At 39.8% G+C, this 144179-nt stretch overlaps 1 protein-coding gene across 1 annotated transcript; it reads left to right on the top strand.

Annotated features, from left to right (window-relative positions):
• Positions 1-37838: 37838 nt before the first annotated feature.
• Positions 37839-143486, top strand: KAT2B (lysine acetyltransferase 2B). The gene is made up of 20 exons (XM_074269524.1): positions 37839-37900; positions 37987-38407; positions 38518-38784; positions 64691-64817; positions 81587-81732; positions 88605-88694; positions 94290-94471; positions 104001-104192; positions 109702-109808; positions 114556-114681; positions 119381-119517; positions 123029-123237; positions 124348-124474; positions 130570-130680; positions 132377-132520; positions 135374-135488; positions 137005-137041; positions 137314-137377; positions 137477-137561; positions 143141-143486. The coding sequence occupies exons 1-20, from the start codon at positions 37839-37841 to the stop codon at positions 143332-143334; spliced, it is 2943 nt and encodes a 980-aa protein (XP_074125625.1). The 3' UTR covers positions 143335-143486.
• Positions 143487-144179: the final 693 nt, after the last annotated feature.

The following is a 144179-nucleotide window of genomic DNA, read 5'->3' as shown; positions in this document are numbered from 1 at the left end:
GAGTTGACTATGTTGTGATGATTTTAAAAAGTAAAAGTGTGTAGGAAATGAAAGAGAGCAATTATTTCATACAAATGAGGTGTGAGAGGAAAAACTGATCAAGAGGAATCAAGTGGGAGTAGAGGGCTGATAGTGCTGGAACACTACTCTATCATCTGGGCTAAAGAGAGAACAACATATACATCGAGAAGGGTATAAAAGTCTTCTAACTTTATTTTTAAAAAAGAATGTGAGGGAACAGGATGAAGAAAGTATAGAAGGATTTTGTAGCTTAAGATTTAGGAAGGTGGAGGAAGAGGAAAAGAAAAGGACCCTTTGAGGAGTTGTTAGAATAAGGGAAAAAAAGAGTAATAAGAAAGGATAAGGGAGAGATTCTATAAAAGGGTGTGGAATAGAGAGATAGTGCTTAGAATTAAACTAGAGAAGGAATAGGGTTAAAAAAAGGCGAGTAAAAATAGGATAGAAGGAAATACACAAAAAGTAAACATAATTTTGAATGTGAATAGGATTAATTCACCCCAAAATAGATAGCAGAATGTATTGAAATTAGAATCTCCCAATAGGCTGCTTACAAGAAACACATTTTTAGGAGAGGAATATACACAGACTTAAAATAAAGGACTGGAATAGTATTAGTATGCCTCAACCAATGCAAGAGTAGCAATCAAGATATCAAAGTCAAAGCTAAAATATATATAATTGAAAGAGATAAACAGAGAAACTACATTTAGATAAAAAATGCCATAGACAACAAAGCAATATCATTATTAATATACTTAATGTGCACTACTTAAATGTACCAAATACCATTTTTAAAAAGAAAAGTTAAATGAAAATAAATAAAAGTACTTATAGTGGGGGATTTCAATTTTTTCCTCTCAGAACTAAACAAATAGAATTATAAAAATAAGAAAGAAGTAAAAGAAGTGAAAATAATTTTAGATAAAATAGATATGATAAATGGAAATTGGAAGAAATATATCTTTTGCAGTTGTACATGATATCTTTACAATGATTAACCATATAGTAGGGTAAAAACATTTTATAACTAAAAGCAAAAAAACCCAGAAATATTAAATGCTTACTTTATTGACCACAATGCAATAAAATTATATTTAATAAGAGACCGTGGAAACAAAGAATAAAACTAGTTGGGGCTAAACAACTTAAACATAAAGAATGTATGGGTTAAAAAAAACAAATAATAAAAACAACCAGCAATTTCATTAAAGAAAATGATATTAAGGAAACAAAACCTCAAAATTGGATATAGAAAAAACATTAATCCAAGCCAAATTTATATCTCTAAGTGTTTATATCAATTAAAAAAAAAAAAAAAAAGAGGACAGCTAGGTGGTGCAGTAGATATAGAGCATCAGCTCTGAAGTCAGGAGGACCTGAGTTCAAATCTAACCTCAAACATTTAATACTTCCTAGTTGTGTGACCTGGCAAGTCACTTAACCCTAATTGCCTCAGGGAAAAAAAAAACAACAACACAAAAACAGACCCCTGGATTGGGCATGAAGCTTAAAAAAAACTAGAAAAAGAACAAATTGGAAATCCTAAAAATTAAAGGTGAAATTAATAAAATTGATCAAGAAAACCACTTCATTAATAAATAATAGGAATTTGTATAACTAAAATAATTAAATGAACAAACCATTGGTTAACATGATTTAAAAATGAGAGAGAAGAAATCTAAATTACTAATGTCAAAAGTGAAAAAGGTGAATATACGACCCAAAAAGATGAAATCAAAGCAATTATATAGAGTTATTTTGCCCAATCACATGTCAATAAACTTAACAACTTAAGAGAAATGGAAGAATATTTACAAAAATGCAAACTGCCCAGATTAGCAGAAGCGGAAATAGAATAAATAGACCTATTTTAACCAAAAAAATTAAACAGGTCATAAATGAGCTTTCACAGAAAAAAGCACCAAGACCAGATGGGTTTACAAGTAAAATTTATCAAATATTTAGTGGCCAATTAATTTTAATACTTAATCAATTACTTGGAATCACAGGCAAAAAAGAGTTCCTACCAAACTCCTTTTATGAAACAAATATGATATTGATATCTAAACCAGGAAAAGAAAGAGAAAAGTATAAATGAATTTCATTAATGAATATGGATGCAAAAATCCTAAATAAAATATTAGCTAAAATGTTATAACAATATGTTAAAACATTTTACATTATGATCAAGTAGAATTTATACCAGGAATACAGAGATGGTAACATAAGGAAACTATTAATATAATTATATCAACAATAAAGTAACAAGAATCACATGACAATATCAATAGATATAGAAAAAACAATTTATAAACTACAACACCCACTTCTGTAAAAAATATTTAAAAGTATAGGCACAAATGAACTTTTCCTTAAATTGATAAGAAGCAATTACCTAAAACTATTAGCAATCATTACTTATAATATGGATGACCTAGAAGCCTTCCCAGCAAAATCAAGTGTGAAATAAGGATTTGTTACTACCAATATTATTCAATATTGTATTTGAAGTCTTAGCAATAGCAATAATAGAAGGGGGGGGGGGGAAAGGAAGGAATTAGAATAGGGAATGAGGTAATAAAACTATCTCTTTTTGCAAATGAGCAAAATAGAAGGATATAAAGCAAACTGACATAAATCATCAGCATTTCTATATATAGCTAATAGGATCTTGCAGGAAGAGCTAGCTAGACATATCATTTAAAATAACTCTAGACAGTGTAAAATACCTAGGGATACACCTACCAAAACAAATTCAGAATCTATATAAACAAAACCACAAAAACTTTGCACAGAAATAAAATCAGATTTGAATAAGTGGAGAAATAATCATTGTTGATATGTAGGTAAACCAATATAATAAAAATGATAATTATGGAGCAGCTAAGTGGTGTAGTAGATAGAGCACTAGCCCTGAAGTCAGGAGGACCTGAGTTCAAATATGACCTCAAAAACTTAACACTTCCTAGCTGTGTGACCCTGGGCAAGTCACTTAACCCCAAATGCCTCAGCCAAAAAAAAAAAGAAAAGAAAAGAAAAGATAATTATACCAAAATTAATCTATATATTTTATGCCATCCCATCTAAATTACCAAAAAATTGTTTTATGAAACAAGGAAAAGATGAAGAATGTCAAAGAAACTAGTGGAAAGGAAGGAGGTTTAATAATACCAAATTCTAAACTACAAGGCAATGATTATCAAAAAATATTTGGTACTGGCTAAGAAATAGAAAGGTAGATTAATGAAACAGAATAAACATACAATTTCTAATGGCAAACATAGTTACCCCATATATGAGAAGTTTAACAACTTAGGTTTTGGTGTTAAAAATTCATTATTTGGTTAAAAAAAAAAATGTTAGGAAGCTGAAAAGCAGTCTGGCAGAAATTGAACATAGACTAATATTATCTTATACCATTTATCAAGATAAATAAAAAAAAAAAAAACATGGCCGCAATATAAAAGATATTACCAAAAATGTGAAGAACATAGAGCATTTTATCAAACTTATCAATAGGTGAACAATTTATGGACAAACAAGAGATAGAGAGTGTGGTGAGTGTGGTAATTTCAACTGAATTAAATTTTAAAGGTTTTGGACAAATAAAAAAAATGTAGCCAAGATCAGAAGGAAAGCAGAAAATTAGGGGAAATGTTTATAGATTCTCAGGCAAAAGTCTCATCTCAAATATCTCCTATTTCAAAAATATAAAGAATTTTATGAAATCTACAAGAATGTGAGTCATTCCCCAATTGATAAATGGTCACATTCTTTAAATATGAATAGTTCTCTAATGAAGAATTCAAAACAATTTATTGTCATATGAAAAAATGCTCTAAATCACTATTGATTAGAGAAATGCAAATTAAAACAACCTTGATATACCATATTACGTGTGTCATATTGGCTAAAATGATAGAAGGGGGAAACTGACAGATGTTGGAGAGGTTATGGAAAAATTTGGACCTTAACTCATTGTTGGTGGATCTCTGAGCTGATCCAACCATTTTAGACAGAGATTTGAAATTATGCCCAGTTATTTTTTTATTTTTTATTTTTTGAGGCTGGGGGTTAAGTGACTTGCCCAGGGTCACACAGCTAGGCAGTGTTAAGTGTCTGAGACCAGATTTGAACTCAGGTCCTCCTGAATTCAAGGCTGGTGCTCTATCCACTGTGCCACCCAGCTGCCCCATATGCCCAGAGTTATTAAACTGCTTAAACTCTTTGACTCAGTCATACCAATATTAAATATGTTTCCCAAGAGGATTAGAGGAAATGGAAAAGAACCTACATGTTCTATATATATTGGATTACTTGCCATCTAGTATGGGGGTGGGGGAAAGGGGAGAAAATTAGAACAAGGTTTTGCAATGTTGAAAAATTATCCATGAATATGTTTTGAAAATAAAAAGCTTTAATTTAAAAAAAAAAGAACCTATATGTTCTAAAATAGTTAGCAGCTCTCTTTGTGGTGGCAATGAACAGGAAATTGTGGGAATGACTGTCAATTGGGAAATGGCTAAACAAATTATGGTATGTGCTCATGATTACTCTGCTATAAGAAATGATGAATTCTCTGATTTTAGAAAAGCATTGAGACATCTCTACAAAAAAAAAAAAAATGAAGAGTAAAATGAGTAGAACCAAGAGATTATACACAGAAACAACGGTATTGTTTTAAGAACAACTTTGAGTAGCCAAGTCACTAATATAAGTATCCAAATTTATCTCAAAAATCCTATGAAGAAAGATACTATTTGAATACTGAAACAAATATTGTTGTGGTATAGGAAATGATAGGCTGTTGATTTAGAAAAACATGGAAAGACTTGGACTTATGAAGATGCTATGCATTTTCAGAAATATAGATGATAGGAAATAATGTAAAGTTTTACACATATATGAATGTTTGCATACGTGTATGTATACTGAGAGAGATATAGACCAACTTCCCTCCTCCCTCTATCTCTCTGTCTCTTTTTCTGTCTTCTTCTCTCTCCCCTATGTGGGTGTGTGGGTATTTGTCTCTCTTTCTCTCCATCCATATATAATTGTAGCCTTTCTTAGGAGGGAAAGGTAAAATAAAGCATAAAGTCCACAGAAGAGAACAAAAGAAAAGCAACAAAGAAGCAAGGAAAAGCTGGGCAGCTTTGGAAACAATGTGTAGTATTTATTATATAGGTTTTCTTGAAATGGAAACTTATTGTTTTATATTGAATATTCACTTATGTTCTGCTGTGTACATGGCAATGTTTTTTTTTTCTCATTTGTATTTAATTGTAAAATTTAAAAAGATACCCAAAAAAATTTAGCTTCAGATACTTAGGAATTAGAATAGAGAAAGAAGTAATAAAAATGGACAAGTCTCTTAAAACTGATTGCCATGTATGCATGTTTTTTTGGGGTTTTTTGCACATGCATATGTGTGTGTGTGTGTGTGTGTGTGTGTGTGTGTGTGTGTGTGTGTGTGTGTGTGTGTACGTATTTAGAATGACTGGGACTTGAGAGAGTTTGGCAGAAGAGCTGATATTACAAAACAAAAGAGTAGAGGGTTTCCAGAATAAATGAAGGTGAAAGAATTCACTGGTTTATGTGGAATTCTTTTGGAGAATACAGTTGACAAGTTAGTTCAATAGTAGTGATTTCAGGGAATGAAATTAAGTGAGAAAGGCCAAATGCTGAGCTGGGCTTTGGGAGTTATACAATGAAAGACTTCTTAAAGCATAGTGAGGCTTCCTCTACTACCTAGATATATTCTAGGAGTGCATGTATGTACATGCATGCTAATAAATGTTTAACAACCAGCTTTCCAGAAAAAAAATCCCACATTTTCCAGTTTCATCTGTATTATTTACATTTTCTCTATCACTTTAAGACTAAACCACCAATAACACAAATCAAGCATGATTTATAAGGTATGCTGATGCCTTATAAGGTGTAAATGCTTCACATTGACTATTCTCAGTGTATGAAGAAGAAAGGAGTGATGAAGACCTGAAATCCCTTTGGTTTATGTTCTTAACCCTTTTCACTTGGGGTTTACTAGCTAGATTTCATTAGGATCACTCTTAAACCCAAATCATACTGGCAGTCATCAATTGATTAACAGTAGATCCCAATGGGTTGTTCTTTGGGCCCTGACTGACAATAGCCATTGTTTCTGTTTTGGACAGAAACTCTAAAGATCTTTATTCTCCCCGACTATATTTTGGTTTTTTAATTAGATAAAAGAGTCCATTTTTTGCCTCCTTTCTTTCTTAGCCTTAATCATTGAATGGGTGATTGCCTCAGTCAAACTGAGACCTGTTAAAGATCTTAGCTTAAAACTGCCAAAGTCACACCTAGAGAGAAGACTGTGGGAACTGAGTGTGGATCACAACACAGCATTCTTACTCTGTTGCTATTCACTTGCATTTTGTTTTCTTATTCATTTTTTTTCCTTTTTGATTTGATTTTTCTTGTGCATCAAGAGAATTGTATGAATATATATACACATACATTGGATTTAACATATATTGGATTACTTGCTCTCTAGGGGAGGGGATGTGGGAAAGGAAGGAACACAAGGTTTTGCAAGGGTCAATGTTGAAAAATTATCCACGCATATGTTTTGTAAATAAAAAGCTTTAATAATATCTTTTTTTAAATGTCAAGGTCTCCCACTCCATCGGGAGAAACGGCCCCTTTCCATTTGTCCTGATCTGGCCACTGAACCCAGATGACTTCAGAGGAAAAACTGAGGCTGAGACTTTGCACAGCCCTCCTCCCACTTAAATCCAATTCACTTGTACTTGCACATCATAACATCACTTCTCTGATGTCCTTTTCCAGAAGGAAGGAGAAACAACAACAATAATAATAATATCGATTAGGATTTATGTGGAGAAAGTGATAAGGATAGAGAAAGAATAAACTGTAAGCTTAGTAATTCAGGACTGAACAAAGATGGCCCCAGTAACTACAGGCCCATTAGATGGATCAGGACAGTCTTGAAACTGGTATTGGTAGAGGGGAAGTTTAGAGCACGGAATGGAGTAAGAGGAGCTTGGTGAAAATGGCAGATTGAGAGAAAGTTCTGTCTTTAGAGAGGGAGTGATTTTGTCTCATGACATTGGGCAATTATCACTTTGGGAACTTCTAGTACTTTTCGGGAAGAAGGGGAGGATGTATCTGGACAAGATAAAAGACAGGCATTTGATGGTAACTTTCTAACTGTTTCTTCTTCCCTTTATCCTGCATACAGCTGCCAAAAAAATGTTCCTAAGGAATAAGTCAAATCGAAACATGTCACTCCCCTGGGGGGAAAAATACAACCAACCTTACATAGCTCCCCTTGCCTTGTTGGTCAGAGCAATGTTATTATAAGTTATAACTGTATACATTTTTGCCTGATAAAATTATTTTTTGAGATAATCTCTAATATACCTATTGATCTTATCAATGGTATCAATGATGGTGTCAATGCTAGTAGTCCTGCCAATGATGTAGTTCCCATTCCCTTCATCCTCACTTACCTCGTACCAATCTTGTTTATATCTTTCAGTAGACAAGGTGCAAGGAACCCTCCTTGACTTATTTGGACATTATATTATGATGCTTATGGTTGGAAGTGGAATACTGGGACTGTTCTTGCAGAGACTACAGGTGACCAAAGAAAATGGTTTCCTTTTCTGCTTTGCTCCCTTGCTTCTCTGAGGATTTAATCAATTAGCTACACCCTGTTAATAAGTACCTTGGTTTTTGTCTAATAGAGAAAATATTAAAACAGTAGAGAAAATATCCTCTAGAATATCTAAATGAATTCAATACTCATTGCAAGACAAAGGAAATTGAACTAACCCTTAATTAAACAGAGAACCAAGAAAACATGGAGCCATAATACAATGTTCTTGAATTGTTCAAAAGAAAATAATTATTTGGAAACAAGTTAAAGGAGATCTGGATTAAAAAAAAAGAGAGAGGTGGATTCTTAACTTAAGATACTGAAATAATTTATATTTATTTTGACAATTATCTTTCAAAGTAATTATTTTTCTTTGTATTTCTCTGTTTTATTACATGCATTTAAAAACATGATTCTCAGATGGGTTTCGCCAGGATGCCAAAGAGGTCTTAGTGTAGAATCAGTCCATGTCCTTTCTCTGCTACCTTATTTATATACTTTATATATCAGCAGTTCAATCTTAACACTCAGGAAAATTCCCAACTTTGAGGTAAATGTCTATCTCTTGGCTTCTATTTATCTCCTGTTGTTGAGTCATTTAAGTCATGATGCCATTTGGGATTTTCTTGACAGATACTGGAATGGTTTACCATTTCCTTTTCCAGATGATTTTACAGATGAGGAAACTGAGGTGAACAGGGTTAAGTGACTTGTCCAGGATCACCTAACCAGTAAGTCTTTGAGGTTAGACTTGAACTCAGGTTTTCCTGACTCCAGGCCCAGTGCTTTATCCACTGCCCCATCTAGCTGCTCTCTATATTTATCTTTAAACAACCCTTAAATTCCTTGTGGTTGAGGAAAAAATTCAGGTTACCAGAAGTGTTCGTGTAAAGAAACAAGGATACTAGGCCACACAGTGTCTGTTGACAGACGCTGAGGAGAGGTGAACTTAGGAAAGGAAAAGACTTTTTTCTTGGGACTCTCCTTAATCCTTGAAGACATTAGGAGCAAGTGGTGGTTTCAGCCCCTGTGCACTACTCTGAGATGCCTATAGAACAGTGCTCTTCCTGGATCTCTCCCTTCTCCGTCCTCTCAGGATTCTGTTCTTTTTCCTTTCATCTGTTACCCCAGAGCTACTGGATTCTTTGTGTCTCATCTCCTGTCCTCAGCCTTTGTGTCTGGATTCTTGGTAATCCACAGGGTTCTCTGTTTAATTAAGGGTTAGTTCCATTTCTTCTGTCTTGCAATGAGTCTGGAATTCATTTAGATGTTCTAGAGGACATTTTCTCTACTATTTTAATATCTTCTCCATTGATTGAATTGCATGTACTCTAAGTTTTTAATGTAAGATTTCTCTCTTTTGAGATTTGTGTCTGGATTTCTTTTTGCCTGTCTCTGTCTCCCTTTCTCTGTCTATCTCCCTCTCCTCTGCTCTGCAAAGCCCTTTTGGCTTGACTGAACTTTATTTTTCCTGGCTCACCACTGAAATGCTGGCAACCAAACTGGATTGCTATTTTAAATAAAGCCCACAAGGCATGACTAAGTTTCTTCAGTCAATCTCAACACACTTTCTGTTGTACCTAAGTGAACTGCCTTTGATTGACTGTTTTAATGGAGATGCCTCAGTTTTGTTCAAACCCACTTTATACATATGAATAGCAATGGAATAGACAAACTGTTTCTGACTCTTCCTATTTTTCCCCCAGTGTTTTCTAATCACCACATCATATTGAAAGCTACTCATCTGATCTTAGTGAACAGGAAATATTAGAAGCTGGTTTTTTTCCTACGGTGCCATATACTCTGGTGATTTGGCATTTACTTAGTTGTGTGAAAGTGCTAAGTGCTGAACTTTCTATGGCTGTCAGAGAGCAGTGCTCTTCATTCCCTTAGTTTCTCTTGTTTCTATAGGACATCACTGATTTATTATCAAGGGATATGTGGATTGTAGATTTATGAACTCAGAAATTAGCTTTGAGCCCCCACTACTAGCAAACCTTCGCTCTTTCTTTGTACTTGCTATATTTAAATGATCTTTAGTTGTACAATATCATTAAGACTGGAGATGACTCTTCATAGAAGTAGACAAACCTGATTGGATTTTGTGTTCAGCATCTACTTAGAGATTAAAATCAATGCACAGATGAATTGTACGTAATAAAAGGAAACCATGCGTAATAAATTCTCCACCAAGAAGCTACAAACCAGCTAGTTCTTCTAAACTCCAGAAAGCCGCTTTGGAGAGTACAAAAATTGATTCAAAATTTCCAGATTACAAGATAAAATGAAGAACTGGATATCTTCTCTAAACTTTCAGAAATTCCCCAAAATAGAAATTATGTACAAAAGGTAAAGCAGTTGCAGATATCTCAACAAACCCACCAAGAGGCTGATTAAAGCAACAATTTGATGAATTAAGAGCAGAAAAGATAATGCTAATGTATTTACTCAGTACCCACCCCTCTAGTCCCCAAACTTTAGCAAAGTGACAAAACTCAGCCAGTGGTCTTGTGCTCTGGGATCAATTCAACAATTTCCTTACTACAGCTATGGTCTCTGCCAAAATCTGGCCCTACTCTTCACCCCACCACTCTGTGGCAATAAGCAGCAGACCTCACCCCTGCCCACTCCATTGTGTGGGGAAGTATAGTAGAAATGTTTGTGTTTTGCCTGAGGGATGCCTGAGAACTAGGGCAGAAAGTGAGCGCATGAGGGGTTGCACCAGGCCCGAAGGAAAGGGCACTAGCAGCATCTGCTTCAGCTGGGGTCAGTTTAGCTCCCCCTACGTCCAGTAATCATTTATTATAGGGAACTGAAGCTGGTGAAAAGTTAATTCCCCAATGTGGAAGAAGGCTTAAATGCTTTTAAGGTTCAGATCTCACAGGACCTGATATAAAAGGGCAAGAAGTCAGCAAGAGAAAAAAGAGAATATAAGGGGGAAAGACTGAAATTACCAAGAATCTCAAAAGAGAGAAATCTTAGACTAAAAACCTAGAGCACATGCACTTAAGCCAATGGAGAAGTTTTTTAACATTGGACTGGTCATTATATAAAGAGGCAGAAACTAGGGGCCTAGATCAGGGGAACTTGGGATCTGGAAGAACCTGAGAAAAGATTTAAATTGCCATTGCAAGTGATAGACTTGGTTTTGATTGTCTTGTCCTGTTAAGAGTGACAAAATCTCATCTGGCCATAGCTAGTCCATGAAAGAGCAGGTTAATTAAACTCAATATAGCTACTCTTGGCAGAGAAGGCTATCCACCATCATCATCAGTTCTGGCTTCTCTTGCTTTCTGACCTGGCCTTCAGCACAAAAGCTTTGTCTCAGGTTTTCTTCTTCCTCACTTTCAGTCACCAGTTTATCCAAATCTGCATCATTCTAAGTAAAGTAAAGGAAAAGCAGATGGAGCAAGAGGGGCCCTACTTGTGCATCTTTTATACAGTGTCTCTGTCAGACTTCCTTATTGCAATTTTTACACCTCCCTCCCCCCATGGTATCTTCATTGCCTTCAGCTTCAATTCTTTACAAATTATAGTATTCTCGACTGATAGCACAATAGTTTTATAGAGATTCTTAGCCATATGAAGTTACTGGAAGATTATTGGTGTGGCTATCTCCTCGACGTAGATGATATATGAATGGGCACACTGGTGCTGTGATGCTCAATATAGTGTGTACTGGCACACCCAGCCTATGTTCTATGCTTACCAATGGAAATTTCCCATAGGCAATCAGCCTACTGATTTAATTCTGGGTCAAGCTCACTGTTCATTTTATCATCTGACCAGGATGAACTAGTTCTACATGGTGTCAATTCACCTGTATAATCTCTTCTAGACAACAGATCTTCTTGATCCATGTCATTTTTCTTCCTTGGATTTTCATACCACATTATTTTAAAACTTCCTCAGACTGATTAGAAACCTCATTTAAAATGCCTTTGCCATAACCAACTATGCTGCAAACTCAATGTGAGCAACCACTAACCAAAATCTGGGTTCTACTATGTTCTACTATGCGCTAACTATATGTCTCTGGATAAGTTATTTAATCTCTGAGTTTATTCCTCTTTAAAGTTAGAGAGCTAGACTGGTTATTTTTAAGGTGTCTTGTTTAAATTTAAATTTAATTAATTAAATTAAATTTAAATCTAGGAAATGGGAGAAAGGAGATATTCAATAGTACACACACACACACACACACACACACACACACACTTAATATTAGTCTTTGATTCATGTCCAAAGAAGACACAAACAGTCAGGATATAGGACTAGGAAACTAGGAAAGCTGACAGTTGATTCAATCAGAATATTGGCCTTTTCAGATAAATTGAAATTTCAGAAAAGATACATTTGTAAGAGATTGGATCAGTGTACCAGAAAACTTGATTTTCTTAAATTCACAAAGTCCACCTCCTATCATATTTCTCTCTCTCTCTCTCTCTCTCTCTCTCTCTCTCTCTCTCTCTCTCTCTCTCTCTCTCTCTCTCTCTCTCTCTCTCTCTCTCTCTCTCTTTCTCTCCTTCTCTTTCTCTCCTTCTCTCCTTTTTTTCCTCTTTCTAAGAGGTTGGATCATTGTACTAGAAAACTTGATATTCTTAAATTCATTCACAAAGTCCACCTCCCATCTCTCTTTGTTCTCTCTGTGTGTGTGTGTGTGTGTCTGTCTATTTCTGTCTCTCTTTCTCCTCAAAACTGTCTCTTCCTCCTCCTCCTTCTCTCTCTCCGTCTCCCTTTCTCCCCCTTTCCTTCCTTTTGTCTCTATCTCTCCCTATATCTATTTCTCTAAGTCTCTCTCCCATTCTCATTATTGGTCTAAGTTCTCAGTCTTTCCTTCTCCAAATACATGTTCACAATAGGGCCAAATTATAAAATGGTTAAAGGAAGCACTGAATATACTCTGTACGTCTTGGACATTAAGGAGCCAATTAGATTCAAGCCATTGGAAGAGTGGGAGTGTTTCGAGGGCTGGTCTTAGAATCATGAAAACTTAAGTTCAAATCCTCTCTCTGACACTAATTATGCAACCATAATTGATTCCCTTCACTTCTTTGATAAACTTCATGCAAATTTCTCTAAATAAGAACCCATTTTCCAGATCCGTATCAGTTAGAATCATTTTTCCATCCGAATTTCCCAAACAGATGAAATCACAGATCTAAACCCCCGGCAAACAAACAAGCAAAAAGAATATTTACAAACAAGTTGAGGTTTCTGCTCTTAGTTGATGTAGAACAGAGTTATATTTAGCATTCATTTAAGGCATATCACTTTGGATATCACAGTGACTCTGGTACAGGCTGTTACTGTTTCTGTGAAAGCTGGCTCCTACATGAGCTAAGTGGGTCTGTAGCACAGCAAATGAAGTGGGTGGTTTGCTGACAGCTCTTATAAATACCCCAGTATTTATTTAATGGAAGAAACACACAGAAGGAACATACAATGCAATAAAGGAAGGAACACAACTCTACTCCATTCATGCCCTCAGCCCAGCACCGTGACTGCTCTGGCCAGGGAACTCCCTTTGGGGCCAGCTGTTGCTTTGTGCCAAGAAGGACACCTGCCCAGCTTTCTGAGGAGGGAAGAGAATGGGAATAATGAAGCTTTTGTAAAAGACCAATGAGTTGTTTGAGCAGAACTTTTTTTCTGACAAATATTCAGACATTTTAAAAATGAATTTAATGAACGTCTACTTTCCACTTTTTGGAGAATTCCCAGAATGTTCCCCGGGTTAGAGAGATATAGGCCTTCACTTGATCCTGTTTAAGATTCCGCAGAAGAATAAGGCAGAAACACTTAGGATCGTGTAGGCAAAAAACCTGAGAGTTTTTACAACTTTGGAGGCAGGGGACTGGAGGATTAGGAAAAAATGTTGAATTTGAAGTCAGATGATGGAGGTTGGTAGTCTAGCTTGTTAAGTGATAGTGGTTAAACCACATTGATTTTCTAGCCCTCCTTCATAGGATATCATGATCTCCAGTGATGTACCTGGCTACTTATCTGTGTCTGTCCATTATAGCCATCTCTTACCTATGTCTTCCAAAGAATTTGCCACAGAAAGATGACCCAATGTCTTGGGGACCTTCCTTCTGTGTCTGTAACAGTGGTGTGTGGTACGGAAATGGTGAGGAAACACCATTTAATAAAAAAGCTGGAGAGATCTCTAGAGTAAAGCAAAGTTTATAGTACATTCTCACGAGAAGGGGGTCCTTCCCCTGGAGCAGATAATCGAAGAGAGGAAGCACCTCCTGTGGGAAGGACAGCACCTTTAATCCCTAATGCAAACACCCCCTCCCACCACTGACCATTGGCTGAGAGTGTTACATTCTAAAAGGGAGATCTACCCATGAAATTGGACTTGACCAATAAGTACATAGTTGCCCATATTTGACTGAAATAGGGAGGAAATTGTGTCATGGGAGGAGAGCAGGAAGGGGACTCCATTATGCCCTTGAATCAACGCTCAAAGTCCATCAGGCCTACTCAAACTCTGAAGTAGATGAAGCCTTTCTCGATTTTCACAACTGTCTTGAAAGATCTCACCTCATCTCATTCAGTGGCAAATGGAGACTATCCAGCAATCCACTGATTGACTCAGACTCACCTTATGAATAATCCATTGTTTTTTCTAGTCATAACATTTCTCCAGTAACATCTTTACCCCTTTTCTCCGATGTTTTGTTATATGCCATAGCATATTGCCCACCATGTGTATCTTTCCAGATGTTATTACCTTCCTAGTGCCCACTGGTAGCAACAAAAGTAGCTTAAGAGAGAGCATGAATGAAATTAGGAAAGGAGCAAGGCTGGTCACATGGTGAAAGCCAAGAATAATAAACAATTTAGATTATCCCAGTAGAGCTTGCGATCTGTACAACATGTTTCATCACTTATTCTTTGGGACCATCATTGGCTTTTCAATTACTCAGAATTGCTCTTCCTTTTTAGGAAGGAAGAAAACAAGTATTGATTAACCCCCTATTATGTGCCAGACATGGCACTCAACACTTCCTAACTATTATTTCATTTGATCCCCACAACAACTCTGGGAGGTGGATGCTGATATCATTACTCCTGTTTTACAGTTGAGGCAACTGAGGCAGATAGAAATTAAATGATATCCTCAGGGTCACATAGCTAGTAAGTGCATGAGGTTGGATTTAAACTAAGATGTTCCTTATACCAGATCTACAGAGCCACCATTTGCTTCTTAATGAGTTCTTAAATGTCAATCAATCAATAAACATTTATTAAGTACCTATTATGTGCCAGACACACACACTGGAGATTTTTTTTTTTTTTAAAGGGCCAAAAAATAGTTTATATCCTCAAGGAATTTACATGATGCAAATAAACACATACAAAGTGAGTTATACACAAAATAAACAGGAAATACTGAAATTGAAAAGGGGAATTAAGAGGGCTTAGAGGAAGGCTACTTTTAGAGATGGGATTTTAGTTGAAACCTAAAGGAAGCCAGGGAGGTCAGTAGTGGGAGTGGAAGAAGAAATGCATTTCAGACAAGGGGATCAGCCAGAACAGATGCCCAGAGCATGTATTCTTTTGTTTTGTTTTGTTTTGTTTTAATTTCACCCTCTACCAGCCAATCTTATCATGTTTCTCTGAAGTCCTTATCTATATCCTTTCTTACCACACAGAAAAATTCCACCATTTCCACAGAGTCCAGCTCCAGTCATTCTCCAAATGAGAAGCAGCCACTTTGTTTCCTTTTTTTTTTTTTTTTTTTTTTGGGGGGGGGGGCTATAACATGACAGGCCATCATGATTATTCTGGAGTCTATTGGCTCTTCATTTTTGTCCCTAAAAAGTCATCTAATCTATCACTTTTACTCCCCAATTCTTTTTTAAAGATGATCGAAATGAAGTTCAGAGTATTTAAGAGGCCTTTCTAAAGTCAGAGAGATACTTGGGATTCAAGGAAACCAAAAACCAGAGATTTTAGTTGGTAAATAGAGTCATGGATCTAAAGATGGATAGAACCTCAAAAGTCATACATACCAAGTCCTTCATTTTACATTCAGGAAACTGAGGCCAGAGAGATAAAGTAATTTAAGATTACAGAGGTAGTAAATAATAATCCTAATAATAATAACTTTTATATAGCACTTAACGATGTGCTAAATGCTGGAAAAGACCTAAGATTCAAATGTAGTTCAAATTCTTAGTTTCTTCTATTTTTTCCCAAGGACTTGGTCATTTAAGTCAAAGCTGCTTAAACTGCAGACAGCTCACACCCCATATGGGGTTGTATAACTAAATGTGGGGGTCTCAATTTTTACAAGGGTATCAAATAATCAACCAAGATGGTTTCTATAAAATAAGCACATTTATCTCATTAATATGCAAATTTGCTTTTATCTTTAATAAATGGTAAGATTATATGTATACAAAGAATTTTTTAAAATAAATTTATTGATGCAGCTAAATGGCACAGTAAATAGAACACTAATCTAGTCTAGACATTTAACAATTAGTAGCTTTGTGATCCTGGGCAAGTCACCCAATTGCCTCACCAAAAAAAAATAAAATAAAAAATATTTCTTGTGATTTGTTATCAGTTAATGTTTGATTTGTTTACTATTTTATATATCTATATATCCAGGTTTGCATAAAGATTTCTCAGGCAGAAAAGGTTTTTGAGTGGGAAAAGTTTAAGAAGCCTTGATCAGAGCAAACACAAATCAAAGGTTTAGGACGTAGGAGTGAGCTTGGGCCCCAAATCAGGTTTTCCTCTGTTATAAGTTCTGGGGTAAGGCTATTAAATAGGATTGAACAATTCAGTTTATGAAAAGTAAATGGAGACAGATGGGGCTGGTCTCTCTGCAGAGCTAACTTTGAGTCATTAGACAAAGATGCTGGAAGGCAGAAACAAAGGGAAAATTTAAGTCTTTGGGGAATAAGTAAATATGATTTTCACTGGATGACAGGGCAGAAAGATAAAGAGAAAAGAGAATGGAGCCAATTAAGGGACAAAATGGATCAGGGAGGACAATTTGCTGGATGCTTGTGAAGATGGTTGAAATCTCAGAATGTCCTTTGTATCTATGACATAAGGTATCCATATGTATCCCAGGATTATGATTTCCTTATCTACAATCTGTATTACTATGTATTTTTACTTGCTTTTTTTTTGTTTTGTTTTTTATCAACTATGCTGAGCTGTTAAAGGAGGCCAAGCCTTAACTGGAAAGTCACCATTTTAATGTATGACATAGTGGGTTGAAGGGTAAATGTGGATACAGAAGTGGAAAAGTTCTTTGCTTCTTTGTAAGAATTGTAAATGCCATCTTACTTGTCATGAATTTAATATAATCAATGAATTTGAGGGTCAGAAGAAACCCTAGCTACCATGTAGTCCAACCTATTCAGCATAGGATTTTCACTAAAACATAATTGGTCATCTGGTCTCTGCTTGAAGACCCGCAAAAGGGAAATTGTCCCACTAGCTTTCATATGCCATGTTTTCCATTTTAAAAAAATTAAATAGTGCTTCATACCCATCAGATTGATTAAAATTATAGCAGGGGAAAATGATAAATGTTGGAGAATATGCTAAAAAAAAAAAATTGGGACACTAATATATTGTTGGTGGAACTGTGAACTGCTCCAATCGTTTTGGAGGACAATATGGATGCATGCCCAAAGACTTACAAAATTGTGCATACTCTTTGATTTAGCAATACCACTATTAGGTTATCAGGGGAAAAGAAAAGAATCCGTATGCTCTAAACTAATTATAACAGCTTTCTTTGCATTAGCAAAATTAGGGGATCTCATCAATTGGGGAATGCTTAAACAAGTTATGGTAAATGATTGTGATGGAATACTACTGAGTTATAAAAAATAATTATCTGGTTATTTTAGGGGAAAAGACATGAAATAAAGTGAAATGAGCAGAATTAAGAGAATGACATATATATATATATATATATATATATATATATATATATATATATATATATATATAGTAACAGTAATACTATTCAAAAAATTGTAAATTACTAAATTATTCTGAGTATTATAAATACTCAAATCAGCTGCAGAGGACCCATGAAGGAAGATCCAATCTACCTCTACACAGAAGTATTATATTAGAATATATAGCATGGATGGTATGGTGTGTGTGTGTGTGTGTGTGTGTGTGTGTGTGTGTGTGTGTGTGTGTGTGTGTGTAAAAGGTGATTTTCTCTAGTGTTGGGTGGGGAAGAAAGGAGGGAACCAATTCAGAATTTATAGTGTAACAAAAAATAAATTAATGGAAATATTTCCAATAAATATGTGCATATCCTTTGATCCAGCAATACCACAAGCAGGACAGTATCTCAAAGAGATGAAAAAAAGAAAAAAAGAAAGGAAGGAAGGAAGGAAGGAAGGAAGGAAGGGAGGGAGGGAGGGAGGGAGGGAGGGAGGAAGGGACGGAGGAAGGAAGGGGGGAGGGAGGGGGGGAGGGAGGAAGGAAGGAAGGGAGGGAGGGAGGGGGGGAGGGAGGGGGGGAAGGAGGGAGGGGGGGGAGGGAGGAAGGAAGGGAGGGAGGGGGGAGGGAGGGAGGAAGGAAGGGAGGGAGGGAGGGGGGAGGGAGGAAGGAAGGAAGGAAGGAAGGAAGGAAGGAAGGAAGGAAGGAAGGGAGGAAGGGAGGGAGGGAGGGAGGGAGGAAGGGAGGAAGGAAGGGAGGGAGGGAGGGAGGGAGGAAGGAAGGAAGGGAGGGAGGGAGGGAGGAAGGAAGGAAGGAAGGAAGGAAGGAAGGAAGGAAGGAAGGAAGGAAGGAAGGAAGGAAGGAAGGAAGGAAGGAAGGAAGGAAGGAAGGAAGGAAGGAAGGAAGGAAGAAAGGGAGGAAGACCCATATGTATAAAAATGTTTATAGCAGTTCTTTTGTGGTGCCAAAGAATTAGAAATTGAGGAGATGCCTATCAATTGAGTAATGATCAAATAAGTTGTGATATTTGAATATAATAGAATACTATTGTGCTATAAGCAATTATAAGCAGGTAGATTCCAGAAAAACCTGAAAAGACTTACATGAACTGATGCTGATTGAAGTGAGCAGAAGCAACGGAATACTATACACAGTAACAGCATTGTGTAATGATCAACTCTAATGGAGTTAGCTCTTCCCAGCAATACAAGAATCTAGACTTTGGATAGAAAATGCCATTTGCAACTAGAAAAAGAACTAAGGAGGCTAAATGTAAATCAACACATGCTATGTTCACTTTTTTTTTTTTTTTTCTGTTTTTTAATCTCTCCTATGGTATTTCCCTTTTGCTCTGATTTTCTCTTCCAACATGATTCATAAAGAATATATATTAAAAAATAAATTTACTAGGAAAAAAAAGGAACTGAAGGGGAAATAAAGTTGAATTTCAAAAATAATAATTTTATTCAGTGATAGAAACTTGGTATAGTCCCCAGATCTGTTATCAATGACTCAAATACTTCTGTGACTTTTAATCTTTTCTCTCCACTAAACAGTGACCTGGTTCCTTTATTACCACAAACAGATGAGCTTCCAAGGGAGATAAAAACTTCTATCAGAAAAAAAAAAAAAAATTCAAGAATCTAAGACAACACCAAAAGACTCATGATGTGGATAGCATTTTCCATCCAGAGAAAGAACTATGGAATGTGAATGTGGATTTTTTGATATATTTTCATTTTGGTTTTTTTGTTTCTTTGTTTTTCTTTGTCATAGTTTTCCCTTTTTGTTCTGATTCTTCTTTTACAACATAGCTAATATAGAAATATTTTAATATAGTTTTTCATATATAACCTATATCAGATTGCTTTCTATCTTAGGGAGGGGAAGAAAGGACAAAGGGAAAGAGAAATAAATTAGAACTCAAATGTTTATAAGTGAACTTTAAAAATTATTTTTACATCTAATTGGAAAAAATAAATATTAAAAATTAAATTATGTTTAAAAATAAAATGAACAGTAACTTGCTTGGTCCCACTGATACTTTTTAGATTGATTATACTCAAGAACAGATGAGAAAAAAAAAGTAAGAAAAGTTGCCACCAAAGTTAATCTCCAGCCATGCTTGGGTTCTAAAAATGTGTTTATTTAATGAGTTCTGTGTCAGTCAAACCTACAAGAGAGATGATATTGCATATATATATATAGGAAAATGGACAACTCCATCAAAAGGGAATAGGAAAAAAAGAGGCCAAAGGGCTTTTGTTAAACAATATTCCCTACTATGATTTCCATAAGGATGCTGGTCTGCATGGCAGCAATAGCCAGAGACAGAGAAAGAAGGAACCTACTTCCTTATCAATTTCAAAGTAGGACATCAAGGAGTTAATAGTTTGGAGATATTTTCTACAAGAATTCAGCTAATTCTCGTATAACACACTTCCCTTTCTCCTAGAGGGAGAGCTCCATCCAGAACCTTCATGTAAAAAAGGTACATGCCCAAACAGTAATTTCTTCTATTTCCTGTTCAGCTACTTCAACATCATGCCCCTCCTCTTTTTCTACTGTTTGTGTGCTGTCTTTTCCCATTAGGTTGTAAGCTCCTGGTTCAGGGCAATGATTGTCTTTCATTGTTTAGCACGGTGCCTTAACACATAGTAGGTACATAATGTTTATTGGACATAGGATGGACATTTCAATTGGAGAAAAACACAAATAGCAGAGTGATAGTGGGGTGGCTAGGTGGCACAATGGATAGAGCATCAGCCTTAGACTCAGGAGGACCTGAGGACCTTAAACACTTGCCACTTATTAGCTAAAAAAAAAAATCACTTGGCCCCAATTGCCTCAGTGAGAGAGACAGAGACATAGATAGAGACAGAGAGGAAGAGAGGAGAGAAGGAAAGGAAAAAAGAAAAAGAAAAAAGGGTACTGGCCAGGATCTTGGAAAGCTAAAGGGAAAGAAGGAAGAAAAAAATACTCAACTGTGGAATTCTAGAGAATAGCAAGGAGAGATAAGGTTTTCTTAACTGATCAATCCAAAAAAAAAAAAAAAAAAAAACCGAATGGGAAAGACAAGAGAAGAAATCTCTTCAAAAATATTAGATATGTAAAGAGAAATTTTCATGCAAAAATAAGCATTTTAAAAGGAAAAAAATATATTTAAATAGAAGAGATTAAAAAAGAGCTGGCAAAAATACATAAAAGAACTTTTTACAAGAGAGATCTTAACATCACAATGGTGTGATTGCTGATCTAGAGCTAAGAATCTGGAAAGTAAAATCAATTAAGTCTTAGGAAGTATTGCTAACAAAGTTAGTGCAGGTGATGGATTCTAGCTGAGCTATTTAAAATCCTAAAAGATGATGCTATCAAAGTGGTATACTCAATATGCCAGCCTATTTGGAAAATACAACAGTGGTGATTGGATTGGAAAAGATCAGTTTGTGTCCCAATCCTAAAGAATGTTCAAATTATTGACCAATTGCACTCATTACACATCAGCAAGATTATGCTTAAGATTCAGCAACATGTCTGTAAGAAATGACCAGCAGGATGAATACAGAAAGACTTGGAGAGACTTACATCAACTGTTGCTGAGTGAAATGAGCAGGACCAAGAGATCATTATACAGTTCAACAACAATACTGTATGAGGATGTATTCTGATGGAAGTGGAAATCTTCAACATAAAGAAGATCCAACTCACTTCCAGCTGATCAAGGATGGACAGAAACAACTACACCCAGAGAAGGAACGCTGGGAAATGAGTGTAAACTGTTTGCATTTTTGTTTTCTTCCCAGGTTATTTTTACCTTCCAAATCCAATTCTTCCTTTGCAACAACAACAATAACAACAACAAATTCGCTTCTGCACATATATATTGTATCTAGGATATACTATAACATACTTAATATGTATGGGAATGCCTGCCATCTAGGGGAGGGGGTGGAGGGAAGGAGGGGAAAAATTCGGAACAGAAGGGAGTACAAGGGATAATGTTGTAAAAATTTACCTATGCATATGTACTGTCAAAAATTGTTATAATTATAAAATTAAAAAAAAAAAAAAAAAAAAAAAAGATTCAGCAACATGAGAACTGAGAATTTCCAGAAGAGAAGACTGGTTTTCAAAGAGGCAGAGCAACTGGAGACCAAATTGCCAACATTTGCTGGATTATGGAAAAAGGGAGTTTCAGGGGAAAAAAAAAAAACAACTATTGAGGATTCTGGGAAGATGGAGGAATGGGCAGTAAATTTCATTCTCTCCAGATTTCCCCAGAAACAGAACAAATTTGTGTCTTAGGATGAACATGATGAAAAATCAAGAAAAAGGGGCAGAACAGGGGTCCTCCTGGACAATGGAAAAGACTCAAAGAAAAACTCCAGGCCAGGAAATAACTACCTCTGAGGTAGCTTCACAGAAACACTCAGTGGGGAACCCCAAGGCTAGCTGGGAGTCTCAGCAGGAACCACAGAAACTTTCTCCCTCCCCACAATGAACAGAGTCAGGGCTCTGAGTCCAGAAAGACTGAGGAAATCTCAGCTGATTAGAAATGCCAGGCCCAGCTGTGCTGCAGAGATGTGGCCCCAGGTGAGAGGGAAATAGCACACCGGGAGTGCAGAAGCAAAGGGGCAGAAACATTAAGTGAGGCAACTCAAATCCAATTTCCTTCAAGTCAAGATGTCATCCTCCTATTTTCTTCCAGAATGAAAGACAAACAACAACAGCAGCAAGTTTTGGATCTGACTGTGTGTTAAGGGACAGGTCAATTTTCTGAGAGCCTCCAGGGCTGTGGATCACAGTATCTGAAGGAGTTGCAGGGCACTCTTTGCTGAAACAGGTGTTACAGAGTGGGAATGAGATAAATTAGAAGCAGAGGAAGAGAAGAGAGGTCAGACAACACAAGGGCCTCTCAGTCTCCTTGTATCATCCTCTCAGAAGAGGAGATCCATTCTGGGTTGGATCTCCAGCAGCCACTGTCAGGTGGTTTCCATGTATTCCAACAACTGTGGGAAGAAGTCATGTTTTCATAAGATTAAGAGCAATGCACTCAATGGAGGGAAGAAGCATCTTACAATTTATTGCAGCGAACAATTCTACAGAATGTCTAAAATGCAGTGTTTTCCATTGTTTTCTTAATAGGCTGTTATTTCCCTGCTACTAATTTCCCTTCTTTAGAAATAGAGTGTTTGTAAAAATTATGCCAGCTATGGCATTATCCTCCTGACTTCAGGAGCTTTCTTCAAGGCTCAGCTGAAATTGCACTTCCATGAGGTCTTTTCTAGCCTTTTCCGCTCCATTGCTAGGAAATCTCTGAGATTAGTTTGCCTCCAACTTATTATTCACACACACACACACACACACACACACACACACACACACACACACACACACCACACCACACTTTTTTTTAAAATTAAAGCTTTTTTATTTTCAAAACATATACAATTTTTCAACATTAACCCTTGCAAAACTTTGTATTCCAATTCCCCCCCCTTTCCCTCACCACCTCCCATTGATGACAAGTAATCCAATATGTGTTAAACATGAGAAAAATATATTTAAATCCAATATATACATGCATATTTATTGCTGCATGAGAAAAATCAAATCAAAAAGAAAGAGAAATGAGAAAAAATAAAATGCAAGCAAACAAAAAGAGTGAAAATACTGTGTTATTCCACACTCAGTTCCCACAGCCCTCTCTCTATGTGTAGATGACTCTCTTCATCACAATATCATTGGAACTGGTCTGAATTAACTCTCTGTTGAAAAGAGGCATGTCCATGAGAATCGATCATTGTATAGTCTTGCTGTTGTCATGTATAATGATCTTCTGGTTCTGCTCATTTCACTCAGCAGCAGCTCATGTAAGGCCTCTATGAAATCATCCTGCTGATCATTTCTTATAGAACAATATTTCATAAGATTCATATACCATAACTTGTTCAGCCATTCTCCAACTGATGGGCATCCACCCACTTTCCAGTTTCTGGCCACTACAAAAGGGCTGCCACAAACATTTTGGCACATGCGGGTCCCTTTCCCTCCTTTAAGATCTTTTTGGGATGTAAGCCCAGTGGTAAACACTGCTGAGTCAAAGGGTATGCCCAGCTTGATAACTTTTTGAGCATAGTTCCAAATTGCTCTCCAGAATGGTTGAATCAATTCACAACTCCACCAACAATGTATTAGTGTTCCAGTTTTCCCACATCCCTTGCAACATTCATCATTATCTTTTCCTGTCATTTTAGCCAATCTGACAGGTTTGTAGTGATATCTCAGAGTTCTCTTAATTTGTATTTCTCTGATTCATAGTGATTTAGAGATCTTTTCATATGACTAGAAATGGTTTTAATTTCATCTGAAAATTGTCTGTTCATATCTTTTGACCATTTATCAATTAGGGAAGGCTTGAATATATTTTTTAATTAATAATTTTTATTTACCAGATATATACATGGGTAATTTTACAACATTGACAATTGCCAAACCCCTTGTTCCAATTTTTTCTCCTCCCTCCCCCAGATGGCAAGTTGACCAATACATGTCAAATATGTTAGAGTATAAATTAAATACAATATATGAGTACATGACCAAACAGTTGTTTTGCTGTACAAAAAGAATCGGACTTTGAAATAGTGTACAATTAGCCTGTGAAGAAAATCCAAAATGCAGGTGGACAAAATTAGAGGGACTGGGAATTCTATGTCGTGGTTCATAATCATCTCCCAGAGTTCTTTCGCTGGGTGTAGCTGGTTCAATTCATTACTGCTCTATTGGAACTGATTTGGTTCATCTCATTGTTGAAAATGGCCTCATCCATCTGAATTGATCATCATATAGTATTGTTGTTGAAGTATATACAATGATTTCCTGGTCCTGCTCATTTCACTCAGATCAGTTCAGTTCTCCAAGCCTCTCTGAAATCATCCTGTTGGTCATTTCTTACAAAACAATAATATTCCATAATATTCATATGCCCACAGTTTATTCAGCCATTCTCCAATTGATGGGCATCCACATAGTTTCCAGTTTCTGGCCACTACAAAGAGGGCTGCCACAAACATTCTTGCACATACTGGTACCTTTCCCTTCTTTAAGATCACTTTGGGATATAAGCCCAGTAGCAACGCTTCTGGGTCAAAGGGTATGCACAGTTTGATAACTTTTTGAGCATAGTTCCAAATTCTCTCCAGAATGGTTGGATATATTCACAATTCCACCAACAATGTATCAGTGTCCCTCCAACATTCTGCATTACCTTTCCCTGTCATTCTAGCCAATCTGACAGGTGTGTAGTGGTATTTCAGAGTTTTCTTAATTTGCATTTCTCTGATTAATAATGGTTTGGAGCATCTTTTCATATGACTAGAAATAGTTTCAATTTCTTTATCCGAGAATTGTCTGTTCATATCCTTTGACCATTTATCAATTGGAGATTGGCTTTTCTGATATATTAGAGTCAATTCTCTATATATTTTGGAAATGAGGGAAGGCTTGAATTCTTATGAATTTGAGTCAATTCTCTATATGTTTTAGAAATGAGGCCTTTATCAGATCTCTGAATATAAAAATGTTTCCCAGCTTATTGCTTCCCTTCTAATCTTGTTTGCATTAGCTTTGCTTTTACAAAAACTTTTAAACTTAATATAATCCAAATTATCTATTTTGTGATCAATAATGAATTCCAGTTCTTTTTTGGCTACAAATTCCTTCCTTCTCCACAGATCTGAGAGGTAAACTATCCTTTGTTCTAATTTGTTTATAATATCACTCTTTATGTCTAAGTCATGAACCCATTTTGGCCTTCTTTATCTTGGTATATGGTGTTAAGTGTAGGTCAGGGCCTAGTTTCTGCCATACTAATTTCCAATTTTCCCAGCAGTTTTTGTCAAATAGAGAATTCTTATCCCAAAAGCTGGGGTCTTTGGGTTTGTCAAAAACTAGATTACTATAGTCATTGACTATTTTGTCCTGACACACACACTTTTTTGCCTTCTTATTTACATGTTGTATCTCTTTAGAATGTAGATTCCTTAAAGGCAGCAACTGTTCTGCCCTCTTTGAGTGTCCTTCCCTACTATCTAGCACAGCTCATGGCACATAGTAAATACTTAATAGATTCCTATTGATTGTTTGACGAAATTAATGCTCAATGCCTTGGGCCAAAGGATACTCTTAAGATTCAATGAACAAGATTTAAACTCAATTTCAAAAGCACTCACTGAGTGTTTTGTGCAGAGCATTATATTAGACATTGAGGAATATAAATTTTAGCTAAATATGGGTGTATGAAAATTGGATAAGGGTTTAATTTCTATAGAATTATGAAAAAAATTAGAAAAATGCAGAGAAATGAAACTTAAATCAGAGATGAAACAAAACCCTAAAGGTTACAAAATTTATAGAGGGAAGGCATAAACTGGAATAAGAAATGAGATTTAATCAGGGGTGGGAACTCACTCACATGGGGGAATTAAGCACTCCAGATAAGCTGAAACCTCAGTAGTAAGTCAATGGGAAATCAAAGGAGGGGCTATGTTTTGGGGCTAGAGTATAAAAAAGTCCTATCTCTTGATTTTAAAGGCACTTACTAGCTTAGACTCCCACTCTTGCAAGAATGTAAAATAAAATCCTTTCCTGCCTTCATTAGCAGCTGTATAAAATTCTTTGTAAGATACTTTTCTTTTATACCTGTTGTGTGAGTCAGGACAAATCACTTCACCTGTTTGCCTCAGTTTTCTCATCTGTAAAATGGGAAAATGATAGTACCTACTTCCCAAGATGGTTGTATCAAATGAAATAATAATTGTAAAGTGTTTGGCACAGTGTCTGCCCATTGTAAGGGCAATATAAATATTAGCTATTATTTTATGAAGAGAACTTTCAATCAATCACACACACAAAGATATGTTTTGTTATTAAATAATTCATGACAAGTATACAAGAGATATAAATATAAGATACAAGCAAAAACTTCCATTGCCAGCTATGGGGTAGGGTTGGCCATCAGGAAAGGCTTAAGGAAGAGTTAGCAACTGAACTGAGCTCAGAGAAACTATAGCATGTACTGTGACCACACCCTGGTGAAATGATCTTGGCAGACAAGCTAAACCAGGTTAAGGGCACTGATTTAGAGCTGAAAGTAGTCATCATGCCCATCCCCACCCCACCTTCATTTTGTAGATACTGATACTAAGGTCCAGAAATATTAAGATGTTTCCCCAAGGTCACCCAGGTAATGAGTTACATAATAAACTACTATAATAAAATTAAAAAAAACAAAACTTACCATATTAGTCTAAAATTATGGCCCATTTCATATCCTAAGCAACTAAGTAAATGAATCCTTAGGCTTGTCACTTATACATTTGTGTGTAAGATTAGATCCCTAAAGTACTTCATTCTTTCAAGATGATGTAAGGAATATGTGTTTCTGTGTGTGTGTGTATGTGTGTATTACTCAAAAAAGGGATTGAGATGAGATGAAATTTTAAAGTTTTAAAATATAATAGAGTAGTAAACTTGGGGAAAACAAGATTATAGTTAGAAATCTATTAGTATATATAATCTAAATGCATGTGTATAATGTACACATATAATATAAATATATGTATGTACATATAACCTTTTATAAATTGTATATAATATTGCATGAGCAATTTTATTTTATTTTATTATTTTTTAAATTAATTTTATATTTATAAAAATTTTTGACAGTACATATGCATGAGTAATTTTTTTTTGATAACATTATCCTTTGTATTCATTTTGCCAAATTTTCCCCTCCCTCCCTCTACTCCCTCCCCTAGATGACAGACAATCCTATACATATTAAATGTGTTATAGTAAGGGGCAGCTAGGTGGCATAGTGGATAGAGCACCAGCCTTGAATTCAGGAGAACCCGAATTCAAATTTGATCTCAGACACTTAATGCTTCCTAGCTGTGTGACCCTGGGCAAGTCACGTAACTCCAGCCTCAGGGGGGAAAAAAAAGTGTTACAGTATAACCTAGATACAATATATGTGTGTAAATCCAATTTTCTTGTTGCACTTTAAGAATCGGATTCCGAAGGTATAAGTAACCTGGGTAGATAGACAGTAGTTCTAACAGTTTACATTCACTTCCCAGTGTTCCTTCTCTGGGTGGAGTTGTTTCTGTCCATCACTGATCAACTGGAAATGAGTTGGATCTTCTTTATGTTGAAGATTTCCACTTCCATTAGAATACATCTTCATACAGCATTGAAGTGTACAGTGATCTTCTGGTTCTGCTCATTTCACTCAGCATCAGTTGATGTAAGTCTCTCCAAGCCTCTCTGTATTCCTCCTGCTGGTCATTTCTTACAGAGCAATAATATTCCATAACATTCATATACCATAATTTACCCAACCATTCTCCAATTGATGGACATCCATTCATCTTCCAGCTTCTAGCCACTACAAAAAGGGCTGCCACAAACATTTTGGCACATACAGGTCCCTTTCCCTCCTCAGTATTTCTTTGGGATATAAGCCCAATAGCAGCACTGCTGGATCAAAGGGTATGCACAGTTTGATAACTTTTTGGGCATAGTTCCAAATTGCTCTCCAGAATGGCTGGATTCTTTCACAACTCCACCAATTGCATGAGCAATTTTAAAGAATTTTAAATAAAGTCCTTTTTTCTTCTAGGTTGAAGTCCCTGTCTATTAATATTAAGAGACAGGAGGGTTATTTTTCCAAATCAGACCCTCTTTCTTCAGTCTGTGGATGACATCATCCATCTCAGATAAAAGATTTGAATAAAGATAGAAAAGCAAATGGCAAAAACTGAAATTCTAGAAGTTACAGATTCCTGATTTGTTGTTCTTCCTAAGGCTCTAATACTGTTAGATCCATAAGGTTTGAGTTAGTTTTCACCACATGAGCTAGTTACTTAGAAAAGAAAATTTAGGATGTTGTAGTAAATTGTATTGAATCTTGTTCCTGGCAAATTTTAACAGACTTACCTGGGAATCCCTGTGCTTGGTACCTGAGAAACAGATCTACAAGGAGGCTCTCTACCTTCAGAGCTCCCTTGAGGATAAGACCTGTTCCAGAAAGCCCAAGAGTACATGTTTCCAGGGACCAGAAGACTACATGTGGATTGAATAAAAGATGGGGGTGGATTATGGGATTATTAGGAGACTTGATATTATTTAATATTAATATTAACAATCATTATTGTATTGTTTCATTTTGTTTTGTGATGTTTATGTAAATCTCTCTTCTCAAAGTAGTACATGGTGAGCTCTATGTAGTTTCATCTGTAACCTGACTTAGTTTACCTTTGGAACCTATTTTACCAAGTTTTTCTCCCTAAGTGATATATGATAAGACTGCTCAACTAAAGTTGTTTAACTTTTATGAAATTGAAGGAGACAAATGATTGTGATTTTTGTAATACTCATAGTCACCCTATTCTCGTTTCCTGTTGCAAGTTTAAATCTTTTACTTTATAGTCACTTACACTTACTCAAATTGTCGTGAGCAGCGGACATTAGGATGATGCAGTTGAGGACAGAAGAACTATATGGGGGTGATTGTGGTTTTGTGCCATAAACATGGTTGGCAAAATGTTTATTACACTGTTGGCAGTGAGTTAAATTCCAAAGGGAAATTAAGTTCCCTAGCAGAACCTCACCATAACAAGAAGACACTATATGATGGGCTAAATTCCTAAAAACTAGTGACACCATAAAGCAGACTAAGTTTCTAAAAGGAGTTAGCAAAAAAGTGGGATTCTGGTTGGTTTCTTTATGGGAGAAAAATGACCTTGGGGCCTGACATTTATAACTTGGCCTTCTGACTGGATATAGTAACTTTGGGTCATGATTAATTTTGTTAATGCAAGAAATTCCACAAGGGCCATAGCAAGATAATCCTATCAGTGCTCCTGATTGCCTCTGGGAGAAGTTTGTATACAGTAATTCAGATCCTCTTCAGTTAATGCCCTTAATGTCCCTCCCTAAGACTTAGCTAGGTACCAGGGACCTGGGGTCTTATTCACTCCATGTGGTTAACACCAAAAAAGGGAATGTAAAAACTCTATTGGGACAGCCAGTCTAAGTGACTCCCTTTAACTTTGTTCTTCTTTTGACTGCTCAGATGACCTTCGGGAGAGGACTTTTTGGTCCCCTTGGGATTAATCCCATTTCCTGAAAATGAGTCCTACAGATGAATTCCCATTACATGAAGACTACTTCCATCTCCAGAAATCCAAGTTTTATCCTCAAATGTCAGTTGTTTTATTGTTGCTATTGTTTAGTCTTTTTTTAAGTCATGCCCCATCCTTTTGAAGTTTTCTTAGCAAAGATTGTGGAATAGTTTGCCATTTCCTTCTCCAGTTCATTTCACGGATGAGAAAAACGAGACAAACAGGATTAAATGACTTGCTCAGGTGCAGTAAGGATATGAGGATAGATTTGAACTCAGGAACACATTCCTGAATCCAATGGAACTCTCTATTCACCATAACACCTATTCATTTCTAATAAAAATTGCTCAAAGTTAGGATTTGGAGGCCGGCCTCACTCCAAATGCTTGATGCTTTGGGCTGCCAATAAATTCCTTTTGTTTTATTACTTAAATTTGCTGTTAATTGACAGGGAGAGTCCTGAATTAGGAATTTTTTTTTTTTTTAACACTATTCAGATGTCCTTTCACAGGTTATTCTTGGCTCTCTGCCTCAGTTTCTTCATTTGTAAAACAAGGGGATTAGAGGAAGTGTTCTTTGACACTTTTTCTAACTTAAGAGGGATATTGCCACGTTTTAAGGTTTGTGCTGAATGCTTTACAAATGTCAGCACATAATTTGGAACTCTGCCCAAAGGGCTATGAAACTCTGCATACCCTTTGATCTAGTAGTGTCTTTACTGTATCCCAAAGATATCATGAAGGAGGGAAAGGGACCCACATGTGCAAAAATGTTTGTGGCAGCCCTCTTTGTAATGGTAAGAAAGTGGAAACTGAGTGGATGTCCATCAGCTGGAGAATGCCTGAATAAGTTATGCTATATGAATGTTGCAGAATATTATTGTTCTATAAAAAATGATGAGCAGGCTGATTTCAGAGGAAAAAAAATATTTAGAAAGATATGAACTGCAGCTGAGTAAAGTGAGTAGAAACAGGAGAACATCCTATATCAGCAAGATTATGTGATGATCAACAGTGATGGATTTGGCTCTTTTTAATGATAAGGTGATTCAAGGCAATTCACATAGATTTGTGATTGAGTGAACCATCTGCATCCAGAAAGAGGATTATGGGCACTGAATGTGGGTCACAACATAGTTATTTCTTTCTTTCTTTTTTTTTTTTTGCTGAGACAATTGGGGTTAAGTGACTTGCCCCTGGTCACACAGCCACTGTCTGAGACCAGATTGGAACTCTGGTCGTCCTGACTTCAGGGCCAGTGCTCTATTGCAACACCTAGTTGCTTTACACAACATATTATTTTCACTTGTTGTTTACTTGTTTTTTTTCTTTCTCATTTTTTTCCCCTTTTGATCTGATTTTTCTTATGCAGCATAAAGGTAGAAATATGTATAGAAGAATTGCAATGTTTAATCTATATAGGATTACTTGCTGTCTGGGGAGGGGGAAGTAGGAAAGGGAGGGAGAAAAATTTGGAAAACAAGGTTTTTCGAGGGTGAATATTGAATATCTTTGCATATTTTTTCAAAAAATAAAAAGCTATAATTAAAAAAAAAACAAACAGCTCATTTTTTAAAAGTCTATGACCCTATGTATTATCATACTTAATCTCACTGGCCAGTTTCCTTCCTGGTCTGTAAAATGAAGGGGTTCAACCATATATGGTCCTGATCCATCACAGCTCCAGATCCAGGAACCTTAGTAATGTGAGTAAATACAAAGTCATTTTTCCATAGGGAAGAGGGCAAACCCAAACTGAGTGGATCAGAAAGGATCTTTCAGAAGAGCTGAGGCTTGATCTGACCTGAGAAAGGACTTCTAAGGTTGGAAAGACCCTAAGGAAATGGATAGGATCTGCAGAGGGATGAAAGATTAACTAGTAAGAGTCTATTAATTAAGAAGCTTGATTAATCATAATTTACACCGACATCTATCCATTCATGCATCATGTACAATCTACAGTTACCAAATTCACCCATCATTAGGGGTGGAGAGGTGGGAGTCGGGAGAGTGGGGGTGGGGGAGGTAGGTGGTGAGGTGGGGGGGATTCATGAGTGACATCAGAAGCAGGAGGAGGACGTGGAAAATATATGCACATGAGTAGGATGGAATCCTGGAAAGGACCTCATTTCACTGGATCCTTTCACACAAAAATCCCCATGAATGTCCCTGAAAAGATCTCTTTGTGTGATGTTGAAGCCTGGTCCCATTAATTCTGGGACAATTAACCCCTCCTCCCCTTTTGTTCTTGTGTGGCTCGGTCTTCACCGTGACACGGTGGCCAGAGTGGGGTGGTCCCGGCCTCATTGTCTGTCTTCAGCTGTCCTCATTACCTCAGATCTTTCTAGGTGGGGTAGTCTTCGGAGGCCTCATTATCTTGGATGCTTCTGGGTGGAGGGGTCTCGGCCCTTTATTTGTGCCTTTCAGTCAGAAAGACTAACAAACACACTCACCCAGCACTTGCTTCAATGGGATTAAATCAGACTTAATCTCCCTCGCTGACACTATGTTAATTGGTTCATTAATGTGAGATACATTTTACTTTTCTTTAAGTATTAACACAGGAATTATGGTATCAATGCTGCTCAGACTCTGAGGAGCAGGCCTGTTAGGCGTCAAGGTCAGTCTAGGTCAGGCTGAGCTCTGGCGGGAATCTTTAGGCCTACATAATAGTAGCTAACATTTAAATAGGCAAGGCTTTCAGTTCACTTTATAGATATTATTTCATTTGATCCTCCTAAAAGCCTTATTGTAATAACGAAATCGTGACAGCTACCACTGATAATAGCAACAGCAATAAAATGATAACTAGTATTTTTATAATATTTTAAGATTTGCAATGTGATATATCTAGATCTAGATCATTTCTTTCTTTACAATCAAGGAATATTAGGGGCATGGAATATTTTCATGACATTTTCTAACCCCTCTTTTATACCAGATAAGAGGTCTGAATTAGGGCACCAAAAGACAAAATATGTTTATTATATAACACTTAACAGATTTTTTTAAAAATGCATCTTTGAATTCTTAAACTTTACCTGCTGGCTTTACATTTTGTCTGTGGCCTTCCCAAATTCCCATTTAATTCCCATTTTAATTATGCTGAATCACGATATATCAAAACTACAATGGGAAAAGCCAAGAAGTGGAAAGGATACACACACATGCCCTGTTATCCTTTCCACTGTACATATATATATATATATATACATGCACACAACTATGTATACAGACATATACATATAATATATACAACTGTACATATATACATATACATACAACTGCACATATATACAATACACACATACAACTGTACATATATACATATACATACAACTGCACATATATACAATACACACATACAACTGTACATATATACATATACATACAACTGCACATATATACAATACACACACATACAACTGTACATATATATGCAATACACACACACATAAACATATAATACATATACATAAAACTGTACATATATACATACATATGCAATACATATACACACATAAACATACAATACATAAAACTACATATATACACAGTACATATACACATATAAACAGATATGCTTTCTCATTTGATTTCATGCTAATAGAAGCTTTTATAATCTTTATTTTACAGTTGAAGAATTTGAGTTTGAGAGAGAAAAGGTGACTTGTCAGTAGTCATAGAGTCTGAAGCCACATTTGAACACAGGTTTTTCTCACTGCAAAACTCTTATATCACATAGCTGCCTAGATCTGGGGGATGGGAGCCCTATCTTCAAACAGTCAAGGAGTCAAGGAAAAAAAGATTGAAATAGGAGCAAGGATGGCCCACTTTTGAACTGAGCCTGTCAATCTGGAGCTGACACAGTATTTTTCTGACTAGGATTTCTGTGTTTTTTGGTGTTACATACACACACAAACATTTTACTTTAAAGGAATAGTTGTTCCAAATTCCCCGTTTTCTTCCCTGAAGTTCCTTTAAAATTTTAGATAAAGCATTTAAATGGAACTTCTATCTACCTATGATATGCCTACACATGTACCTTTCCTTCCAGTAGCACTAGTCTTTTTATTGTTGCTTCCGTGCTCCCCATCCTGCCTTTAGGCCTTCTACTGGGCATCCCCCATATCCAGGAATCTCTCTCTTTCCATTTTGGTCTCCTGGCCTCTTTGGGGATCAAATGCCAGCTAAAGTCCCACTTTCCCAGAAGCCCTTCCTGATCATCCTTACTGCCAGCTACTTCCCTGTGTTGATTATCTCCAATTTATCCTGGCTATATCTTATTTGTACATGTTTATATACTGTCTCCCCATTAAAGCTTTTAAAAATTAGAGATTTTTCTGGCCCCTAGTATATCCTTAACAATGCACATTGAGAATGCCTTGACTTCCTAGCTACAATGAAGTTGTAAATTTCTTAAAAATCAGAGATGAGAGGCAGTAAAATGGCAGTTCAAGGACTGGATTCCAGTCTTGCCTCTGATGCCTCTTATTTTTGCAATCTTGGGCAAACCACTTAAACTGTTTTCTTATCTGTAAATTAGAGGACTGGATAAGATGGCCTTTAAGGATGCCTCCAGCTCTAGTTCTGTTCTCCTATTTGTTGTTCAATTATTTCTCACTTTTAGTGATCGAACTGTCTATGAAGTTTTCCTGGCAGGGAAACTAGTCAATTAAGGCAACTAAGGCCCATAGTCTCACAGTTAAAAGGTATCTGAGGCTAGATTTGAACTCAGGCCCAGTGCTCTAATCACTGAGTCACCCATCAGCTCTACATGCTCTATATAAAAAATATAGAGCCTGAAATGTCCTTCACAAGTTGTCTCTGGGCTGCTTTCCAGACTAATTTTCCATTACTCCCCCGCAAGGGCTCTATAGTCCCATCCTATTTTCTTCCATCACCTGCTTTTAAACAAGTGTCCCCCATGTCTGGAATACTCCAACTTTTCCCCTCCGACTGTTGAATTATTAATACCACTCAAAACTCAGTTCAAATGTCAGGCCTCCTGAGGCTTTTCCTGATCACTAATCATGCTTCACTTTCTCCTTTTCCCAATGCTTTGCTTATTTTTTGGGACTTCTTGTGTACAGTGTATTGCAAGATCTTCAGAAAACCCAAATAGTTTCACGTTTATGGCTGACTCCTTGGTATGATGTACAGCAACAGCAGGTGCTTAATATATGCTGATTGAATGGAATGGGGAAAAGCCCAGGATTTGAAGTCACAGGAACTGGATCCAACTCTGGCTCTACCACAGATTTATCTGTGTGATCTTGGACAAGTCTTTAGCATTTCTGGGTCTCAGTAGGAGCTTTTACAAAATGGGGGTGGGGTGGGACTTGATGACTACTTCAATCAATCTCTCAACACGGTGACTTCTTTGTAACTCATGCTTCTTGCTCGTGTGTGCCTTTTATCACCAGACAACTTCCTAAACGCTGCTCATTGATTGATCATGAGGCATCTTCAGTCCCTAATAGGTTTCATACATGCCTTGGATGGCAGGCGGCCGGCCTCAGGGCCTGTGTCAGTCCGGGGCTGTGCGATATAACATAATGAAAATCCATTTTCAGCTGTCAGAAACCGTTCACCATCAAACATAATGACTTTCAGGGTAGATTGAAATGGGATTGCTGAGCTTTAGCTACTCTCTATCTTGGAAGCAGGCTGCCTCCCAAACTCTTTCTGTGGTTTCCAATCTTATGCAAAATGCATACTGACCTTGTCTGGGTGTCGGATGAGTCAATACAGGAGTGATTTTTGGAACGGTCTGGCCACCTCCCTGACAGAAAGAAGTCTTACTCCATGTGGGAGCCTCTGGTTTATGAATTTCTTCTAGTAGGTGAAGAGAATGGCAATAATATGCAAATAGCCTTCGGGATCACTAGTAAATCCATTAAGACAGAAAAGCAGAGTCCTGTATATGGGCCGGAAATGGAACCTTGAACCTTTCTTGACAATTTCAATTATATTGTGCAATTGACCGCAAGTTATTGACAGCAAGTTTACACTCACTGTTTTAAAACTGGGTGGGAAGTATTTCCTTTTCTATTAAAAACAACCTCTTCATCAATGATGGACAGAATCAGCTACACCCAGAGAAGGAACATTGGGAATTGAGTGTAAACTGTTTGCACTATTATTTTTCTACGCAGGTTACTTATACCTTCGGAATCCAATTCTTACCGTGCAACAAGAAATTCAGTTTTACACACATATATTGTATCTAGGATATACTATAACATGAATGGGATTGCCTGTCATGTAGGGGAGGGGGTAGAGGGAGGGAGGGGAAAATTCGGAAAAGAAGTGAGTACAAGGGATAATGCTGTAAAAAAAAATTACCCATGGATATGTAATGTCAAAAAATTATAATTATAAAGTTAATTTTAAAAAATGAAAAAAAAAACCAATCTCTTCAGATTTACAATGCTATTGATTTTGCATGTATTTTAAACTCTAAAAAAAAAAAAAAAACATGTATGGAAAAAATAGTCAATAGAAACTAGAAAGTTGGTGAACTTTCAAGAGACACAACTCCACCATGGTCCTCCTTATCTATAAATTGAGGATCATAATACCTACCCCCCAGGGTGGCTGAAAAGATAAGATGGAAATATTTGCAATGTACGTTACAGATCTTAAATCGCTATTTTAATGCTAGCTATTATTCTTAAGGAATGCAAAGAATATGGTAAAAATATTCATATAAATTCCCTGTCCTACATCATGCCCTTGTAAAAGATCCAGAGAAATAGGGGATAGCTTTAAAAGTGAAAAGCAACTCAGGAAAAAAACAACTCACTTGCAGGAAGTCCACAGATTGTCCCAGTTCCATTTAATGAATAAAAAAGCAATTAAAACTCGTTTTTAAAAAACTTTCCCCATCCAAAATTAGTATTAGCAAGCCCTTGAAGCTCAGACCGAAGGGTCACTGGATAAAAAGGACACACTTGGGTTTAGTGCTGGCTCTACCTCTCACTTTGCTGTGTACTTTGGGTAAATGGGTTTCCCTCTCTGGGCTGCAGTTTCTTCTGCTAACGGAGTTTAGACTGTATGACCGCTAAGGTCCTTGCTGAGCTGGAATAGCTTTAAAAAAAAAAAAAAAAATCTCTCAATGCTCCAAACTCTGCACCCTGTATTATGTGCTGGAAAGCCCTACTTCAGTCTAGTAATGGAGTTTCAAAAGCAACGACAAAACCCCAAAAGACAAGTTTTTTGTTTTTTTCCTCCCCTTGCAAAGTGTAAATTGCCCCGCTCTGCTTTTACTCTCGCGAGCCCAGTTTAGAAATAGTCGAAGCAAGAACTTTTCTAAGCTTCCAATCTAGAAGCTCTGGGCGGAAAAGTTGCCTCTCGAAAAAGAAAACAACTCGTCTTTATTTTGGCTAACAACAAAGAGGAAGATCTGCCCAGCTCGGTGGCGTTCGTTATATTTGTTTCCGCTCCCTCTAGGGCTCAGAAAAAGCTGCGTAAAGCTGTCTCCTTTCCTGCTGTGGGTGTGTTTGGGGAGGAGGGCGCGGGCAGCCGCGGTGCTGGTGTGTGTAATTAACTGGAGCCGGTGGGCCAAGTGCCCAGGCCCCCTCCGGTAGCAAGCGCGCCTCCACGCCCCGCCCTCCGGGGACCTGCAGTGCGTGGGGTCCCGTCCCCGCTCCGCCTCGGCTGCCCTCCCCCCCGCACCGGGCACCCACTCGACCCCCTGGCGGGGCGGGGCTGAGCGGTGGCCAGTCGGTCGGCGGGGCTGGGACTCCCGCAGGCTCGGCCGTCTCCGGCAGGTGCCTGGGGATCCCAGCTCCGGGCTCTCTCCTCGCTCCGTCACCCATCCGCTGCGCCTCGCCCTCGGTCGGACAGCGCCACCCCACCCCGCCCCCACCCCCACTCCGCCCCGCCCACATCGAGGGCGCTCGGGGACCGCGGGAGACCCGGGTCATCCCCGCGGGGAGCGGAAGAGCAGCGAGGTTCCAGGGAGGAGCAGCGGCCGAACGCTCGGGCTGACACACGCATGCACGCTCCGGGGCCCCGGTGCTGAACATGTCCCTGGCTGCCGCCGCTGCTCCTGCGGCGGAGGCTGCTGCTGCTGCTGCGGGGCGCTGGCACCGAGCCCAATAGGGCCCCGGGGAGGAGACCCCGGGGGAAGGCGGGAGCGGCAGCCGCCGGGCCGCTAGTGCCCTCCCTCCAGGGGCAGCAGGAGCGGCGGCGGCTGCAGGCGCCGCAAGCCCAGTCCTAGCCGCAGCAGCCGCAGCCGCAGCCGCAGCCGCAGCAGCAGCAGCGGCAGCGGGCAGCCGAGGCTCGGAGCCAAAGGCGAGAGGAGCGGAGCGCAGCCAAGCCGCGCAGCTCAGCGCAGGGCGCGGGGGAGGAGGAGGGAGGAGAGAGGGGGAGGGGAACACCGAGGGGGAAGGGAGCGGAGAGGGAGGCCAGGCCCCGAGGGGGGAGGGTCCCTCTCGCCCTCCCGGAGCCCAGAGGCGCCCAGGGAGACCCTGGCGGTGGCGGCCACCACCACCCTCCGCCTCCTCCTCCTCCCGAGCTCCGCGGCGGTGGCATGTCCGAGGCTGGCGGGGCCGGGCCGGCCGGGGGCGGTGGCGGTGGCGGTGGCGGTGGCGGTGGCGGCGGGGCCGGGGGGCAGCAGCAGCAGCAGCCGCCGCCCCCTCCCCCGCAGCCGCCGCCGCCGCCTGTGCCTCTGCCTCCTCCTCCGCCGCCGCCGCCCCCGCAGGGATCCCCGGCCGCCGGGGGCGGACCGGCCCGGGCCGCGGCTTCCGCGGCCGCCGCCGCTGCTGCTGCTCCTGCTGCGGCCGCCCCTGCCCCCGTCCCGGCCGGCGCCGGCCCCGGCCCCGCCGCCTCCTCCGGGCCGGCCGCCGCCGAGAGCCCGGGGGTCGGCAGCGGCGCTTCTACGGCCCGGATCGCGGTGAAGAAGGCGCAACTCCGCTCCGCACCTCGGGCCAAGAAACTGGAGAAACTCGGCGTCTACTCCTCCTGCAAGGTAACGCCGCTGCACCTCCCCGCGGGAGCCCCGGGGAGCGGTCCTGCCCCGTCCCGCTCGGTCCCCCTCCGTCCGAGCCCCCGCGAGCGGTGGCGGACACTGGACGGGGCGCCCGCAGCCCCTCCGCCTTCACTTCCCCGAAGGCCTCCCCCGCCTCCGCTCCCGGCCGTGCCGCACCGCGGAAGTGCAGCTCTGGGGTGGATGGGGTTCTTGGACTGCGGTGTGTGCGTGTGTGTGTTTATGTGTGTGTGTGCGCGCGTGCAAGGCGTGGGTGGGGTGGAGAAAGCCGCGGCGGAGGTGATTTTTGCTGTCGGGGGCGGAGGGGGGGGTGCTGCGTGCGGTGCTGAGTTCTGAGGGGGCGGCCGAGAAGTTGCTTCTTCGGGACCTATCTGACTGGACCGAGAGCGGCTTGCTGATGGGGAAGGGGGGCTGGGAAGGGGCGGGGGCGGCGTGCGCTAGCGCACTATCCCTGGCTTTGGAAATACGCGGTGCGGATCGATGATTGTCGGGGTGTCTTGGAGAACGGAGGGAGAAATGGGGGCGTGTGCTCTGCCCTGCTCCTCCTGTCTGGGAGGTGCTGCCAGCTCTGAGGGGCGATCCGCAGCTGGGCGCTAAGGCGGGGGAGGGGCGAGCCCCGCGGATGGCCACTGCCGGCCTCCTAGATTCCAGGTGCGGGGACTGGCCATCCAGATACCCGCACATCTCATGTCTGCACCAGCCTGGCTTGGCTTGAAACCTTGCCCCAGATGCTTGGGTTATGAACAGTTGGGCAGGTTGATAAGCCTGGCATCGGCTGGCTCCTGGAGAGCCTCTGCAGAATAACTCTTCCCTCTGCCTCGGCTTGCCCTCTTTCTCGAGGCCCTGTCTATGGTCCGGGATCCTTTTCCATCTTCCCTCTCCCTTCTTCCCCCCATCCAGATGTGACCCAGGGTGGAGGGTTTGAATTCTGATATCCCGGATTGCTACCACTGAGCTCCTGGCCCTTGGGACCGGAGCCTTTGTTTTGACAGGGTGACAGCTGAGCACTCTGGGGCTTGTTGCTGTCTGGGCCTGTGACTGGATTTGGGGGGTGGGAGGAACCCAAAGAGCAGGGTGTTCTGGTTTATCACTCCCATGCCCTGGTACTTGGGAACCCAGTTTCCCAGAGTGGCCCGGGCTGGGTGGTAAGACCAGATTCCTCCAAAGTTGTTAACCTTAATGATAACCGAAGGTAAAAGTATTTACTGGAGCGCGCTAATTTCAGCCTAGCTGTGCCTCTTCCTCCACCGCCTGAGGGACGTGACCTAAAACTCCATCCCGGAGTTTAAAGCCATCCGATGTCGAGTTCAACTACCTTTTCTCCCAAATTTACCCTCCTGCCAAACACTGCTGCTCATCTTTCCCACTCTTATTTCAGCCTCCTGAAGTCTTTGCTCATGACCCCCTTTTGCTCGAAGTCAGTCTGTCTTAAATGTTAAATTCCATATAGGCTAGATTTGAACTTAGGACCTGAGTTCCGATATTGACTTCCACTTGTTAATTCATCAACAAGCATTTTTAAAGTGCCTACTATGTGTAGCATCCCAAGACAGCCGGGGAATCTCCCTGGCCAATATTCACGAAGAGGAAAAATTGGCCTAGAGGAAATCTAAGGCTCCTGCTCTACTTGAAACCTGTGAATCTTGGGAGCAGAGAGGCATCTGTAGTTACCAAATCGCATTGATTAGGGAGCTCCTAGAGCTGAAGTGCTCCTTCCCCATCTTGTAGAACTTTAGGAAACTTTAGTGTACTTTTGAGAGGGAAGGAAACTTGGAGTGGGCAGTTAGGATGGATCTAAAACCATGGAATGAATGAGAGTGGATGAATGAATCATTCAATTAAGATTGTGCTTAAGAGAGTTTTAGATGCAATCTTAAGTGAAGCAATGAATCTTAATCCAACTGAAGCTTGGTTCCTAATTTAAGCATTTAGCCAGCACCCATTTACTTAGTTTAAAAAACTGTTTAGGTGCTGGTGATAAAAGGCTTAACCACAACCACTGCTCATCGAAAAACAAAACAAAATTAAAAACAAACCACGCACACATACAAAAAAAAAAAAAAAAACAAACAAAAAAAACCAAAAAAAAACAACCACAAAACCAAAACTGTCTTCTGAAAGTCAACTCTCTCAAATACTGCCATGATGTTAAGTTAGACTGAAAGGGGGATGCACAAATGAAGCAGAAATCTTTATGAAGGCCTCTCTCACTCTTATCATTTCAGCATTCTCACAAATGTCCTCGATTTGTGTAGCCTTTAGAAAAGGGTCATTTAATTGTTCATCTTTAAAAGGATTCTAAGTTTCTTCCAAGTGTTCCTGCTTACAAAAGACAGAAGGGACAGCTTGGAATCCATTAAAATCCCAGCCCTTTAGGCAATCTGGAAAGAAAAGAAAGAGAGCATAGGGAATTGGACGAGCGAGAGGAAGAGACCAAAGACTCCTGAAAGAGAGATTTTTATTTTCCTCTTTCTGCTCAAAGGAAGAAGAAACTGGGCATTTGATACTAGCTTGTGGTCTGCTTTTTCCTCCCCTCACAGGTGGTTTAGCCTACCACACCCCTCCTGGAGAAAACAAACTAACTTGTTTTGCAGGGCACAGAGTAGAATTCTTTTGGATTGTGTGTTGGCAAAGGCATCGCTGAGGCCTTTATTCTGGTTCTTCTCCAGCTTTGTCAATCAGTCACCGCTCTACCCCAAACCATGGGTGGGAGAGATCTGGGTCAGTGATTGTGGACCAAAATAGAGGAAACTTGAGAAATGATACTTTAGAGGGAAGTAGTTGGGAACTTATTTATTTAGTTTTAATACTAAACCAGGCAAAACACATTTTTAAATTTAATGTTTTTTGTTTTTAGAACAGTCATTTCTGGATATATGGCTGCCCCCCCCCCCACTTCCCTTTTTACAACAATAACAACAAAAAATCACTTGGGAATCCCAGTGGACAGAGCATGGGACTTTTCATCCGTGAATCTGATTGCATTTACCACAGTCTGAATCTATGGTTCTCCCATCTTTGTACCCAAAGATGAATACTTTGTATATCTCTCTTCCAGATGTGTTGACTTTATGGTTATACTGTGTCCTTGCTTCATATATTCTAGGTCAAATTTTATGCAAAGATACTGTCTCAAAGTCTGAATAGAACTTCTGAATAGAACAAAATTTGTGAATTAATCTCCTTATTTTATGTCTCCATTATCATTATCTTCCCCCTCCCCCAAAAAACTAGGAAAAGTATAATTAGTCCAAGTCTTGATAAGTACTGTGAAAGGGCCTTGTAACCCCCTGGAAATGTCATCAACTACCACAAAATTCCTAATATTTCCAGCAGTGCCCCAAACAGGGTATACTGTCTGTTAAATCTTAGCATTTAAGTTGTGAGTTTGGCCTATGATCACACTATTAGTACGAGTAGCACAAAATGATAATGAAATCTTTATTTGAAATAAAAGAAATATATTCTTTTAAAGGCTCCAAATTTCCACATTAAATCAATTACGTATAATTTGGCATGATTTTTAGGGTCTAGATGAGGCAGCCTAAAATGATGATAATAACTCCAGGGCTAGGGATGGGTCCTGAAATTAAGAGTATACCAAGGTGAATTTATTAAACACTTATTTTGCCACACACCCTGCCTCTATCTACCCTCATTTTGTCTTTATGATAGTGGGACAAGGGCTGCTTTACTTTCACTTTTACTCTAGAAACCTGTTTTCCTTCAAAATTCTCAAAGGGCCACTGACTACTAGAAGTTTTCCCAGATTTTTCTAGCCCTTTTTCTCCTCCCCAACTTTGGGACTTCTGATTGACTTCTCATCTTGTCCCATGAAGTCCATAATTAGGATAATCTCATCATCCTATGCAATGTAATCAGCCCTGGGGTTTTGCCTTATCCCTGCTCCCTGCCCCTCTGCTGAAAGGTGGGGCCATGAACTCCAAAATCTCTCTTTAAGGAGCTAGCTCATCTGGCTGTCATACTCTGACTCTTATCTGATTGTCTCCATCACTGCCTCTTTACCTGATACCTCTTTTCTTTTTTGCCTTACCCCCTCCCTCATCCCAATTTCCTTTTGTGTTCTATGTCCCTGTAGTGCAGTGTAAGCTTTCTGAGGTCAGGAACTGCCTTTCATTTGGGGGTTCTATCTCTAGTGTGCAGCACATAGTAGGTGTTTGCTAAGTATTTATTGACAAATGCTGTCTCTCCTTCAGATCAGTGGAGGGAATATCTTCATTCAAAATTCCTTGGCACGTGAAATCACAAATTTTGACCAAAATGGAAACAACCCCCCATTTCCAAACAAAACTTAAAACCACTCCTTTACCTATTTTTGCTTCCAAATATATTTCATTTCACTGGTACAGGTCTATATGTAGAGGGGGCTTCCATGAAAACTAATATGATGGTCAACAATCCCTTGGTATTAGTAGAAGTCTGTTTTTATTGGTAGAGGGCTTTTCCTTTTTGCTCTTTTTGTTTTGCTTGGACATAGGGAAACATTATAGAGAATTCCTGGTGAGGAAAGGGAAACCTTGCAGATGGATATTAGGGTACTACAGTTTGTGAGTAAGGTCTTGGCCCATGAAGAGCCATTATGTATGGATCAGAGACAGATCTTTCATCCAGCCTCCAGAAACAGTTCTTGTTGCTGTATCCTTTTTTCATGTTGCACATCAGGCTTTCATCTTTGCCTTTTGTGGTGATAAGAATAATGATAATGATGATGGGTGTTTTATATTTATTGAATACCATTTTGCCTAGGTCATATGCTAAGTATTGTACTGAGAGGCAGACAGACATAATTTCAGCTCACTGGGCACTTCAAGGAGTAAAACAGGAAACACTATATCCATACACAGACACTAGAGCAGAAAATATTAAGACGAGGTTGGACAGAAGGTACATATGTCATGGTTAAAATAACAAAAGACTCTTCTGACTTTAAAAGCTCATAAATCTGTGTGGATACAGGTCAAGGATAAATGGATGGGAGCCAAGGTTAAGCCATATAACTCATATAGAGCCTTGAGTAGACATTAGGTTTGTAATTTGTTCCTTATGAGAGCAAAGTTATTTTTAGGCTTAGCATACAATTCTGAGGGCTGTCTTCATTTTGAGAGAAATTATGCTGAATGCCTTGTAGTGCCATAAATATGTTTAAAGAATTCATAGTGGGGAGAAATGTTTTTAATGTTATTGGAAGCCTAAATAGCTCCATAGAATCTTCCTCTTCGAAGTCTTTTTTTTTAAGGTATGTGCACACATACATGAGATAAATTGATTGTCGACTTTTTAATTGGAATTCAGTGTATCTAATGCTCTCTCATATGTGTGTGTAAACTTAGAGAAGTTTCTTAGTATATACTATGTTGCAGAGTCAATTTTCAAATCCTTTAAAAAAAACCAAAAACCTCCAACCTTCAGGCTTATAAATCATGGCATACTGCTCTGAAGTCAAGTCATTTCTAGATAGCAAAACAGCACTTATCACACAACAAAAATTGTTGCATGAAAATGTTTCCTTTGGCAAGGACAACAAAAAAGCATTTAGGAAAGCTGCCCAAATTTATTTTCCCACAAACTTTCAAGGAAGATCTGGATCCAATGCTCCCATCTCACGAAGAAGGCAACATGAAGCCATATGCGAGCACGGAGATGTTTGCAGGCTCAGGCGGATTGACCTTGCCTTCATTGTGAGCTTCCAACCTCCAAAAGGAGAGGAGACACACAAAAGTCACTTTTTTGGCAAGGGGTGGGGGAGCCAAGAGTTCATTTTAATTCCAACTGGGTGGCTTCAGCAGTATAATCTATATATGTTAGGAAGATATAAATACTTGAGCAGTCCACTTGAGTAAAATCTATTCTGTAATTTTTCACAAGACCGTTCATAGATGTGGAGCTAATAAAAATCCCAGATGGTCCAAACCCCTTTGGAAGAAGGAATAGTTGTTACTCTTTTAACTGGTTCTTTAGTATAGAGAACTCTAAGTGTGGAAATCATCTCCATTGAGATCTGTGGATCAAAAGATTAGAAATTTAGAGTTGGAAAAAGATTTTTGGGATCATCCTATCCAAATTCCTTTTTATAGATGAAGATTTGAAACAGAATAAAAAAGCCTTTATGGCAAATTGCAGAGCTATAATTCAAATTCAGATTTTCTTGCTTTGTATCCAAGACTACCTTCACTCTACTATTTCTTTCCTCTGGTTTGTAAGGAATTTTCTGAGGACCTAGAGATTAGATGACTTGATCATGGTCACACAACTAGAGGCAACAATTGAACCCAGATCTTTCTTACTTTCATGGGTGGATAGAGGTCTATTATCTCCTAGACCCATGACATCTTCCCTTTTTTAAATAATTTATTAATTTTATAATTAATTTTTTTTGACAGTACATATGCATGGGTAATTTTTTTTTACAATATTATTCCTTGTATTCACTTTTCCAAATTTTCCCCTCCCTCCCTCTACTCCCTCCCCTAGATGACAGGCAATCCCATACATTTTACATGTGTTACAGTATATCCTAGATACAATGTATCTGTGTAAAACCAGACATCTTCCTTTTATGATGGTCAACTCTTATTCTTTAAATAAGGCATTGTTGTTTTGACTTAATATCAATGGACTCTGCCTATTTGTAGCTTAATCTTCTCAGACCAAACAACATTTTATTGCTTTGGGGTGACTTAGCTCAATCATTTCTATTCTCCAATATCACCTTAATGTTTTTTGACTTTTTTTCAAAGTGCCATCACATATGTCATCTCCTTTGATCTTGTGAAATTGATAGGGAAGATATTATCAATCCCATTTCACAGTTGAGAAAATTGAGGTCCAGAAATTAAGGGACCTCCTTAGGGGCCTGTGGCTGCCTCATCACAGAAACTGGCTTGGAGTTAAGGTCTTATGTTTCCAAAGAGTTCCTGTCTCTTCCAAGAGAGGACTATATGTTTATGAGGGTCCTCCCTTGGGCAAGGCAATGATGACATCATAAGATTAAAGACTGGAAATAATAGTGTCTTCATTTATGGAACATAATAATTCTTTAGCATTTAGGATTGTTCCAGGTACCTTCTTAGCTTGATATTATTACCTTGTCTAGAATGGCAGTCACAAGGACACTTCCATATATCCTGGGATCATGAGGAAAGAGTGGCCAGCTACCAAACACCTGCCTCAATGGGTTTTGAGAATCTAGAATCAGTGGTCCTCAGACTTTTTAAATAGGGGGGGCCAGTTCACTGTCCCTCAGACTGTGGGAGGGCCGGACTATAGTAAAAACAAAACCTCACACTCTGTCTCTGCCCCTCAGCCCATTTGCTATAACCCAGTGGGCCGCATAAACGTCCTGGGTGGCCACATGGGGCCTGCTGGCTGTAGTTTGAGAACCCCTGATCATGATTATTTTGCAAACTTTAAAGCATTGCGTAAAAATATTATCATTTTCATCATTAGTATTATATAGAAGCATAAGTAATAATCTTGATTGTTATAAACTTACAATAAAATTATTGGTATTCAAGGAAGGGAATATGGTGCATCTTATAAGCCTCTGGAAGCTTGATAAGCCTCTAGTACCCATGTGCTCAAATTTATGGAAATGCTTTGAGATCTTAGATTGAGAACTGGAAGGAACTTCAGAGACTTATCTGGTAAGATCCTCTCATTTTACAAATGAGGAAAACTGAGGCTCAGAGAAGTGATTTACCTCATATCTCTCAGGTCAATGAGCATCAGGCCAACCTTCTCATTTGAAAGATGAATAGTGTGAGATTCAGAGGAGAAAAGTGACTTGTCCAAAATCGAACAAGTTGAGCTGGGTCTTGAACCTAGGCCCTTTTGACTCCAAATGTATTCTCCATTATGTCTTGCTGCCTTGAGAAAGGCTGATTCTGGAGATTTTCAAGCAAAAATTGGTTTCCCCTCCCCCCATCTGTTATAGAAGGGCTCTTGTTTAGGAACAAGACTTTGAGATTCAGGACAATTGCACATGGTGCCCTTGCTGGTGGATTAGGAAGGAAGCATTCCAATAATTATAAATAGCTGACCATTCCCCTTTTTTTTTTTCCTCATTTCTTTTTCTTTAATTATTTTTTAAATTAATAAGCATTTCTTTTTTAAATTTTATTTATAAATTTTTTTGACAGTATATATGCATGAGTAATTGTGTTTTTATAACATCCCTTGTATTCATTTTTCCAAATTATCCCCTCCCTTCCTCTGCTCCCTCCCCTTGATGACAGGCAATCCCATACATTTTACATGTGTTACACTATAACATAGATACAATATATGTGTGTAAATACCATTTTCTTGTTGCACATTAAGTATTAGATTCTGAAGGTATAAGTAACCTGGGTAGATAGACAGTAGTAATAGCTGACCATTTCCATAGGCAACTTACAGTTTCATTCAGTCCATCAATTTCTGGTCTTCCTAACTCCAGGACCATCATTCTACTAAGGTAACTTACTACTATAAATCCTTTGAATTTGTGCTGTGATTCTGTGCAGAATTCTCCCTTTAAAGATCCATCCAGCAAAGAATCTCCTGTATATTTACCAAAATTGAATAACATGCTTGAAAAGTGGAAAGAGTAGAGATAACTTTGAATGCCCTTATGATGATTAATATCAATTAAGGCATAAAGCAAAGTATTCGAAAAAGATATTGGCAACCCTCATATAGGACATCAAACAGCATCTAAGTCAGGGATGGGGGGGACCTTTGTTCTGCCAAGGGTCATTTGGATATTTATAACATTATTTCCAAGCCATACAAAATTATCAACTTATAAAACTCAAGCAGTGGGAGGTTGTTGTACCTAGCTTTTCATCCATCTTTGCTTTACCAAATCATTCCAGTGGCCTTACATGGCCATTTCCCACTCCGGATCCAAATTGAGAAGGCATTTCTTGTGATCCGTAAGGTCCCTTGCATCTTGATTGGTTGTTATTTGTTTTACACAATGGAAGAGAAAGTGGGAGAAGTCCTCCCTCTCCTGTTACTCATATAACTTCCAGTTCTATGCTTAATAAATATTTCTCCACCTCATCAAGTGAAAATGTGAGTAATCACAGTATATAATACCTGGTAGTTGCAAGAAAATGTAATCAAAGGACAAGCTTATAGGTATATCTTCAGTGACCTGAGTATAACACGTGGAGCTCTAGTCTGTTCTATATAATAATCAACAGTTATTGATTGCTCACAGCATGCTTGACATTTAACTTGGCTCTAGGAGATGTAATTGATTCTATAAGTGTAAGGGGAAAAAAAACCAATAGCATCCAAGGGTGACTAATAATGAAGGTGGCTATAATTTGCTTCAGTTGTAATAAGCTGGTGTGGAAGTGGGATGGCAGGGTACCAGGAAACAGTCTAGGCTTTCGATATAGCCAAGCAGAAATTGCAACCCTTTGAGGTCGTGATCTCCTCAGGGACTCAGTCCTGTGAACATTTACTGAGTACCTACTCTTGCTATCTGCCTTATTACTATCAGGGGTATCCCCATCCTCCCAGTCCTAGGGCAATAACCAATCTGTTGCCAAATCCTGTCAATCTTACCTTCATGCAATATCACCAGCCAGATACAGGCTCTCATTGCCTCACACCTGGACTATTGGCACTGACAATTGATTTCATGCTTTCAGTGTTTCTTTCACACCCCTTTCCCCTCCCCCAATAGTTCACCAGTTGTCAATTGATCTTCCTGAGGTAAGGTCTAACTGTGTTCTTTACTTATTCAGTAAAGGTCAGAGGCTCCCTGTCACTTCCAGAATAAACTTTGAGATCTCTTTGGCTTTTTGATCCCTTCCTAACCTGGCCACTTCCAAGTTTTTTCCAGGCTTCTGACACTTTTAGATCCAGCCATACTGATACCTTTTGCTGTTCTTCACATAAATCAGTTTATCTTCAGCCTAGTTGTCTCCCAGGCTTGGAATTCTCTCCCCGCTCCCCTGGCTTCCTTCAAGTCTCAGCTAAAATCCCATCTTCTACACAAAGCGTTTCCTGATCCTTCTTAATACTAGTGCCTTCCCTGGGTGGATTATCTCCACTTTATCCTACACATATTTTTTTGGTACATAGCTTTTAGCAGGCAGCTAGGTGGTTCAGTGCTTAGAACACTAGCTCTCAAGGGAGGAAGACCTGAGTTCAAAGGGGGCCTCAGGTGCACCCACTCAGCTGTGTGACCTTGAGCAAGTTAATCTCTATTTGCCTCATTCTTACTAGAGAAGGAAATGACAAACTACTCCCTTATTTTTGCCAAGAAAACCCCATATGGGGCCAAGAGAGACTCACATATATCTGAACTACTAGACTGAGTTACTATGGGGCAGGGACCTTTTTTCTCTTTGTATTTTCAGTGCTCACCACAGTGCCTGGCACACAGCAGACATTGAATAAACATGCTGGGGGCTAAAAGGACTTGTTCTCATCTTGTCCCATCCATGACAGGGAAATAACAAATGGAAGCATTTAGAAGGCTTCATCCCCAGGGAAGCTCCCAACTTTGCCCTGGATATCCTCTGTGATGATGGCAAATAATCATTGGCTGGCCCACTGCCTGAGGAGAATGGACTCTGTCCGCACAGTGGGGTTATAACATACAGAAAAAGTCAATATCAATGTTCTGTCTGGAGGTAAAGAGAGTAATGACTGAGTACTTGAGGAAAGTTGTTCCTAATGGGGTGACTCAGGAGATAAGTGAAGGAGTATGGTCTGCAGAGCAATGGATTTAGAAGCCTAGGATTCAGATTCCTGCCTTAGTCATTGAATCCCTATGTGATCTTGGGAAAGTTCTCTAGGTTTACATTTTATTTGCAAGATGAGGATCTTGGAGTGAGTGACTCCTAAAGTCTTCAGCTTAATATCTAGAATCCTTGCTAACATCAGGAACTGCTTATAGAGAAATGATTCTTTTTAGTCATTTCTCCCTCTCCAACACTGAAAAACTGGCACTGGCTTATTTCTTTAGCTTGGGTTGCATGGAAGGAGTCACCTGTGTGGGGAGTCCCCAATCTCCTCAGTTGATTATAGGATATCATCCGTTATCTTTACTTAGAATCACCAGTTATAGAGTGGACTTTAGAAACCATCTTGTTCCTGAGGTCTGTAAACTTGGTTTTAAATTTTTTGGGTGGTTTTCTTTGTAATATAATACTCTTTATATTTATTTCATACTGTTATTCCAAGAGAGTTTCCGCAACTCATAACAGGCCAAAGACTGTGAACAGGCAATTTTCAGAGGAAGAAGTTAAAGCTATTGATAGTCATATGAAAATTACTAATAATTAGGGAAATGTAAATTAAAATAACTCTGAGGTGCCACTTTGCTACCCATCCAATTAGCAAATGCTGGAGGAGATAGGGGATGTCACTAATGCAGTGTTGGTGGAGCTGTGAAATAGTCCAACTACTGTGGAAAGCAATTTGGAACTATGTGCTGAAATCAATCAAACTGAACATGCCCTACGAGCCAGCACTATCACTACTGGGGATATACCCCAAAGAGATAAAAGAAAAAGGAAAAGGATGTTCGAAAATATTTAGCCACTTTTTTGTGGTATCAAATTGAGGGGATGCCCTTTAGTCATGGAACAACTAAAGAAATAATTGATATATGAATGATGGAATATTGTTAGTTATAAAAAGTAGTAGCTTTTTTTTTTTTTTTTTTTTTCAGAAAAACTTGCTTTTTCTTGCCTTTTTTTTGGGAAATGTGGCTAATGTTAAGTTTGTTTTGCATATTTGTAATAAGTTTTTTAAAAATTGCCTTTTCATTGGGTGGATCAGGGAATAGGGAGAGGGAGATTTGAAGCTAAAAAAAAAAAATCTGTTAAAAAGAAAAAAAAAATTATTCTGAGAAGAGCTTTAAGGACCATCCATGCCAAAAGGTTAATTTCCCCTTATTTAGTGCAACACCCCTCCTTTCCCTCCTCCATTTAGCAGTTTCCTCTTTTGTAAATCAAGAATAAAAATACCTTTCCTTGCTGATTTAAAGGATGAATAGAGATAAAATGAGATAAATTGCTTTGCAATTTATGCTTTATAAAGTGTACACAAATGCAAGTTTTAGGTAGCTAGACCTGGTACTAGTGATTTGGGAGCAATTGGAATCCAGAGTTGGGGCCTTGTTGCAATAATTCAGGCATGAGGTCACAAGCTTGGCAGCAGACAGTGAATGGAAAGTGAGGGATGAGTATGAAAGACATTTTGAAAGGAAAGTCAACAGGCCTTTTTGATTCTGTGTGTTTTGGGGGGAAGACTTTGATGAAAAAATACAGGGAGAACTGATGGAAATGAGACTGGTGAGAAGACAGCTGGCTTGGGGCAATGTGGAGAAGTTTAGTCTTAACACATGTTCAATGGAAATGCTCTGGAGACAGCTGAAAATACGGACTCAGAGTCCAGGTGGGAAGTCTATAAAAATACAAAGCATTGACATAGAACTTACTATGTGCCAGGCACTATACTAAGGGATTTACATTTAATAGCACATTTGATCCTCACAATAACTCTGGGGGTTACTATTATTCCCATTTTCTAGCTAAGAAAACTGAGGCAAACAAATTAAATGACTTGTCCAGGCTTTCATACTAGTAATTGTCTGAAGTAGAATTTGAACTCAGGTCTTTCAAACTGCCCCCACTTTAAGCTGGTTATGGTTGGTGACTGTCAGCAGAGATAGACATGAAAACTGGTAAACAACCAGATGAACTTGGTTTTCTAAGGGGATGCTTTACAAAGTATAAGATTTTTTTTTTTTTTGCTTTCTGCTCCCCAATGCTGTCCACATGATGCTGGAACAGTGAGCTGAAAAATAGAACATTCAGTCAATCAACAGGTTATTAGTGATGCTGACAAACCAACCAGTTTGTCAGCCTTTTCTCCCTCTTTATTTCACTGCATTAATTCTCTTGTGTAGCTGTTTTGGCACCAGATGCTTATAACCTGGGATCCGGCTCACTGTTGAATTGCAAGGCTTGCCTTAGTTCCAGCCAAGAGGCATAGATGGGGTCAGATCAGTGGGCCCAGGAACTCTGCTTAAACATAAGCCTTAATGATCTGGCCCAGTCCCAAGCCTTTCTGATCCCCAGATGACTGAAGCCATTTAGACTTTCACCTTGAAGATTAGGGGCTACTTTGGGATGGTCAAATTGTCCTGGATTAAGTCTGACATAAGCTATAATTAGCCAACTCATTCAGTCTGAAGTTTATTTTTTCTGGACAAGTAACACTTAGTGAACTAAATTATCGGAGTAAAGGGAACGGGCCTTCCCTCAAGAACTCTGCTCCTCCATTTCAGGCTAAAGGAAAAGGAGTCATGGGCCCTGATTGATTGCTTCCCCAATATAGGAGGTATAGTTTTCACAAAGAGCAAGACTAGCAAGATGAATTAGCACCCTCTCAGGAAGGCTCACTTGTCTTTAAAAACTGAGGGGGAAAAAAGGTTTGAAAGATAGTAAAATTTGACCAAAACCATGTGTCCCTCCCATTGCATAGACACTAGAGCAAAATTGCCTCAGAAGTGTTTCCTTAAAAGCAAATCAGTATGGAGTGAAGAAAGCAGTACTGGGCTTCTAAGAGGTAGCTTCAATCAGATTGTTTCCAGTGACCAACCTCATTGCTCAGAACAAGTGGTAGAGATGTGGAGGGGCCAGGGATACAGAGATGTATTCACTAGCAGAAGGGTTGCTTTGTCAGACAATTAGTTTTTTTTTTTTCCCCTGAGTTCTAGGGAGGGAAGATATATTGGGAAATTACTGGGATCAGTAAGACTTTTTTTTTTAAGCATGGCCTATTTTCACATTGAGTTTTATTATAACATGGATGTACATTTCCATTCAACAGAAGGAGTGCAAAGCTTTTGGAAGGAAAAGACAAAAATAAGTTGTCTAGCTCTAGAGTACTCTGGATGGAAATAGATCAACAACAGTGTTTGTCTGCTAGGAGTTAACGGGTGTCTTTCCCTCTAAGTTTACTCTCCATCCACATCCATATGTCTTAGGTCTGCCTACTTACTGACATATTATCCGGCCTATTAGATTAAGAGCTCCTTGAGGGTAAGGCTTTTTTTTTTTTACCTCTGCATCCACAGCCCTTGATCCATTGTAATGATTTTTGATGGATTGTCACCAGTGAGCAAACTGAAAAGTATGGGAGGTTCCTTTCTCTTCCTTGAAGAGAGAGGACAATAAGAGAGGTGGAGCCATTAGTATTTTCTTTTTTCTTTTTTTAAAATTTTTAAATTAATTTTATAATTATAATTTTTTTGACAGTACATATGCATGGGTAATTTTTTTTTTTTACATTATTTATCCCTTGTATTCACTTTTCCAATTTTTCCCCTCCCTCCCTCTACTCCCTCCCCTAGATGACAGGCAATCCCATACATGTTAAATGTTGTACTGTATATCCTAGATACAATATATGTGTGTAAAACCACATTTCTTGTTGCAGAGCGGTTAGTATTTTCGGTGCCATCATCCCTCTTCCCTTCTTTTCCCTTCATCTTTAAATGTTCTAGTTGTCGCATCAGTGGAAAGATGGGAAAGCAGTTTTAAAGAAAGGTGCCTGTTTATACTTGTCTCTTTCCTCCCCCCTTCAGAGGTTGCCCTAATAAAAGAAGTTGGCTTGGCCAGGTTTTAAACAGTCTAAAGCTAACTGTCCACAAGCAATCCATCACAGATTTCTGATGAGGTCATTTGGTCCCTAAGTACCTGAGGTTTTCAATGCTACTCAGTAAATGGGGAATCCCCTAGAGTAAAGTTTCCAGGGCATTTCGTGGATTTATGGGCCTCACAGCATGGAAATATTTAGATAGGTCATACAGTCTGTCCCTGTGGAGAGAATACCCACATCAGTAAGATCATGGAACCATTGGAGTAATGAATTTAATATCCTTGTTAGAATATTAATGTCCTTATCAACATCCACAAGGATAGTAATCCTTATTAATATTGATAAGTCTTTAAGTCTCGGATTGAAGCTGCCTTGTTCCATGACTAGCAATTTTCAGGCGATGAAAAGAACACTGTACTAGGAAGGTTCCCAAACTGTCCATCATTGACTCAGAGATGGAAGGGACCATAGAACATTTTAATTCCATTGTCTGCATTTCATCACCGGGGAGAGGTTAAGTGCCATAGTAACACTGCTGGCTTAGCTGGGATTTGTACCCAGCTCCTCTGATTCCAGATCTAGTACTGACTGCCTCGTAAAACACGGGCCTTTTGCAGTTGTATTTAATTCAATGGAGCTTCATGGAATCCTGGCTGTGCAGAGTTGGAAGGGATCTGGGGGCCATCCCTGAGAAAAAGAATCACCATGAGAGTGTCAGGGTGTCCCTGATGAAAGCTCATCCTGCAGCTTGTTTGAAGGCTCCCAATGAGGGAGGACACAATCCTCCTGCCCCTTCCAGTGCCCCCTGAGCCACTTGTGGATTTTCTGGGAAGACATGAAGTTTTTCCCCTCAGATCTGCCCATTAATGATGCCTGCTTCTGCCTTCCAGAAGCAGAAAGAGGCTAATGCCTCTTGGCAATCGGCTCAGTCCTAAAGGCGGCAGTCCCTGCCCCTCCTATTGAGCCAACTGACAGGAGAAGCAGATTTCCTACTTCATCCATGAGTGGTATGCTTTTGTTGGGAGACCACTTCTAAAAAGAATCTCCAAACCACTGAATACATCATTTTAGAATTCTAGACAATGGGTGCTGTCAACTTCACAGCCATAAACAGACAGAAAATGAGAAGCAAAGAATAGAGATGAGGCTCCTATGAGAAACTGAACTTTGCTAATCTATGATTTTAAAATATGCTTGTGTGTAAATACACATATAAATTTTAAAAAGCTAGTAATAGAGACTGTTATTTGTGTCCTGTCTGCATTTTGGGGGCAGCTTGGTGGCACAGTGGATAGAGCTCCAGCCCTGAAGTTGGGAGGACCTAAGTTCAAATCTGGCCTCAGACACTTAACACTTCCTGGCTGTGTGACCCTGGACAAGTCACTTAACCCCCATTACCTCAGTTATAAAAAGGAAAAAGTGTTTTGTTGCTACTTTTGTGACCATGTCTCCCACTCTAAACTCATCCACCGGCCTCCTCCTTTCTTTGAGTAGAATTCCCTGCTCTCGAACAGGTCCATATCTAGCAGCAAAGCAGAGGACCCCACCAGCAGCCCCAGAGAAATGCTCGCGGGCCTCCGGCCACCTTTTATGCCAGGAGATGAGGTAGCCCTTTCCCACTCAGTCTGTACAAGTCAGTCACCCTTGGCTGCTGCTTTGGTTATGAGAGTTCCGAGGGTGGACCTGTCTATTTCTGTATGACACTTTGGTGCTCTGGTTCCCTTCCATCTGGGTATCATCCAAAACATCTTCACACCCATCTTACTCATCACCAACCCTGCTGATGAGGTCTGTTTGCTTTTTACTTGTGCCATTGAGCTCTATAACCCCTTTGTTCAGCCCATTTAGGCAACTTTATTCTTATTGTCGTATTAATTGAACATCCTATAATAGTAACATGATATAATAATATTAACATGGCACTTTAGCTGTTACAAAAACAGTTTTTTATACATGATCTCATTTGATCCTTACCACCAAGTGTTATTAGCATTATTTTTGCCGATGGGGAAATTGCAGCTTGGGAGGATTTCGTCATTTGCCAAGAGCACATTTATCTGAAATGGCTGGCAGCTTCCAGACTTGGTCTGGGTTTTCTGCGTCCAGATCAGGGCCTCTTTCTGGTCTTCCCCACTTGCTCTTTCCTGTTGACCTTACCTGCATCCGCCATATAAAAAGGCTAACCCATTCGCTGGGCCTGTAACTTTGGCTCCCCACTCTACCTTTATCCTCCAATGAGCCTGATTGAGACTGACTTGGAGCCTCTTGCTTTGCCCACTGAGAAGCTCCATAATCTGCAGATTTACCCTTTCTGCCCCAGGCACTTAATTGGCTTGGAAGCTCATCCCCAAAATAGCCTGGGGTCTCAGCAAAGGTGCTTTGGGGGAGCTGCTGCTGCTGCCTGCCCCTTAGTTTTTAGAGAGGTTCTTGAGACAGCCACAATTTGGGCTGATTAAGGAGCAATGGGGAGAATGTCATTCAAGGGGAGACCTTTGTTTTTCCTGAGCAAAGGTGGTAGCCCTGATGTGGATTATTTAAGGAAGCCTAAAGGTTACTCAGGAGGGCAAATACAGGAACATGCTCCATCTTGCCTCTTCCTTGGAGAGTCAGCTTATCATTTCTGAAAGACTCAAGTCTTGAAAAGATTCTACTTAGCAGAGGGGGAAGTATTACATGCACAAAAATATCCTGTCCTTTGGGGCTTCTGCAATTCTTGCCACTTGAGACTTCTTTTCAACCGAGAAGTTTTTACACGACTCTAGGTATATAAAACAGGGATGCAAATCAAATTAATGACTTAAAAAATCACAGTTTCACACTGTCATATTCAGTTGTGAGACCCACTATGGAGTCATGAACCACAGTTTAAGAAGCTGGGCTTTAAAGGATGATTCATATTTTTAAAAAATAAAAACATTTTGCAATCATAAGAAATTAAAAAAAAAAGCCAGAACTCAGAAGATGCCAGTTATCCCGGTGCTATAATTTGTAACTAGTCTAATCTGCATTTATTGTATACTTACTATATGTGTACAAGGGATAGTTAGGTGGCACAATGGGAGTGCCAGGCTTTGGAGTCAAGAAGCCTCATCCTCCTGAGTTCAAAGCTGGCCTCAGATACTTCCTAGTTGTGTGACCCTGGACAAGTCACTTTATTTCTGTGTGCCTCTGTTTCCTTAATTATAAAATGAGCTGGAGAAGGAAATGGCAAATCACTCCAGTATCTTTGTCAGGAAAACCCCAAATGGGATCACAAAGAGTCACACTGGACTGAATTTACTGAAAAATAGGCATGCTAGGCCCTGTAGCTATGGAGTGAACAGCAAATAGTCTCTTCCTTCCAGGTGCTTATATTTTATGAGGGATGGGGGTGGAGAATGGGTACTGAATAGCAACAGGTAAGTATATACTAGGTAACAACATCCACAGCTAAGTATAGATGGGGTAATTGGAGGAGACAGTGAACTCTGAGGAAAAAAGCCTCTGAGAAATCTTTGGATTCTAAGGTAGATGGGAAGGAGTGCTTTTCCAGGTCCAGCCCAGGTTACAGTTGCCCAGAGGTGATAGAATTCTCTCTTCCGGAAACAGCAGCTCATCTACTGTTTTGATTGGATTATAGCCAGAGCTCCAAGGAAAGATGAGAAATAATCCTATGGGTGGGAGGTGGGGGGTGGGGTTTATGGGGATAGATCCTGAAGGTTTGAGTTAAGAGATTGGGGAGGCTTCTGGCCCAGAGAATGATCTGGTCCCTGCTTAGAAAGATGAGTCTGGGGTAGAGGATGGATCTGAGTGGGGAGCCACTGATAGCCTAGGGTGATGAGGACCTGAACTAGAGGGGTGACTGTGGGTGGAGAAAGGGGGCATTGAGAGGTAGAATAGGGATATGGGGGTGGGGAAAGAGAGGGGTCTTGGATGTCACTGATGTTGCACACATGAGGGACTAGAAGGATGGCAGTGTCTTTGCAGATACAGGAGGGGAGTGGGCCCAATATTGAAGCCTGAGTTTGTTATGCAAAGGAGGAATTTTGATACCTTCAGGATACTCAATTGGAGGTGGCTGACAGGCCTGGAGCTGAGGGAAAAGGCAAAGTTCCTGGCTGTCTAGTGGGGAACCCTCCTACATGAGGGAGGGAGCCAGGAAATGTTGAGCTTGGCCCTGTCAGAACTCTGGTCTTCTTCCTCCTAATCCTCCTCCTACTTCATGGCTGGGGTCTTTACCTGGGCTGAGGGGTGGGGAGGAGCCCACTGAATCAGTTTTTGGGGTTTTTTTGTGGGGGGTTGCCTCATTGAGCTCTCAACAACATGTTATTTCATCTGTGACTGGTTTGAACACATTCCATGAATGTGTTAGGTGGGCAGGCCCATGAGGCTTTGTGAATTCATAAAAAAATCAGCACGGTACAGGCAGCTGGTAACAGTGAGGTAGGTGAGGGATGGCTGCTGGTGGCTTTTTGTCATTTTTGTTTTGATTGCATTTATCCTGATACTCTCTGCTAGGGTAGAAACTCTAAGTATTATTAGAAGTTTGTTACTGGTTGGCTCAAACCTTGGTGAAACTGGGAGTTTGTACAAACATAAGGTTGGATGAAAAGTCTCTACTTTCTGATCCCTTAAATCTGGGAGGGGGTGGCGTGATTGGGGGATGCTGAGCATTTGTTCTCTGACATCCCCCTGGATCCCTTCTCTTTAGTCCACTTCATGTTCTTTTTCTCCTCTTGACCTTTCCCATCAGAAATCACACACCACATGATTTTAGTGGTTCCCAAATCAAGATCTGTTGTTCCTCAGTGTTCTGAGTTTTGAGGATGGGGGCAGGGGGAAGGAGAAGGATGGAGGAAACACTGATTGTGCCAAATCCACTAGTGGTGATTGTGGGGGTGGAAGAGCCCTCCTACATTACCTAGAGGGCCTCCACTCCTTAAGAGTGTGGCTCTTACTATCAACACAGCTTTAGAGTTGAACAAAATCTTCCATCCCTGCTTGGCTCTTCCCCCATGAGGATAATAAGGAGAAGATGGGGCAGAAACTTGAAAATCCATAGTGGGAAGAAATTCTGTCAAGTTCCCTTATGGCTCGGTCCTGGGCTATTGCTGCTGAAAGAGGGTGGGGCTGGGTGGGCTTCCTTGGGACTGGACTATTTGTGTTTATCAGCAGCACAAAAGACACAAGTCCCTCTCCTTCAGGCCCTTATCACTTCTCGCCATAGAGTGATGGATTACCGGCTTCTGGTGTCTCCCTGCCCCAATCCATCTTCTTGGCTGCCATTGGAACCTTCCTAAAGCACAAGTCTGCCCTTGACATTGTTTCTCTCCAGAACTTTCACCTCCTACTGCCTCTGGGGAGAAAATAGGAACTCCTCAGCTTGGAATTTGTCTCCTTAGTGCAGCTCCATCCGGGGCCCTTCCTTTAGTGCAGCTCCAAAGGCAGGCTGAAAAACTGCTAAGACCTTATCTCTTCTTATCTTGTTTCTCCTGAAGAGTCTCTGAAGGCAGGATGCCTGGAAAGGAGTGAAGAAGGAAGGAGGGCGGGCATGCAGACCTTCCAGAAATGACCCAGCTGTTTCTCCTGCTTTTAGAAGCGACCTCCTTCCCTGGGTGACCAGGCAACCTTGTGTTGTGGACAAAACAGTCTCAGATTCCTCTTGCCCCCTCAGCTCGGGTCCCTTGTCAGGATTTGAGCCGGGCTTCCTTGTGCTTTCACATTGTCTCTGTCTTGTTCTCCCTCCCAGGTTTGGGAGAAGTAGTGAATTCTGGGATGTCATCTTGCTAGTGCTGATCCCTTCACTATTCTTTCAGGGTCTCGGTTTTCATTCTCTCCACTAATAAGGATTTCAAACCCCCTCGTGCTGTAGACTGTTGTTCTAAGGCATTGTGGTTGGGTTTCTGCACTCTGGGGAAAGTCTTCTAGTGCATGTCAGTAAATGGGTTATAGTTGTTCCTAAAGTCTTAGTGCAGTCTCCATGTGGGACCAACTGATTCTTTTTAGTCTTTCATCTGGTCTCATCACCCGGTATAGTGTCTGACACGTAATAGGTCCTCCATAAATGCTACCTGACAAATTGATTCTATTAGCAGCATCATGTTGTGGACAGAAATTTTTATCCTCTTGTGACCAATCTTCTGATGAAACATATCTTTTTTTGGAGGGGGATTAATTTATTTTTTCTGTTAATATTGTTTTTTAAATTTATAATAGCTTTTTATTTTTCAAAATACATGCGAAGATAATTTTCAACATTCACCCTTGCAAAAATCTTGTTCCAAATTTTTCTTTCTTCCCACTTCCCTCTCCCTTAGACAGCAAAGTTAAATGTTCAATTCTTCTAAACATGTCTGTATTTATAATACTGTTCAAGAAAAATCAGATTAAAAAAAATGAGAAAGGAAAAAAAAAAACCCAAAGAACAAAAAAGATGAAAACACTATGCTTTGACCCACATTCAGTCTCCATAGTTCTCTCTCTGGATTTGAATGGCTCTTTGTATCACAAATCTTTTGAAATTGTCTTGAATCCCCTCCTTTGTTGAAGAGAGCCAAGTCTATCAGAATTGATCATCATATAATCTTGTTGTTGCCATGTTTAATGATCTGGTTCTGCTCATTTCACTTAGCATCAGTTCATGTAAATCTCTTGAGGCTTCTTTTAAATCATCTTAGGGGTCATTTCTTTTCTTTTTTTCTTCTTTTCTTTTTCTTTTTCTTTCTTTTTTCTTTTCTTTTTTTTTTTTTTTTTCTTTTCTTTTCTTTCTTTCTTTTTTTTTTTTTGTGTGTGGAAGCAATTGGACTTAAGTAACTTGCCCAGAGTCCCACAGCCAGGAAGTGTTAAGTGTCTGACATTAGATTTGAACTCAGGTCCTCCTGACTTCAGGGCTGGTGCTTCATCCACTGCGCCACCTAGCTGCCTCCTGCTGATCAGTTCTTAGACAACAATATTTTATAGCATTCATATCCCATAACTTATTCAGCCATTCTCCAACTGATGGACATCCACTCAGTTTCCAGGTCCTTGTCACTACAAAAAGGGCTGCCACAAACACTTTTGCACATGTGGATCCGTTTTTGATCTCTTTGAGATACAGACTCAGTAGAGACACTGCAGCACCAGATGGCATGTACAGTTTGGTAGCTCTTTGGGCATAGATCTAAATTGCTCCCTGCAATGGTTGGATCAGTTCACAACTCCACCAACAACGTATTAGTGTCCCAGTTTTCCCACATCCCCTCCAACATTTGTTATTTGTTTTTCTTGTGATGAAACATTTGGATATCATGACTAGATTGGGGCAGAGGCCAGGCCCTTTCTCTAACTCTACTCGGGAACTTATACATGATGACTGCTTAATAAATACCTCGAGTTAACCCCAGACTGTTGGTACTTTTAATTCAGTCCCTGGAAAGCATTTTTTGAAGCTCCTGCCTGCCCACAGACTAAGTGTTGACTCTGTGCTTCTACTTAGGATTCTAATGTATAGACCCGAGGAAATGGATCTCCTCTGCAGGAGGCAGCTTGGGTCCGTAACTAATGCAGAAGGGTCTGTTCCCAAGCAACCACAATTCCTAGAGGTCTATCCACTTGACTGACTTCAATTATATAAGAACAACCTCAAAACCGTGCTAGGGAATAGGCCTTCGAAATCAACATCCCACTTTTTTTTTTCCCTGAGAGGGGGCAAAAATGCAGAATCATCATTTTTCCAGCCTTATATTTGGTGTAAGCACTGAGGACTGAAAGACTCTGGTAGAATTGGAGTCAAAGAATAAACATTTAAATTTATGCTGGGTACCAGCTGATGACTGGGGATACAAAAAAGAGAGCCCCTGCCCTCAAGAGGTTTGTGATCTAATGAAGGAGACAAGCTGTACACAAATAAAAAGTGAAAAAGAAGATGTAATTTTCCCTTTATCCCTGTTCACAAATTCCCTGAAATCTATCTGGGGACCCCAGGTTAAGAACCCCCTCTTTAATCCTTCTGCGTCTCAGGCAGTCTCCTTCCAAGGTATACAGCTAGTAAGAGCTCCGGCGCCTCTGATTGAGGTCATCTTCACTGAGCAGAGTCTGATCTGCTTTATCTTTGAGGCTCTTTCTGTATTGGCAAAGGCAGGAGGCAGGAGGGAAGAGGCCCAGCAACTAGGTCAGCCTAGGCCGGCCCAGAGTTTCCTCACCCTTTCTTCTCCTTGGCCAATTCTCCTGCAGTGTCTAGGCTGACACCTTAAGGCAACTTCCCAAGGGTTCCTTCCACTCCAGTGTGTGCTCTGGGACCGTTAACTTGCTCACTGGGGTTTGCTGGTTTCCGGATAACTAGGAGCACCCCAGTCTTGGGCCCCTGGATACTCAATTGTGCCGCCCCCCTCTACCTTCCCCTTCAATCCTTTGCTCTCTTCCTTCCCCACTGTTGCTTCTGGTGACTTCATTGATGCTTTTTAGGTTAGAAAGTATTTGTTGAACATTTAAAGGTTTCTCATTTCTCTTGCTCTCCATCCCTCCCCCTGCCCCCCCATTCTGACATGTAGCATGGGGGTGTTGTGGCTGCTTTGTTGCTGTTGATCATTGTTTAAACACAACCAGTGTCTAGTAGGGCAACGGGATCAGACTGGCTGTTTGCAAGATCTGGGGGGAGCAGCTGTGAAAATGGAGGGGGTAGCGGGTCTTTCTCAACATTTAAGGATAGGCCCTTACCTATATCCCTTGCACTCTGCTGTCTACAAAATTTAAAACATGTGTGTGTATGTACATACACACATATGTAACACATCATCTAATGTTTTCCACTACATCTCTCTCCCTGTCTCTAAATTTTCACGAGATTCCACAGGGAAGTGAGTGACCTCTTCCCTTCCGGGGTGCTGGGGATGGAGAGGTGGGTGCCCAGTGGAATGACTGAAGATTCCAAGCGTGACCTTGTGGCTTCCTCCCTGCCGTGGCTGCTCCAGCCTTGGAGTTTGGGGCCGGGGTAGGAACGATGCCGGGAGGGAAGGGCAGGGGAGGAGGGCACCTCCAAGAAGAGCTTGCTTTCCTACAAGATTTTGCCATTCTTCTGCCACTACAAAGCTGTTTCCTGCTCTCTCTTCCCCCCAATCTGTGCCCATAACCATTTTCAGTCTTTTCTCCCTTTTGTCAGTCTCCTCATACATTATCTCATGGAGGCCCCTCTAAATGTCTGTCTGCTCTCTCCATTTCTCTGTCACTTTATCTGCCTAACTACTCAATAAGTCAAGGTAATAATTTGCTTTATTTCATTTATTTGCTACTTTCAGTCATGGGGGGGGAATGGAAAAACCATGAGCAGCCATTGGCTCCCTTTGGCTCCCTTTCACTCCCATTCACTTGCCAAACTCTCTCCTGTGTGGGATGGGCTTTTAGGAACTTGCTCAGGAATTAGAGATTTAATCAATCAATCAGCAAGTAATGAAACACGTGTCTATTGTGCTAAGGCTCAGGATTGATGCCAGAAACAAGAGCTGAAATTCTGATAGGGAGGATTCTCTACACAGAATAACTATAATACATCTGAAATCATTTTCATTGTACTGGTTATTATCACAAGGTTAGGTGTGTGCGTGTGTGTGCGTGTGTGTGTGTGCGTGTGCGTGTGTGTGTGTGCGCTCACACGCTAGCCACAGCAAATGACAAAGGAAGTGTTGTTAGAGGCAGGGGCATTGACAAGAACTGGAGAAGTGACAGTGTAAAGTCACAGCAGATAGCATCTCTATAAAGGCAGAGTGGTCTTGCACCATTTGATTTAAGAACAATCTGCCTTAGACACCTCAGTGCCCTGGAAGACAGTACTTTAGGAGCACTAGACTGTAAGTTTCATTAAGGCTGGGGGAGAAGGGTTTTTTAAATATGAAAACACCCTGGTTCTCAGAACCAAGCACAGTGTTCTGCACAAAGTAGATAATTCAGAGATTTATTGAATAAATGTTTGAGAAGTTCTAAAGAATATTTAATAATACTGATGACTCAATCATCAAGAGAAAGACGGTACATTTATTTTTGTCATATGTTCCCAATAAGAGGGCCATAATGTATAAGTACGTTTTGGAAAGATATTTGTCAGTGTTTATATTTAAATTTTTTTTCCCCCCCTGAGGTTGGGGTTAAGTGACTTGCCCAGGGTCACACAGCTAGGAAGTGTTAAGTGTCTGAGACCAGATTTGAACTCAGGTCCTCCTGAATTCAAGGCTGGTGCTCTATCCACTGCGCCATCTAGCTACCCCTATATTTAAATTTTTAAAAAAATGATACTTAAAAGGATTGGCAATCTTTAGAGCTCAGAATTCCCTTATATCTCAGGTCATGCATCATAAAAGTTTGAATGTGGCAAAGAAAATAGATCACTCTTTGCTGTTGGAGCTCACAAGGACAGGGGTCGAGTTCTCTTGCTGACATTTACTGGTTATTTGATCATGGGTCACACTGAAATATGATCAATTTATTATCTTGGAACCTCAGTTTCCTTATCTGTAAATTCTGAGGACCCTTTCAGCTCTGGATCTCTGACCCGTGATCCTATATTGCTGTGAAATTAAGTCATCTTGTATTTCACAAAGATAACGATGAAAGAAGGAAGGCCCAGGAGTGTGGCCTTTACTGGATTGGTATTTATCTATCCTACCCTAAATAGAACAAAACAAAATTTAAACCCCCTCCACCTCCCCCCCCCCCCCAGCAAACCCTAAAGGAGGCCTTCCTCCTTCTGTGCCTCTTCCTTCGACTTTGTGCCCTCATTCAGATATCTTTTTCTTTCATTTCTGCTTTCTTTCCATTCTTCCCTTTCTCTTCCCTCTCCTCAAGGCAGGGTCAAGGTGATCTAAAGCTCCATTGAACAAATGGGGGTGTTTGGAGCCTGCCTGCCAGGGCCTGCTAAGCTGCAAGGGGGACTGCTTTGGCACTTGGAAGACACCAGGAAACATTTCCAATGGATGCCTCTGGAATCCTGTCCCTCACACTTGCCAAGAGCCATTGGACAGAGGCCGTTGGCTTACTCTCTCAACTGGCTGGTGCTGACTGCTGAAAATTGTCAGGCTCAGCGAGCCTTCCCCTTCCCTCCCTCCCAAAGCCAACAAACAAACAAAACCCTGCTCACTTTGGCCACTAGTTCAGTATTGATCCTTCTGGGTGTTCCTAGAAAATGCAAAGTCAGAGGGTCTGGCGTCTCATAACTCATCTATATTTTCTTATACAAAGCAATCAGCCCATGTTACAGTCTGTTACATAAATTTCTCTCTCTCTCTCTTTTTTAAATTTTCAGGCCGAGGAATCTTGTAAATGTAATGGCTGGAAAAACCCCAATCCCCCGCCCACTCCTCCCCGGGCAGACGTGCAGCAGATAATTGTCAGTCTCACTGAGTCCTGTCGTAGTTGTAGCCACGCTCTCGGTAAGCAACAGACCCCCCCCCCCCCCTTCCCCTCTCAAAGAGGCCCTGGCTTGTGTGTAACTGCCATCTGAGGATGAATTTTAATCCGATTTTCCTTCAAACAGGGTAAAAGTGTGGCTCCCCCGCTTGTGATGATCTTGCTCTGAGAGTTCCATGTGGGAGCTCCACTGTCCCATCCCCAGAGGCCTCTCCTCTTTGCTTCTGTTGCCTTAACAGAGCGCCTCTGACATCAAAGAGCTCAGAAGAGACTTGTCAAATGAGATGAGACATTGGCCTCCGACTCCAAGACCAGAGTCACCATCTGTAATTCCCTCATCTAATTATTGTTATTATTGCTCCCGGTTTTTTTCTTGGGATCCTTCCTCGCAATGTTTTCTCATTTCTCCATTGCCTTGATCTCTGGTGACACTAATAATCACAGATAGTTATCACATTCTTTAGCTCGTTTGAGCCTTGTGACAGTTGGCTGAGATACCAATATTATGATGACCAATTTGCAGATGAGGAAACTGAGATTCTTAAATGACTTGTTCAGGGTTTCACAGCTAGTGAGTGTCAGACACAAAGCTTCGTTTGAGTTATGTGTGACTTCTGTTTATCGTTTTAAAATGTTTATTTTCATATTTCTTCTTTCTCTTACAAAGCAGATAGCATTTTCTGTCAGTCCAGGCAAGTTAATTAAGCATTGTCATAAGAGGATAGTTTTTTTTTTTTTTTTTTAATACAATCAGCTATTTAAAAAAAATTAATTTTATAATTATAACATTTTTTGACAGTACATATGCATAAGTAATTTTTTACAACATTACCCCTTGTACTCCCTTCTGTTCTGAATTTTTCCCCTCCTTCCCTCCGCCCCCTCCCTTAGATGGCAGGCATTCCCATACATATTTATCCTAGGTACAATATATATATGGGCAGAACCGAATTTTGTTGTTGTTGTTGTTGCTGCAAAGGAAGAATTGGATTCGGAAGGTAAAAATAACCTGGGAAGAAAAACAAAAATGCAAACAGTTTACACTTACTTCCCAGTGTTCCTTCTCTGGGTGTAGCTGATTGTGTCCATCATGGATCAATTGGAATTGGATTAGCTCTTCTCTATGTTGAAGATCTCCACTTCCATCAGAATACATCCTCATACAGAATTGTTGTTGAAGTGTATAATGATCTCCTAGTTCTGTTCATTTCATTCAGCATCAGTTGATGTCTCTCCAAGCCTCTCTGTATTCCTCCTGCTGGTCATTTCTTATGGAATATAGAATCAGCTATTTTAGCCTTGTCTACTAAGCTACCATTTTATGCAATGGGGGGAAAACAAATAAAGTCACTTGCAATCCTGCTTTCTCTTAAATAGACTAGAAGGACCATTGGAAAAACAAGCGTCCCTCATTTCATTCCAAATCACAAGGTTTTGTTACTGTTTTTTTTTTTTTTTTTTCCTGTCTCCAGATCTTCCCTAGTAGAGCTAAATAGGTTATAGGATTCTGTCCTTCAAGGACATATATTAGCTATGTACTTCTCCATACTATATATTTGGCAATTTCCATCCAGTAGCTACCATTGACCTCCCATGATCTTCCAACTTTCATTTTTTTCCTGGTACTGAGTATCCTCTCTTAGTCTGTAAAATGTTCGATATGGAGTGAAGTTAGATTGTTATTTTATTGCATTTGGCCAAAGGCCATCTTAAGGAAAATCAGGCCTGATAAGAGTGTTATCTGGAGAGAGTTATAGTAAGAAAGTGTATTTCTGAGCATGGAAATATGTAAACTTTCAAGGCAATTAGTGTCATAAAATAAATAATGGAATTTTTAGGAGGAGTCTCCAGACTTATAAAATTAGTGTTGGGTGATTCTTCACATGGAAACTCCCTTCCCTTGCAGATTGGTTATTTTATTGAAACCTAAAATCTTAGAGAGAGAGTTGCCTGAGGCACTGAGAGGGTGTGTGATTTACCCATAATAACACAGTTTGGACCTTAACCCAGGTCTACTTGTCTCCAAGGTTGACCTTGATCCCATGCTACCTTTCATTAAACCAATCCATAGCCACACTCAAGACTTTGCTAGTCTATAAAGCTATTGTTGCTCTGGGTGTTGAAACAACCAATGCTAAAAGAAACATTTGACAAGTTACAGACACTGCTGTGTCATATACTAAGTAAACGAGGCTTCGGTCTTAATTGAATATTATTTTGGATCACACCCAAGGAAAACCTTTGGCTTGGTGGCAAGGTGGGTTCAGGGTCAGAAAGAAGGGCCTCTAGTTCAGGGGATCTGCCCTGTGTTGTCTTTAATATGGGGCTTACATATAATATCATTCTGTAATAATGTATATTTGAAATGGAGTCACCTTCTTGGTTGTGGGGAGATTGGCTCTAATCTAGGGATGTATTCCTTCCCCACCACAGGGGCTAAACTGCAAAGCCAGAATTGTGCAAAGTGCCGGGTGTGGCCAACTTTGTTAGAGGCTGACTTTCCTTTTATCTTAGGCTGTGAGAAACTGTGCTCTCCGGGAAAAAAAGACTGGCTTTCAGTTATGTCTACCTTATTGTGAATTTGTCATCACGTTGCTGTGGGATTTGTGCCAGGCACTTAGCCTTTCTGGCTTTCAGTTTCATTTTCTCCAAACCTCAGAGCAAAGGTTCTTCACCTGTTTTGTGTCATGGACCCCTTTGGTGATCTACTCAAGCCATAATCCCTTCTCAGAATAACAGTTTTTAAATAGTGCAAATAGAACTCAAGGCTTGTGAAAATGAAGATCCCTTGAAATCTATCCATGAGGTCCTAGAGCCTGTGGATCCCAGGTTAGTTCCCCCTACAGATCCTTTGTAGCCTGAAATCCTCCATTTAGCCTCGAAGTTGCTCTGTACAGATAGTGCTTCTTTCTTTGAATAGGACTTATTTACCTGGTCTTCCTTTTGTGAGTTTGGTGGCTGGGGCAGGAGGAGCCCATTCTTCATATTCTTGAATATTCATCATCATAGTGATGAACCCAAGCGTGAATCCTGCTCTATCCTCCCACATCCTGGAGAATACGAACCAACACCATGTTCTTTGTTCTTTGACACGATCTTCAATGACGTCTCCTCAGGGCCCAACTCTAGGCCATTTCAAGCATCTGTATCCCAGCCTTGGACTTATGGTACTAATGACATTAAGTGGCGGTTGGTGTTTGCTGCATATGTGACATAACATTATTCATCTTTGTTTGGGGTACGTGGTGGGGGCAATCAGGGGCACACAGCTAATGTTAAGTGCCAGCTCAGGTCCTAATTCCAGGGCTGATGCTCTGCACTACATAGCTACCTCTCTTTTCTCTCTCACTCCCTTCTTACCTCCTTCCTTCCTTCCTGGAGGAAGTCAGTCAAATTTATTCTATGTCTACTTCGAGCTAAGCTCTGGAACTTACAAAAAAAAAAAAAAGTAAAAGGCAGCTCCTACCCTCAGGTGGCAGGATACCCAAAATGGGGGCATGATGAAGTCCACAGGAGTGTAAGATGGAAAATGACATGGTTGGTCTGGGATCCCTCTTTAAATGGAGGATCTAGAAATAGAGGCTGGGTTATAGTTCCTTCTTGTCCATCTGTATTTGCCGAAGTAATTGAAGGATTTTCCATGATAAATTAGTCTCAAGCTCAACATATCAAGCCAGTTTCCCATTTTCATTCTCTGTCACACTGAGGCTGTTGCTCAAGTTGACACTAATCGCTTGAGCTTTGTCATCGCCCAGATTTCCTGGACTTGTTAAAGCCAAAGCATCCTCAGGGCTTGCAAAGTTGATATCAAATGATAATAAGCAGTGATCAGAACTCCCGATGTCACTTGCCTCCTGTTGCATTCGGTCTGTTGATGGTGAGTTCTAAAGGGAGAGAGCTGGGCTGCTCCTGTGGTTGAGATGCTTATTCTCATCTTGAGAATCTGTGGCTGGTTGTCATGTGATCCTCTGTGTGGCCCTTCCTTGCAAAGTGCATGAGGGAAGCAACAGGGTATAAGGCTTGGAAGTCAGCAAACCTGGGGCCCTGCCTGATAATCAGTAGCATGGGCACTCAAGTATATTTGATGCAAATCACAAATCTCTGTTTGCTTAATCTTGTTATTCTGAAAGATGATTTTAAATGTCTCTTAATCCTGAAATGTGGAGATTCCTTCCTGTTCTTGGTAGACATTTAAATGAGCTTGTCCTGCTTGGAATCCATGAGCCCTCTAATACATGAAGAGAAAACCAAGAGTCCCCATTGGGGAAGAGATTAACATTGTGAGACTATGGGGCCTAGGAGTGCAATTTAAGAGCTAGAGATAAGGTGGAGGTCAGCCAGCCAACCCTGTAATTTTATACATAAGGCACCTGATAACGCACTGCAGGGTCAGTGTGAGAGCTAAGATCTGAACCCAGGGCCTCCAATGCCAAATCTGCTGTTCTTGCTATTGCACCGTACCATCTGACTTGAATGAGTTTTATTACTGGTTCAATAGAATTTGGCTTTTGCTAGCCTTGGTCAAGTGGTCTTGATGAGAACAAATGTTCACTTGTCATTCTCTTCCTTCTCTTTTTCATCTTCTTCCAGTTTTTCTGTTGACGGTGGAAATCCTGGTAGGACAGATGGTTTATATCCTGCAGTTTGTCCCTTGAAGTTAATTTGTATTATTTGTCCATACTTTGTGTTCACTTGTCTATACATTTTAAGTATATGTATATGTGAATTTATGTGAGGACCCCAAGGAAAGGTTTCATGAGTGTTATAAGTGTTCATGAGTGCCTAGTGGAGTATCTCCCATAATAGGTGGAAGTGAGTTGGATATTTAACTAGGGGTTACCATAATGTAATTGGTCCCTATATGTTGTTCAATCGCTGTCATTCATGTAGTCTCTTATTACCCCACTGAGGATTTCTTGGCAAAGTTACTGGTGTGGGCTGTCATTTCCTTCTCTAACTCAATTTTACAGATGAGGAAACTGAGGCAAATGGGCTTAAGTGACTTTCCCAGTTAGTGTCTCAGGAAAGTTTTGAACTTGGGAAGATGAGGCTTTCTGACCCCAAGTCTAGCTATTCTTTCCACTACACCACCTAGCACCCTTCCCCCTATATCCCTTAGCTTTCAGTAAAGGTAAAAGCTTTTCAATAAAGCCTTCCTACCCCTTATTCCGTATATAAAAAATAATTCTAAAGTGTGAATTTTTAATTCTTTTTATATCATGAATCCCTTTCGTATTTAAAGAAACTTAGGAGCTCCTTGGCAGAATAGTAATTTTAAATGAATAAAATAAATATTGGGATGATAAACTACAGAAGATTGCAAAAGAAACTTTTTTTTTCCCAACTGAGGCAGTTAGGGTTAAGTGACTTGCCTAGGGTCACACAGCTAGGGAGTGTTAAAAGTGTCCGAGGTTCTGCCCAACAAATTGTATTGAAATAAAAATATAATTAAAAAAGTTTTTTTTTCCCTCCCAAGAAACTCTGAAAATTCTAAAAACTAGATCTCTTAATTAATATCTTTGTTAATATCTTTGGGAGGTTAGAAGAAATAAAGAGAAAAACAGAGAGACATAGAAAAACATAGCCAGAAATAGAGGTAGATAAGAGGAAGAGAGATGGAGGAATCTACACTGTGAGAATCGTGATAGAATTGTAAACTTCTTGAGGGCAGATACTATTTTTTTTTTTTTTTTTTGCCTTTGTCTCCCCATTGCCCAGCAGAGTACCAGGCCTATAGGGTAGGAGCTTATTAAGTGCTTAATGGTTGATTTTTCTAGTCTCTGAAGCACTAAAATAATTGTTTACTGTTGGATTGTGTGGAATGGCAGCTGCTTTAAGCCTCTTCTGAGTATCCTAAACACTTTGCTTTAATGGCAGAAATAGGAGATGCAGCAGTTAATCCTGTTTGGCTGCCTATAAATATATAGTACAGACTTTGCCCAGCACAGGAAGCTCATTCCTTCCACAATTACATTTATCTTTTTTTCCCCTTAAAGACTGAGTCTTCCTGTGGTTTGCAGGCTAGCCTCTCATGGGTCTGTCCCTTCTTTCTTGGTGGTTCAGCTTCCTCTCTCCTTAGGCAGCCTGAAACCTCCCTCAGCTCCATCTGAAAATGCTGGACTTGGGGAGGACACTAATGCCATAGCTTCTGTGGCCTCTAGTGCTCTGCCTGCCTCCGTCTTCCTGGTAGCAGGAATTATGGGTGACCAGCACTATCCTCAACTCACCACTATAGGTACTCTAGTTCTTGGCTTAAAGTTGTAAAAAAGGCACACATGATTTTGGTTAGATTTTGATTTTCAAACTTCAAAAGCAAGTTTTGAAAAATCTTTTGAATCAGTATATTTGAATGATCTGGAGAAGCCCAGAAGGAGGAATAACAGTCTCTCTCAATGTACACTGGCATCTGCATTCTAACTTGGAATCTTTTTAGGTCTTCTAAGGTTCTCAGAGATCTGATTCCGTCCTCCTGCAGACCCTCACTAGCTGTGTAATCCTGGGCACATCACTGAATATCAGCTTCAGTGATCATCTAAAAAAGAAATAATAGCATTTTCTTCTCAGGTTTGTTGTGAGCAACAAATGAGACACATACGAGCCTTAAAGTGCTAGAGAAATGCTAGATCTTCTCAGAGCTTTGCCGGGAGCCTGGAGAGGCTGTGATTGTCTCAGGGTCACAGAACCGGATGGAGCAGGGGAAAATGGGAATCCAACTTTTCTTGATTGGCCTGTTTGGCCTTCACTGTGCCCCTACTGACCACCACATTTGGGTAGGGCTAGAGTGGTTCTCACCCTTTTTTTTTTTTTTGTATCTTAGATCCCTTTGGCAGTCTGGTGGTATTTGTGAACGCCTTAGAGTTAATAATAATCTATTTTTATAAATTTAAAAACATTATTCTAGTTTTTAAATTTATAAAAATAGATTATGTAAAATAACAATAATTAAATTATGAAAACTTGGAAATATATATATATATATATTTAAAAGTTCACAGACTGGACATGAGGATTTCTATAGACACTCATTCTGCTCTTTGCTCTTGCCCAACTCCTCCCTTGCCATCCCTATAGAGCCCCCCCACTACCTACCTACCCAATAATGGAGGAGAATCCAGACATAGCACATGACGCACATGGACATCTAGCCATCCATCTATTTGTTCAGCAAACACTTATAAAGGTTCCATATAACTTTGAGAATGGTTTTGCCAGGCATTGTACTTGGCATCAAGGATGAAAATCAAAACAAAACTGTCTTTGTTCTCTGGAGCTTTTGCCTCATTCTGGGGTTGGGGGTAGGGTGGGGAGCAACACTTTGACAGAAAAGCAAATGCACAATACAGATTATCCATGATAGAATATCAGGGGGTGAGGAGGGTGCTTCGAACTGGGTCATCTTGGCTTAACGCAGTTATGTTATGTGATCCAATCACCAGCGCAAGTGCCCGCAGTGGCCAAGTGGCTCGGTGGGAAGATTTTTGAAAGCCACATTATTTTGTTCTCACCTTATACTTCTTGCTGTTTGCTAGGGGTGAATGGACGAGGGATTAACACAAGGCTAAGCTGATGTGTCTTGATGATAATAATAATAATAAAGTGGGCAGCCATTTTGAACCTGTTTTAGAAGAGCCTAAGTATTGGCTGGGGCTTTGATTCTACACTTTTTCCTGGTAGACTGGGACGGTGTTTTTTTTCCCCTCCATTTAAGATTTCCAGCTTTAAAAGTCATGTTATAGATGCTGGAGTCTGAATACCAGGCCTGGAGGTACCATGTAAACCTTCCATAGGTTTCTTGCAATGGTTCGCCACCGGCATCTTTACTTTTAGTCCCCATCTCAGATCCTATGAATATAAAATCTGTTTGAATCCTGAGCATGTAACAATGTCTAAAAAGGTAGGATATATTAAACAGCAAAAGCAGAAATCAGTCCATCAGTAAACCTGACATGCCTACTATGTACCAATGTTACAGTATTCTAGGAATATAAATGCACACATAGTGAACTCACCTCACTCTTTCCTCCCTCCCTTTCCTTTCCTCTCCACTCCCTTTCCTCCCTATTAACCCCCCTTTCCTTTTCCTTTTCCTTTTCCTTTTCCTTCTCTCTCTCTCTCTCTCTCTCTCTCTCTCTCTCTCTCTCTCTCTCTCTCTCTCTCTCTCTCTCTCTCTCTCTCTCTCTCTCTCTCTTTCACACACACACACACACACACACACACACACACACACACACACACACACCCTTATAGCTATCTATAGCTGTACTTTTCTCTAGTTTTCCAGACATACACATACAGGACTGTCAACTTTTTCAAACTGCAGGCAAGGATGTCTCAAATGATGAATGAAGTGGGTGTCTGGAGAGGGTCCCAGAGCCAAGGTGACCATGCATTTCCTGTTTCTATCAAGGTAACAGCTGCCTTGGGGTTCTTGGCCGGCTGTCTTGGCAGATTACTATCTCTTAACACTGAGGGTATTTTCAAACTTGACGTAGCACAAAACAGCTGAGCCAGGTTCTTGAAGAAACTGAAAGCAAACAAAAGCTTTTTCCTTTTTATCATAGTGAAAAAAGCCCCCACAGATAGAGAGGGGTTCTCAGAGCAATTCGGAGGGGAGCTGTGTGTTTTCTGGTTCTCCAAATCCAAGTGGAGATGAGCTTGGCAGCCATCTTGCTAATCTGTACCTGGGGAGAAGGGTGAGCCCCTTTTCCAGCACCTCTGGAAGCTGTTCATCCAGCCTCTGAAGGCAGCTCACCAGTTGGGCGGAACCTCTCATTTCCTGAGGCAGCCACAGCTTTTGGAGCCTTCTAACAACAGTCTGGCAGTTTTTTTATCATAGCAAAGTCTAGAGATGAGTCGCACTGGGGAGTGAATAAGCTTTTCCTCCCATCCTTCTCCCTAAAAGTGCCTCTGGTTTTGCCTTGTGGGCTTAAGCAGAATGTGTGATCCTTCTTTCACAAGGGAGCCCTTCAGATATTTGAGCACATCGCTCTACTTCCCTTTCCTCCCACCTCGCTGCTTCCCAAGTTTTCCAGGAGAAACATCCAGAGCTAGACAAGTGGCGTAGTTTATGAGGGACTGAACTTGGAAGCTGGGTAGATTCGCATTCAAAACTGCTTCAGTTACATGCTAACTGTGTGATCCCTTGAAAGTTACTTAATCTGTCTGTATCTCAGTTTCCTCATGTGTAAAATGTTGATAATAACAGGACTTACTTTACTAGGGCTGTCGTGAGGATCAAATGAGATATTTATAACCTGCTGTGCAAGTCATGAAGTGCTGTGCAAATGTTGTCACTGTTCCTATTTTTTATAGGTAAAACAGTGAAGGGGCCTCTTAGGTAGTCCTGCTGTGCTCCTCCACTCCTTGAATATCTTGAAACCTGCCCAAAACTGACATCGCCAGCCCATAATGTGCTTAAGTTTAAGGGCTTTGCAGCCTCCTCTATGGACACTTTCCCTCTCTGAATGGGTGGTAAAGTAGGTAGAGTGCTAGGCCTAGAGGACCTGAGTTTAAATCTCGCTTCAGACACTTATTAGTTTTATGATCTAAGCAAGCTTTCCTCAGTTTCTTCAACTATAAAATGGGAATAATATCACCTACCTTACAGAGTTGGTATGAGAATCAAGTGAGATAACATTTGTTTTAAAAAAGAAAAAGCATTTACCATAGTGCCTGGCACATAGTAGGCCCTTATTCTCTGTCTTTCTCCCTAGATTTCTCATCTGTAAAATATAGATGATAGCCATAGCACCTTCCTCCCAGACTTATTAAGAGGATATACTGAAATGACATTGATTCAGTCCCTTTAAGTCTACAAGTGCCATATAAATTCATTATCATTATCACTGGAGTGTAGCAAAAGATGTGATTTGGTTCCTCTCCCCTTCCTGGGGCACACTGGCATTCTAGGTATGTGGAAGGTGCAAAGGAGAAGCATCTGGCCTGCTGAGACCTTCAGAAAGAACTAAGGTTAGGCAGTAGGGATGTTGCCTCATTGAACTTAAAGTTCTGTGGGACCAATTTTGAGTATTATACTTGACAGACAAGGGGTATGGTCTCACTGCTGCAGAATGATTGAGGTCAGCATCACACCAAGGCTCATAGCTGGGGCCTTACTGAGGCGGTGGGAGGTACATTTCAGAAGTGCGCTGTTTCCTTCACGCTAAGGCTTCCTTGGTGCAGCTGGGCCACTACTAAGAAAATGGATGCGTGAGGCGACCTGCTAGAGATTGTGGAAATTTGCATTAAAACTGTAAAGATTTGATTCACCAAATTTCATTGATATTTGTTAAACTCATCAAAAATTAGTCAAAATTCATTGATAATTCATTGACATTTTCAGTAGATTGTTGGGCAGATCCATTACATTTGGTCTTTATTCTCTTCATCTCTAAAGTAAAAGGGTGAGAATGGATGATTTTTAGGGAAAGGGCCCAGAGTAGTGATTTTATACCAGTTTATTGGTATAGGGAACTCCAAGGTGAGAAAGCACTTCTCAATGCAGGTAGCACCTTTTGTACATCTTGCCAATCTTGGGGGACTGTGAACTTAAAAAAAGTATACTTTTTGGTAGCTATTTTGCTAGAATTGGTTTCCTCTATTTTATTTTAGGCATTAAGAAAGCCTGAGAAAGCTTTATCAGAAAAGGGGAAGCTGCCAACCAAATTCAGGAACATTAACAATTAAGAATCCCTGACTTAGAGCATTGGTTAGAGCACCAAAAGGTTGAGCAGACAGCCTGAAATGACACAACCAGGATGAGCTAGAGACAGAATTCAAATCCAGGACTTCCTGTTTTTGTTTGTTTGTTTGTTTGTTTGTTTAATAGTTTGACAACATTGACAATTGCCAAACCTTTTGTTCTAATTTTTCTCCTCCTTCCCCCCTCCCCCCCAAGATGGCAGGTTGACCAATACATGTTACATATGTTAAAGTATAAATTAAATACAATATATGTATTTAACAGTTGTTTTGCTGTACAAAATGAATCGGACTTTGAAATAATATACAACTAGCCTGTGAAGGAAATAAAAAATGCAGGCAGACAAAAACAGAGGGATTGGGAATTCCATGTAGTGGTTCATAGTCCTCTCCCAGAGTTCTTTCGCTGGGTGCAGCTGGTTCAGTTCATTACTGCTCTATTGGACCTGATTTGGTTCATCTCATTGTCAGAGAGGGCCTCGTCCATCAGAATTGATCATCATATAGTATTGTTGTTGAAGTATATAATGATCTCCTGCAGGACTTCCTGTTTTAAAATGGATTCCACAAAGTTGCCTTTATACCTGATCTTGCTCCATATCCAATAATGGGATAGAGGTTTTCTAAGGCTTCTTCTAGCTCTTAGAATCCATGATTCAACATCTAGTGCATGAAATGAAGCATGTCTCATGGAGAGTTATCCAGATGAGGAATAAACTCTATGGCTTCGAAAAAGATACAGTCTCTGGTGCTGGGAGGCCTCAAAGGCAATCTGGTCATTCATTTCCTTTTTTCTTTTCTTTTCTTTTCCTTTTTTTTTTAATTTTTTTTCCTGGTTATATATGTATATTAACTTTTTAAATATGCATTTCTTTATGAATCAAGTTGAGAGAAAAGTCAGAACAAAAGGGAAAAATCATGGGAGGGATTTTAAAAAAAAAAAGGTTTTCTATCCAAAGTCTATTGGGATTGCCTTGGGTCAGTGAACCTCTGAGAAGAACCAAGTCTTCTCACAATCTTGCTGCTACTGTGTACAGGGTATTCCTGGTTCTGCTTGCTATACTTGGCATCAGTTCATGTAAATCTAGTCATTCATTTTCATTGGTGAGAAAATCAAAGTCTTGAAAGGTTGACCGATTTGCTCAAAGCCAACTGGTAGTAAGACCTGGAAGGAGCTTTTGAACCCAAGTCCCTTTGATTTTAGAGCTAATGTTTATTCTCTCTCATTGAGGGTCTTCAAGAAAAGATAGATAGCAGCTCATTGGGTATATACACTATAGATGGGATTCTTTTTCACTTAGAATAGATGGGCACTGAGATGTCTTCCAACTCTGATATCCTGTGAGTGTGGGAATGGCAGAAGCTAATTTGGGGCAACTTTGGCTTGCAGAGCTTGGCGCCATTGGGGACGTATTCATCAGGGAGGGGATGATTGAAGCAAATCAGCTTTCTGGTTTTGAGGCGCTTTCAGCAATGGAGGCCCAAGTTAATGAGGTATTTATTCTAGACCAGGGCAGTAAGGGGAGAAATAGAAAAGAATAAACATGTGATAATGAGAAGAACCAGTCAACAGAGCTTTGTGGCTGATTGGCTACGCAAGATTAGTGTTGTATAAAGGCTACTGGATTTGGAATCAGAGAATCTTGCTTCTTATCCAGTTATCTTCTTTCAGTCCTAGTCTTCTCCAGGTTAAACACCCCACAGTTTAAGAGTCAAAAGGGCATAGTTTATAGGGAGTCAGGAAGCCCTATGTTCAAACCTCATCTCTGATATTTGCTAGCTTTGTGACCTGAGGCAAGTCACTTGACCTGCCTCATACCTCAGTTTCCTTATCTGAAAAATGAAGGAGTTGGACTAGAGAGCCCCTAGTCTCCCTTCCAGCTCAAAAACTGCCCTTGCATGGATTTATGGGATAGGACCATAGAGTTTTTTCAAGTTTGGAGGAAGAAAACATTGATGTCACTTGTAGAAATAAAGCAACTAGGAGGGGGAGAAGGTTTTCTATGAAATTAGAGTAGTATCAACAACAGTAAATAACTATTTAGGTAGCTCTTTAAGTCTTCCAAAGCAGCTTTGCTGTTTATCTCACTTGATCCTGACTCTATAATGTAGAGAATGTTAATCCCCCCATTTTACTGAAGAGAAAACTGAGGCTGAGAAATTCAGTGAATTGCCAGGATCACAGAGCTGGCAGGCTTCCAGCTCCCAGTTTCCTGATGCCTAACCCAGTCCTCTAGTGCATTTTATAATGAATAGACATAATGACCTGGTATTTGTGTTAAGAAAACCCCAGCTGGCAGCAAGGGATTAGAACTTGGGTGTGAGTTCAGGAACCCTTCTAGATTTAGAGGAGTTAATGCTGCTGGGTCATTAATGGGGCTGGTTCAGACTGTGAGAAAAAGGAGTGATCACTGGTTCCAAGAACGGGCTGGGATTTGGTGGTGATAGAGAAAGGACATTTACATTTGGCCAGGCAGGGTCACATGACGAGACCTCTTGGTGGAAGAGGTCCCAGTAACAGATGGAGATCACTCCATGTTTCTGTTGTACAACAGCTTGGCTGTGTCTTGAAGGAGATAAGAGTTTTGGTCCAATCAACTCTCCCCAAAGCAGCCATGCCAGACCCTTTTTCCTTCCTTTAATCCCACAGTCCATCCCTGAGGCCCTGCTTAAAGCAGATGGTCTCAACTTACCTTATCTCCTCCTTCCCACAACCCTCAGCCTTTCATCCTACCCTAGCTTCCTTGGCCAGGGGCTTAACATTTTAACATTCTTTTGGCAGTCTGGTCAAAGTCTACAGACCAGACCCCCTTTCGTGTAAGGTTTTAAGTAAGAAAATCCATAGCATTCAACACAGAATATAAATTACAAAAATGGTTTTGACAGAAGTTCATAGACCCTGGGTCAGGAGCTCCTGCTCCAGAAGAAGTCATTCCTCTTCCTTCCCTTTAAAACTGCCCCCAGGATCTAGGCTCCAGATGCTTTCAGATCATAGCATCATTGAGCCAGAGATAAATCCGCATGGAACCTCCTTTTGCAGATGCTTCTGGGGGGTGGGGGGTGGGGGGTGGGCAAGAGAGACCCTTCTCAACTTATCATGTCCCTTTTCTAGAATCTCTGATTTTCTCTTTCCTCCTCCCCCTCCTTTGAACATTTTTTTTGAAACCCAGAAGCTGATTTAATCTAAATAAAGTAGGAGGGAAATGAGTAATTGCTAATGGAGCCAAACTTCTTAGAACTCATTTGCTTTACTTAAGTTTTTATCTCATCCACAACCAGAAATGCGCGTGAAGATGATTTTTCAGATAAACTAGTCCATGTACTTTGAAGATTTAAACTGCTTATAAATAACAGATTTAATTTGACCAGGATGGGGTAATTGGGTGGCTCCGGGAACTTGTTGCACAATACACTGATTCCTCCTTTGGCCCAAGTTTTCTTTCAGCAACTTGGCACTGGAAGGCAGTGGAACTGCCCAGAAAGACAGACATCTTCAGGGTTTTTCTTTTCTTTTTTTTCTTCTTTCTTCCAACTAATCAGTCGATTAGTTTTCTTGTAAGAGGAAGCAAAGGCCTCCCTGAAAGGGAGAAGTGAACAGTGGCTTCTTTAGAATGCATCCATCAGCAGCAAATGCATCTTCTGCTATATAATGGGGATAAAGTCCAGAAATCTTTCAGATACTCAGTATTTTAAAGCTCATGAATGAAACACGTGGGGATTCTTGGTTGAACGGCAAATTCTGTGATGGACCAGATTGAGGCTAGAGCATTGTTGCACCCGTGTGTATCTTTCTTGTGTATACAGTCACCATTTGTAGCTTTTCTGTTTGCTACATTTCTGTGGGTCACAGTTTTTTTATTTGGTAACATAATGCGGTTGAATCTGTTACTGTGATTTTCCAAGTAGACTTCTTTCCTTATCATTCAGGATGCCCTGCATACCCCTAACGCTAATTGTATCACTACCCTTTGGGGGAAGATCTCTGCTGGGCACGTCGTGTACATGCCGTGCAGATGCATGCTCTCAGATGTAGACTTGAGTAGACTTGAAAGGTTAGAAAGGGCAGCTAGGTGGTACAGTGGTTAGAGTGCCAGGTCTGGAGTTAGAAAGTTTAAATCTGGCCTCAGACTCTTACTGGTTCTGTGACTCTGGGCAAATCATTAACCTTGTCTGCCTCAGTTTCCTCACCTGTAAAATGAACTGGAGATGGAAGTGGCAAACTGCCCCAGTATCTTTGCTAAGAAATCCCAAATGGGTCAGAGAGGCAGAAATAACCAAAACAACTGAACAGCAGCAAAGGGTTTGAAAGTTTCTACTTTCCATTACTTTTCTGCCTTACAATCCAAGAAGAAAGGTGGCTGTTATAGCTCTAATTTTCATTTCTTTGCTTCTGCCTTCATATCATTTACTGGATTGTCACCCCCTCCACACACACCCCCCCCATCCCAGTATTAATTAATTTCTTTTGGCCTAGCCCTAGAAAACACCCTGTTCCCTCCTTAGTTCTTAGCAAGGATGAGAAATGATAATCAGAACTTAACGTTTATATAACAAGTGCTTTGCTGTGTTATTTTACTGTGGCCTCACCACATGATGGCGTGCCTTTGAGGTGAATGCCACAAGTAGAACGTCCATTTTACAGAAAGGAAGCAGGACATGATTGGTAGATAGCCTCGGAGTCAAGATGATCTGGACTCAGATCTTGCTCCTCATGTGTGTCTAAGTTATGTGCCCCTGAGTCCCCTGGGCAATTCTCCAGTTTTGCTGCTCTGCATTGATTGATGGAGGGAATTTCCACACAGAGAGCTCACTGCACTAATGATATCAGTTCTAAATGCTCATACAACCTTGATCCTCCCCTCTGTTGCCAAAAACATTAGAGTCATGAGAAACTGAGGCTCAGAGTGGCTTAAATGATTGCTTGAAATTATACAAGTAGTACATGTTAGAGGTAGGATTTGAACCCAGTCTTCTTGACTCTGAAGCCTAGTGTTCCATTCAACACACCACGGTGTCCCTTTGCCTCTTACATTCATTCAAAAATAAATAAATTGCTTCTGGTGCCAGTCTTCCTGGGAGGAATGCTTTCTTTCTAGTGTTGATCCCGTTGTAGAAGCTCTTTTCAATAAGAAACAACTTTCCCTTAACCAATCATGCTATTAGCTTGTATTTATTGAGCACCTGTGGTATACCGGGGGGTTCCAAGATGATCTCAAACTGGGGTCAGACAACCCACACACAGAGGCTCTAATCGCAGTGGAAGGTGTTATGTTATTACTGTTACTCATACCTATCTAAGTCTTAATGATGATAGGCATTTGAGTGGTATAGATAATAAAGATTCAGAGAAAAGAAACACGCCACAGCTAGCGATGGTCAGGGAACACTTTGTCGTAGAGAGTCTGAGACTTGAACTATGTCTTGAAACATAAACTAGAGATTAAAGAGGAACAGGGAAGCCATTGCTAAGAATGGGCCATCTCACGAACAAAGGCAGTAAATGGAGCCCATCTCCAATCTGTCCTTAAAGGTGAGATTGTCTAGATCTCCAAAGTTCAGCCTAAGTAGAACTGGATTTAGCCTCTGATTGGTAGAATGTTCATCAGAAAAAGTCTTCAGGTCATAGAATTTATCGGTTTATCCTGGACAAAAATCAGAGGAGGCTGTACGGCTGGATTTCCAGGGGAATTTGCTTTTGTGTTCTAGGACCCAATAGATTTGCTAGAAGGCCCTGCAGAATGGAGGGAGATCTGCTTGCAGAGAAAGGATCATTGTTTGTAATTTCAGTCTGAGATCTCTCAGAATGTTGTCCCATCTTGACCTCCAGAGAAAAGTCACCCACCTGTGTTCCTTAATAATCAGATTGGTTTCTGACTTTATGTAGTTTGGGTCGGTCCCTTGGGATACTTAGGACTAGAATAATTATAAGAAGAAAATTATTGGGAAGACTAAGATCTTAACAGAGCTTGGGAAATTTGAGTTTTGGTTTATTGTGGATCCCTTTGGGTTGATGTGAGCCTAAGTGAGCCTCGTTGAGCTGCTTCCGGTTAGCTCCCATCTTACTTGGAATGTTTTCACTGCTCCCTTTCAGCTGCTCATGTGTCTCACCTGGAGAACGTGTCAGAGGAAGAAATGAATCGGCTCCTTGGCATAGTGTTGGATGTGGAATATCTCTTCACTTGTGTTCACAAAGAAGAAGATGCAGATACCAAACAAGTTTATTTCTATCTGTTTAAGGTAAGAGTTTGTGTTTCCTTTGACATCTCTTGAGAGATTTTTTCATTGCTACCTCCAGAATGCTCAAAATCCCAGAGGATGCCTTTGTTTTCAAAATCAGCATGATTTCTCGGCATCCCCATATCCTTCCCCAAATGAGCAGCCTCCTCGTTAAACAAGGACATTTGTTAAGTATAACGGTGAGCACCTTTGACAATGGGAGCAACATTCTTCAACACCTCCCTGCCACCCCCACTTCCTATCCAAAAAGAGAGCTGAATTTCTCTCCTATAGGAAAATATTCTCCTATAAATATTTATAGATATTTAACTTTCTATCAAATGAGTTGCCCAGGCCCACACAGCTTAGTGAGGTAGGATTTGAACTCAGGTCAGCGCTTTGGGTGGGCTGGATTTGAACTTAAATCTTCCTGACTCCAGCTTAGTGCTCTGTCCACTGAGTCACCTGTCTGCACACTAGGATACTGATGAGTTTTCCTTAATATTCTGTAACTCGACGGAGACTTTGCTGCTTTGTGTATTGACAGCCATGAACTCTTCAATAGACAAGGAAGAGTAGAAAAGAGGATTGTTTATGAAACTGAATTTGTATTAGGGGTAAAGGTTTTTTTTATTTTTTTTATTTTTTTAAGTTGCTTCTATGCTGCTTTCTCAGATCATGTGACTTCTCTTCTTGCATAACCCTCTATGAAACCTTTCCCCTTAAATCTGTGTCAGTCAGCTTACTCCAGATATCTCCCAGGTAATAATAGCTGGCTTTTACGTAGGGTACCGTACGTAACCACCTTGGGTGGCAGAGGCTATTGTTACTCCTCATATTTACATATCTGTAAAATGAGTTGCTTAGTGAGGTAGGATTTGAACTCAGGCCAGTGCTTTATCATCCACAGACTTGCTTCTCTAGCTAGAGCTTATATTATTTCCAATTACTTCATCTTTTCCCTGAGGTCATTAGCTCAAGGAGGTTAGGCTTTTATTTCTTTTTTTCTTTCCCCTCCATGTTTAGCATAGTTCTCTGCAGGCAATTGGTGCTTAACAAATGCTTAGTTTTGTGGGAAAGGGAACGGTTTTTCTGAGGTCATAGCCAGCTTTTCCCTACAACAACAGCAACAGTGGCACCCATTTCTATATTGCTTTAAGATTTGCAAAATACTTGACATTCATTGGTCCTCACACCAAGTCTGTCAGATGGATATGATTGATTATCTTTCCCATTTAACAGATGAGGAGTCTAAAGCTTAGAAAGGTCAGTGATTACCCAGGGCCACGTGGCTTGTAAAGGTCTGAAGTAAAAGGTCAGAGTTCAGATCTCCCTGGCTTCTGTCCCAGTATGAGGTGTGAACTCTCTCAGCCTGGCTCTATTTACTGCTGCCACTATTGGCTCCCACATCTAGTGGGGCAGCAGGGACTACCTGCTTCAGGTGGACGAACACTGAACTGGCAATGGGGCAGTGGCAAAGCTCTATGTAAGAGAGAAGTTTTCCTGGAGGCCTTGTTCTCTCTGTAGTTTTTAAAGATTCCCCTTCACAAGAATCCCTCTCAGCTGATGGGAGGCAGCCTCCGAGGGGCATGGCTTTGGTATCATCTAGCTTGGGCCTCTTCTCATAGCTTTTAAATCCCAGGAATCTGCCAGCATTTTGTGCCCTTTCAAACTTGGTGATCCCCTTCAGGATCCTAGAGGAAGCCAGGCAGACCTCGGAGGTGATCTCATCCAAAGCCCTCTTCACAGATGAAGAAACAGAAGCCCTGAAAATGGAAAGTCACTTGCCCAAATCTCAGGATTCAGTCCCTGGTTCCAGCTTCAAATCCGCCTCTCAGTCTGGCTTGGGCATAGCAATCACTCTCCTGCCTAGCTCCTCAATGATCAGTTAAAGGAACTGAGTTTGCCTGGCTCATGGAAGAATGAGTGGGTGGGTATGCTATGCCTGCTGTCTTCAGGTTGTCTTGTAGAAGACTTTCTTTTTTCTTTTCTTTTCTTTTTTTTTTTTTTTTGAGGATTTTTTCCCTTTTATTTATTAATTTTATAATTATAACATTTTTGACAGTACATGTGCATAGATAATTTTTTACAACATTATCCCTTGCACTCCCTTCTCTTCCGAGTTTTTCCCTCCTTCTCTCCACCCCCTCCCCTAGATGGCAGGCATTCCCATACATATTAAATATCTTATAGTATATCATAGGTACAATATATATGTGTAGAACCAAATTTTGTTGTTGTTGTTGCAAAGAAAGAATTGGATTGGAAAGTAAAAATAACCTGGGAAGAAAAACAAAAAAAATGCTCACAGTTTACACTCATTTCCCAGTGTTCCTTCTCTGGGTGTAGCTGATTCTGTCCATCATGGATCAATTGGAACTGGATTAGATCTTGTAGAAGACTTTCTAAATTGGTTTTGTTTGGTCCTAAAGGGCAGGACTAGGAGTAGATAGTGGCAGCTACCAAATGGAATGCTGAGGTTGGATGATAAGGGAAAGAAACTTGGGGCAGCTGGATGGCACAGTGGATAGTGCCCTGGCCTGGCCTGGAGTCAAGAGAGAACCTAAGTTGAAATATGGTTTCAAACACTTGATACTTCCTAGCTGTGTGACCCTGGTCACTTAATCCCGATTGCCTTTTAAAAAATAGTCTAGTTCTTTAAAAAAGCAACCAGCTGTGATAGAAGTCAGTGGCTTCATCAGCACTTACTCATAGATCTAGAACTTGCAGGCCCCAGAGCCATTTAGTCCAGCCCCTCCGTTTTATAGAATAGGGAGCTGATGTCCGGGAGTGGGGGTGGGGTTATAAATGGGGAGCTGGTTAAGAGGGAGATTGATTGTACAGTGCCGTTAAACTCAAAGAGAAACTGGCTCCCTGCCAGGCCGCATATTTATTTTGAAAGCCACAAATGAGCATTATCTATGTTGTATCATATTTTTGGCAAACTTTTTCCAACTACATTTTAATGTGGTCTGGGCTACCCCTCTGGTTTAGTGGATAGAGGACTAAATTCAGAGCCAGGTATTCTAGAGTCCAAACCAAGCTTCAGACACTTACTCGTAGTGTAGAAGTCACTTTATCTCTCCTAGCTTCTGTCTTCTCATCTGTAAAATGGGGCTAATAATTGCACCTGAACTTCTAGTTGAACTGCCAGCACTGCCAAGGTGAAAGCCCTCTAACCTTCATCATCGATATTACTGTTGTTGTCATTATTATTTCCCAGAGCCCCATATGAGAGGCAGGTTGTGAACCCTCCCCTTTGACCCCAGAGCCAAGATTCTTTCTCTCATACCAAGCCCTGGAGGGCATGTTCCCTTCAATACGGCTGCTCTGGGGTTCTGGGACTCTGACGAGGCCCTGTAGCCTGAGTCATCCGGGCCCAGCTGTGCTCGAGCCTCTACTCTTCAGGTTTCGGGAGGAGACGTCAGGAAAAGAAAAACAGGGCCTGCAAGAATGTGACTATTATTTGTGTTGGAGCAGATCCTTGGCAGGAGCCCACTGGCCCGCTACAAGTAAAGGTGGCGTCAAGGTTTCCATCCTGTCAGCCTCCTGATTTGACTCTGTTTATAAGCAGTCCACTGAGCCAGAAAACATTGGTGGCGAGTTGAAAAAAAGCCCTGATTGGCACCGAGGTGACTAAGATATACTTGCTGATTGATTGAAATCCTTTCTTTTGCTAACAAGGCAATGTCTAACTCATGGATTGAGTTAATAATAATAATAATAATAATAATAATGAAAAAAGGCCAAAATATGGAACTTGATTGCCTCAAATATCTTACTCCAGGCAAATAATTCAAAAGGCATCTGATACTTCACTTGATCCCAGTCCTGTATATTCTTTTTTTGTTTGTTTGTTTGTTGTTATTAAAGCTTTTTATTTTCAAAACTTAGGCACGGATAATTGTTCAACATTAACTCTTGCCTAGCCTTGTGTTTTAGATTTTCTCTTCCTTCCCCTCGCCCCCTGCCCTAGATGGCAAGCAATCCAACATATGTTATACATGTTAAAATATGTGTTAAATCCAATATGTGTAAACATATTTGTACTATTATCTAGCTAGTTCTGTATATTCTTCTAATTTACCAAAATAGCCTTTGTAAGGTAAGGCAGCATTCAAAATTTCTTTCAGACCTGTGTTTAAAAAGAAAAATCTTCTATTCATTGGTCAAAATAGTGAATTTTTGGAAGTGAATGGGGGTGGTCCTTTGAAATCCACTTTAGATTATGGGATGCTAGAGGGCAAAGCTGTCCAGCTTGAAGGCTAATGTAAAGTCGTCTGGGGGAAACTGAGACAGTGAAAAAGCAGTGACTCTGGAAGCAAGACTCAAATCCTTTGTCTGGTTATCACCTCTCATGCCAACATACATGAGTTTGATTCCCTGTGACTCAGTTTCTTCTTCTGTAAAAATGAAGATTTTGTATTCCCAATCTATGGTCTGTAAATGAGGGACTGGTCCTCTTTTACAACACTCTCTCTCTCTCTCTCTCTCTCTCTCTCTTTTTAATTAAAACTTTTTATTTACAAAACATGCATAGGTATTTTTTCAACACTGACCCTTGTAAAACTTTCTGTTCCACATTTTTCTCTTCTTCCCCTTCACTCCCTCCCCTAGATGGCAGGTAATCCGAAACATGTTAAATATGTTACAATATATGTTAAATACAATGTATGTATACATAGATCTTGCTGCACAAGAAAAATCAGATCAAAAAGGGAAAAAAAAAAACTGAGAAAAAATAAAATGCCAGAAAACAACAACAGAAAGAGTGAAACCTCCTTTATTCCTGAGAGGGGAAGTAACTGATCTGTGCTAGAATTCAAACTTTCTGATCTCCAAATAGCAGCTTTCTTCCAAGTATAACACACTGGCTTCAAACTTGAAATTCCAACTCCTCAAATGGCCCATTTGGCCAACAGTAATGGATTAAGTGACCAGAACAATTCCTTCTTTTTCTTCTTCTCCCCTCTCCTCCTCAATCCTGAGAGGTTTTGCTATGATCAGCTTTTATTACTACCATGGACTTTTAACAAGCAATGTATAAATTACTTAATCTCTTTTATCCTCAGTTTTTTCATCTGTAAAATGGAATCCCCACCTCATAGGCTTGTTAAGAGATAAGGAATGCCTTGATAGCTCTGTGCCCTAGTGCCCTTCATATTCTGGATACATCTGGGTGTTCAGTGCCCTAATAGCTCTGTGCCCTAGTGCCCTTGTATTCTGGGTACATCTGGATGGCCAATGCCTTGATAGCTCTGTGCCCTAGTGCCCTTGTATTCTGGGTACATCTGGATGGCCAATGCATTGATAGCTCTGTGCCCTAGTGCCCTTCATATTCTGGGTACATGTGGGTGTCCAGTGCCCGATAGCTTTGTGCCTTAGTGCCCTTCTGTATACATCTGGATGATTCAGGATTGTTTCTAAGCATGAAACACAAAGGCAGTGGAGTGGAGAGACAGTGTGTGTGACTAAAATAAACCCATAGCTGTCTACCGACCTGAGTAGCTACAAATTGAGTTTAAACAGGGACAGGAGTACAGTTTTTCAGCATGGGTGCTCTGGATCTCTTGTCACTTGGCTGTCAGCTTACTCCCAAGTATTCAATGCCAGTGGTGGGAAATTAATCCCAGTGCTTTGAACATGTAGGAGAGCTGACTTTTTAAATAGTCCTGATAATCCTTGGGTAAATTGATCGATTTTATAAATCTGAATTCCCTCCTGTGTCACAGAAATTAGATTTGGCCTGGTGGGTCCCAGAGACCAGAATAAAGAGTAAAGGGTGAAAGCTGAAGACTATCGGGAGAAACTGGTGGTGGTTGTTGAGTTGGTTCAGCTGTGCCTAACTCTTTATGACCTCCTTTGAGGTTTCCTTGTAAAGATACTTCAGTAGTTTGCTATTTCTCTCTCCCCCTCATTTTATGGATGAGGAATTAGAGGCAAACATGTTTAAGGGACATGGGTCACACAGCTGGGAAGCATCTGAGGCAGGATTTGAACTCAGGAAGATGAGTTTTCCTAATTCTAGGCCTAGCATTCTATCCATTGCACCACGTAGCTGCCTCAGTGGAATAACCTTTCTTAGGAAATAGTGGGTGCTCTACTCTTTGAGGACTTTGGGCAACAAGAGAGGAGAGACCTCAGCTCCAACATGCTGCAGAAAGTTCCTCTGTTCAGTTCTGAGTTGGATTAAATGGCACTTGAGGCTCCCATCTGATTCTGCTTTTGTGGGAAGTAAAACTTAGGATGCTGAAACTCTAAGAGTGTGTGTGTGTGTGTGTGTGTGTGTGTGTGTGTGTGTGTGTATGAGTGAGAGAGAGAGAAAGAGTGATGAGACACAGACAGACATACAGAAAGACAGACACAGAGACAGAGAGAAAGTTTTGAAGTCAGTGAAAAGGCAGGTCCTGAAAGTTACTATCACTTAAATTCTGCAAAGTTCTAACATGAAGACCTCCAGATAATATTTTATACTGATAAATTTTCAAAGAAATCTTGATCAAATACCCATAAAAATGTAAGAGCTAGTGAATTAGGTCAGAGAGCTGTCATCATTCTTTTCTTTGTCCACTCATCACCTCTAGTATTCTCTCAACAAAGAAATGTTTGGGGAGAGGGGGAAAGGATTGTGGGATTGCCACAAAGACAGTTGGAAAGATAGAAAAGTAGAGCAAGAGAGTTCCCTTCAGTCACTCCTCTCCCTGGTGGTCTGACCTATTCACTGAAGACATCTGACAGTCCGTAGTCTTTTGGAGGATGTTACTTGGTTGTCAGCAGTTTATATGTAATTTAGGTCAAGAATAAAGATAATGCCTTTCTCTCAAATATTTTTAGCCTTTTTCATGTGTATATTGTGATTTTATTTAACATTTTGTTCTTTGGTTCCTTGGCAGCTTTTGAGAAAATGCATTTTACAGATGGGGAAACCAGTAGTCGAAGGATCCTTGGAGAGCCCCCCGTTTGAGAAACCTAGTATTGAACAGGTAAAAATGCATGCTTACACTGAGCTCAATTCAAAAAATTCATTTGCCTTCAATAAACATTTATTAAGCACCTATTGTTTTTAAAGTGCTATATTAGACATAGATCACAAAGACAAAAAAATATAAAATATTTCCACCCTTTAAAAATACAAAGACAAGAAAAGGGGAAATATTTCTACTCTTGCAAAAGAGGGATAAGAATGTATTGGCTGACATTTGTATTGCCAGATGAACTATTTTTAGTTAAATTTTATTTTTAATAATGTGTAAGTTTCTCTTCCTCTACCTCTACTTCCCACTATAAAACCTTAGTAAAAATATGCATAGCTATGTAAAACAACAACCATTTTAGGCAGATAGTTTCATCTTCATTCCAAGGCATTTCAAGGAAACCGAGGCTTCTAGGTGGGGGCATATAGTTATTGAGTGCCAAAGGGAGGATATTGACTCCCAAGTTTAGTACTTGCCAATTTGGATATAGATAAAGAAATACAAAGAAGTTATAAAATGATATAAAACAAAACTAATCCACTCCCCACCTTTCTTATATCTGACTGCCATGTCTGTCTCATATAGTAATACCATTCCTCAGCCCTGACATTATCTCCTGACTCAGTGTATTTTTTTAAAAAGAGATTTTTATTGATGTCTTTTGTTTTTGCCATTGCCTTATTTTCCCCACTATCCTTCCCCTTACTCTTCCCGGAGAGCCACCCTATCAGATTCTTTTTATGAGGCATATGATCCTAACTCCCAAAGCAGGAAAGAATAGGGCATAGGAAAACTATAGACCAATATCATTTGTGAATATTGATTCAGAAATTTTAGCTAAACCATAACAGACTACAGTGATTTATCCAAGAAGTCATTCACAGTTGTTCACCTGTTTCAGTCCTGTCTGACTCTTTGTGACTCCATTTAGGGCTTTATTGGCAGAGATACTGAAGTGGTTTGCCATTTCCTTCTTCAGCTTATTTTATAGATAAGAAAACTGAGGAAAACATGGTTAAGTGACTTGCCTAGGGCCACATAGCTAGTAAGACTCTGAGGCTGTATTTAAATTCAGGAAGATTTATTGATTCCACGCCACCACACTATCCTATCCACTGTACCACTTAGCTGACCATTATGAAGTCTGTTTTAAAAGGATTTATATCACGAATGCAAAGATGGTTCAGCGTTAGAAAAACAATCACCATAATTAATCTTATTTTTAAAAAAAATCCAAAACTATGCAATTTTTTAAATAGATTTAGAAAAAAAGTCTTTGCCAAAGTACAGTGTCATTTATGCTAAAGACCATCCAATACACAGGTATAGAGGGACCTTTTTTTAAATACCATTAAAAATATTTAAAAGGAAAAGCAGTGCCACAGAATGCACTAGAATTTTCAGTAAACAAGGAGTGTAGAGTAAGAATATCCACTCCCCTTACTATTATTGTTTAATGATAGAGTTCTGGAAATGCTAGCAATAACAATAACATTGCACATTTTCACAGGCTTTTTCCCCTCCTTAGAACTCTCTCCTTCCTTATTTCTGCCTTCTGATTTTCCTTCTTCAAATCTCCAGTAAAATTGAAACCTTTCTCGGTGCTTGTTGATGTTGGTGTCTTCCCTCTGAGACCACCCCCAAGTCATGCTAAACAGTAATTGTTTGTATGTTGTTGTCTCCCCCATCAGAGGTGAGCTCCTCGAGATTGGGGGCTTTACAAATCTTTCTTTCTATCTGTGCTGCTTGCCACAGTGCCCAGCAGATGGTAGGAGCTTAATAAATGCTTGTCGATTGACCCCTTGCAAAGAATTTCAAGTGGAAGAAAGTAATAAATATTCTCTTGTGCTGAAAAACACTTTTTTTCTCTCTTTCTGGGTGACCCTTCCCTCTTCCACCCTCTTCTCTATCATGACCTCACTGTGGTCACTTCCATATTCTGCCATGGTCTTATTAGGTTTTTTAGGTCATCTTAGACATTGGAAGCCATTCTCACAAAATCCTGCCCCCTTGGCTCTTTGTGAGCCAAGGGGAATGTTTACCTTGGGAAAGAACCTGGCTTTTGTTTTTTTGGGCCGCTGACTTTTAAAATTAACATGCACATCTGAGCAGGGAGAAATAAACTGGAATATGTAAACAGTAAGGAAGGGATTAAATTTGCCTTTTCTTGATGCTGTTGTTTGACCATTCAGGCTTCATCCTTTACTTTGGCCCTCACTAAGAAAGCCCTTTGAAGCAGTGGGATCCAATACTTTGAGTAAGAAGACTAGTCAAGCCGAGCTGGAGATTGAGAACCTTGAAAATGACATCCCGCTTTGGCTCATGGGAAGCAGGCAGTGGCTTTGGGAACCTGTTGCAGCTTGTAGAATGTTCGCTTAAGTGCCATAGGCACTCTTGCAGTGTGACATACGTTCTAGCTCATTACTGCTCAGATAAATGAGCAGGATGGGAGAAATGGGATCTTCCCATTCATCTTAGCTGGTCTCCGGGGCAAGACTAATTAGAGTAGATGTGGCATTTAAGGGTCTTTAGAATCCTTTTACCTGGAACTTTTTCATGCTTTTCAAAATTATTTTCTATTGGTAGTTTTGTTTTAAATAGTGATTGGCACTGTGGCTATCATCTCACCCATGCCTTCTTAAAGAAGGAGAAAAAAAAAAAGGAAGAGAATTTCAACAAAACTAAACAACATAATTATGTGAAAATGACTAGTGTTAAATGTACTGTTCCCATGATCCCCCTGCTTCTTCAGATAAAGCAGGGGAGGTGTCTTCTTATTTCTCTGTTTTGGGAAGCCACTGACATCAAGAAGACCTGGGAAAGGCTTTAATTTTAGTAGAGATTTGGAGAAAGTAAGGAAAATAAGGAGACAGAAGGAAAGAGTTCTAGATAGGGGAGAAAGCCAGTGAAAATACACATTCTTATTGGTATTTCTAGTGTTTCTAGAACTAAACAATAGTAGGGAGAGAAGGCATTCTTGCTTTAGACCCTTATTTATTGGGGAAGATTTCCCAGTGCATTCTGATGTTGCTTTTATTTTGAAAAATTTTTAAGGTATTAAAAAAAGGCACCTCTATGATTATGTTTTGAACTATCTTTAACATAAATGAGTGCTATATTTTGTCAAAGGTGGTTTTTTCTAAAGACTTTTTCTAAGACTTGGTCATTTCAGGTTCGCAACACTTTCACGTGTTAAAACCAAGAAAATAGAAAGAACTATATCTGTCACGTGAATAGCAGATAAATCCCTCTCAGCACTTTGGCAATCTGACCATTATAGACATCTTTGAGGATATCTGGTCCAAGTCCCTTTTTTACTTGTGAGGAGACTGAAGCTTAGAGGGGCAACGGGGCAAGGACATGAAAGACCAAAATGGGCTTCCAACTCAGGTCCTCGGAGTCTCAATTGAGTATCCTTTGTACTAGCACACTGCCTCCTTCAGTGTCAGTTTTCTTTCCAATTGTATGCCAATAAATCTGATAATCTAAGTAAAATGATGAATACTTACAAAAAGGTAGATTGCTCAGATTAACAGATGTGGAAATAAGATACTTAAATAATCCCATTTTAGAAAAAAGAAATTAAGCAAGCCATTAATGAAGTCCCTAAGGAAAAAAATCTCCAAGCCTTGGATTTATAAGTGAATTCTATCAAACATTTAAAGGACAATTAATTATAATGTGTATAAACTATTTGGAAGAATAGGCAAAGAAGGAGTCTTACCAAATTCCTTTTATGATACAGATATGGTACTGATACCTAAACCAGGAAGGGCCAAAACAGAAAGAAAATTATAGACTAATTTTCCCAATAAATATTGAGGCAAAACTCTTAAGTAAATATTAGCAAAGAGATTACAGCAATTTATTTCAAGATAATATACTGTGATCAAGTGAGATTTATACCAAGAATGCAGGGCTAGTTCAATACCAGGAAAACTATCAACATAATTGACCATATCAATAAACAAACTAACAAACATTATATATAGATGCAGAAAAAGCATTTGGTAAAATCCAACACCCATTCCTATTTGAAACACCAGAGAACATGGGAATAAGTGGAGTTTTCCTTAAAATATTAAGTAGGAGCATCAATTTTCTTCGTGGTTTATTTGGATAAGAAACTTTGTCTATGTTTTAATGTAAGTATAAGTCTAGTTATAGTTTATTTTGAAGATTAAAAAGTTTAACTGGAAAAGAGCTAGTTTTTGGTGAGCAGGACTCTCCTTACTCTTCAAATTATTCTGTATTTGCCTGTTTACATATTGCAGCCCATTTGTAAGATAGATTTAAAGCTGATGGGTGCCTGAGAGGCAATCTCATCTCACTTTACAAATTAAAAAATCGAGGCCCAGAGATGTTAAATGATTTGATCAAGTCACACAGGTTTCTCTTCCATTTTCCTGATCTCTCTGACTTCAGATCCAAGAAGAGAACTGAGACTTCTTAGATGGAAAAAAAAAACAAAACCAAAAAAAAAAAAACCCAAAACAATTTCCTAATACTTAGATATACCTAAAAATGAAATGGGCTGCCATGTCTGGAGAGCTTCAAAAAGCTGCCTCAGTTCCTTTCCCTTTCCTATTCCTATTGCAGCAGCACATTGCCTCTTCTCATACAATGGCGGCTCTTTTAGAGGGAAAGGGCCTGTCTCTGATTTCCTTTTTGGATCCCTCTCCTCCAGCTCAAAAAGCTCACTTTGCCTAGAGTGAGTGCTTGGGAGTAGGGAACTTGGAGCATTTAGAAATTCAGAACCCTTATATAAAATGTGCAAGCTAAGAGATTGACGTTGTAATGATTTATTTCATTAGACATCCTTTTTAGCAGTTTTGTGATTACATTTTTTAGTGACAGAAATAAAGCAAATGCTGTGATCCTTTAGGGTGTTGTTATTCAAGTACTGCTCTGATGACAGTATGGGAAAAATCGCCTTGTCACTCATTAATTTTAAAGCGGAAACATTTCAAAGGGCAATGTTTTGACACTTCGAGCTTGTGGTTTTGTTTTCTCAGCACCATTTCATTTCTTTGGGCAAGACTGGGGCCCAGAATTATAAGTCCCATCTTCTTCCTGTCTTCTTCCATATTGCACACATTACCATCTTGGATTAGCTTCCCCTTCTGCATCTCATTCTTTCCAGAAGTGAATGGGATATGACAACTTGTTTTCAGAATGTTTTTAAGTCTTCTGCCTAATAATCCTTACCGAACGTTTTATTATTCAAAGTTAAACGTGGGAACACCCCTATCTGTCCAAACACTTGAGTTCTCAGTCTGAGTCACCTTTGACTCTTCCTTCTCCCTCAATTCCTCGAGTCAGTCATTTGCCAAGTCTTGTTTTTTCTACTTACATTATTTGAAACTATTCTGCAGCCTTCCTGTAGCACATATCCTTCTCTTTCCCCCGTTTCAGTGACCAATGTTCTCTTGTGTTTTGCATCATTGTGTACACATTGTGGCCCTTGGTAGAATCAAAGTCTCTTGAGGGTAGGAACTGTTTAATTTTGTCTTGGCATTCCGAGCACCTAGTGAAGTACCTCACACAGGGATAATAAATGCTTATGCAATGGCCTTTACCAGTGTCTTTCCTCCTTCTTTTAAGGGTGTGAATAATTTTGTACATTACAAGTTTAGCCACCTACCCTCCAAAGAGAGACAGACAATAGTAGAACTGGCCAAGATGTTTCTAAATCGCATCAACTATTGGCACCTGGAGACGCCATCTCAGCGAAGATTACGATCTCCCAACGATGATGTCGCAGGATACAAGGTGAACTACACCAGGTAATTGCATCATGTGCTCTCATCCGGGCATGGAAGTGACTGGGGGTTCTCCAAGCTCATGCTGGTGAAGGTCTTAGAAAAGTGGGCAAGCTGAGGGTAAAGGTCAAACCCTTTGATAGACTGTATGGCCGTCATCTGAGGCTGAATGAGGAGAGCTTTATTCAGCTTGGGCAGCTTTCGGTCACCCTTTCCCAATAGCTTGTGACCTGTGTGGGTGGCGGTCATAACCTGGTGGCTGAAGTCCTGGATCCTTGGATTCTGAATGTAAAATAAAATGTGTGTGTGTGTGTGTGTGTGTGTGTGTGTGTTTTATGTTCTGGATGGTTCAGAGTAGATCATGTCTTTCACAGATCTCTTTTGTTCTGGAAAATGCAACTCTCTATTTAGCTTTATATTTGGCACAGGGAGGGGGACTGAACTCATGTTAGGCCCTTAGAGAGTGTCCTAGGCCTTTGAGAGAAGGACTTTCCCAGGGTCACACAGCCCAGTATGTGTCTGAGAGGATGCTTGAACCCAGATCTGTCTGATTTTAAGGCCATCTTCCTCTCCACTATGCTGTAGTATCTCCTATTTGTGGATATAACTTATACATTTAAGGCATTTTAGGGTCCTCATTGACTTTGCAGTTATTTTGAACTGAACTTTGATATTTCAAAGACTTGTAATTTTGTTATTGTGAGAATTCTCCTCACAAGAGATTATAGCTTCTCTCATACATCATTCATCAACTTTGGTAATATCTTACATTTTTTTACGTTGTGCTCTAAAGTTTACCAAAAGTGCTTTACATCTAATACCTCATCTGCTCTTTAGAGTGGCCCTGTGAGATGAGGTACTATTATTCCCATTTTATAGAAAGAAAAACTGCATAGTAGAGAAGTAAAACTAATAAGTTTCTGAGACAGGATCTGGACTCACTTCTTGACTTCAAGTTTAGCCCTCTGCCCGTGATGCTATTTAGCTGCCTTTGAAGATTGTGGTTAAAACAGCAACAGCAATCCCACAACACACACACACACACACACACACACACACACACACACACACACACACACACACACCTCTTCTGGCCAACCTCATGACAAGATATTTATACTTTGCTGAGCTTAAGTGGGAAACGTGGGCCATCATGGTGCTTATACTTAAAGTTCTTCCAGTTTGCTGTAGGACCTCCACAGGCATTGCCTCTGAAAAGGGAGGCTCACACCTCGCTATGTTGAGGCTTTGGAAGAGGCCTGAAGTGGAAGAACCATAATTGGTGGATGAATACTTTTCTTTTTGACATTTGACCTCAGGAGCAATTGGCCAAACTCTAAAGATCTCACATTGGAGTTGCAAGAAATCCTTTTGTGCTTATTATTATTATTATCATCATTATTACAATATCCAGAGAAGAAACAGTAACAATAGATTCCATTTTAGGGTGCTTTGTAGACATTATTTTGCTTGATTCTTAAAGCCCGTCAGCCAAATTCTGTTTTCCTTGTTGGAAACATGGAACCCAAAGGTTCAAAGGTATAAAGAGAGCAGAGGACATGTTCCAGGTGACTTTACTGGTAAATGGCCAACCTGGGACTCGGGCCTTCTCAGAATCCAGGACCCTTTTCATACTACCATGCTGGAGCATTAGTTTGGTGCCTATCATTTATTTAACATACCTGTTCGACAATGTTTTTCCATAACAAATGATAAAGGAAAAATGCTGTAGTTTGCAATAAGCAAACTAAAATGAGATACTGGTAGTTTCTTATCTGAAATCTCACTAGTTTTTAACAAATGTATGAAATATGAGTAGCAGAGCCCATTAAACTCGAAAGCTCATACTTATTTCAAGGATAAATTCCTAAACAAAATCAAATTCTTTTTTTTCATCATTTGTGTCTGAGTTTCTCTGTAGACATTAACGAAGAATGCTTTTAAAAATAGCATTGCTATTATGGGTAGTAATAAATATGGTGATTAAAAAAAAATCATCCAGATCCAGATATTGTTTTCAGCAGTTCAGGAACTTGCCAGCAAAGCTTTGAGTGTGTATTAGCATCTCTTGCATCTTGCTTCAGCAAGAAAAAGGAGATTTAGATAAGAAGGCCCTGAAGCTTAGGACATTTGCAAAAAATTCAGTGAGTGACTTAAATAGTATTAAATAGTAACCAAAAGAAATCCCATTTCTCTGTTTAACTTGTGGAAGTTAACTGCTAGAAAGGATTTGAGCCAGAAGGTTAAAATGAAAGCTAAGAAAATCATGTTTTGAAATTATCTAATGTAGAGGGCTCTGAAAAAATACACTTGTAACAAGGTGTTAATGCAGTGGAATTGATGAGATGATGGTTTTCTAGTTCACATATATACTTCCTAATTAGGATAGTGATGTAATGGTTTTCTAGTTCACACATGCTCAGTATATTGTAATGATGTAATTATAATAGGGTATTTAAACTGGGGACAAAGTAAGACTCAGGGGGAGACTGGTTTGAGACTGGCAGACTATCAGACTACTGGAAGAAAGTGGGGCAGATTATGACAGACACAGACTGTGTAAGAGTCAATAAAGAGCAGCAGCCACATACATTTGAAACATAGTAGGTCTATTTTTCATTCCCTGTGGCAAAACTTGCCCTTTCATATCTTTTATAAGGCTCAGCTAAATTAATGCTGGGTACCGAAAATCTTGTGGCAGTAGATCAGAATTTTCTAGCTACCTCTAGCTCCCTCCTATAAACCAGACCCTTGAGAGAAGATTGCAAGTAAAGGAAACCTGCTGATTGAAATTCAAGTGGAGCTAGCCAGACACATTCTTAAATCAATTGGATATAATAAGGAATATTAAAGATTAATATTAAGGACATAATATAATATAATAAGGATATAATAAGGAAAGGATCTTAGAGTTTGAGGGGACCTCAATGGCTAGCTAGCTTCACCCATCCTACAACCTGGCCTACCTCTGTGATAGATCACATAAGTGTTCTTCCAGCCTTTGTATAAAGACCTGCAGTGAGAGGGGATACACCTCTTACCTTCTAAAGCAGTCCAGTCCACTTTGGGATTCTATGATTATTAGCTTACTGTTATTATCTTTATATGAGCTATAATTTGCCTCCTGGCCGTTTCTATCCATTTCTTTTAGCTCTTTTAAATTTTCACTTTTCTTTATCTTTTTTTCTAATTCTTTTTTTTTTCTACAGGTGAAATTCTTATCCTTTTTTTGTGTGTGTCATAGGCCATACAGACAGTCTGATCTGTATGGATCACCTATACTACCGATCCCTTCTGAGAATAATGTGTTTAAATGTATATAATAAAACGTAGCATTACAAGGAAATTAATTATATTGAAACATAGTCATCCAAATGCTGGGCCCCAGGTTAAAAAATAATTCCTTCCTCAAGGGCCATGCACAAATCCTACTGCTGAATACTCCTTCATGTATGTCTCCTAAGTTCATATTTACCACTTGCTCCAGAAGTATGCTTTATAGATTCAGGGTTATAAACCAACTCCCCCATTTCACAGATGAGAGAGCTGAGGTCAGGGATTTGTTCAAGATTCTAGAAGTGGTGATTGCCAGACTTGATCTTTTGATCCTAGAGCCAGGATTCTTTCTACCAAATTGAAAGGCTTTTCTTCTCTAGACTACTGCTTGAGGCCTTGACCATTGCTGTTGCCTTCCTGTTGGTGCTCTCCAGTGTGTTCATAGCTTTCCTTGCCAAGCTGAAAAGAGCCAGCACTCAAGGAGGACATGATGTGAGCAGGAGAGAGCAAGTCAGGCCTTCTAGATCCTTAATCCTGGTCAGCCTCAGTCCTTTTGGTTGTCTTGTCACACTGGTGACGCTTGCTAAGATTTTGCTAAGAGGATATAGGTAAGAGAACACTCAGTGTCAAAGTGTCAAAGAAGAAAGACAATGAAAGGGAAGATTAGTGTGGAAACTATGAGACCTGGCAATTGAGTTAGTTTTTCTGGGGCTGATACATTTATCAGTAACAGTGACCTCTTGATACATGTCACAGAGATAGACACATGTCCTCAGTCTTGAGTACCTTCTTGAATTACATACCTAGATTTTTATCATGATATTTAAGCGAAATGTCTATCCCTAAAACAAAAGTTCACTTAAGAAAATATAATTTAAATATTTAATTTTTTTCCAGTGAATAAAAATCTGTGTCTCTCTATCTTACTCACTCACTCACTCATACAAACATAGAAAAGAAGAAAACCCTTGTAACTAATATAAACTGTTGAGCAAAACAAATCCCTACATTAGGGATATCCAAAAAGTAGATCGTACGCTACCCATTGCTTTTTTGTCAGGAGATGGATAGTGTGATTTATCCCTGGTCCTCTGGAATTACAGTTGGTCTTTGTGTTGATCAGAGTTTTCTTGGCTCTCGATCTCATGGTGTTAGTTATTATTCATTTTTCTCAGTGATGTGTAGTTTCTTTGTCATGATTAAAACGTCCAAGAGTTGAAGTTGAGGATCACCCAGAAGGCAGTGGAGTGTTTGAGGCCTACAGTGGACAAGAATAGGTACAATGTGTTGTACTCAAGAAATGACAGAAGCAGGGTAAAGGAACACATTAAATGTTTGATTAAAAAAATGATAAGATCGTGTTATATGGGGAGAGCAGGCTAGGAAGTGGTGGCCAGCCAGCCAGTATGACCCATTGGCATCCTTGTCATGTTGTAAGAAACCCCAGTGTATTGGGTCAATCCCCTGTGGCAAATGTAAGGGAGAAGAAGGGCAAGAATTGCATAGGAAATGCAATAGGAATGGGTGGGCTTTTCTGTAAGAGGAGAAAATCTCCTTGGGGGAAAACCTTAAAGAGATGAAATCACAAGAGCCCAACAATTCTGCAATTTCTTATCTGGAACATGTTCAGCATAGAAATGATGCAGTAGTAGAAACCACAAAGAAAATAAGTGATTTTCAAATGATTCAGTAGCATTAGCAATGAGCAAGGGCAAAGAGGGAAATGGGGCTGTGTCAGGAAACCTCTGTAAATGTAATATTTGGATATAGGAAGAAAACTTCCAAAGGCAGGAAAAAGATGAGAAGTCAAAAATCTGTAAATTCAGAAATTACTTGTGAAGGATTAACCTAAGCAGCTAGGTGACGTAGTGAGGCTTACCTATACTTGGAGCAGGGAAGAGTTGTTCCCATCTTGGCTTGAGCACATGTGACAAAGGGCAAGTCATTTCACCTTTCTCTGCCTCAGTGTCCTCATCTACAAAGGAGGGCATTGAATTGGAAGACCTAAAGCCCCACTCAACTCTATGATCTTGTGTTCTCTTGCATCTATTTTCTCTGTCTTTTAAAAAATTGGATTTGGCCTATGCATTTCTTGTACTTTGACATCATTTTCTTTCGATCACTCCATTTATTTTGGGGGAGCATCTATTGGTGTCAGAATTTGTTTGAGGAAATACCACATGATAAACTAGGAATTCTAAGGATCAGGGAACAAGCCAGGTGTCTTGGACTGAGAAAGCCTCAGTTTCTGAGTTTTGCTCTCTTTTGGATAAGCAATTCCCAATAAGAAATTCAGGACAGTCCGTGGACGATCACGAGGGCCCTTTGGACACTGTGGCCCTAAAGTAGCTACTAACCTTGGACAAATCATCTAAGCACCTCTTAAATGGAAGTCTTTTTTTTTTTTTTTTTTTTTAATTATTTTATTTAAAAAAAAAATAAGAAAAACAGAAAGAATACAAAAAAAAATTTCATCTGCCCAACAGAACATCAGCAGGGAGAATTCAAAATATAAAACATCAAATTATCAGCTCAAGAAAATATATATAGAAGAAATGATATTCATGAATATCCATCTTTACTTCTTTGTAAATTGTTTTTTTATTCTCTGTTGTGTAATTTTTTTGTTTTATTATTTTCTCCTCCTTTCAATTCCCCGATCCCTAATCAGGCTATATTTAAAAAAGGATATATTTATATATTCATATGTAAATATATACATACACATAGATACACATACCCTGTTCCCTCCAACACACACATATCTTTCCCTATCTCTGTTGACTCTTTGCTTTAATTCTGCTCCTTTACTTGCCTTGCTATTAATTAACCTCCTCCCACCCATGGACCCTTCCCTTGTTTTCTTCTCTCACCTTTTGCTTCCCTCACCCCTATTTCCTTATAGATTTTGGAGGGTGCTATAGCCTTTCCCCATGTGAGAAGGTTTTCGGAACTACAAGCCCTCCTCCCCTCTCTAATGCCTCTATGTCTGTCCTTCCTCTGCACCTCATTCATATAACATGATTACTATTAAATGGAAGTCTTAATTCTATCCCCATTTCCTCATCTGTAAAACAAGAGGGTGGAGACGATCTCAGCGAACACTTTCTGCTTTAAGAATCTTTAAGGTGCGTTCAAGATGTAACATTTTGTGTTCAGTCAAAATATAAGAAGATGATTTAAAAATGGAACTGCTGAGCCAGGACAGCCCAGAGAAGCACAGACTGTGGCGCTTGAAATTCTTTCATAGATAAGTGAGCAAATACAAAAGAATGACATTGAAATGTGATCTATATTCCAGGCTTGAAATGAGATGAGATATGATTTTACTTTCTTTTAATAGAATCTGAACAAAAGTGCTTCCTCCTAGGTAACAGCTAGTCTGTAAAGCAGCTTTCTAGTTGTTCATCTCTGTAACTGAAATCATGTATAAACCGCCCCCCTCCCCCCTTCCCATCTTCCTTTTCTTCCTTTCCTTTAAACACTGACCATTTGCATCAGTTACAAGAAGTCAGTGACTCCGGTCCCTCACTCTTATCGACAAGAAATATTGCAGATTTATAAAATCAGATTTATTTGAGAAGTAAAAACACAATCAACTTAGTGTCTATTAAAGAATTCTCCTGTGAAATATGTGGAATATGAGACATTTAGAAATTGGCCATTAACCATCCAGGGCCGTCCTTCATCCCTTTTCCCTTCCAGGCATAACTGCATGACCTACCAAATCTCTTTATGATTTTTTAATGGTAATGTTGATGAACTGTCATCTTTGGCAAGAAGGATATCAATCTTCAGGTCAGAGACAGACATGTAGAGTCTCCTTTAGAGATGGAGCTTCTTCTTAAGACTGAATTTTGTGTTAAGCTTTCAATTTCCAGAAAACTCAACCATGTTTTTTGGTGATTTTTATTTTTTTATTTTTATTTTATTTTATTTTATTTTTCTTTTGAACTGAGGCACTTGGGGTTAAGTGACTTGCCCAGGGTCACACAGCTAGGAAGTGTTAAGTGTCTGAAATCAGATTTGAACTTGGGTTCTCTTGACTTCAGGGCCAGTGCTCTATCCTCTGGGCCATCTAGCTGCCCCATATGTGATTCATTTTTAACCAAGAGTCTCTGAAACAGCCTTTAGAAGGATGGGCCTGCATGAAATAATTTGCTAAAGCAACCACAGGTGATGATGAGCTAAAAGCTAGGTATAACAAGCTCCCACTGCTTTGAGTTCTTAAAGTCTATAATTTTGGATGGCTCAGGAATATGAATATCCAAATGGCCCTTGTCAGAAAAAAGGTTCCCCATCCCTGCTTTAGGACATGATTAGGCCCATAAGACTGGTATTTAACTTACTGCCATAACATTTCTCATGCAATTGGTTTGGAGGTAGATGGGTAGCTAGTATTTCCTTCTCAAAATAATAATTGATTTTTATATAATACACACATTTTCTCATGGAGGCACAGCCATCCTTTGACGTTTGGTTCTCCAAATATTGAATCCAACTTGGAAATGAGAAAACAGGAATTTAGCAAGGTTATGTGACTTGTCCAAGTGGTAGAATTCTCTGAAGTAAGATTGGACTCATCTTTCTTCACAGCATACCCAGCATTCTATGCACAATGCTATACTGTCTTTCAGGTAGTCGTTTTATAAGCTTTTATTAAGCACCTACTATGTGCCAAGTATCATGGATACAAAAGAAAGACAAAAACCAATCCCTGTCCTCAGAGTCTAAGGATCAAACAACTATGACCAACATAGATCTTTTTAGGATAAATTGGAGATAATCAAAGAGAGAAAATATTAATGTGCCAGTACCCAGTGCTGTTGTGTTGTGACTATACATTTTTTTTTCTATAGCATCAATGAATGAATTTGTCTCAATTTTGCCATTATCACTGTTTTCTTCCTCATCTTTCTGCAACACAAACTATTTTCTTTGTTTTGATGATGTAATCCTGAAGTCCCTTCCAGGAAAGGAATTCTAAGTGATGGAGAAGAATGGAGATGTTCGAAATGGAACTTGAGCTTGGGGTATTTCAAAAGTGAGGACTGAATTTTAGGCAGATGAGAAAGTACTGATGAAAGCTTGCCTTTAATTAAGAAAAAAAAGTCAAGGAGGAGAGAATACAGAGGAAGAGGCAGGACTGAGACTGAAGAGAGAGGCCGGACAAGTAAAAGGATAGGTAAATGAGATGAGTAAGTGACCACAGAGACAGAATGATAACAATCACAATCATCAAAATTATTAGCATCACTACATGTCAGAGACTGGCCTTGAACCCAGAACCCAGGTATTTAGACCCCCAAGTCCAGCAGTTCTTATCTCTCTCTCCTGCTTTGAGGCTTTTATTTATTTTTTATTTATTACTTTTTGAGGGGCTTTTATTAACTTCCATTAAAAGGCTCCCAAGTACTATCAGATGCCCATGGCCCAGGCATTCATCATTAGGAGACATTCATCCTAGTGCAATGGAAAGAGCTCTAGATTTGGAATCCTAGTTCTGGGTTCAAATTCTGCCTTTACAACTTAACTACTTATGTGACCATGGTAAGTCAGTTGAGTCTCATTATTAAAATGACGGGGTTGGACTACATGGCACTTAAGGACTTTCTCATCTCTAAATCTTCAATCTTTAAATTTAAAGGCAATATGGGGTTGTATAAAGAAAAGCTAATATGATCCAAAACCTAGAATGACCAGGGAAACTAAAGGTTAGGAAAAATAAAGATCTCATGCATTTCCTATTGAATTTCATTTCTGAAATCCAATGGGCCCTTGGACCTCAGGTTCAGAACACTTAATGAACCATATTATCAAATGGTTCTGGTTTTGTTTGGTTGATTAGTCATGTCTGATTCTTCGTAACTCCATTTGGGATGTTTTGGGCAAAGATTCTAGAGTGGTTTGTTATTTCCTTTTCTAGCTCATTTTACAGGTGTGGAAACTGAGGGAAACAGAGTTAAGTGACTTTCCCAGGGTTTCATAGCTTCTAAGTGTTTGAGGCTGGATTTGAACTCAGATCCTCCTGACTCTAGAGCCAGAGATTTATCCTAAATGTTCTTATACTCATAAAACATGAGGCTAACTAAAGGTGATCACTGCATCCAATCCCACTTTTCTCATTTTGACTGATATTGTTAATTCTCAAGCTTATGACAAAGATAGTATGAGTTTGTCAGGATGTGTGTGTGGGGGGTAAACCCTGGCTGATTATGTCAGGACTGCAGGGTTGACCTGTGGTACGTAGCTCACTAGTTTCTTCTTGTTGCCTCAGGTGGCTGTGCTACTGTCATGTGCCTCAGTTCTGCGACAGTCTCCCTCGGTATGAGACCACTCAGGTGTTCGGGAGAACGCTGCTGCGCTCCGTCTTCACTGTGATGAGACGGCAGCTCCTGGAGCAAGCCCGGCAGGAGAAGGACAAGCTGCCCCTGGAGAAGCGGACGCTCATCCTCACCCATTTCCCAAAGTAAGGGGAAGCTGTTATGGGCTGGAGCTGGCTGGCTAACTGGATGTCTAGGGAGCCCAAACCCAGGAAGGACTGCTCCCTTCCGTTACCCGTTGCTTTGCTCTCCTCCCACTCTCCAGAGTCACTCTGAAATGATAGACCAGACTTAAGGGGTCACAGCTTTGGGTTTTCTGTTTTCTGTTTTCTGAGCCAGTCTCATCCCCAGACATTTAATTATAGGGTCACTTTCTGGAAGCTGGAATCAGCATTTCTTGTGTGCCTCCTATATACCAAGTACTTGTGTAGCTTCCACCTAGGGAGCTGGAATATGGGTATAGGACAAACAGCAGCTGCCAGGAGGGGCAGGGGAAGGCCCTGGTAGCTAGGGGAGGATTTCAGCATTTGAGCTGAATCTGAAAGAAATCCAGAAGGCAGAAGTGGGAGTGAGAGCATTCCAGGCCTGGGGAAGTTGGTGCGATACGGGATGGATCGGCGCCATTCCCTGGGATAATGTTCCCTTTTGGGATAATGTTCCCTTTCAGGATAACTTCCAGCTCTAAATGCGAACTTGTGCGTGTTTCATTGTCTTGTTCTCTGAGCTCAGGAAGGATGGGGCAGGAGCAGTGTTTTCAGTAAGATTGCTTTTGCAATGTCTCTTCTCATTCTACTTACTTTGCTCTGTGTCACTTTAAACAAATCTTCCTGAACATCTTTGGATCTTTCAAATTGGTCATGTCTAAGGGTATAGTAATATAAACTTACCAAAAGTAAATCCGTTAGGCATTGATTAAGCAGTGGCTGTGTGCTAGCTTTCTGATAGGTGCTAGAGATGAAAGACCAAAATGAAATAGGGGCTGCCCTCAACCTGTTTATATTTTCTTCATGACCAAAATCCATACTGCTATTTCCCAATTCTTCTAAGCAGTTTTTTTGGGGGAACTGAGACAGTTAAGATTGCCTAGGGTCACACACTTAAATATTAAGTCCCTCTAAACAGCTTTTCACAGTATTTTGTAATTTCAGTCAGAATTATGGACTTTCTACTGAGGAGGGCTATATCTTGTTTCAGTAATATCCAGAGAGAAACTTGAACTTCTTCCCTGAAAATCCATTTGGCACCTTTTGGATAATGACTAATTATAGTGTTCTGTTGCACCAGCACACGGATCTAGCAGCCCTAAACTGGAGAGCTAAAATTCTAACTTTTTTTGTTTCTGCTTTTATTACTAATTCCAGGGTCAAACTACCTCCCACTTCTTTTAAATCCTTTTTCAATGGGCATGACAACATCGGAACTTGTTAGGGGAATTGAGGTTGACCTGGCAACCTATTCTTATTTACTGATGGTTGTAGTGTGGGTGTATGCTCAGAACACACTAGAAGAGGAGAGATGCTTCCATTCCAACGGATAATGAAATCATTATCCTTGGCTCTTCTTTCATTAGTTGTCATTTTTCCTCTTTCTAGGTTTTTTTTTTTTTTAACATAAAATTTTATTTTTATTGCAGACTTAGAAGTCAAAAAACCCCCAGTATTCCATTTCTTTTATTCTTTCCTCCCTCCCTTTCTTCCTTTTTCTGGGGAGGCAATTAGGCTTAAGTAGTATGCCCAGGGTCATACAATTAGTAAACGTCTGAGGCCATATTTGAATCTGGATCCTCCTGACTCTAGGATTGGTGAAAACCCCAATATTTTGAAGAATAACAAGAAAAACACTGAACTTCTGTGACAGCTTATTTTTAAAGAACATGACAGATGTGTATATGTGTGTGTGTGTGTATATATGTGGACATAAATACATGTGCTAGTTGTTTTGAAAGAATAATACACAATGCATACACACATATATAAATGTGTATATGCACACAAATACAAGGGTGTGTATATATATATATATATATATATATATATATATATACACACACATACATACATATATGTGCACATAGATACACATACCACACATACACATGTGAATAATAATATTTGTGTCCCTTTTATTTGTCCTTTTTTTGCTTTGTATATTTTAAACAATTGTTTTCATAATACTCTTGAGTCTCTATCACTCCTGACTTCTATCCCCCATCAGCCCTGAAGTCAAAGCCCTCTCTTGTAGCAAATCTGCATAACTACAAATAATTGCCAACAAGTACAAATATGTGTAATCTAACAATCATCACGTTGTCTGTTTGACAATGTGTATCCAGTTCTGCACTTTAATTCTCCCATCAAGAGGTAGGAGCTATGTTACAACATCAGTTTAATTCTTTCTTTAATTCTTTAATTAATAATAGTTTAATTTAATTTAATTAGTCCTTTAATTTGTCTTTCTTCCCTTTGACTTTTATTTTCAAGACACTTAATAGAAATTTATTTTTTATCCCTCACAACTCTCCATCTTGGGAAAAATGGAAAGAAAAACAAAATCCTTGTAATAAATTTGCCTCGTTGACCAAATTCCCTTGTTGAACATTCAAGAAATAGTTCTTAAAAAAAACAAAATAAAAAAACAACTTTCTTATTCCTTGAGAATGTCCTTATATAATGAATTTCCAAAGAGATTTTAAAGGTATTAGAAAAGAGGAAGAAACAAAAATACATATAATAAAAATATGGGCTTTGGGCTTCCCCTGGCCTTCCAGGTAAGCAAGCTTTTGTGTCTTATGGTGGGGAGAAGGGGGAAACTCCATCCAGAATGCTTATGTTGCTGGATCTGATTCAGCATGTTAATTTCCCTAAATTTCTTCCATCTTGCAGCCCCTCCTTTATCCCTTGCCTAGAACTTGCTTCCACTGTAGGAGTCATGCTTGTTGCTGTTGTTGTTCAGTTTCTAGAGTAGTTTGTCACTCCAGCTCAGTTTATAGTTGAGACAAACAAGGTTATGTGACTTGCCCAGGATGACAAAGCTAGTAAGTGGCTGAAGCTGAATTTGAATTCAGGTAGATGAATCTTCCTGGCTCCAGGTCTAGTGCCATCTAGCTGTCCTAGCATGAGTTGGGTGATGACTCAATAGGATTAAGTTGGTTTCTCCTACAGGTGAGCTAAATTTGGGTATTATTTCACTAATCAGTCCTTCTCCAGCTTCCTCTCAAAAGAGGCTGTAGTCTGTCAGCCTACCTTGTTTTCACTTGCCAGTTTCAGAGCTTAGAAGGAGAATCTGCCCCCATTCCTAATAAGGTAGATTGTTTTTAATGACAGTAATAATGTAGTTTTAAAAAAGTAGTTTACTTTGTTTCAGAATCCTCAAATTCCAGGTCTGCTGTTTAGTAGCTGTTGGGATCTTGGGCAAATCTTTCTCAGCCTCAGTTTCATCACCTGTAAAATGGTCTAATAGTGCTTGTATTCCCTATGTGTTGCAGGGACCGAATGAGAGGCCATAATTTTTTGTACCAAATAGGTTTAGTCCAGAAGCAAAGGTGTGAAAACGTATGGAACAATTTTTATTTGTTGATAGGAAAAGTTTCTTGGAAAAGATGGAGACTTCTATGAGCATGTGACTCTGTGTGTGTGTGTGTGTGTGTGTGTGTGTTGTGTGTGTGTGTGTGTGTGTGTGTATATATATATATATATATATATATATATATATATATATATAAATATAAATTCACATACACACATACATACACATCAGTAAAACTTTGTAAAAATCAGCCTGATAGATCTTAAACATGAGATCATGGAGAAACTTGAATTAGGAGTTTGAAAGCAAATACAGCTGTAAGGCCATTGAGTGAAACTGATTTGTTAATACACCTCAATAAAATTGATAGCAAAATCATGCTGGCCAGTGTCTGGGGTTCTCAGTCATGGTCTGTGAGTCACTAGGAGATTTGGGAAGGGCTTCTTGTTACCATAAATCGACAAGTAACCCTGGTTGACAGTCATTGCCTCACATTATAAGCAACATCTGGAAGCCGTAATCCCTTGGGATGGGATGAACATTTTTTTTTTTTTTTTGTAGTTTTTTTTTGTTAGCTTTTGTTTTCACATTGCCTAAATTTCTCCCTAAATTACTTCCTCATGCACATTTCTAAAGATCCATTCCACACAACAATTTTTTAAAAAAAGAACAAAGAAAAAATAAATAAGATAAATTGATCAACAAGTTGAAAAATCTTGACAGGATTTCTCCTCTTTGGACAGAGTTTGGGGGTGGGCCATCTTACATTTTTTCTTTAGGGCTGAGCTTGTTCACAGTGTTCAGTTTTTACTATTTACTGATTGATTTACGTTGTTGAAATGATTATGTACATTGTTGAAATCATTGTGTATATTATTTTCTTGTCTCTACTGACTTTAGTTCATGTAATTCTTTACATGGTTCTCGGTATTTATCATGTCTATCATTTCTTCCAGCTCAGTAATATTCCATTACGTTGTGTGTTAGAGTTTATTTAACCGTTCTCCAGATATCTACTTTGTTTCCAGTTCTTTACTATCAGAATTTGCTGCTGTATAGATGATGTATATGGACCCTTTCTTTTTGTCTATTACCTCTTTTGGGGGCCTTATGCCTATTAATGGAATCCCAGGATCAATGGGTATTGGAATTTTATTTATTTTAATTGCATAATTCCAAATTACTTTCTAGAATAATTATATCCATTTCCAGTTTCACCAACAATGTCTATGTTTCTACAACTCTTCCAAAATAGATGGAAGAGTTTTCATTGTTTAAAAAAATTAAATGTATTTAGCATTTTATATTGTCCCCCAGTGAAAATTTTTTTTCAGTTCCAAATTCTCTTCTTTTCTCTATCCCCTCCCCATTGAGAAAGCAAATAATTCTGTATGGGTTAAATATATATAAATATATATATATAATTATACAAAATATTCCCATAGTTATCATATTGTGAAAGAAATGGAGACCAAAAAAATTTTAAAAAGCCCTTAAGAAAAAGAAAGGTTTTTTAATATTTAGACACCATCAGCTTTTTTCTCTGGATATGGATAGCATTTTCAAGTCCTTCAGAGTTGTCTTAGATCATTCATAGCTGAGATTCTCATCTTTTGTCATCTTAAAGCAATTATATTTCATCATCTATTCTCCTGGACTATAGTTCATCATTATTATACAATCAGAGTTGAAATGCCTTTCAGCATTATTTAATTTATACTATTATTGTAGGACACACACACACACACACACACACACACACACGCATGTATTCTTAGTTCTGTTGTTGTATCAATTGATACAACCTTTCTAGTGCTCCTCAGAATTCTCTGTCTTCATCATTCCTTTTAGAGCTTTAATATCTACTACAGGTACATACCATAATTTGTTCTTTCCCTAAACAAAAGGACACCCACTTTGTTTCTAGGTTTCTTTTACTATAAAGAGATTGAAACAACTTGAACTATTTTACCTGCCATTATCTTAATATTGTTTTGCTATTTTTAAAGGTGTTTGATTAATCTTGAAGAAATTAATCCTTAATATTCTTTTTTTTTTTTTAATGTGTGTGTGTGTGTGTGTGTGTGTGTGTGTGTGTGTGTGTGTGTGTGTGTGTGTGTGTGTATGTAGGTTTCTTTCCATGTTAGAAGAAGAAGTCTATAGCCAGAGTTCGCCTATCTGGGATCCAGACTTTCTGGCTGCCTCTTCTCATGCTGGTCAGCTAGGAATCCAAACAGGTAATGTGCATCTAGTATAGAATGGAGGCGCACAAGAGAGAATAGGGCTGTGTCATTTGTCACCATTAAGTGTATGTTGATTTGTGTCATTCATCTGGAAATTGAAGACCGAAAGTGTCTTCAAAGAATAAAGTGAACTCCATCATCCATCAGCGAATAAGGTGTGAATAAAAACCATGTAAGTGCAGAAATATTGGTTCTAAAGGCTTGAACATATCCTAATCGAAGTCTTTGGTCATATCCTCAAAGAGTCTCTCATGCTCAGACAGGCCACACAGGAAACAGGCATTCTCATGGAGTTTTTTTTTTCCTCCCCCAAAGTGGCAGACATTTTTTTCCCCTTGCTTCCAACATCTTCTTCCCTTGACTCTGCAATAGTAAAACAGTCCTCTTAATAAAAATTCATAGTCAAGGAAACAAATTTCCATGTTGGCCAGGTCTACAACTATATGTTCATTTCAGTTTATTCAGTCTGATACTTCTCTGATAGAAGTGGGGACCATTCTTCCTTATTGGCTTCCTAGAATCATGATGCATTTTTGAATCAGTCTGAGTTCTTAAGTATTTCCAAGTTCCTTTTTACTTGAAAGAGCAGTATATTTGGAGCCAGGAAGAGCTGTTCAAATCCAACCTTAGACACTTACTGGCCTTGTGAAATCAGTTAACCACTGTCTGCCTCAGTTTCCTTTGTAAGAATAATAATAGTACTTATTACTCAGTGCCATATGACATAGTACTTGTAAAGTACTTTGCAGACCTATATAAAGCACTATATAAATGAGAGCTGCTAATGTTTTTTTTTAAATTAAGAATAGTTTTTTTATTTTTCAAAATACAAAAATAATTTTCGATATCCTCCCTTGTAAAATCTTGTGCTCCAAATTTTTCTCCCTCCCTCACCACCTCTCCCCTTCTGTAGACAGCAAGTAATTCAATATAGGTTAAACATGTGCAGTTCTTCTAAACATATTTCCACAAGAAAAATCAATCAAAAGGGAAAAGAAACAAAAAAGAAAAAAATAATCAAGCAAACAAGAAAAAGTGAAAATACTAGGTTGCAATCCACATTCAGTCCTCATAGTCCTGAGAGCTCTTATCGGCATGGAAGCCACTTTGTGGATCTAAGATGTTCATTGTCCTGAATATTAGCAGAATTATAAGTCTCAGGATATGATCAGTAGCTAGGTCCCTTAGGCCTTTGTTCTGTAGTTGGCTTTGGTATCATATCCTCCAATATTGGGGCCCTTTTCTGGTTATTTATGAAAGGAAAATGGGGATGTATTCATTGTTACTTGTATGATTTTGACTATGTCACTAAGCTAATCTGGTCCTTGGTTTCCTCATGAAACAGTGAACTTTAACACCCTGCCAGGTTCAAGTCTTTTGAAATTTGGGATCTTTATTCCCTCTCTCAGTGATAGAGCTTATAGCATTAGTCCTTGTTTGTTCTAACAAAAGATAAGTAAGAAAATCTCACTTAACTAGGCTAGGGTATTTTAACTAAATGAAGAAAGACTTTTTGGTTCCTATTCCTTTGGATCACATCCATTACAATTACTTAGTGTTTCCAGTGTTCCTCAGCACATTTTTTTTTTCCCCTTAGAATTTGGAATGTGATTTAGTGTTTCTTTCTGAATTAGGACTTTTGCCCCAGTACATAGTAGGTATTTCACATAATTAAGTGACCTTCCATGGACTGAGAGATTTATTAGTAGCAATGTTCCAGGGGCTGTTGGAGCCCAAGTTCTCTGGCTATGACACCATAGACCCAGGAGGAGTAGATTTGGAGTTGGGCTGTGAAAACACTGATCCTAGGCTATGCTGGGCAGGATTTTTACTAAATCTATATTAGCTTATTATAGGACTTATTTTCTTATTATCCAAATAATTGCGTTTTCAAACTAGCTGGTTAATTTAGATTTTCCTGGAAAGAAATCATCCTACTTTGTTTTCTAGTATGTTTAATGCTGACCAAACACTATATATACATTATATAAATTGAGTATCATAACAGCCCTGAGGGATGGGTTTTATTCTCATCTTCCCTTTTCAGAGGAGAAGGCTAAAAGACTCATTGGGGTGAGGGGGAGTTATTAGGCACCTTAGTCAAAGGCACATAAGTGAACAAGTGCCCGAGTCATGATTTGAACCTGGGTCTTCTGTGCTTCACCAAAAAAAGAAAGAGGAAGTAGGGATAGAGTTGGTTTGTTTTTTGAATTTTTTTTTTTTTTTTTTGAAAGAGCTAAGTTAGAAATGGAATGCTGAGCTGAACTCACAAAAAAAATGTGGCAAAGCCCACATTGTTCCCCATGGACTTTAGGAATTCCACTTCTCAGTATCCCAGCTGCCCCGGCTGCATTATAATTTTAATAACAAACTTTCCTCCCTACTTTGTAGCACCTATTTCTGTGTTTTCAGATAAATGTTCAAAAAAAGATGGATTCTGTGAGATTTCCCCCTAAGAGAGGGAGCACTAGACCCAGAAAAAGTATGTTTGTGTCGGGGTATCAAGGTTAGGCCCCACTCTGCCATTGACTCAATGTTTGTCCCTTAATTCATCTAACCTCTGGGAACCTCAATTCCTTTCTCTATCAATGAGGGGAATGGCCTGGAGGATCACTAAGGATTCCGTCTAACTCTCAGGTTCAAAGGTAAAAATATCTGTCTTGATTTTGGCCCTGTAATTACTAGGTGAGTGCATGTTGTTACATAAGATCTCTCCAAAGTTTAAAGCTAGATCTTTATTATGCTTTTCTAGCTGGCAGCATAAACCCAGTTCAGTCTCTACAATTCCTGCAGACTTTTGCCCAGATCATAATCTGGGGCAGCCACTTACAGTCACATATTCTCTACCTTCCCCGTCCCTCCTTCTTTGGATAAGGCCGCAGAGAAGATTGGAACCCTCAGTAGCTCATTGTGAGTTATGGGATCTTAGAATTATGTGCTTAGAGCTGGAAGTTCCTTTCCTGGCCATCTGGTCTAAGTGGGGATGGGATATTTTAAAGTCTCCTTTTTTATGCTAGATTAAAAAATCAACTGGACTATACAGAAGTAAAACCCCACAATATCCTTTACTGCTGATTTAAGACTCTTGAAAGAAGTGTTTGTCCACAGTGCCAAGTAAATAGTCATATTTGTTTGGGAACAGAACCAACTTTTATGCTTTGGGGAAATCACTTTTTGGGCAACTTGAGGCCTTTAAAAAAACACTTCCACAAAGAATCCCCATAGAATTGACCCAAAGGGCCTCATTTGGCATGGTTCTTCCTTCTCCCCGAAAAAGTAAATAGAAAATGATGGAGAATGGCATGAGGTGGACTCTTATTCCTTCAGGTCGAGAAATAAAATCCAGTGTCACTAAACATCCGAGTTATCCTCACATTCCTGCCAATGGGTCTTTCGTAAGGGCATGTTAGTTCATTTTGGATGTTTTTCTGTTGGTCAGTAAGCATTTATTAAACACCTACCAAGTTAGAGTGCTAAGTAAGCACTCCAATTCTGATCCCATGTGGGGTCAAGGTCAGAAGGGTTGGAATCCTGGATCTGACACCTATGACTTCACATGTGTGACTTTGGGTAAGTCACGGATAACCGTGGAGTCTTATTTTCTACATCTGTCAAATGAAAGGGGTTGAACTTTGGATGGGAGGTAGCTTCCAGCTCTTATCTTTGAGATGTATACCCCAAACCAACCTATTTTTTGATAGCTGTTGTCTGGAGATGGTTGGAAGGATAGAATCTTAACCCGGGACTTTTAAGTAGAAAGCATCTTCTGATTTTAATCTTCATTTAGTGTCACTATCATTAAAGTTATTAAAAGCAACTGGGAACATGGTGTTAAGATTTGGAATCAGGAACACCTAGTTCAGATTCTGCCTCATGTTGAATTCTGTGAATTAATATTATAGCCTCATACAGACTTAATTTCCTTACCAATTAAATGGGAATAATAAAATAATAGCCCCAATCTCCCAGAGTCATTGTGAAGATTATAAATGGGAAGGCCTTTGAAAACCTAAATTACTATATAGCTGCTAGTTATTAATAGCATCATGATCATCATCATCCGACTAGACTAGAGGAGTAGGGGCATAGCCCAGTCGTTGAGAACAGAGGATAAACAATGAACTATGAGGAGAAGTTGCTGCCCCACTAGGGGCTTAACTGACTAGCTACAGTTGGGCAGTATAGCTTCTTCTCCCTCCCTCCTTCCCTTCTTTCTTTCCTCTCTTCCTTTCTCCTTCCCTTCCTCCCTTCTTCCTTGCTTCTCTCCTTTCCTTCCTTCTGTTTCTCTTTTTCCACATAGGGAATCATACCTTTACATGTAGATGTTCTGTCGAAAGGAACATAAATTTTCATCACTAAAACCTAGAAAGATATCTAGGGGTTTATGAGCTAGGTGTTTTATTAATAAGTTTCAAAGATAACAAACAGTGATATATGAATATTATATATATGTGTGTATGTATATAAGTATAAATGTCAATGTATGTGTATTATGCATACGTGTGTGTGTGTGCACGCACTAAAGAGGTAGGTAGGTGACACAGTGGATAGAGCATCAGCTCTGGAGTCAAGAGGACCTGACTTCACATTGGCCTCTGATACTTACTAGTGACCCTGGAAAAGTCACTTCATTCCAATCACCTCCAAAGGAAAAAAAGAAAGAAGCCCATGAAACTAGTGTGCCTCTGAAAATAGTGACTTCAGTTAATGTCTCACTTGACCCTTTTCTTTTCTGTTGCAGTCATCAATCCCCCTCCTGTGGCTAGGACTGTGTCATACAACGGGAGCCCTTCCTCTCTGGAGCAGCCCATTGGAGGAAGCTTGAGTCCTGTCTGTAAAGTCTCTTCTGGACTGGAAGGGAATCGAGGTAATCCAGAAGAGGGAGAGAACTGATTTATTCTGGAGTAGGACTTCCTTATCACTTAGATGACCTTCTACTACTTTGGTCTTTTAAATATGATTCTCATCAGTATAAAGCATGACATTCTGTGACTCCAACCCCTGACAGAACAACACTTTTTCTAGGGCTAAAAGGAAAATGGCCCTTTTAGTCAAGGGGGTTGTACAGTGGGGGAAATGAAAAAGGCTTGAACATGGCTAAGCATGGCTGCGGTGTCTGGGCTGGGAGGCAGAGGATTGAGCTTCATCTCTCAGTTTTGGGATTCAGCACAAAACACCTTCATTTCTTGGCTTCCTTATCTCATCTCTAAGGTGCAAGTGCCGGACTTTCTAAGAGTTCCTCCAGAGCTAAATCTTGGGATCCTATAGATTTCTTCTTGTAGTTGTTGTTCAGTTGTTTTCACTTGTATCTCTCCCTATGACCCCATTTTGGATTTTACTTGGCAGAGATATTGGAGTGGTTTGCCCTTTCTTTAGCTCATTTTACATATGAGGAAACTGAGGCAGGTAGGGTGAAGTGACTTGCCCAGGATCACATTGTTAGTATCCCATACCAGGTTTGAATTCAGATCTTCCTAACTCCAGAAGCACCTACTGTGTGCAGAACCCTGTTTAATAAGGAAGGTAGAATACAAAGGTACAGGTGCTGTCACTGTTCCCCTTAAGGAACTAGCAAATCAAGTAGGGGAGAGAAACTGTGCACGTCAGTCTAATGTAAAGTAGAATTCAATAAGTGCCTAAGAAATATTTGAGGAGGGGGCAAGTTTGGAGGAAAGAGAGAAGATGGGGGAAATCTCTTCTGTGGCTGGAAGTACTGTTTGAGTTAGGCCTTGAATGTAGGCATAGGGGATGTGAGGTGGAGAATGGGGAAATAACAAAATAAGCCACTTATCCTGAAGAACGAGAGCTGTGGCAGTGAGAATGGTGAGCAGCCCAGCTTGATTAGACAGTGGGGTGTTTTTGCTTACTTAGGAAAAGGAAACATCCGTAATCAAGCTGCAGCGAGTCTGGTGCTGATCAGTGGAAGGAAGAGATCTTCTTCATGGGGACAGGTAGCAGGGGATGAGGAAGCTGGTAGTGGCAGGAAGAAATTCCCTTCATCTGGGAAGCCTTTAGCTCCAAAGTTCAAGCAGACTTTTCATGCCTTGCTTTCAGAAGCTTCAGCGTCTCACTGAGATCTTTATGTTAAGAGAAAGACTCTCCCATTGGGTATTTCAAGTCCTTCAGTCTGTGTCCATCACGTGTCTCCAGGCTGATCTTGCCCCTCCCTCTCACACCATCCACCTTGTGGCCAGACTGGCTAGATCCCACATCTCCCATTCCGGGGGACGCTTTGGTTCCTTCAAGCTCAAGGACCACCTGAGCACTCCAGCTGCTAGTTCTTTCACACTCACCCCCAAGTTTTACACATTTTGGAGCGTTTTGTTCCCCTCTCCCAACAAATCGTAAGCTCTTTGAGGGCAGGAGCTTAAGTAAAGTAAAGGCTTGGTTCATTAGAACTTAACATCATAGCAAAAGAAATGTTTTCAGGTCACAAGATGCTTTATTTTGGCTTAACTTGTGAACTAGAGTAAGATTAGAATACTCCTGGGAAGGAATTTAGTGTTTAGTGAAGGAATCCTGGCAGACAAACGAGTGCCTCATCTAATCTTTATTCCTTATCCTGACATTTCACGCCCCACATTTGATGATGGTATCAGCAGCAGCTTTTCTTTCCTTTTTCCCTATCCCAGACCCTTATTTTCCTTATAGCCTTTTGCCTGGAACGAGTGAATTGCTCCATGTTTGCTATTCTAAAGGCCTGGGTCTGTGTGGCAGGAAGGCTCTGTGTCTATGCCCAAACAGCTTCAACAGGTTGGCAGGGCTGTTCCCTGACTCCTTGACTGAGCTTTGTAAACTGAGCTGGAGGAGGACTTCTTCTGCTTAACTGCTTCTGACAGCGAAGGATGTTTAGTGCTGTTCTGTTTTTTCTTAAAAAAGAAAGTTAATCATCAATAAATGTAAAGCATTTAACATATGAAGAACAAAAAAGAGGATTGCCAACAATACTTCGATTTTATATATATACATATGTAATTTTATAAAGTATTAATAAAATTGCCTGCTAGTTTGTAGTAATTTATGAATTCTGAATTTATTTTTAAAAAAAGTTTTCTTAATCTTCTTCCCTCCTCTTTTTCTTTCTCCTTCTTCCTTCCCTTTCTATTTTCTTCCTTCTTCCCTTCTCCTCCAAATACTGATGGATTTCATTTTTTTCCCAATTAACAAAAATCTTTGTTCCCCTCCTATCATTTTCCTTCCTTCATGGAGTTGAGGGGAGTTAGAAGAATCCCTTAAGACAAATGTGCATAGTCAGGCATATATGTTAAGTTTTAGTCTTCACCCTGAGTCCATCACCTCTCTTTCAGAAGATGGAGGTATTTTATATATATATTTAATATATTTTATAAATATATATATATATTTAATATTTTTCTCCAGTTACATTCAAAACAATTTTTTTCCCCATTTGTTTTCAAGATTCTAGATTCTTTCCCTTATCCCCACCCACATATGAGATTATATAAAACATTTTCCATCATCAAAGTCAAGTTGTGAAAGAAAACAGATCTTGGGTTGTATGGCTTATCAACAGAATTCTTGCATTATGGCTGGTTGTTGTATTAATTGGCAGTTTTTCAGCGTTTTACAATGTTGTTACTATTATTTTCCCCATTCTGCTCAGTTCATTCTGCATCAGTTCAGACAAATCTTCAAAGATTTTTTTTCTTTCTAAACTATTTCTTTAATCATTTCTTATAGTATAATAGTAATATATATTGTAATATAATTTGTACAACCAATCCTTCATTGACAGGTACCCAATTGCCATTGCATCAGATTGGAAGTTGACCAAAAAAGTGGCTGACAAATCTGAGCAGGGTTAATGATTTTTGGTGGAGCTGTGACTCAGTCCAGTCATTCTGAAAACATTTGGAATGTTGTCCCAAAAGCTGTGTGCTCTTTAAATCACTACTAGGTCTATACTCCAAAGAGATCAGCTAGGAACCATAGACTCCCATGCATTTAAAAAGAAAAATTATTGATGTGCTGCCCGCCTCTAATTTACTCTTCTCCCTTTAAATCCCAAATAGACTCTCCTGTGATGAATTGGCAAATAGTAAAATAATTAAGAAAAGGTTGAGTCAAGAAATGGCAACCTAATCACATCATTTGATGTGATCTTCTCTTCTGGCCTCTTGGTGGGAAGGTTAGTTGGGCAGCATGCCCTGGGAAGGCACTAGGAGAAGAGGGTGAGCTCCACCCTTATTCTAGAAGCTAAACCAGAACCTCAACTTTCCTTTGTATAAACATCAAATAGAAACTTAATCCTCCAAGCTCAAAAGCCTTGTCAACAAAGGAAAGTAAGTGACTTTATCTGCACTTGCTTTAAGTAGTCTCTGTCTCAAATTCCTTTTTTAAAAATAGCTTTGGACTGAGCTGTTTTTCCATTGCCCTCCTCCTCTTCCTCCTTCTGCCAGAAAGTCATCCCTTGTTGGTTATTTTCCAACATAGAATGGGAAGGAGAGAAGAGTGGGAAAACCTTTCCCTTGTTGGAACTTGTTTATTAAAAGTCTTCCCAATTTAAACACTCCAGTGGATTTCATTTCCTTATGCCTTGCATCATATTATCTGTTTTACTCTCTCTTTATAGTTGAACTTTAAAAAATAAACAAACAAACATGTCTTATTAAGGATCAGAATCATATAGTAGATGGAAAGTTGGACATGTACTAAGGGAAATATGGATTCTGCTATTGCCTTTGACACTACAGGTAGCCCCGATGTACTGTGGAAAAGATGATGGATTTGGCATCCGAAAATTCAGATTCCAACCTCATCTCTGACCCTGCTGTGTGATTTTGGATGAGTCACAGTTTCTCATCTGTAAAATGGGTAGCATAAACTAGGCAATCCTTAAGGTCCTTTCCAGCTCTGAGATCTTGTAGTGGTCCTATTGTATAATATCCCCAAGTCTCAGTTTCCTTTATTGTAAAATAAGAAAAAGGACCCATGGGGCTGTTGGATAAAAATGTTTGTGAAACAGTTTGCAGATTTTAACGGGTTATGTGAATGGACATAAGCTAGAATAGTATTGCTGTTAAACAGTCTGTTGTTTTCTTGTTCCCTCAAGCTATTCTCCATTGGGCGGTTAGGTAGCAAGAAGTCAAAGTTGATAGAGTGCTAGACTTGGGGTCAAGAAGCCCCAAGTTTAAATCTTTCCTCAGATACTCTTTTGATGTATGATCCTGGGCAGGTCATATATCTTCTCTGGGCCTCAGTTTCCTAATCTGTAAAATAAGAGGATTAGACTTTATGACTTCTAAGATGACTTCTGTCTCTGGAGCTATGATTCTAAGATCAAGAACACTTCCTTGTCACACAAAAGGATGGGCCTTGAGAGAGGGGGTGGACTCCAAACATCAGTTGTGGGGAAGAAGGGAAGGGAGATTAGTCAGGAAGCTGGTGAGGAAGAAGTGGGAACTCTTGGCCAAAAAGGACATTAAAAGCTTCTCTGCTTTTCAGTAAGTGACTTATTCCTAAATTCTATTACCTGAAGAGATTTCTTCAATTTGTTATGTATTTAAAAAATGAGCTTGCTTACATTTTGGTGTTTGTTCTTGTAGGAGAGAAAAGAAAAATGAACGATCTTCATTCCCTGGAGGAAGCCAAGAGACCCAGAGTGGTAGGGGATATTCCCATTGAGTTGATCAATGAAGTCATGTCTACCATTACAGACCCTGCCGCAATGCTGGGACCAGAGGTGAGCATGATGAGTGATTCAGGAAGCACGGGTGGCCCCCGGGGGCTCCCATCTCACTTCATCCTGAGCTAGATGGTGCCGACTTGGAGAGATTAATGTGCCATGATGCTGGAGCTTGATTTCAGGCAGGAGAAGAGTTATTTTGTCTGTCCCTCTCTCAAATAGAAACTTCATTTGACACGATGAATATATAATCACAGCAAAATGGTGATGAATCTCCTTTTCAGAGAATCTGACAGCTGCTAGAGATAAGGAAATACTTAGAGCAAGGCTCTTAATTTAGTTTGTGAAAGAATCCCCCCTCTGTCCCCTTCCCCTTGCTCCTTCTCTGTCTTTTTATTTCTTCCTCCATCTCCATATCCAGCTCCTCTCCTCTATCTTCCCTCCCTCCCTCCTTCTCTCTGTCTGGATCTCTCCTTTCCCTTCTCTCTTTGTGTCTCCTTCCATGGGGTGTGGGTGGAGAGGGTACGGAGCGGCAGGCCGCTATTCCTCTCTCCCTCCATCTCCATGGCCATCTCCCTCTCTCCCCCTCTTCCCTCCTTTGTCTTCTCTGTTCTCTCTCTCTCTCTCTCTCTCTCTCTCTGTCTCTCTGTCTCTCTCTCTCTCTGTCTCTCTCTCTCTCTGTCTCTCTCTCTCTCTCTCTCTCGTTCTCCCCCAGTCAGTCCACTAGTAAATTGTTAAATATGTTAAATGTGTCATTTTCTCAGGTAACCATTTTAAAAGTGTGAGCATAAGAAAATCCTGCCTCAGAACATTAAATTACTCAATGTGCAGAATGCCATTTTGCCACAAGTTTTTCCTTTCCCCATTTCTCAATCTGTGGGGGGTGAAGGGGTACGAGGAGGGGAGCTTGGAATTCTGTTCTGCTCTTCCTTGGAGAGAGGTAGAATGCCTTGGATCAAGCCCTGAAGGGGATAACTCACATTAGCATGTAACATATTTACACACACACACACACACACACACACACACACACACACAGATACTACGTATATACAAAACTGATAATATTTTATTTAATTTTTTCATCTAGTTAATTAAGTTTTACAAAATGCTTGACATGAATTATTTCATCAATTCCTACAATATCCCTATTAGGTGGCTGTTACCAATTTATTACTCCCAATTACTATCCCCAATTTATAAATGAATTTATAAATGAAGAAACTGAATCTCACAGAGGTTATGTCACTAGGCAAGAAGCATTTATTAAGCATACTTTCTATGTGACAGACGCTGTGCTAAATTCTGGGGTTACAGGGAGCTGGAGGGAGATATTAACACACAAAAGGTTTTGAAAAGTGGGGGAAGGAAGAAAGTATTCACTGAGTAGCGAAGGGAGAGGTAGGTCAAAGATCAAAGAAGGCCAGAAAGTCAGAAGTAGTGCCAGGAGGAGAATAATGATTGATCAGCCTCTAAAATGGGGACCCCAAGAAGCACTCACCAGTGAGAAAAGGGAGCCACCATGTTGCAAGGATATTCATTCCAAGCCTCAGGCCCTAAATATCAGAGGCAGATCTGGGAACGTGTCTGATTTTAATTCAAGTCTCGAGATTCCCTCTCGGCCTGAGCATCTCCTCTGCTGTACAGCTTGGCTTTGAGCACTGGTCTGATGGTAGGGTCAGTGACTGGACAAACCAATTCTGCTCCACAGTGAGATGGAGGGCCAGTTAGTTTTAAGGCTCTGCCTCTTGGAATGGCTGTCAGGTTGAACTGAGATAACACATGAAAAGTGGTGTCCATATTTTAACTAGTATTTTCCTTTATTGTTAGATCTGCCAGGTCATTAAGCGTGTAAATTTGGGAAGGAGGAGAATGAAATTAAACACTGTTGCCATTTGGGGGGAAATGAGTTCATTGAATGTTTATTAATTGCCCAGAGTGTTGTAGGCAGTGCTCTTGGCTGAAAGTGGAAGGGTCCGGAGGGAAAACAAAAGATAAAATGAAATCCTACCATCTGGGAGCTTCTATTCTATTCTTAACAAAACATTGTGTAGCCTGATGGTGAGATCCAAATTATGCACAAGATCAGTGGGGATAAGAAGTAACAAAGATAGAAAGTTCAATGATACAAAGTAATCCAAAGGAGAATGGAGTCCTGATGGTGGGCAGGGTCTGGAAGGGCCTTGTGCTGCAGGTGGCTCCCGAGATGAGCTTTGAAAGGAAAGTGGGGAATCTAGAAGGCGGAGGAAGCTAAGGAAGGATTGTTGTCCAGGATTGACCACTACGTGGGCAAAGGAACAGAGATGGGAGCCAGCTCACCGGGTCTGCCAGGCTGACTAGTGTAGAGAGCACAGCAAGGACTTTGATAGGCAAGAAGGTAGCAGAAAGGGTGATGACTAACTAGTGGCAGAAGTTTTCCCGTGTCATGCTGTAGGTTTGGCATTCCTCCTTAAGGTAATAGGGAGCCATTGAGGGTGTTTTGTTACCAAAGTGAGTAAGCTTGGGTAATAGGGAGCTATTGAGGGTGTTTCAGTACCAAAGCAGGTAAGCTTGGGTAATAGGGAGCCATTGAGGGTGTTTTGTACCAAAGCAGTGAACCTTGTGTCTTTGAGATGAAATGCTGGCTGAGAGTCAGAGGTCTTAGGCTCTGAGTCAGCTCTCCTGCTGAATACATTGTGGTACTTAGATGAGGAAGAGGAGGGCTGTTGTATTCCTGGAGGTGCTGCTTGGCAAAATGAAAAGGTCACTGATTGACCACAAGATTTGCTTTTGATTCTGTCTGTGATTTTATCGGTAAGCATAAGATGATATTGGATACTTACTCCAGGGCATTGTCAGCTAGTCATGTCTGACTCTTCATAACCCTATCTGGGGTTTTTTTGGCAGAGACGCTGGAATGGTTTACCATTTCCTTCTCCAGCTCATTTTACAGGTGAAAAAACAGAAGCAAACAGGGTTAAGTGACTTATCTACAGTCACAAAAGATAATAAGTGCTTGGACTTGGATTCAGCTCTTCTGACCTGGGCTGGCCACCCAGGGCAGTGAATAGAGGGTCAAACTCAGTAGAATGAGCTAGAGAAGGAAATATAAACTATTATCTTTTTCCAAGAGTACCCCAAGTGGGTCACAAAGAGTTGGACATCAGGGCAGCTAGATAGAGCACTGGCCCTGGAGTCAGGAGGACCTGAGTTCAAATCTGGTCTCAGGTACTTTAACACTTCCTTGCTGTGTGACCCTGGGCAAGTCACTTAACCCCAATTGCCTCAGTAAAAAAACAAAGAATTAGACATGTCACAACACCACCAGCAAGGACCATTGCATCAAGGCTGGTTCTCTCATTTGTTTCGGGAATTCATGTGAAAGACTCTGCTCTGTGGGGTCTTTCCTAGCTGCCATTTGTACCATTGGTTTGGATCTCCAGGGATCTGAAGAGAAAATGAATAGTCATTGGTCTAGAGCAGAAAAAGCTGTCTTGTGTCTTCCCAGGCAGGCTTGTAATTTTACAGATTTTTTTTCTGTTTTCTTTTTTCATTTCCCTTTCCCTCTCCTTCCTGTCCTTTATCCCAGACCAACTTTCTATCAGCACATTCAGCCCGGGATGAAGCCGCCAGGCTGGAAGAACGCCGGGGCGTGATAGAATTCCATGTGGTTGGCAACTCTCTGAATCAGAAGCCTAACAAAAAGATCATGATGTGGCTGGTTGGCTTACAGAATGTCTTCTCTCATCAGCTCCCTAGAATGCCCAAAGAGTATATCACACGCCTTGTCTTTGACCCGTAAGTGTGTGTGTATGTGCCCATCTTAATATTCTCAGAGAAGTGGATTGGATTTAGACTTGATGAAAGTAATAACTTCTTAATGATTCAAGCATGCATGGACTAATGGAGGATGCTGATGGGATTCCTTCTCATTAAATGATTTCAAGCAAAAGATTGTCTCTGTGATTGTAGAGGGCCTCTTTGGGTATGGATTGGAAAATCAGAGTTTATTAACAAAGAATTTGCTAAGTTAAAAAAAAAATTGGCCACTGAATCTCCCCTGTGATCCAATGCATTTTGTACATTTCAAAATATTTGGGTAAGGATTCCACAAACTTCCCCAGGATGCCAGAGGGATTTGTAACACCCAAAATAGATTAAGCGCTAGATGACATGGCCTTTGAGATCCCTTGCAGTTCGGGATTCTGTGAAGAGACAAGTGAGAGTGATCCTAGGACTTCAGATATTTTAGTATCAATAATGAGAAGTTTGTTTTATTTTGAAATTTAGTCTCAGGAATGAAACTGACATTTTCCAAGTTGTCCATCTTAGTCCTTACTGGGCAAGGAGATGGTGCTCTTTCTGAGCTCTATCCTCAGATTTCTTCTGTACCTTAAATGTGTAGCTGATCATGTGAGTTTTGTTTTTAAACGTGTGCAGATGCTCAACATTAAACAAATTGCTCATTACTGATAATGGAAATAGCAGAAATCCAATGCTTACTCTCACTAGTCCCTTGGGTCTTCAGAGACTCTCAGAGATGAAATGGACCTCAAAGTCCCTCAGAGTCCCAGCTAAGAAAAGAATCACTCTGAATTTAGTGTGGCCTTTCCTTGGGTTTCCAACCCACAGCCCAAACTCAAAGCCTTGTGAGATACATTAGTGCCAGCTTTCTATTGGCCTTGTCTTTGAGAACCCAGAGTCAGCATGTTGCTGTGATGACCATAAGAGTCCAGATCAAAATGAGATCTGAATAGAGAGGAACTTGGGAATGTAAGTTCCAATGTAACCTCAAAAATCTAGATATCCAGAATATCTCGCCTGTTTCTCCTTGGCTAATAATAAGCAACTCAACTATATGCTCCTTTGCAATATAATTAAAATTTGCACCCAATCTGATTCTTTCAGTAAGCACAAGACCCTCGCTCTGATTAAAGATGGCCGTGTGATCGGTGGGATCTGTTTCCGAATGTTCCCATCACAAGGATTCACAGAGATTGTCTTCTGTGCCGTAACTTCCAATGAGCAAGTCAAGGTAAGGGCCTCCCAAAAGGCTTGCTTAGAACCAACACAACAATACTGTGCGGGGAGGGGAGAGAGGTAAAAATCCTGGTCTGTTGGGAACGTCTTGGTCTTGCTCAACAGAGGACACAAATAGAGTTGGGAGTCCTCGAAAGAAATCACGTGTTGCTGCTGCTGTCTTATTTCTCATATAAGAAGTTACTGTGGTTCGACGTTTTATGGCTGGAGAAAGAAAATTCATCATGCTATTGGGCATCTAGAAGCTTCCTATCATGTTTTGGAACTGCAACTAAAATGCCCTTTTCCATTGTGAACTGTTGTTTTTGTTACTGTGAATACATTTCAGCAATTAGCAAATGGGCCCATCCACCTCTCAGAAAAGGGAGAAGTTAATGATCCCAAACCAGAGCACGTCTAGAATGACTTCCTTGTCTTGGTGCACCTTGCCTTTTTTTTTTTTTTTTTGCTTTTTTGGATGCTGACTTCCTTACCAAATCTCCTTGTATATATGTGAGTGTCTTTAGACTTCCCGTTAAACTTTCTTTTAGAGATTTCCTTTTTCTTAACCCTGTTTTGAGTTGGTGTTCTAATCAGGAGAGGGCAGTGTGGTAGAGGGGATCAAGCTGGAGGAATAGAGGGTGGAATGAGAAAGACCTGAATTCAATTCCCTCTGACTCTTTTTACCTTGGTGAGCCTAGACAGATCATAACTTGTGTGAGACTCAATTTACTTCTCTGTAAAATGAAGATAAGAATAGCACTTACCCCTAAAGTTGTTATGGGGATCAAATGAATTAAGGTATGCAAAATGTTTTGCAAATCTTCACAAACTCTGCAAATGTTAGTTATAATAAAAATAATTATTAATAACGAAGATGAGGAACATAATGGTAAATAATAAATTCTCATTGAAGGTAGGAGGAGATTTATTGTTCATGAGGAGAGAGCCCTAGGAAAAATATCAACTAGAGATACAAAGAAAATTTTATTATAAGTGCATATTTTAGCAAAAATCTATCAAGCTCCTTTTGTGTGCCAGGAGTTGTGCTAACCACTGAGAATAAAAATACAAAGACTGATAGAATTCTTACTTTCAAACAACTGAGTATTAGGAAATGCTTAAAATGTCTACGTTTCACCAGAGCCCATAAACAAATTCAGAACCATAAATCTTTCAGGTAGATGCTGTAGGCTTTCCCTGCAAGGTCTAGGTCATTTGTATAAGTGAATCCCATTAACCCCATTAACTGGACCTCTATTGACCTGCTCATGGGAGCGATAAGGCGTGTAACTCTAGTCCAAATCTCTACGTCTCCCATAGCTTTCATTGTAGGGCCAACTTCTTTCTCCTCCTCCAAATGTGTTGTGGACCAGGTGGACCAAAACCTCAATTCCAAGAACTCTCAAACTTAGGGTTAATTCCCTCAAATTCCAAAGTTATGCTCTCCAGGACCTCTCCTTTGTCTGGCAAAACATAGGTTCTAGGAACATTGCCCTGGGGGTTACAAAGTCCTTTTCCACACATCAGGAACCATGTCCTTGAACTGCCCTCTGAGATCTTTTAAAGGCTGAGCCTGCCATGTGATTCTGATGTAAAGAACTTATATTTCTTGGGGGGAAACAATTGCAAAATAGAGTGATTTGGGAATTATTAAAAGTTAAGCTTTGTGAAGCTTGGACTTGGTCCTGTGAGCATCCTTCTGGCCTCAAACCCTGCAGTCTATGATCCTTCAACATTAGAACTTTTGTAATAAAATAGCCCTGAATTTCATTTCAGAAGAACCTGTGTGAGCCCTGGAAAAGGTCACTTAAATTTGGAAATTAAAAAGTTGCCTACTAGGTGATGAATGGCTGAACGACTGATAAAATGGAAATGTTAATAGAGGCCTCTTGTGCCATGAGGCTCGACCCAGTGGGGTCTCAGAGAAACCTGGAAGGTATAAGCCTAGTAGAGTGAGCAGACAAGAACACTGTAAAAATACTACCCTCCTCCTGATGGAAAATTCAGAGAGATGCACACATTTTTGGGTCAAGCCAACACAGTAACCTGTTTTGTTTGACTCTATGATTTGTAGTGAGAGTTAAGTTTAGCTTTTTGGTTTCCAGTGGCAGGGGATAGATAGTAGTGGGCAGCAGAGAAAAAAACTATTTATCAACCGAACAAACAAGTTTCCGTGAACACTTCCCTATTTTGATCATATGAAATGAGAACTTTAAAATCAAGAGTCTTAAGTCCTTCCTACTCTAAATTTGTAATTTGATTTTTTACATCACCCCAAAACCCCAACCATTATTTGAAAAGAACAACAAAAATCACACAATTGCTCTATCCATTTATGGTAGTGAGCAAGCACTTGATACTTCTTCTTGGCATCTATAAATGACTTGCACTGGAGATAATAAAGAATCAGAAAATCTTCTTTCTCCAGGTAAAATGGGACAGTAGACTTTGTTTGAACACACAGATTATCAAAGGATGGAAAAATCACTTAATCATTTTTCTTTTATTATTGTTGTCGATTTTGATTTTAAATGAATTTTTGATGATCAAACATATCTATATCTACAAAACACATATAGATGTATATGTATAGATATCTTCTTTCCTCCCTCCTCTCCCCTTGCCCCCTCCCTGCAAGCTCCCTATTTTGCAGGTATTCTGTTTGCAGTGATCACTTCCACTGCTTGCTGTACTCATTAATTGCTTTTCAAGGAGATCTGACAGTTTGTCTTTAGATGGTGCTGTTGCTGTGTTTTTAGTTAGTGCTTTAAGTCGAGAAATTCTTTTATAAATTATAATTTTTGCCACTGGGATAATGGGATATTAGCCAGACCACTGCAGTATTTTGCTTTGTCTCAAGATGTTAGTCTTCATGAAAAGTAGAAGGAATGAGAGAATAGGAAAATGTTCTTGCCTTTTAGAGAAGAAAATTTTAGGTACTTAAATTTTTTTCCTGTTCATAACTGAACCCCATTAACTATTTTGAAAGAATCAGATTGTGGTGGACTTAGTTTACGGGAAGCAGAGAGAAATTTATGTGGTCAAGAGAGATTTGGGATCTCTTTATCACTTGGATGACCCCAGTATTGCAATTGCTTATATATATTTTATATTTATATATATATTGCTTATAATAAATACACATTATTAAATATAATAAATATATTATTAAATATATAAATACATATATAAAATATATATTTATACATAATAAATATATAGTTATAAATAAATAAGTATTGCTTATTTTTTTCAGACGAATACTTTGTTGGAAAATCATGTAATAGTATATACATTCAGAGAAAGAAAAATAAATTAGCCATGAATACATAGAGTCTTCAGTTGAATCAAGGAAAAATTACTTTTCATCAATGACTGACAGGAAATTTTTGTTTCTAAAATTTTCATGATCCATGGGGTGGATTGGCTTTCTAATTGTTTTTTTTTTACAATTGGGACCTAATCAAGCAGGCTGGATTTCAAGTACACGCTACCTCCCATTTTCTTATTACAGAAATAGGTGAATTCTTCCATGGGAAAATCCAGTTATCTGTAGGAATAGAGATGACATAAGATTCTACAGTATTGATGCACAAACACAGATTGAACTTAAGCAAAGTACATGTATTCAAGTGGAATAAGATGCTTCTCTAAACATGAGTAAAATCTAATTGAAAATGTGGGTAGTTTGAGTGGTAGAGTGGCTAGAATTTTGGCCTTGGAGACAGGTATACTCCTCCTGGAATCTTTCCTTTGATCCTTGCTACCTTTGTGATCATGGGCAAATCATCCAACCTCTATGGGACCCAATTTTTGTAAAGTGAGGATTATAATACCTGCAGATCTCAGCTGGTTATTCTGAGGTTCAAATGAGAAAACCTTCCAACCACCAAGTAGGTGTCTATGGCTACTATTATTAACCATTGATAGACAATATCATTCAAAGAGCAGTCTAGCTTAATTTAGAGAGGCTGGTCATCAGAAGGCTGTCTACCAAGGGATGGATTTTCTTTTTTTTTTTTTAAGATTATAACAGCCCATGGAGAGACTTTTCTAAGGTTTGGAGGAGTTGCAATCTGTATTAGTGGATGACGTGAGCATGCTGGTGAAGCCATAGGTTGTTGATATGCCCTCACTACCAGATCTGAAGAATATGTAGTACTTTAACCTCCTCTCTTGATAATGAATTGTGATGTGTATCATAAACTCACCTTGATAGCTGTCTTGTCCTTATCAAATACAAGATTGCATGAAATTTGAGATTTGTGATGTACATTGCCCAGCACATCTTTAGCTCATGCTGGATGGGAGTAAGTGGGGTTGGTTCTATGGAAATGTCCTCAGAGGTGAGAGAGTGACCAACAAAGATCAGCTGTCTGAATGTGGAAGAGAAATGTGTTATACAAATGTCTGGTCCTCCTCGGGCTCCCCTTGGGTTTTCTTGTTGGACTATAAGATAAAAATGGAAGCCATAAGAGGAGTTCCCAGTGTGCTCTGCGTTGAAATGGGTCATAATTAATTTGAGCTTGCCTGGATTCCTTGGGATACACAATATAAAGTGAAGCTCTGCCTTTATCTCCTAGGTCTTTAGGAAAAAGTTTTGCCCACTAATTTACAGCTTCTTTGTATCATATTTATTGTCCTATATATGTTTTAGGATCATTTCTTTTCCTACATGGATCAAGTTAGAAGCTATATAGCAATAGAGGATGTGGGCAGCTCTCTGCACAGTGGTTACAGCACCAGACCTGAAGTCAGGAAGTCTCATTTTCCTGAATTCAAATATGACCTTAGACACCTCTTAGCTGGGTGACCCTGGACAATCACGTAACCTTATTTGCCTCAGTTTCCTCATCTGTCAAATGTGTTGGAGAAGGAAATGGCAAACTTCAAAGACACTATTCTTTGCCAAGAAAACTTCAAATGAGGTCACAAAGAGTCATTTACACTTGAAAAACAAATGAACAGCATAGAGGATAGACTACTGGACAGCTTCCTGTTCTCTAGATCAGTGTTTCTTTTCTTTTTTTTTTAGGCTGGGGTTAAGTGACTAGCCCAGGGTCACACAGCTAGGAAGTGTTAAGTGTCTGAGATCAGATCCGAACTCGGGTCCTCCTGAATTCAGGGCTGGTGCTCTATCCACTGTGCCACCTAGCTGCCCCTAGATCAGTGTTTCATTAGTCATCTCAGTGTCTTAGTTTCTCTAACTTAAAAAGATTATAAAGAGTTCCCCTTCCATCGCTAGGTTAAGTGGATTCATTCCTCTGGCTATCTTTTCATCTCTTTAGAGAAATTAAGGTATACTTTTTGCTTTTTTTTTTTTTTTTTTTTTGGTGGAACCTGAGATTGTTAGAGACCTTTCCTTGGAAGATACTGTATCATTTAAAATAAAAATAAATCTCCCCCCCCCCCCCCCACTTTAATGCTATGTTCAATGTTCCCTCCCTTGGGATATTTTACAGTGTGATTTGTGTAATGGGGATTTTGCTGTCCGAACCGTTCAGGGAGGTCTGGCTAGTTAAACACCATCCTACCTAGAGAAAGATTTATTCTGTTCGTTAGTAAGCTTGTGGAATATATAGCGAACATCTCTTTTGGTAGATTTGATTCTTTGCAGTTTTATTGGTGTTAACGAAGAGTAGTTTGGGTTTTATCTAAGGTTCTCAAATTCTTTTTGTGAGAAAAGAGTTGTTAGTAATATACATCCAAACTTTCTGCCCAAATAATTGAGAAATATATATATATATATATATATATATATATATATATATATATTCATCAGAAAATCTTTGGGATTTTAGCAGGATCTGCTGTGAGAGTTTGTCCTCCAGTATATATTCTCAGGTAGCAACTTGGCCCAAGGTTATTTGAGGCTTTGCTGATATATATCATCCCTGAAGAACACGAGAGGGTTTTATGATTAATCCCCTTCAGAAAAAGTCCAGATTATGATAATTGTCTGAGATAAAGAATATGTGAAATCAAAAGAATAAAGTACAACTTCCCACCACTCCCCTCACTGATCTCTAACATCTTTCTTGGCATTTTTCATCTCATAAGATTTTCTTCACCCATACATAAATTTTTCTTATACCAACTTCCATACAGGGCTATGGAACTCACCTCATGAATCACCTGAAAGAATACCATATAAAACATAGCATCCTGAACTTTCTTACGTATGCTGACGAATATGCAATTGGATACTTCAAGAAACAAGTAAGTTCTCTCCCACCTGCCCTGCCATCTCTAGTAGAACCCCAGCACCTCATTCATTTCATCAACATACTGACAGCCATCATTCATTTTGAAGTCAACTTGTTTTTATCAAATTGGTGAAGTGGGGAAGCAATTCAGACCTGAAGCTGTGAATTCAATCATTTTCAGATTGGAGCCTATGTTGCGTTAAATGGTGTTATATAACGATGTACACGATTACTGTCTGCCCTGGTTAGATATTAAAAGTAGCCAGACAGAAGCAGAAAGGCAATGGAGTCCTGGTCCGGTCAACTCAGAGAGTCCTAGGGACAAATGCTTTGGGTCTGATGGAGGACTTGATCCAGAGATAGTGGATCGGATTGTTCCTGGAGCTTGGCGAGTGCTTGGGAAATCTGCCCACGGCTGTAACACATGAAATTGGAATTTCTTTTTTGCCAAAAGTTCTCCACCCACTTCTTTACTACCTTACGCTGTGTGCAGGAGATGGGGTGAGAGTGGGGGTTGATTTTTAAAATTGAAACCTTTGTCCAAAATTAGATTACTCCCAATAGTTTTTTAGCCAACTTTTGGGAACACATCTCCATCCAAAAGGGAAGGGACGTGGTGTGATATTCTATACAGCCTTACTTTGTTCTCCCTTTTGGAGAATGGTCATAGTAGAGGCATTTGGAAAGGGGGTTGGGTGGGAACTACACTTTATTAAATTCTTGTATAAAACAAAAATCAGGAAGCCAGTGGTAATTGTTCCACAGTTTGAGTTATTGTCTTTGAGCTGAAAAAGCTGCCTCCATTTCCTTGACTATAAAAGAAAAAAGTAAAAAGGGTAGGAGTGGACGGTCTCTGAGATCCCATAGATCTTTGAGCAAGGATCCTGCAACCTCTGATGAATACAAAGGAGGTCAGTGCAAGTAGGGCATGTGGGAGGACCCTGATCTGTCTCAGCTGGTCTGGTCCCAGCACTTACATAGACTCTGGGTCAGATTGTAACCACATTCAAGAAAAATTGGCCCTTAGAAAGCTGGGCAATAAAGTCGCTATTGTTTCTCTTTCTCACCTTAGAAATCTCAAAAATAAAAGATGCTCAGACCTGTGTTTTTTGATGACATTTCTTTCAATAATTTCAACTTTAGTTCTGGATTTTTAATTTCTTTCTTCTCTTTTTCCTTCTGGGCTTTCCTTCCTTTTCTGTCATGGCCTCTTCCTTTCTATGAATTATTTTGTGTATTATTCCTTAATTAAACTATGTTTTACTAATAGACTATTAATCATCTTATTCCTAATTTTTGACAGTTAAAATGCTATTTGCTATAGTTTTAAATATTAATTTTTTTTGTGAGAGAGGAGATGATAATAGCTAAGCATATTTAAGATATAATCCTGAAATATTTAGTAGTCTTTTTTTTTTTTTTTCTGAAATTATACTTATTTTGGTTTCTGCCTTAAAAAACCCCACATAGATCTGTGCTATATAAATTTAAATAATTTATATCTCTAGTGATATCTAGGATTAAATTACAACCAAGGGTTAAAGACATACATGTGTGTGTGTGTGTGAGAGAGAGACAGAGAGAGAGAGAGAGAGACAGAGACACTCCCTATGTTTATGGAGTTAAATAATAAACCAGTATGTGTATGCTTCTTTAAGCATTATGTGAGGAGTCTGACAAAGGTGTGTTTGAATCTCATGTGTTTCTAGGGTTTCTCCAAAGATATCAAAGTACCCAAAACCAAATACGTTGGCTACATCAAGGACTATGAAGGAGCCACACTGATGGGCTGTGAATTAAACCCCAGGATCCCATACACAGAATTTTCTGTCATCATCAAAAAGCAGAAAGAGGTAAGAGCCTTTAAATAATTTAGGTTAGTTAGAGGAATGAAGTCAGAAAGCATCTCAGGGTAATCTTCAGTCTCACAAGGAAAAATAAAATAATAAAGGCTCCGGAAGTCCAGAGGAGGAATTGCCAGGGAGGCTAGGGAAGGTTCATCGAGATGTAGAGGAGGGCATTTCTGGTAGAGAACACAGTATGAGCAAAGGCATGGAGGTGGGATAGTCCAAGTTACCTAATGGTGGGAAATAGTGACTGGATTGGGAAAGTTAGGGCTAATTTGCATGAGGTCTTGAATGCTGAATTAAGAAGTTAGGATCAAGTATTTTAGGTGATGGGGAGCAGACAACACATTTTGTCATAGATTACCTTAGCAGAGGGACATAAGATTGAGTCAATTTTCTAATTTCTCTATTAACACCAATATCTTAAATAAATCTGTCAAAACCAGGTGTGTTTCTTGGTTTCTATAGTTAAAACAAAACTAAGTCCCATCTTTTCTCAGGGCTTAGTTTATTCCCAAGGATATGAAATAAAGGGGGAAACAATCTCCTCAAACTTTTACTCCCATGTGGTCAGACATATCAGACTGAAGAGTTAATGAAAGGCAGCAGACTGCAATTTTCCTGCCAAGAGGCACCTCACATTTATATGCTTCTTCTCTTGACTTGTAGCACATGGGCCTGTATTCAAGTCTGGGTTTTTTTAGAAACAAGGACTTAAAAAGCATTGGCACTTGGGGGTGGGGGGGGCTGGGTGGGAGCTGGACCATTGGATGGACTCACTTTTAGGCCCCAGTCTGGAAAATGCACATCCCATCACATGGCAGCCTTGTAATTCCAGCAGACAGTCTGCAAAAAAGTCACTTGTGGCATGGGCTGCACGTTGATGCTGACAGGGATCTGAGAGGTCACTTGGTCCATTCCCTTCATTTCCTGGAAGAGAAATCTGCAATGTGGAAGGTAGTAAGGAGCAGGGCTGGGAGGCAGACCTGTATCCTCTGCCTTCATCCAACGCGGTTTCCACCAGGCCAGACTGCCCACTATGGAAATTCTCTAGAACACACACACCTTAAAAAACCTTGCTCTAGACAGTCACAAGAAATCACAAATGAGAAGAACAGAAGTTTCCCACTTGTTTACTTGGTTTTATATGTGGGAGATGACTTGAGAACACTTTTAAAAGCAATAATCTCTGACCAAAAGGACATAAAATGACATTCCCATTGAAGATCATTCTCTCCATAACCACAGGTATTGTTCCTGGTTTATGAGTCTCTCCCTTATATTCCTTAAAGAATAATAGTTGACATTCACACTAAGGTTTGCCAGGGAATTGATGTAATCCCATTTAGCCTTATTTAAGTGGATACGACTGCCATTATCACCTCCATTTTGCAGCTGAGGGACCTGAAGCCCAGGAGGTTAAGGGATTGGCTCAGGATGGCCAGTAGGATTTGAATTTACATCTGACTCCTGAGATTAGGCTCTCTCCCTATACTGTACTGTTTCCTGATAATATAATCTATCTCACAAGGTGGTTGTGAGGCTCAAATCGTGTTAAGTGCTTTGCAAAGCTTAAGGTGCTGTATAAAAGGGCAGATGACAGTTACAAATAGTGTCTCAATCCCCACTCACAATGGAGAAAATAAATAAATGTATACAAAACGTTTATATGTAATAATAATTATAAAGTTAGCAAATACAGTGATAAACATTAGTAAAAGCTTGCTATACACAAAGAAAACTACAAGGTAGTCTGGAGGGAAGGCACTAAGAATTGGGGATCATGAAAGTTTGTGTGTCAAGATGGTGCCTGAGCTGTTCTTGGAGAAATAAAGGGGATCTGAGAGATGGCAATAAGGCGGGGGGCATACCAAGGGGCTATAGGGATTGCAGGGCAGACGAGGCCAGTTTGGTTGGCTCACGGGATGTGTGTAGAAGGTTGGGAGAGGTGTTGGTTTTCATTCACTGGGTTTTGTTGTGATGAGGTATTCCTCATCATCATTTTGTGAAATTCTTTTATTTTAAATATCGAAGATACCTCTGCATCTGATATTATTGCTTGAAAAATATTTCCCTACTTCTCGCATTATTCTTTGTTTGCATAGATAAAATCACATTTCTAGAGAGAAACTTGGTGATGGTTTTCAAGGACTGCCCCTTTACTTAATTATATCATAGTTTGACTCCAAGATGAAAATTGGCTGGGAATTTGAAGGGCACCTTACAGGCTAAACAGTTTTAGTACAAACTCTTTTCTTCAGGAAGAGCTAAAAGAAGTCACCTCAGTACATTGGGAACGCTGGATCATTGGGCGGTCCCCCTTTGTCTTACCTCTTACTGGGTTAGGGGTGCGGTGCTCATTGAGCAGGTGCTCCTTGTCTTCAAACTGGCATCCTGGGGCTTTGACTGAGAAGATTTAAATAAAACTTAAGGCCTGCCCATTACAGGGTTTATCACCTTCTGAAGACTGTTAACCCACTTCATCAGTCCAAATGGCACCATTCATATTGAAGTGTAAAGGGGTTCTGACTGGGTAATGTTCTAGGATTCATCCAGTCTCCTTGGAGAAATGCACACACAATAGGTGACTTATGCTAATGTGACAATGAGCCCGGGGCAGTGCGTTCTCTCAATATGAGCTTTTCTGGTCGGTAGAGATAAGTCATTTGGACTCAGTGGTGCGCCTATAGTAAAATGGCTAATAATGGAATATTCTCATTTATTGTCTACCAAAAAGTGTGTGCATTTTTTCTCTCTCACTTTCTTTTTATGTGCGGGGAGAAGTTGGGAAGCAATATTATTCACTTGAGCTCTTCTCTGAACGTTTTCCTTCTAAATTGTATTTTTCTTCCTCTGCAGATAATTAAGAAGTTGATAGAAAGGAAGCAAGCCCAGATTCGAAAGGTCTACCCTGGACTTTCGTGTTTTAAAGATGGAGTACGCCAGATTCCAATAGAAAGCATTCCTGGCATTAGTATGTATAGTGTTTTCTTCCAGAGCAAGTTGTTTGGTTATGGCAGTAACCCCCGGCAACCGTTAAAATGAACTGAACGAGACGGTCACATTCTTGTTCAAATAAAGGCCTTGGGGAACTCAGATACCAGGATTTGGTCCTTGAGTCTGAGGCTAGCAAAAAGCTAGCTTTGAGGAGTTCCATTAGAGTTCCTCCTCCTGCTTTGGATTATTTTTAGTCTCTTAAAAACAAAACAAAACAAAACAAAACAAAACAAAACAGCTCACTTCCCTGTAGACCCTCCTCCTTTAAGCAAACGGGGTATCAGGTGGGATTTCTCTTCGCTGTGTTCCATAAATGGCTGCTCATCTAAGGCAGTGATTGAGGGTTCAGCTTAAGAGCTGGATAAAGGAGGGTTTTACTCACTGAAGCAAATTAAATTCATTTATTTCAAGTTCACTGTTCCTTTATAGAATCTATATAAGAGCTTATGGCCAACAATGTGTTCTTGGCAAGTACACATCTTAATGTAGGTTTTCCTAGTGTTTATTTCCAGTATTAACTGAAAATGGGGAGGGAGGAAATAAAAGGAGGAAAAAAACACTAAACAAATCCTTTATTAGACAGAGGCCAAGAGAGACCCACTTAAACTACTCAAGTCTGAGCATTAGCTGATAATATGATACTGCAGGGGTTCTTAGCTTGGGTCCTTGAAAAAAATTTTTTTTGATAACTGTATTTGAGTATAATTAGTTTCCTTAGTGTGTATTTTATTTTATGCACTTACAAATATTTTGAGAAGAAGTCTACAGATTTTATTCAAATTGCCAAAGGCGGTAGGATCTACCACAAGAATAAGAATTAAGAATAATAGTTTTGCCCTGATGGTGTTTGAAATGTCATCACCCTTCCATCCAGGAAAGAGACATTTCCCCTCTCTATTTCTGGACAGTACATGATTGTCTGGTTTTGGCCAAGCAGAGTAGAACCTTGCTTGCCATTGAACAACTTGAGTTTCCTCATGTTCAGTGGTTTTAGAGGGGCTGGCATTGGCTAGTGACAGCTACCTCTGGGCACTCTAGCTGCTGGTTTTGCCCAGGATTAGGAATCAAAGTAGTAGTATGGCATTTAATTTTTAAAAAGGGCAAAGGGAATGTCGAATATATTGCCTTACAATTCTATTTCACTATCATAGTGTTAGGAAGTAACTAGAAAAGAAAGGCCTGTCCTTCCTTCCTTCCTCCTTCTTTCCTTTCTTTCCTCCTTCCCTTTCTTTCCTCCTTCCCTTTCTTTCCTCCTTCCCTTTCTTTCCTCCTTCCCTTTCTTCCTCCCTCTTTCCTTTCTTTCCTCCTTCCCTTCCTTCCTTCCCAAAAGAATCCATTTCAGTTTTTTATTGGGAATAGACTTAAGAGCCCCTTTGTAGCAATATTATGATTAATGCTATACTAAGACTATAAGTTACTAAGAGCTTAGTTTTATTACCTGTTGGATCAAAAAAAGCAATTCTCATGATGTGTTTAATTCTATTAATGTATAGGAGAGACAGGCTGGAAACCAAGTGGAAAAGAAAGAGGGTAAGTCGAATTTGATTAGAAAGTGATATCTGAGAAGATAATTTCACCCCATTTCTTCCCCCTCCCATTTCAGCACCTGCTCCTACTTCTTTTTAACTTACAAAAAAAGAGCAAAAAGACCACACATGTCTGGTCCAATAGCCCCCTGGGGCAGAGTTTTCATGAAATAAATTGTACCCTTTTAATGTGACCCAACACTGTAGGGGGTGAAGTGGATTATGGGTAAAGGCTAATCCTTGTTTTTCTCTTATTTGTTACTCTTTTCTTTCAAGCAAAGAGCCCAAAGATCCTGATCAGCTTTACAGCACATTAAAGAACATCCTGCAGCAGGTGAAGGTGAGCTGTCTCTCTCCTTTGACTTCATGGAAAGATTTTGAAATGATTTTCCCGTATGGAATTTCTATATTAGATACCTTACTTTTTTCTTTACCAAAGAGCCATCAAAGCGCTTGGCCCTTCATGGAACCCGTGAAGAGAACGGAAGCTCCCGGATATTATGAAGTTATAAGGTTCCCTATGGGTAATGCCATTAACATTTTCTAAGTTTAGAGTTAATGCTCTCTAACTGGAGAGGTGGGGGATGAGGGGGCATTGAAGTGCATTGTGGGAGATTCCTAGTGGGAGGGGAGGAGAGAGAGTTGGACAGAGAGACAGACACATAGAGACAGAGAGAGCAGAGAGAGAGACACAGAAAAAGAGAAAGAGATCTAGAAAGATAATCAGACACAGAGAGAGACAGAAACAGAAAGAGACAGATACAGAGAGAAGAGAGACAGACACAGAGAAAAACAGAGACACAGAAAGAGACAAACATCTAGAAAGACAGACACAGATAGACATACAGAGACAGAGAGAGACAGAGATAGAGAGCAGACAGATGGACCAAGAGATAGAGACAGAGACAAACAGATCTAGAAAGAGAGACAGACATACAGAGAAAAAGATAGAAACAGGAGACGGAGAGAGCAGACAGATGGACAAAGACAGACACACAGATATACAGAACTAGAGACAGAGATGGAGACAGACAGAGAGAGAGAGACAGAGTGTGTGTGTGTGTGTGTGTGTGTGTGTGTGTGTGTGTGTGCGCACTTGTGGTGGGCTCATCTGCACACTTTGGGGATGATAGTGATACGGAACATTGATGTGATAGTATCTTTGGGGAAGAAGAGGACGGAGGGGGAAAAAGCATCCGTGGCCTTTCCTCGGTGTCTCTGGGCTCCCTTGAGTTTTCTCAGCTGTCTTTCAGAGCCAGACCTTGTTAACTGCCAGCCTGCGCTGGGTGCACACAAACTTTTCGGGTACAGCTTGTTCAGTCGTGGCTTGTTCAGTCATTGTTGAAGGCATTGGACTTTGGTTTCCTTCTTCCTAAGAGGGAGGGGTGGGACGAGGGCCTGTGAGGGCCGGCTCCCGGGCCGCCATCCCATGACCAGCTTGTCTACCTCGAGCTGTCTGAGCTTCTGAGGTCCCTTGCCATCTGAGGTTCTGCTACTGTTCTGAGCCCTTCTCCTTAAGCTTCTTAGAGCCCAGTAGGGGGGTGAGTCAGGTCGACAAACATTTTAAAATAATGAGAAGTAATTAGGATCATAAGAATGACTAAGAGAGACTTGGCTACTGCTTCTCCCTGGGAGATTTCTGAGTTAGGTCCTGAGAGAAAAGAAGGTTCTGACTACATAGAGAGGTCCCTTGGTATTGCTATGGCCCGAATATTGGGCCTGGAGTCGGGAAGACCAGAATTCCTTTCCAGCCATAGACACTTAGGAGCTGTGTGATCCTGAGAAACTCCCTTCAGATGTTTCTTTCAGTTTCTCCATTTGTACAGTGGAGATAATAATACCTCAAGGTTGTGAGGATCAAGTGAAATAATCATTGTAAAGCCAGGGCCTAGAACATAGCAAGCACTTGTACTGATGTTAGTTATCATCACCATCATTATATTATTATTAATTGGGGTGGGAAGATGATGAGCTTTTTAATTAGGCATGTTGAGGCCATGGGACTTCCAGGCGGAGATATTTAACATACGGTTGGAAATACTGGTCTGTGGTCATGGGGAGAGGGCAGGACTAAAGATACAAATTTGTGAATCTTCTGAATAAAGATAATAATTATAGTTATGGGAATGGTCAGCTCCTCTCCTCCACTTCTTGGACCCCCTGGTTTCCTTTAGGACTCCCAGACTCAGCTCGATCACTACCTTTTCAGAAGGTCCTTTCAGGTTTCCTATTTACTAGTCCTTTCCTATCCAAAATTACACAAATATATTTGTGTATATACCGCTGTATAATAGTTTATTATCAAGTTACTAAAACTTAAAACTAAGCAAAGACATTTAGAATATCCTGCATGTTTGCATCTTCCTCCCTCCTCCCTTAGAATGTAAGATTCTTTAGGGCAGGGATTATGTCACTTTTGACTTTGTCTCCTTAGCACTTAACAGGAAATAAATGCTTACTGATTGATAGAGGTAAAGAAGCAGTTAGCATTAGACCAACACTGGTTCGCAAACTTTTTGATTTCTGCACCCATTACGCTCTTTAAATATGATAGAGAAGCAAAGAGCTTTTGGGTCTATAGAACATGTCTATTGATAATTACTATATTAGAAATAGAACCAGCTTAGTATTATTAGAACCTTGCAGGCCCTCTGAGATTGTTTTGAGAACTGCTGCACTCAAGGCCATCCTCAAAACCACACACACAAAAATTCTGACTCTGTCTCTCTCTCTTGGTCTCTGTCTGTCTTTCTGTCTCTGTCTCTGTCTCTGTCTCTCTCTCTCTCTCTCTTTCCCTCCTCCTGTCTGTCTCTGTCCTTTCTCTCTCTCTTCTTCCTCTACCCCCCACCCCTTCACATTTTGGGGCTAAGGGTCTGGAATATTCTCTGCCTCTGCTGCTTCCCAAAGTACCCACCCTTCAGATTTCTGAAATTCAGCTTCATCCCTGGCCCTCTCTGAAACTACTCCCTCTGGGCTCACCAACAACTCTCCTCATTTCTAGAGTTCTAATGATCTCTTGTCCCCATGAATCCTTTTTTGGCAGCATCCCATTTTGCTGAACACCCTCTCCCCCACTGACTCTGAGAGACTGCTGCTTCCTGGCGGCCCCCCAGGAATCAGAATGCTCTTTATCAGTTCTCATTGATTTCAGTCTCCTCCTCCTCCTCCTCTCCTCTTGGCTGGAGTGCAGCAGCTCTCCCAGTAGTCTCAGAGGGCCTGCACGGTTCTAATAATGTTAAATTGGTTTCATTTCCAATACAGTAAATATCAATAGATATGACCTGCATAACCAACAGCCTTGGGCATCTTCTATCGTACTTAAGAGTGTAAAGGACTGAAAAGTAGAGAAGGACAACTCCTTTGTTTTCTCAAGGAAAAGGAGGAGAGAAGATATAAATGTTTAGGGAGGGAGAGATTAGGCACTTGTCTGTCAGATGACTTGATTTCTCAATAAATAATAAAAGGGTTACATAGTGTGGAGGTGTGGAGATGAATTTGAGGTCTTCGGGAGCAAAAAGCTTTGGAGCCCCAGGATGGTGGAAAGAATGCTTAATTGGGCACCTCTCTTTATCACCTCTCTTTATTAGGACAGTCTAACCTGGAAAAAGCAAGCCACTTAAAGCAACTTCAGCTTCCTCATCTTTAAAGTGAAAAGGGTGACCTGGACTAGGAGTGTCCATTTTGAGACCCACAAGTGGTGACTTAAATCAGATTAAAATATAATTGGAAAATTATAAAATAAGTAAAAACAACAAAAATAACAAAACAAATTTAATAAAATGAAAATGAAATGTTAGTATATGGTTTTTCTAAATCAATATGAGGTCCACAGTGATCTGCATCTGTTAATTTGATATCACTAGCCAAGACAATCCCAGTGGATCCTCTATAATCAATCCCATGAATAACTTTGTGAAACAGTCATGAGGGGCTCATGGAGACAGGAAGCTAATGCGATGAGAAGTCAGCAAGAAATAAATTCAGACATTTTGTGGGAACTCCAAAGGCCCACTGAAATGTTGTCCCTTTTGTTTTGGTCTCTTTTTGTCAACTAACAGTCTCCTGTCTTTCCTGAGGCCTTTTTCAGCCTGCTAAACTTACGCACTTCTTAGGCAAATGGTTTGTAGCTTATCTTCAAAAAGGAAGGAAATGCTACATTTCAAGTAAAGGTTAGTGAAAATAAAGATCTAGGTTTTTTCCTGATCCAGGTTTTGTGGATCCCCTGAAATCTGTTCATGGGTGTCTGTAGTCCCTAGGTTAAGAAATCGTTGGATAAATAATCTCAGGAATACTTTTCTAGTTCCTTATCTGTGAACCTAAGAGTCTGTCGCCTTAATTTGCAGACAAGTTGCCATTCTAAACCAGGGGAGGAAATTTCCACACTAGGATTTCCTTGTTTGGAAATCTCCCTTTTCCTAAAGGAGGTGACAGCTAGCATTCCAATTTTCTTTTTTTGATTTCTTGTAGACTTTTGGATGTCTCATGAAAATAATTGACAATGACATTGCATTTTATCCTTACAATAATCCTGTGAGGGACCTAGACTTAGGTATTGTTATCCCTATTTAATTAATTTTTTAATTTACTGCCATGGTCATATAACCAGTTTTAGAGAGAAATGACAACTCCAGGGCTCTCCTGAACCAAATGCCACTTCTCTCTCCCCTAAAGTATATACAATCCCCTCACCATTTTGGAGAAGAACTTTTTTTTTTTTAATTGAAAAGCTGCCTGATTATATCTATTTTTCCCTGACTTTCTTCTAGTTTCAGCTTTCTACAGAGGCCTTTCTGAGTCCTCTAAGCTGCTAAGAGCCTTCCTTTTTTATGTGACCTATCACTCTGTGTCTTATATGTTTGGGTGGATTCACCCCATTAGTAGGCGAGCTCCTTGAGCCCAGGGACTGTATTGGGTTTTATTATTACTTCGTTTCTCCAGCTCATCGCACAGTGCCTGACATGCAATAAGCACCTAGTAATTAATTATTAAAGTTTGAAAGCATATGGACCTGGTAATGGTAGATGAATGTGCATCCTCCCCCTCTCCTTGCTACCATATGAAATGATCACATTTATAATCTTAAAAGTTGTTTCCAGATTTATATTCAAAACAAGTTAAAGGCAGCAAATATGACTGTAACGGGAATTAGTAGATCTTTTGAAGGAAAATTGTGGAAGCTGCTCTGCATTCTTGCTAGTTCCATCAGCTATGGTTTCCAGTTGTAATCTCCTACCGTTTCCAAATCAGGGGTTGCCTTAACCCTAGAGTCTAGAGTTGCACAAAGCTTTGTGTAGCTAAATGAACACTTGAAGATCCCAACTTAAGTTTGAATCTCTTAACCTTAATTTTCCCCAATTTTAAAATAAATCTTAAGGTTTGCTGTTTATTTCTTCACCGATAAATGGGAAATTAAAGGAATTTAAGAGTTCAAAAATATATTGGCCACCAGAGTATTTGCACTTGCATCATTTATCCAGATCTAAACAGCATCAAAAGAATTTAGTGAAAGGAACAGAAGAAGTCACACTGGTCATTTTTGACTAAAGGGAGAAGTGTCTTTGCGAAGTCCATGTGGAAGCATGGTTCTCTGCAGGTTTAGACAATTCTTCATCTAATCATTTCTCACTTTCTTCGTGTGTAAAATCTTCTTGGGGCTAGTTGATTACCAGAGGGTATTTTCTGTTGTAGAATTCTATGAATTCTTTGGATTCATCTGTAGCTTCATCATTCACCATGCTGGATCTTGAAGTGAGACTCTTATTAAAGCTGAGTCGGGTGTGTGATTGGACTGAAGGCAGTTTTAAAGCACAGGGCTGTGTACGTGGAAGCTGGAAGCCCCACTTTTGTCCCTGTAATTGAGTGACTCTGGTCAGATCACTTACTTGGCAGTATCCCAGGCCAACTCCCTAGGACCTGTATATGTCATGGATGGGTTGCAGTCTTAATTGATGGAGGAGTTCCCATACTCGGGGATTCTCCAGGTGGTTCTTTCAGTGTTTCTGTGCCAAAACATGTAATCTAGCTAATCAAATTGATTCTATTTGTCGATCCTGTTTATGTGAATTGGAATCAAAAGACTGTTGATATTTTTTCTCTTACACAGATTTGAAAACCATGAGTGAACGACTCAAGAATAGGTACTACGTATCTAAGAAATTATTCATGGCAGACTTACAGCGGGTATTTACCAATTGCAAAGAGTACAACCCCCCTGAGAGTGAATACTACAAATGTGCCAATATCCTGGAGAAATTCTTCTTCACCAAAATTAAGGAAGCTGGATTAATTGACAAGTGAAAACTTTTTTTCCTTCTCCCTTGTAGCAGTTAATCTGTGATCAGGCCTGATGAATGGATTTCAGTTTCAAAGAACTGGGACAATGTATTGAAGATACTTATACATGTTTTAAACTAGCACTTTTCAAAAAAAAAAAACAAAAACAACAAAAACAAACTACTCTTAATAGCTTTTCAGATGTGTATTTAAATGGAAGTTACAGAACATTTTTATTTTATGAAATAGATTTTACTCTTTACTATTAATGTACATTTTCTACGGTGTGTAAATTTTAGGAGTACGTTCAGTGGTAGGTAATCAGGGATTTCCTCCAGGCCTACATGGGAGGAGATTGCACATAGTACCAAGTTTTGGGGGCTTTGGAAAAATTTCCAGACCATGAATGTCTTTAGTTTGTTTTCTAATGGAGTGACAGAGTTTATTTTTATTTTGTTCAGGAGAACATTAAGGAAGGGAAGAGTAATTAAAAGTCCTTTTTTTAAAAAGGTGAAATACATTATGTTTGAGGTCTCATTGTAGACCTTTTATAAATATATATATATATATTTTTAAAAACACTCATCTAGGTGAGGTGCTGTGAGCAGTTCTGGAGTGTGCGAATCTGAAGGGAGGGGGGCTGAGTCTCTTTGGACATTCTGTACCGCTAAGACTTTTTCTAAAAATTTGGATTTTTTAAAAAAAATACTATCTACCTATATTAACTTGGGACTTCATGACCACTATTTTCATATTCCTTTTCACCAGATAGATGTGTCATGTCCTATTCTCACTTTGCTTATGCAGGACGTAAGTTCCTCGAGTAGCCTCAGAACTACTTGAGCCACCAAGAGTAGGGGCTCATTCAT

The sequence above is a fragment of the Sminthopsis crassicaudata genome, chromosome 5, assembly GCF_048593235.1.
Source record: "Sminthopsis crassicaudata isolate SCR6 chromosome 5, ASM4859323v1, whole genome shotgun sequence".
NCBI classification, from domain to species: domain Eukaryota; kingdom Metazoa; phylum Chordata; class Mammalia; order Dasyuromorphia; family Dasyuridae; genus Sminthopsis; species Sminthopsis crassicaudata.
This window is presented reverse-complemented; position numbering and strand designations above follow the sequence as displayed.

Bases quoted from the DNA above. Each gene is read 5' to 3' on its own strand.
- KAT2B (XM_074269524.1), top strand. From the start codon at position 37,839: ATGTCCCTGGCTGCCGCCGCTGCTCCTGCGGCGGAGGCTGCTGCTGCT. The intron at 109,809-114,555 runs GTAATGTGCATC...TTTCTGTTGCAG, and splicing joins TCAGCTAGGAATCCAAACAG to TCATCAATCCCCCTCCTGTG. The intron at 132,521-135,373 runs GTAAGAGCCTTT...CTTCCTCTGCAG, and splicing joins TCATCAAAAAGCAGAAAGAG to ATAATTAAGAAGTTGATAGA.